The sequence below is a fragment of the Hermetia illucens genome, chromosome 1 (assembly GCF_905115235.1).
Source record: "Hermetia illucens chromosome 1, iHerIll2.2.curated.20191125, whole genome shotgun sequence".
Classification (NCBI taxonomy): domain Eukaryota; kingdom Metazoa; phylum Arthropoda; class Insecta; order Diptera; family Stratiomyidae; genus Hermetia; species Hermetia illucens.
In genome coordinates, this window is record NC_051849.1 from 9,740,372 (window position 1) to 9,866,098 (window position 125,727).

General features: G+C 45.6%; 2 protein-coding genes across 2 annotated transcripts in view; one reads left to right on the plus strand and one right to left on the minus strand.

Moving 5' to 3' along the window:
- LOC119646309 (actin-like protein 6B) overlaps positions 1-946 on the minus strand; it is a 1,602-nt gene extending 656 nt beyond the window's left edge. The window contains exons 1-2 of the mRNA XM_038046726.1: positions 641-946; positions 1-586 (exon numbers count right to left, since the gene is read on the minus strand). The exon at positions 1-586 is cut by the window's left edge and continues 254 nt beyond it. Coding sequence (XP_037902654.1) covers positions 1-586; positions 641-839 — 785 coding nt within the window. The 5' untranslated portion in view covers positions 840-946. The remainder of the gene's footprint in view (positions 587-640) is intronic.
- Positions 947-9,085: 8,139 nt separating this feature from the next.
- Positions 9,086-121,468, plus strand: LOC119661640. Its single transcript, XM_038071068.1, has 6 exons — positions 9,086-10,012; positions 63,121-63,881; positions 119,569-119,808; positions 119,867-119,967; positions 120,041-120,348; positions 120,408-121,468. The coding sequence occupies exons 2-6, from the start codon at positions 63,711-63,713 to the stop codon at positions 120,962-120,964; spliced, it is 1,377 nt and encodes a 458-aa protein (XP_037926996.1). The 5' UTR covers positions 9,086-10,012; positions 63,121-63,710; the 3' UTR covers positions 120,965-121,468.
- Positions 121,469-125,727: the final 4,259 nt, after the last annotated feature.

Genomic DNA, 125,727 nt, shown 5'->3' on the forward strand with positions numbered 1-125,727 from the left:
AAACCCTTCATCATGTACTGTTGCCAGGATTGAGTCAAATTCTCCGGTAACTTCCGGAGAGTAAACCGGGGATTGTCGCGTTCCTTTACCACGTCCTTCGAAGCAATTTTGTATGATGGCGTCAAATCAATTCCTTGAGATTCCAAATATTTCCGGCACTGCAGGGAAAGATAGTCCCCACCGAGAGGTGATTTCACAACAGCTTGGGACAGAACATAGCCTTCGTGAACGGGCACGGCGGAAGTGTGGGTCGCGCCACTATCTACAACTAGTGCGGTAGCTCTACCACTTGCGAAAGCTGCCAGCACGGCATTCTTCACAAGGAAAAATGCAGGCACATTGTACTTTTCGAACATCAACTCTGTGAGCTTCTCGCGGTTGTTCCGGACATTCCAGCTCGCCTCAGAAAACAGAACCGGATGATATTCTGACTCTGACTGGATCACTTTCGCGTATGTGTAGTCCAGGACCTTTTCAAACAAGTCCCAGTTGTCGATCATTCCATCCTTCATGTACGTCTGGATTTCCATCTGGGCCCGAGGTACGCAGACGTAGGTGGTATCAACGTAATACTTCCGACCTGAAGCTAAAATTTCAAAGAATGGATTCAATATTCTTATGGACTACACAAAGCACTTACATTGAGTTATGTTATTGTCCGTTTTTGTGTCAATATCCATGTTGGTGTCGGGCTCCTCAGGTCCTTCACCAACCACTGCTGGGATCTCGGCTTTCGGCGTATCTTCCTGCGCGTAACCCACACGAATTGAATGGTGGCCAGGGTCGAAAACCAATGCCCCAATCTCGTCGCCACCATATAACATGCCGCCTGAGCTCATATTTTCAGTTTAAAGCAGTCAAATGCGCACAAAAACAGTCAGCGAAATTGCAATGAAAGCAACGCGACGCCGGCTGTGAAACGTCAAAATAAATGAAAAGCAATCCCGAGGAATTGTCAAAGATGATGCGCTGAACTGTATTTGGATAATACGTGTGAAGTTAGGAATGCTTCAAATTGGAAAAGAGCAAATTTAAATTTAGTTTACGTTAGTGTTTTGATAAAATTTCCTTGTTTTCGATACAATCCAGTCCACAAAGATATATTTTCATTTTAATTAATGTATTATAATGGCAACAGCTAGAACTTAAGAAAAATGATTGCAATCTTTTCTGCAGTTGAAGATGGAGATGAAAAGGAAGACAAGAATGCGGTCGACATTTCGTCAGCAAAGTGTCGACAAAATGGTCAAAACTGCAAAATCGTCCGATTTTCATAAACGAGGCGACCGCCCAGATTCTGGAAATTCAAGAATTTTTGCGCTACGATGCCGGGAACGCTAGATATCGCAAAAATCCGGGGCCAGAAAGACTGGTCGAATTCCAGGAAAATTGAAAATTTCCACGACAAAATGGCGAAAAATGAAAAATCGTCGGATTTTCGTTGGCGATACTTTTGTGGCGCGGCAGAATTCGCGGCATTCAAAATTTATTTCGAATGTTGCGAATACCAGTGCACAGATGACGTCACCGGCGCTCTCCACTCAGTTTAGACCTCGCCACAGGAGTGGAGAGCAGAGTGCCATGAAGTGGACGGCAAAAATGTGATTTTTCGCAACATTCGCCACATTTGAAATAAATTTCGAATGCCGCGAATCCTGCCGCGCCACATCACTCCGCCCGAAGCGGAAGTATTTGATGCTCAAATACGCGGCGAGCAGTTCACGATCGTAGGTACTGTAGTTCCGTTGAGCGGGATTCAACTGCCTAGAGAAGAAGCTCAACGGTTGCCAGACGTGATTCACCTTTCGGTGAAGAGCGGCACCTACTGCGGTATCAGAGGCATCAACAAAAACGACTGGAGGTGCATCTTGCAGAGGAAATGCCAAGAGTGTAGCTTCAGCCAGTTGCTGTCGGGATTTATTGAACGCGCGGACAGCCTCTTCAGACCACACGATCTCTCGTGTGTCCTTAGTTTCGGGGCCAGACAAGTACGCGTTCAAAACGGACTGGTGCTGGGCAGCCTTGGGCAGGAAACGACGATAGAAGTTTAGCATGCCCAAGAGCCTCCGCAAATCCTTTTCAGTTTTCGGACGCGGGAAGCTTGTAATCGCTTGCATCTTGTCTGAGTCGGGCTGTATTCCTTCAGGGGAAATGCAGTGGCCGAGAAATTTCACCTGTGTTTGAAGGAATTTACATTTCTCAACGTTTAGGACTAACCCGGCTTCAAGGAGACGTTGAAAAATGCACTCGAGATGGGCTAAGTGCTCAGACTCTGAGAAAGAAGCGACCAAAACATCATCCAAATATACGAAACAGAAATCGAGGTTTCGCAGGACCGAGTGGATGAACCTTTGAAAGGTTTGCGCCGCATTGCACAATCCGAAAGTCATCCGGGTGAACTCGAAGAGTCCAAAGGGTGTCTTGGATTATAGCTTCGATATGAGAAGTCTTGGCTAAAATTTCGCTCAATTTTAAATAAACTGCATTAAGATCCCTTGTCTTAAACATAGGAGCCTCCTTCATTCGTCGATATCCAGCACGTGTCCGGCAACGACAACATAGTTGCTGACGCTTTGTCTCGTGTCTTCGAGGTTAACATCTCCGCCTCACTCGACTTCTCGGCTATTGCCAAGGCGCAGGAGGATGACGCAGTACTTCAAGCCTCAAATTCAACCCCAAATACAAATTTCGGGAGTTGCCCATCTTCGGCTCGAACCTCTCTCTCTGCTGCGAAGACTCGGAAAAGGGACCTCGGCCTTACATTCCGGCCACCTTTCGCAAGGAAGTATTTCACGCGGTTCGCGACGTACCGCATCCAGGCATCAAGTCAACAAATCGGTTTGTCACCGATAAATACTTCTGGCCCTCCATGAACAAGGATGTCAATTCCTGGGCCAGAGAGTGCATCGCATGCCAAAAGTGCAAAGTTACCAGGCATGTAAGGAAAGAAGTGGGCTCATTTCCCCGCACTACCAAGCACACCTCGACATAGTAGGGCCTTTGCGAGACTCGCATGGTTAAAAGTATTGCCTCACAATCATCGACAGGTTTGCGCGGTGGCTTGAGGCAATACCTCTGAAAGACATTACGGTGCAATCTTATGCCGAAGCCCTCTGTCGAGAGTGGATACCTCGCTTTGGCGTCCCTGCATTGGTCATCACTGACCAGGGAATGGAATTTGAGTCCACCCTTTTCTCGGAGTTAGGAAATCTCCTGGGGTTTAAAGGTCAGCGGACTACTGCATACCACTCGCAATCCAATTGGATGCTAGAACGTCGGCACCGGACGCTGAAAGCCGCCATTATGGCACGCGACGATCCGTTATGGACCCAACTCTTGCCTCTCGTCCTACTCGGCCTACGTACAACTCGCCGAGAGGAATTTGCTGCCAGCCCCGCGGAGCTGGTATACGGGGAGAATCCGAGACTCCCAAGTGATCCGGTCTTCGACAAGAGATCGGGTCTCGCAGGGTCGGGGTTGGTACATCTGCTGAGAGACAATCTCCGACGCATCAAGGCCACTCCTCCCACCCAACACTCGTCCGCACCTGTCTGTGCGTCCAAGGAACTGGACACGTGTACGCACGTCTTGGTCAGGACAGATGCCGTCCGGAAGCCGCTGCAGCCTCCCTATGAAGGCCCGTACCGCGTTCTCGAGTGGGGAGAACATTTCTTCCAGCTCGAGATCGGTGGATACAAAAAGGCGGTCTCCCTGTCCAGGCTGAAACCCGTGTGCACCCCTAAACAACGGCGCGTTTGCTTCAAGGACTGATGAGGAACACAGTTCCGGATTCGATCGCTGAAACCCCTCGGTTTCATCTGGGGGCGGAGTGATGTGGCGTGGCAGGATTCGCGGCATTCGAAATCTACTTTGAATATTGCGAATACCAGCGGATAGATGACGTCATCGGCGCTCTCCACTCAGTTTAGACCTCGCCACAGGAGTGGAGAGCAGAGTGCCATGAAGCGGACGACAAAAATATCATTTTTGGAAAAAAAAGAATTACAAAACTTCTGCCTACGACTTTTAAAAACTGCCCCAGGACACGACTACTAGGAGTCGTAATTATTGATTTTAAAAGTATATTAATTGAATTTAATTACATGAATAAATAATTAAGTAATAAATGTAATATTATCTGCAATTAATAAAATGTAATTTTACCTGCAATTAATAAAGAGTTATATTAGCTCCCAAACCTTGATCAAACGAGGAGGCCGCCCAGATTCTTAAAATTGAAGAATTGTCACGCTACGCTCCGGGGAACGCGAGATATCGCAAAAATTGCAAGGCCAGGAAGGCTTTTCGAATTCCAAGAAAATTGAACATTTCCACAACCCCCGGGTCGAAAAAATGGCCAAAAATGAAAAATCGTCGGATTTTCGTGGGCGATGCCTTGATTGAACAAGGAGGAAGTCCAGATTCTGGAATTCAAGAATTTTTACACTGCGATCCAGGGAACGCGAGATATCGCAAGAATTGCAGGGCCAGGAAGGCTGGTCGAATTCCAAGAAAATTGAAAATTTCCACGACAAAATGGCCGAAAATTCAAAATCGTCGAATTTTCGTGGGCGATACCTTGATCGAACGATGAGGTCGCCTAGATTCTGGAAATTCAAGAATTTATACGCTACGATGCCGGGAACGCGAGATATCATCATCATCATCATCATCATCAACGGCGCAACAACCGGTATCCGGTCTAGGCCTGCCTTAATAAGGAACTTCAGACTTCCCGGTTTTGCGCCGAGGTCCACCAATTCCATATCCCTAAAAGCTGTCTGGCGTCCTGACCTACGCCATCGCTCCATCTTAGGCAGGGTCTGCCTCGTCTTCTTTTTCCACCATAGATATTGCCCTTATAGACTTTCCGGGTGGGATCATCCTCATCCATACAGATTAAGTGACCCGCCCACCGTAACCTATTGAGCCGGATTTTATCCACAACCGGACGGTCATGGTATCGCTCATAAATTTCGTCATTGTGTAGGCTACGGACTCGTCCATCCTCATGTAGGGGGCCAAAAATTCTTCAGAGGATTCTTCTCTCGAACGCGGCCAAGAGTTCGCAATTTTTCTTGCTAAGAACCCAAGTTTCCGAGGAATAAATGAGGACTGGCAAGATCATAGTCTTGTACAGTACGAGCTTTGACCCTATGGTGAGACGTTTCGAGCGGAACAGTTTGTGTAAGCTGAAATAGGCTCTGTTGGCTGACAACAACCGTGCGCGGATTTCATAATCGTAGCTGTTATCGGTTGTGATTTTCGACCCTAGATAGGAGAAATTGTCAACGGTCTCAAAGTTGTATTCTCCTATCCTTATTCTTCTTCGTGTTTGACCAGTGCGGTTTGATGTTGTTGGCTGGTTCGTCTTCGGTGCTGACGTTGCCACCATATATTTTGTCTTGCCTTCAATGATGTGCAGCCCAAGATCTCGCGTCAATCAGCGCCTGCTCGATCTGGAGGAAGGCAGTTTGTACGTCTCGGGTGGTTCTTCCCATGATATCAATATCGTCAGCATAGGCCAGTAGTTGGGTGGACCTGAAGAGGATCGTACCTCTTGCATTTACCTCAGCATCACGGATCACTTTCTCGAAGGTCAGGTTAAAGAGGACGTATGATAGGGCATCCCTTTGTCGTAGACCGTTGTTAATGTCGAATGGTCTTGAGAGTGATCCTGCTGCTTTTATCTGGCCTCGCACATTGGTCAGGGTCAGCCTAGTCAGTCTTATTAATTTCGTCGGGATACCGAATTCTCTCATGGCCTTGTACACTTTTACCCTGGCTATGCTATCATATGCGGCTTCAAAGTCGATGAAAAGATGGTGCCACTGATGTCCATATTCCAACAGTTTTTCCATCGCTTGCCGCAGAGAGAAAATCTGATCTGTTGCTGATTTGCCTGGAGTGAAGCCTCTTTGGTATGGGCTAATGATGTTCTGGGCGTATGGGGCTACCCGGCCTAGCAAGATAGTGGAGAATATCTTATAGATGGTACTCAGCAACGTGATACCTCTATAATTGCTGCACTGTGTGATATCTCCCTTTTTATGTATGAGACAGATAATGCCTCTTTGCCAATCGTCAGGCATTGATTCGCTGTCTCATACCTTGAGCACAAGTTGATGAACCACTTGGTGTAACTGGCCGCCTCCATAATTAACCAATTCGGCTGTAATTCCATTGGCTCCTGGCGACTTATGATTTTTTAACCGATGAGTTGCACGGACTGTTTCTTCTAAACTTGGTGGTGGCAGTATTTGTCCGTCGTCTTCAGTTGGCAGGACCTCCAACTCGCTGATGTTGTGGTTGTTCAGTAGCTCATTAAAGTACTCAACCCATCGCTCCAATATGGTCATTCTGTCGGAAATCAGATTTCCCTCTTTGTCTCGGCAGGATGAGCATCGAGGTGTATAAGGCTTTATTCTGCTGACTTGTTGGTAAAACTTCCGCGCCTGGTGCGGTTGCTCCCTGTACTTTTCTAGTTCACAGACTTGTTGGTTCTCCCAGGCTTCCTTTTTCCGTCTGTGAAGTCGCTTTTCCACTCGACGGAGTTCGTGATAAGTCTCTGCGCGTGCCCGTGTTCTTTGAGAATGCAACATTACTCGGTATGCGGCATTCTTCCGTTCCGTTGCTAGCTTACATTCATCGTCAAACCAGCCGTTCCGATTCCTTTTGCGGCTGGGGCCAAGTATGTTTGTGGCCGTATCCATGAAAACGTTCTTCAGGTGGTTGTGAAGATTATTTGTTGATGCTTCATCTCCAGGACCTCTGTTGACTGCGATTATTGCGGCATCCATTTCCCTCTTATAGGTGTCGCGGAGGGTTGTGTTGTAGATGCCTTCAGTGTTCACTCTCATCTGATTGTCAGAGGGGATTCTAGGTGGTATTGTTATTCGAGCTCGGAGCACCATGCCAACGAGATAGTGATCCGAGTCTATATTGGCCCCCCTATATGTTCTTTCCGCGCAAACCAGGTACTTCCAACAACCATTTCGTGTGACCCTGCTAATTGAATAATCCGCAGTCCGTTACCATTTGTTTTTTCGTGTAAGCTATGGGAGCCAACGTATCGCCTGAATACGGGCTGCTTCCCTACTTGGCTGTTAAAATCCCCAAGTATGATTTTGATATCATATCTGGGACAGGCTTCGAGGGTTCGTTCTACTGCCTTGTAGAGGGTATCCTTCTCCGACTCTGCAGTCTCCTCTGTAGGGGCGTGAACGTTTATGAGGCTTATATTTCTAAACTTGCCTCGCAAGCGCAGAGTGCATAGCCATTCGCTTATGTTTTCAAAGCCGATAACAGCAGGTTTCATTTTTTGGCTGACTTAGAAACCTACTCCGAGCACATGGTTTACTGGATGACCGCTATAATATATGGTGTAGTGGCTCTTCTCCAGGAAACCGGTCCCTGTCCATCGCATCTCTTGCAACGCTGTTATATCAGCCCTATATTGGGACAGGGTATCGGCTAGCTGCTCGTCAGCTTCATCTCTGTACAGGGGGCGCACGTTCCATGAGAAAATGCGCAAATTGTTGTTCCTTTGTCGTTGCCGGGTCCGTCGTTTTAAAATCCGTCCTGTCCGAGGCTCCTGTTGTGGCTTCGTAACAAGTTGTTTTCCGTGTAGGGTTGTCAGCCCTACCCAACCCCCAACCTGGAGGACCAGTTGGTACAATTTGTACCGTTTTTAGGCGCGGGAGACTCGCCTTCATCCTTCTTCGTCTGCAGCTTTTCTTTAAGAAAGAGCTCTCAGCGGTCACCACGGGGAGGTAGAGATAGGGTTTGGTAGTAGAGCTGATGGTGTTGGTTCAGCAGGCATTTCCCAGGTTTTATGCTTCATCGTGGGTACCAATCCACGTTTCGCCCTCGGACCTATACTACCCTTTGACCACCACCGAGAAATTCACTTATTCTCGTTAATTATGACGTCAGCATCTTATTTTTATGGTTTACGATGCGGTAAATTCGCACGAAATTGATAAGTTTGAACTGCTATGAACTTTGACACCAATAGTATTTTTGGTAGGTGTATGAGCGATACTGTCCTCTATGCTCGTGAAAAATTTAGTACTCCTAGGATGAACTTAAGGGGGGCTTCTCAGTCAATTCCTGAAAGTTTGTAATATATTATTAGTAAGTTTACTTGAGCAGATACCGGAATGGGATATATTTTCAGGCCTAGATTTCATTAAAGCACACCTCCATTCCGGGTCAGATCCAAACTGGCTCAGATAGAGAGGTTTGTGATATGTTAACGATGGACTTGGACACAAGACCTTCAAATCACGGGTTTAGATGATTCCGCCTAATCCCGGAATCGCGAGATATTGCAAAAATTCCAGGGCCAGGAGGGTTGGCCGAATTTCAAGAAAATTGAAAATGTCCACAACCCCGGGGTCGACAAGGTGGCCAATCGTGAGTGATATCTTGATCGAAGGAGGAGGTCGCCCAGATTCTGGAAATTTAAGAAATCGATCGAGATATCGCAAAAAACGAGGGTCAGAAAGGCTGGTCAAATTCCAAGAAAATTGAAAATTTCAACGACCCCCGGGTCGCAAAAATGGCCAAAAAAGCAAAATCTGCGGATTTTCGTGGGCGATACCTTGATCGAACGAAGAGGCCGCCCTGAATCTGGAAATTGAAGAATTTTTACACTACGATCGCGGTAACGCGAGATACCGCAAAGATTTCAAGGCTGGTCGAATTCCAAGCTCCAAGGAAGGAGTCATGAAATTAGAAAAATGTTGGTCCAAGTACGTTTAATTTTGAAGGGATCGAGGCGAACCATAATTTAAGTCATAAAATAACTACTTTCATACTAAACCCGGTTAAACAGAGACACATTTTCCTAATAGCAGTAAAATCAAACTTGGAAAAAATTCAAAATACGAGGGTACTTGGTGGCCGTAATATTCAGACATTATTCCAACGAAAGCTTTCAGAATTCAGTATTATTGCTGTAACTCAGCGTTAACTCTCATCTTCTCTCAACTATCGTAAGCCTGCATGCTTTTGAAACTCCACAGAGCCCAAGCTGTTCCAGCGCTGTCGAACCAAGCATTGTTTAGTTACGAAAGTTACGTTCGCCCATACAGAAGGTTACTCGCTTGAGTCTTTCGTTTTCCGCTCCCGTGTATCGCGCGTAATAACAACGTAAATAACTAACCACCATGAATCATGTAACCGTAAAATTAACGCAATATTAGAGAATTTTTAATTACTTGGTTACAGGCTAATTAAAGTCACTAAGTAAAAAAAAAAGTGGCTTCTTTCCACTGTTTAAGTGATACTCGCAAACGAAGAACGCCGTTTTGGTTTCGCCATCTATTCTGTGTTTTTCATGTCGTTCACTTCGTCAGTATAATTGTAACTAAATGCAAACCCGCATATTCGTTGTAAAACTGAATTTATGGCCAACTAGATTTCGTTAGCTTGTCACAGTGCATTAAGTAGCGAGTTTTTCGTTTGTTTTTCTTGAAATGTGGAACGAGAATTCAAGAAGGTCACAGCGAGTTTTCGACATGTCGAGCATATTGTGAGCTGAAAGTGCATCCAAGTTCTGGTCAAAAAAAGTGATAAGTATCCATAACACCAACACGAAAGTTCTCCAATACCCAAATACTTTTATTGATTTGTTTTTTTTTTTGGCATCGCCATCGATACGAATTGCACGGTAGTGTATGCGGTCATACTTTTTGTTTGGTTTTTTGCGCGGTGTGAATTTTGCGTTCACCTTTCCAATGACTTAGTGGCCCAGAGTGGAGACCCATTTGAACGACCCACTCTTCGTGTTGGAGCCTCAGTTTCAACCTTATGCCTTGTTGGTAGTACGAAGGAACAAGTTTTTTTTTGTGGTTGTGTAAAAGACACAAAATTACGCAAACCTTAGCGGAGAGTTTTACGTGCACAATGATGGATCACTGAGTCATTTTGAAAGCATCTCAGATTTTTGCGTATGTGAAATGCACGAGTTGGAGTTTAGTAAACAAAGTGTAGATAATTGAAGACGGTAAGTTGAGAATAACTATGATTTCAGATAGTCTGTAAGATCTATTTTTGGTAAGCAGTCACAAGAGATATTCCGAAGAGTGTTACTTATACAAATTAAATTCATTAAGTATTCAGGTCACGATTTAATTTTTGGAAAAGTTTGAGCTTCATACTGCATCGGTGTTGTGTTCACAACATTCTCCGATGGTTTCCCCATATCCACATATTTCTTCCATCCTCAATGATAGAACAAATGAATGAATTTCTACCTCTTCTGTACGTGGGTTATTATAAACCTTTGTTATTAGCACCTGATTAATTTCTCTAGCATCAAACTTTTCTGCATTCCAAACATATCTCTACTAAAGGCCAATAAACTGCTCAATTAATCAAGTTTCGATATCGTATACATTGCAATTACCAACGCGAAACGCTGACTAAATATTTAGTGTTGGTATTCAGGAGAAAGAATTTTAATTGCCTGAAATTGCGGAGTTCTACATACTCAACATACCTTTCTCCAAATGAAATTTATTTATTTATTTTATTTTCTATTCTACAAATGGTCTTTGCTTGAAATGATGTAGAAATTTTTTCTTGATTTGTTGCTCAAAAGCCAGAGTCTGATGGGCAGAGGGAACCTTTAAACCACTGAAATCATCCGGAGCGTGTGTGTGTATGGTGGGGGAGAAGCTACAGCTTCTGAGCACTCAGGCCGTGTTGGCCCATTGTACTCGCCTCCCCCGTCTAACGGAATATTCCGGATTCGTGAATTATGGCCTGTCAGAATGTCCACAATACACCTGCAAGTCCTCCTGCTTTTCGACAGGATAAACTTTGCGGTACGTATGTTGGGTTCTGGCAGGAAAAGTTTGGTGTGTCGAGCAGCATTTAAGCTCTGCTACCTGTCATTATGGGAAACTTCTTCCCAGTTTTTGAAAACAGATTTAGTCAATGCTACTGATACCCCAATTGCTGGCTCCGGTCCCGGCGTAGGGGAGATTGACCCCTCTTTCGCTAAAGCGTCCGAAATTTCATTTCCCTCTATGCCACAGTGACCAGGTACCCAGAGTAATTCCACCGTATTGAATCTAGACATAGAGTTCAAACGGTTTCTGCATTCCTGAACGATTTTCGAGGTAATCAAAGGACTGCTCAATGCCCTCAGTGCAGCTTGGCTGTCACTGCAGATTGCGATGCGCCTGCCCTTCAACCGCTCGTCAATCACCCAGGTTGCCGCCCTTAGGATTGCATAAACTTCGGCTTGAAAAACCGTTGCATATTGTCCCAAAGGAAAAGCCCAGCTCTCGGTTTTATTCGAGAGGTATGTAGACTCCGGCTCCAGAACCCTCTTCTGTTTTTGAGCCATCGGTGTAGAAGACTTCCGTATATCCCGCCACGCATTCCTCTGGGTCTTCCCAGTCCTCTCTACGCTTCAGGATAACTACATATCTTCTACCAAACAGATGTATGGGGACACGAGAATCGGAAGGCATTGTAAGAACTGGATTTAGTCCTCCCAGTAACTCTTCCAATGCTCTGTACCCCCCACATCCGTTGTTTTCCCATATACCTAATCGAATTAGCCTATGAGCTGCTCTCATTGCAGTGCTTTGAATAAATATATCCAGGGGCTGCAAATTGAGTAGTGCATTCAGAGCTGCGCCGGATGTCGTGCTCATGGCACCAGTGATACCCAGACAAACAGTTCTTTGCAGTGCAGCTAGTTTACGGTGAAAACCTTTTTGTCTCACCTTAACCCACCGCACTACGGATGCATATACGAACATCGGCCTAATGATGGCAACGTATATCCACATTACCACATGAGGCCTGAGTCCCCATGTCGAGGCAAAAGTCCGTCTGCACAGCCCATAAGCTGTGAGAGCTCGTTTCATCTTTACCTCTACATGTTTGTTGCAAAGAAGTTTTTTATCTAGAGTGACCCCCAGATATTTCACTTCTTCGGAGAGTTAGGGTTAGGGGGTAGAACCCCTCATCTCAAGGAGACAAAGTCCATCCAGTTTTCTCCTTTTTGTGAATAAAACCATTGTGGTTTTATTTGGATTAACTGACAAACCATGTCTAAGGCATCAGCTGTCTATCAAATAAACGGCACGCTGTATATTCCTACACACCGTTCCAAAATCCCGATCAACAGCAAGTACAGCCACGTCATCAGCATAAGCTTGAGCGTGTATTGGCAAATTTTGCAGTTCGCATAGCAGTGAGTCGATCAGCATACTCCACAGAAGCGGCGAAAGCACACCTCCTTGAGGGCAGCCCTTCGTCGCTTCTGTAGTCAGATAGCGATCGACCCCTACCTCAGCGCACAACAATCTTTGCGTTAGCATAGCATGGATCCACTTAATTAAAGCATCATCAACACCATGCGCTCTGGCGGCATCACAAAGTTTTTGAAAAGGCGCACAGTCAAAAGCCCCTTCAATGTCCACGAACACCCCCATCGCGTACTCACCATTCAAAGTTGCATCCTCTATCTTTGTGACCAAAGAATGAAGAGCAGACTCACAGGACTTTCCACGTTGGTAAGCATGTTGGTTTTCACTAAGTGGGTGTGACCTAAGTGTCCTTCCACGAATGTGACGCTCCACCAGTCTCTCCAAACCTTTCAGCAAGAATGAAGTCAAGCTGATCTGTTTGAAGTTCTTTGGATTAGAATAGTCATCTTTCCCACGTTTCGGTATGAAAACTACCTTAACCTGTTGCCAAGAAGAAGGCACCTAGCCCAGAACAAGACATCCTCGAAAAATATTTCTTAGAGGTCGCTCTAAATGCTCCATACCCTCCTTTAGCATTGCCGGATAGATGCCATCCATGCCAGGTTCTTTGAAATGTTCAAAGGACAGTATGGCAGCTCTCACTTTTTCATGGGTAACAACCACTTTCGCAGTGTTCCAGTTCCTCTTGCAACACTTGCGTGTTGAAGGGGTTGCAAGAACCGTCAACTCTCCCCCTACCACTTCTCTCACCCGTTCCCCCGGGTGGTGTACTTCCAGGAGGGTCTGTACTGAGTCCAGTCTGGAGCTCGTGAAAGTACCGTCGGGTTTTCTAAGAGAATCCAACTTGGCCGACTCATCCTTTTTGAGGACTCCGCACAGCCTTGAAGTCTTTCTTTCGCCTTCCAGTTCCTCACATTACGCTCTAAAGGAATCTCGTTTCGAGCACCTCACGAGCCTCTTATATTCACGTTGTGAGTTCCTGAAATTTAACCAGTTTTTGTCCTTGTTACTTTTGCAAGCATAATTTAGAAGTCGCCTGCAGTTTGCAGTTCTCGGTTCCACCAAGGAACCGTTTTACCGTTTTGGCCTCGGGAAATAGGACAAGCCTCTTCATAGCACTCTAATAGTGTGCCGTTCAGAGTTTTCAATTCCTCTTCCAGGGCCAAAGGAGTCCTTAGTCGCCTAGGGAACTGTATTTTATTGCCAAGAAGTTCATTCCGTTTCCTAGGGTTTCGTCTTTGTACTGCAGACTGTTCCCCCGCAATAGTCAGATTGAATTCTAGATATCGGTGATCTGACAGTGAGACCTCGTCTAGCACTCGCCAGTGTGTAATCAACTCTAACAATTTTGGGGTAGAGATTGTTAGGTCAATTACTTCGCTTCTTCTCGGTCCCACGAACGTAGGGGCGCACCCTACGTTTGCAGTCATAAGACAAGCTGGAGTGATGAAATCAAATAGCTTCTCTCCTCTTGGATTGCATTTGCTACTCATCATCATCAACGGCGCAACAACCGGTATCCGGTCTAGGCCTGCCTTAATAAGGAACTCCAGACATCCCGGTTTTGCGCCGAGGTCCACCAATTCGATATCCCTAAAAGCTGTCTGGCGTCCTGGCCCACGCCATCGCTCCATCTTAGGCAGGGTCTGCCTCGTCTTCTTTTCCTACCATAGATATTGCCCTTATAGACTTTCCGGTTGGGATCATCTTCATCCATACGGATTAAGTGACCCGCCCACCGTAACCTATTGAGCCGGATTTTATCCACAACCGGACGGTCATGGTATCGCTCATAGATTTCGTCATTGTGTAGGCTACGGGATCGTCCATCCTCATGTAGGGGGCCAACAATTCTTCGGAGGATTCTTCTCTCGAACGCGGCCAAGAGTTCGCAATTTTTCTTGCTAAGAACCCAAGCTTCCGAGGAATACATGAGGACTGGCAAGATCATAGTCTTGTACAGTAAGAGCTTTGACCCTATGGTGAGACGTTTCGAGCGGAACAGTCTTTGTAAGCTGAAGTAGGCTCTGTTGGCTGACAACAACCGTGCGCGGATTTCATCATCGTAGTTGTTATCGGTTGTGATTTTCGACCCTAGATAGGAGAAATTGTCAACGGTCTCAAAGTTGTATTCCCCTATCCTTATTCTTGTTCGTGCTTGTGTTTGACCAGTGCGGTTTGATGTTGTTGGTTGATTCGTCTTCGGTGCTGACGTTGCCACCATGTATTTTGTCTTGCCTTCATTGATGTGCAGCCCAAGATCTCGCGCCAATCAGCGCCTGCTCGATCTGGATGAAGGCAGTTTGAACGTCTCGGGTGGTTCTTCCCATGATGTCGATATCGTCAGCATAGGCCAGTAGTTGGGTGGACTTGAAGAGGATCGTACCTCTTGCATTCACCTCAGCATCACGGATTACTTTCTCGAGGGCCAGGTTAAAGAGGACGCATGATAGCGCATCCCCTTGTCGTAGACCGTTGTTGATGTCGAATGGTCTTGAGAGTGATCCTGCTGCTTTTATCTGGCCTCGCACATTGGTCAGGGTCAGCCTAGTCAGTCTTATTAATTTCGTCGGGATACCGAATTCCCTCATGGCCGTGTACAGTTTTACCCTGGCTATGCTATCATAGGCGGCTTTAAAGTCGATGAACAGGTGGTGCAACTGTTGTCCATATTCCAACAGTTTTTCCATCGCCTGCCGCAGAGAGAAAATCTGATCTGTTGCTGATTTGCCTGGAGTGAAGCCTCTTTGGTATGGGCCAATGATGTTCTGGGCGTATGGGGCTATCCGGCCTAGCAAGATAGTGGAGAATATCTTATAGATGGTACTCAGCAACGTGATACCTCTATAATTGCCGCACTGTGTGATATCTCCCTTTTTATGTATGAGACAGATTATGCCTCGCTGCCAATCGTCGGGCATTGATTCGCTGTCCCATACCTTGAGCACAAGTTGATGAACCACTTGGTGTAACTGGTCGCCTCCATATTTAACCAATTCGGCTGTAATTCCATCGGCTCCTGGCGACCTGTGATTTTTTAGCCGATGAATTGCACGGACTGTTTCTCCTAAACTTGGTGGTAGCAGTATTTGTCCGTCGTCATTTGCTACTGCCCCAACAAATATGTTGGGCATTCGCATCGCAACCTATTAAGAGTTCGAGACCACTCTGCATACGCCACCAGATCCCAAAGTTCTTGCGTCTGTGGAGGATACAAAGAATCATAGGGTAAATAAGTGGAGGCAAATATGATGTTTTTCCTCTCGCCATTTATTTGGTATTGTATGATGACCGTAGCTAAGTCTTGGGAACAATATTGTCTCAGCATAGTTGCCTCTAACCGTCTTGACATCAGGACGCAAGCTCTCGGTCTTATGGATCTTTCGTCTTAGAAGATCCTAGCCCCCTTTACTGATCCAATGCCACAGATTCTGTTAAATCGAACCCACGGTTCTTGCACCAAAAAGATATAGGTGAAATCCTGTAGCTTTGTCACTCTCGCTGCCAACAGGTAGGAGGGAGCTTTGGCATGCTGCAGGTTGATTTGACCAATCTTTATGTTTTTCGACATAAACTTAGTCTATTGTCGCTGACAGAAGAGTCTGGTGCGTCCAGTGTGGATCTTACCGGGGTTTCCAGTTTATCCCCATCTTCCGCCGGAGATTCCGCTTCCTTGTGTGCGATTTCTCTGGGCGTTACCGCGCCTAGTGGTACAGCCACGTCCATGTCCTCATTCCCAAGGTGCTTCATCTTCCTTCGCAGTGCTCTCTTCTGCCGTCGGCTTCGGGCCTTTCCAGGTTCACGGTGTCCGGACCGCTTGGATCCATTTCCACATACTGAGGTTAAACCAGTAGCGTCCACGTCACCAGCTTCCCGTTCTTCCGCTCTTCCTGGTAAGGATGAAGCAGATGGTTCTGACAGGCAGAATTCAGCCGTAGTCGGATTTCCAGTTTCTCCCAATTTGAAAGTTTCCGTACTTTCCTTTCTGGCTAACTGCGCCGTAGGCACCAAGCGCAAACTTTCCACTGAGTCAGAAAGCATGCCTTCTATAGATTGATCTGTAGGCGAGTATGAATGTGGTGAGGCCTCCAAAATCCGCGCCTCGGCCGCAACATGATTGCTCATGGTCGCGGGTGGATTCGAAGTCTGTGACTTCTTACCACTTGGAGAGTTTAAATCCATCGTTTCCATATTCATATTTTTGGACACCCTTAGTGTAGTAGTAAACTACTACAGGCTCCCCCACCATGACAAGGTGGTGTCCGAGGGGGAGATATCATCCGGAGCACATGGCATTGTCCCAGGCTTTCTCTAAGAGTGCTAAGGGGCAGTGTAGCCTTGTGATATATATCAAGGGCATGGAAGCGGGCAGGAGCTGCCTTTACTATGAAAGGGGGTAAAAAGGATCTCTTTCACCCTAAATCAAAATATAAAACACTGTGTCTGTTTTTGGACACAGCAAACAGAGATACGAGATGCCCTGATCCACAAGGGAGTGGCAAAAACTCTTACCTTCTGGATAGGCAGAATGTTAGAGAGTAGGGAAATAGAAGTACCGACAGGTGAAAATTCAATTGTCATGAAAATTATTATTATTCTGTTAAGAGAAAGTCGCACCGCGTCCTTTAGGAACTATTGTGCCCCTTTTACTGGTTATAGTGTACCTATTAATTATAGTATGCCAAGCAAGCCTATAACCGTCAGGAACTATAGTAGATTCCCCACTTCCAGATCTTTCAACTTTGCATCTGGTATTAAGTGTTCTCCCAGATGTATCGACCTACTTTGTACAAGTGCCGGACCCAGGACCCCATAGACGTGTATAGAGGTTTCGTCCTCCTCCTCACAAAACCTGCAGGCAGTGTCCGTAGATATCCCTAGCTTCCCTAGGTGATAGTTTAGCCGACAGTGACCAGTGAGAATTCCCACTATGATTCGGAGGTTCGTTTTGGTGAGGTTTAAGCAATACTTTGTGCGCATGGGTTCGTATCCCCCAATAAGCACCCTGGACTGCTCCATCCCTGGTAGGTTCGCTCAGTATAGTTCCCTCAACCGTTCCTTTTCATTTCTTAGTGTCATAGCCATGAAACCGTTTCCGATTCCACAGAAGGGTTCTGGCCCGTGCAAAGGCGTCCCTGCTTGATTAGTTCGTCCGCTGCCTCGTTGCCTCCCAACCCAACATGGCCTGGAACCCAGAGTATATATGTTGGACGAGCCAAGTGTATTCAGTCTGTTAAAGGCATTCCCAATAGGGTTCAGAGTTCACCTGGTTGGACCTAAGTGCCTTGATTGCTGCTTGGCTATCGGTGTGAATAGCAATGTTCTGCTCCCTGTAGTTCCTTTGGAGATTAAAGGAGGCACATCTGTCTATGGCATATATTTCCGCCTGGAATATGCTACTGTACCTGCCCATTGGCTCGAAGTACATTTTCCTTGCACCAATCACACCGGCACCGCTCCCTCTGCTGTAAGGGTTGTGTGCTGAATTCAGTTCTTTCTGCCGAGATTACCGCTCCATAGGTAATCATTTTCCTTTCTATTGCAGTATATATCCAAAGTAGTATCTTCGGGCTGCAACTCCATTTTTTTCCTGCTATGGACCTACAAGTCATCAGAGCTCTCGTGGCTTTCCGACAAATGTTTCCGACATGTGTCTTCCAGAGCAATTTCTGGTCTAACGTAATTCCCAAATATTTGGCCTCTGCCATTTCACCTTCATATCATGTAATCTTATGGTTCTAAGGTTATCAGGCTTACGTCTCCTAGTGAATGGTACTATGGTGGTTTTGGCTGGATTGATCCGCAGTCCCACCTTCCTGCATCAGGCACTAGTAACCCTTATTCCAGTTCGGATTCTATCACATAGGGTATCTTCATATTTACCCCTACAGATTAAAACAATGTCGTCCGCGTAACCCTGCACTTGTATTCCAGTATTTGTTAGCACGTCCAGGAGTTCGTCCACTACCATACTCCACATAAGCGGGGATAGTACCCCGCCCTGTGGATAACCTTGATTAGTGTTCATAATAATAGAATTTATACCTGTCGGCACTGCTATTTGCCTGCTTTCTAGCATTTTGTCCATCCAGGATGCCAGGGTGTTTCCCACTCCTTTGCGGTTCAGGGCGTTTTGTATCTCTGTGTGCGATGTGTTGTTGAATGGTTCTTCGATATCCAAAAACGGATATAGTGCTATTTCTTTTGTTTCTATGGCATCCCGTATTACCTCTGTCAGCTGATACAGAGCAGTTTCAGTTGACCGTCCTGCCCGGTAAACGTGTTGACAGTGATTTAGGGTGGAAAGGATCCTTTTTATCCGCTTTCGGAATAAAGACCACTTTTACCCGTCTCCATACCCTTGGTATGTATACTCCCCCTGACCACCCTCAGAAGAGACTCTAAGATGATTCCTTGGCCTCTGTGGATTAGTGCTGGGAAAATACCATCTAATCCGGGTGATTTCAGCGATTTAAACGTTCCCACTGCCCAGCTTATCCTAGCTTCTGAGCATACCATTTTTGCTAGTTTCTAGTTCTCCTTTTTTCTCCTTTTATTCGTTGTAGGGGTGTCAGGATGTTGTCGCCTGCCACTGTGGGGTAGGACCCCGGGAAATGAGTTCTGAGAAGAAGGTGTATCCTGTCCTCTTCATTCTCGGTAAATATCCTTCTTCAAACAGACAGAGGATATTGCCCCATATTTGGCTACAGCTTTGTAAAGCCTGGTTTCTTCTGTGATCTGTTCGATCCCTTCACAGAATTCCCTGAAGCTGTTCAGTTCTGCTTCCCTGATCGCGTTGCTATACGCAGTCAGTGCATTTTTGTACCTCTACCAGTCCCCGGTTTGATTTGCCCGGTTGAAGAGTTTTCATACCTCTGTTCTCATTCTGGCCTATTCCACCATGGTACATCCCTTGATGACTTAACTTTCCTAGCCGTACAGCTGGCCTCATAAGCATCAATGACGACTGTGTTGAGGTTTTCCACCAATGTTTCCAGTTCCATTTCGCTCCTGATGTCACCGCCCCCTTATTATTCTTTTTATTTCGGAGTTACTCTCAATGTCGAATCTGATTATCCTGTGATTAGACATAGAGAGTTCATCCGACACCCTCCAATTCCATTAGAGTATATCTTAGAGTTATGTTTAGTTCCTCCCGTCTAGTGCTGGTCACAAAGGTTGGAGTGTTCCCTAAGTTATATATTAATAACTTATTGCTAAGAATAAACTCAAGAAGGTATTCACCTCTTCGATTGGTGTCGCTGCTTCCCCAGATTTCGTGGTGGGCGTTGGCATCGCAGCCGAGGAGAAGTGGTAATGTCCTCTTTTCACAATACTACACCAGTTTTGCGACTTGTTCCGGTAGAGCCCGGATTTCGTCTCCCGAGGCAACGATTGCCTCTCGAGTGCTTCTCCCGGATTCCAATGAGACTTGGATAGCCACAAGGTCATCTACTCGGATCGTGAGGAGTTTACCCTTTCCCTCCACCTTGATGTACAAAGTGTACTCCAGTATAAGAAACATCGAGAGAGTCGTTCCTCGTGCGTATAATAGGAGGATAATTATAGAATTCACTGCGGACGGCCGGATCCACCTAACATCTAGCTACCATCTCCGTTATCTAACCAAATGCTACACTCTCATCCGCTCCTGTTTTCTTAAAATGAGAGAAGATGAAAAGGATATCACGTCGGGATCCACGCCAATTTAACGTTCGTTGTTTGAAGTTGGAGAATTGACCGGAGACCAAGTATTGGGGACAGCCAGGCACAGCTTTACACTCAAATACCCGTAGATTATCAGCTTCTTCCTTGCCACAAAAGAGCAAGGATCAGTAACCGCACGTCGAAGTCGAGAAGGAATCGTCATTCATATTAAGGTAAGAAGAGGTAGTTGCCAAAAGCTCGGACGGCACAGCCTATAGCTTCCAGCTGACATGGCCCGCATTCCTGAGATTTAAAGAACCCAAAGCTTTAAACACCACACAAACGAAGGTCAGGGTCAGACACTCTCCATGGCCTGGACGCATCTCCTTCGACACCTTGGAACACACCTTCATGGAATACTATACGGATTTGTTATCGTGACTGGATGTCGGATACCCGTCGACTCAGCTGTGAATGAGTACTGAGTCAAATCAAGCGCAATGCTGACCACATTGCCTCCTACAGGGTACTGTAATCCTGTCGTGTATCGTTACGGTCTTGAATGAAGTGCTCTAACACACTTGAAGGCCGTGATCCAATATGGATTGTTGCAACAACGATTATTATTATTGTTATAAGAAACGGATGAGACACTCTACCTTGCTAGGTGAGCTGGGAGAATTGAGGCTTAGGAACACTTGTTTCTGGCGAAAAAAGGCGTTACACCTTGTCGGGAACAAAGACTATTGTTTTCAATCCAACACTCCAAAACGAAGATGTGAGCTGGAGTTGGGTATCTTCCACTAGTTAAAATAATGGAACCAAACGAATGTTGGGAGATGAACCTAGGAAGTATACGGTTCCACGTTGGGCTCCATTTGTAATAAAATATTGAGATTTATCAACGACCATTTGAGCATTTGAAAATTTAATATTAATGTAAGTCGGAATGGAAATTAGAACATTGGGTGAAGTGCATTGGAGAAGCTAAGGGGTGCTAAACGTCAGAAAAAATGAAGGTATGCTGCATATTAGCAAATGCACTCTCTCTTCAGATTGTCATTGGACACGGCCAATGAAATACTGCACATGCCACAAAACTAGGGACACTGCATCCGTCTAAGAATTGCCCTTTAAAAAGCGAAAGTGGGGCAAGTTTCATATCAAAACGGGGAAGGAGGGGAGGGCTACAACCTGCTATTTACATTGATTTCTCCAAAGCTTTTGATACCGTTGACCATAATATTCTCCTCCCTAAACTCACATTACTCGACTTCCCTCCCTAGATATCTTTTTTTTTTGTTAGTCATTCCTTTTTTTTCTTAAAATATGACATTTTTCGTCACCTACATGGCACTTTGCTCTTCACTCCTGCAGCGAGGTCTAAACTGAGTGGAGAGCGCCGGTGACGTCATCTGTCCGCTGGTGTTCGCAACATTCGAAATTTATTTCGAATGCTGCCGCGCTCTCCAAGTTGTTCAACGCAAATTCACCCGGACCCTCTTTTATAAAAAGAACCTTCCACGGGTTGCCTCAATCTCCCCCTCCCTGCAACAACACCGTATCTTCGGTGATATGTGTACTCTTTATAAACTCTGCAATTGCCTGATGGACTGCTCTGGCAATTCGGATATTATAATACTTTCCGTATCGCCTCGTCTCATAACACACGTAGTGCGGACATTTTAGAGATATCCTTCGCACAGCTCGAGACTTAATTCCACTCTCCAATCCCGAGGCTATGCCGGTCCTACGACGCCCTACAACTTGGGTCCTTTGACTCTATTTTCTTATCTAGTTTTAAGCGTAAAGTAGACCATTCATTTGCTTCTCCCTCTGAGGACAATATGTAATGAGGAGTTTGTTTTCTGTATAGTGTCCTTATTAAATAAATAAATAAATAAATAAATAAATAAGTGTCCTGCTAGGTTCAAAAAATCATTGTAATTTTTGATAGCACCTCATGTATGGTTGCTATTGACCTATGAATAAAACATAGTGCATTGACCATGCCAACAGTGTCGGTTTGGTGCAATGTGCTTCAGTTCTCTCCAGGACTTCCCGAGAAGTTTGCCCTCCGCTCTCACTATTCTGGGCCGTGTCTTTTCTGACGAAAGTAGTAGTTGACAGGTCTCCTCACTTATACCTCATGCAGAAGGGGCAAGCACTTTATTGCGGGTTATGTCAGTGGAATTTGTATCGTGATTTGACGTCGGATACCAGTCGACTCAGCTGTGAATGAGTACCTGAGTCAAATCAGGGTAATAATCTCGGGCGAGCGCAATGCTGACCACATTGCCTCCTAGTGGACCGTTATGGTCTTGAATGAAGTGCTCTAACACACTTCAAGACCCTGATCCAATATGGATTGTTGCGCCAACGATTATTATTATTTTCCGAGTTATCACAATCTCGGCAGATGCCGGATTTTACTTAATACTAGCACTAAATGCCAAGCATTTAGGCTCGGACGATCCTACCTACTTAAAAACTAAAGGGGCACTGGTGGTGGTGGCCGGTGGTAGGTCAGTGGGAGAATCCGTCCAGTACTCCCCGCAACATCGAGCACGTATGCAGAATGGTGTACTTCTGCATGGTTTGAACCAGACTGTGCGAAAGTCCCAGGACATCAAGGGAAGCCGTCAGGGATTTAGGTACAATACCTGTAGCTGACAATATTATGGGAACTACAACCACCCGCTCGAGACGCCAAATTTCTTTGATTTCCCGAGCCAATGGCTCATAGTTCACCTTCTTCTCCACGTATTTCCGTTCAATGTTGCTATTATGGGGGATAGCAACATCAATAATATACGCGGAGCGACCCGTCTTGTCAACTAACAGTACGTCAGGCTTGTTGTGTGGAGTATGACGATCAGTCAGAACTTGCCGGTCCCAATACATGCTGTAAGCAGAACTATCAAGTACTGCTTGCGGCTCATATCGATAAACCGGACATGTTCCCGTTATCAGCCCATGCTTATATGCAAGGTTTTGATGGATAACCTTACATACAGCATTATGCCTGGTGATGTATTGCACCGGTGCCATAACAGTACAGCCAGAAATGAGATGGTCCAACGTCTCTAACGCTGAACCACACATTCTGCACTGGTCGTTCTCCACCCGTTCTTTCATGATGAGCTTTTTATAAGCTCGGGTGGCGACCACGCCATCCTGAATGGCACACATGAACCCCTCCGTATCAGCAAAGAGCTCCCCAGCACACAGCCATCTGTTCGACAGATGCGAATCGACAAATGGCTGCAAAAGACAATTCACGTGTTTACCGTGCATTACCTTCGACTTCCATTCATCGATCCGCTCTTGGTCCGACTTCACCCCACTCAGAGGATTGAAGGATCGATCCTTCAAGTTAAGTGGAGTCAGCCCAGAGTCTGCCTTATAGACAGCCGCATGCAAGGGACTCGCCTGCTCTTTGCTGTAAAAATAATCGCGCAGCGAGTCGACTTGGCGATGATGTTGTGTCGCCACGTCAACCACGCCCCTACCTCCGATGTCACGAGGCAGGTTCATCCGCTCCACGGCAGACTTTGGGTGATGCATTCGGAATTTGGACATAGTTGTTCGTATCCGCCGCTGGACGTTTTCCAGGTCGGTCTTCGTCCACGGCAATATTCCGAATGCATAAGCCAGTGAAGGGATAGCGAATACATTGAACGCGCTTATTTTATTCTTCCCCGAGAGATGCGATTTCAGCACCAGCTTTACACGTCGCAGGAATTCGGACAGCAGAGCTTCCTTCAGATCACCAACTCGAGCATGGGTTCCTTGCAGAATTCCTAGGTATTTGTAGAAGTCTGTCTCGGTCATAGCTTCGATGTGGAGGTCACCAATGCTATGTCCGGCATGCGGCTCGTGATGACCTTTGCGGATGGCTTGGATTCGACACTTGTCTAATCCAAACTCCATCCGAATATCACGGCTGAACATGTCTATTATTCGCAACAGACTTCTAAGATGGTTGTCAGTATCAGCATACAGCTTGATGTCATCTAAGTACATCAAGTGTGTCAGTTCGCACTTAGCACGTAAGCCATACTTTATTGCAAAACCATGCCCTCTAGCATCATTCAGTAGCCATGAAAGGGGGTTCAGTGCCATACACAACCAGAGGGGACTCAACGAATCCGCCTGGAAGATGCCCCTCCGTATACGGATGGGCTCTGAGGTATTAGCACCCTCAGATGTACGGACTGATAAGGTGGTATGCCACCCTTCCATGACTGTCGCCAAAAACTTTATTAGTTTCGGATCAATGCGATACAGATGTAGGATATCGATCAGCCAGGTATGCGGAACGCTGTCGAAAGCCTTGGCATAATCGATTTAGCAACTAAAGAGGTTTCTTTGGCCTTTAGTTGCTTGCCTTACAACTACCGAGTCGATAATGAGTTGCTCTTTGCAACCCCTTGACCCAACTCGGCAGCCCTTCTGCTCCTCGGAAAGAATGTTGTTGGTCTCGAGGTGCGCAGTGATCCTTCCACTAATAATGGACGTGATGAATTTGTAGAGGGTTGGTAAGCAAGTGATCGGTCTTGTGTCTGCGGGGTCCTTCACCGTGTCCTTCTTAGGGATCAGGTAGGTAATCCCCGCAGTGAGGAAGGGTGGAAATTCCTCCGGCCGACTCATGACCTCATTTATACTGCGTGCCAACCGACTGTGTACGCTGGTAAATTTCTTATACCAGAAATTATGCACCCGATCCAGACCTGGGCCCCTCCAGTTCTTCGAGCTGTTTATGGCTCGTCGAACTTCCTCTTCGGTAACATCCGCGAAATTCATGCCAGATGTATTGGCATGGCGGGTGCCTTCGGCGGTGATCCACTCAGCATGCTCAGCATGCTGGGCAGGTAACCCCCAAAGTCCACCCCAATACTCTTTCGCGATCCGTCACCGAGAACTGTATTGTCTGCGCGCTCTGTTGGGATTCGTTGAGAGATCTGAAAAAGCTCCGCTGGTTCCTCGCCTATGTTACATTCTGGACACGTCTGGAATAACTTTCGCCATACCGTCGTAACCGACTGCATATGACAGAAAGTTTCTGTTTTAGTGTGTCCAGAATTTCAACAACGGATGTCTCACAGGGGATGGCATAGTTCCGGTAAACCCTTTGCACTTTGTTTCTCACCCGTCGGCTGGCATTGCCAGTGCTGATCTGAATCAGTCTAGCAATGTCCTGCCTTAGTGAGTCCCGCCCACGTTCCAGACAAATTTTCCATGGAGGATCTCTTTTGTCACTCAAACCAATAACACGAAAGCGAATCTTCTGACCGTGCAATCTGATAGCCGCAACTGCACCACAATACACAAGTGATTGTAGTTGCAGCAGCGACATATCAGCACACAGTCGAGATGCAATCTCATCATTGATTTGAGATAGAATTCCCGGAGTTGCTAGAGATGCATAGAGCCTGGGAATACCTGGTCTTTGCAAAGGATCCATATCCGAGAATTCTATACACGCTCTTTGGAATTCGTCCCGAACCTCAGCGGAAACCTCAGCTGGACGGTGGAGAAGAGTGCTTCGGCGAGTACTGAAACTGTTACTTGCAGTGCGGCGTGGTGTTGTTGATGCCGCCGCCTCAGCCCCCATCGACTCTCGGTCACCAGTTTCCCCGATGACCTCAAGTCGAACACGTTCCTTGATGGTGGCCGGGATTGTGTCGCTGTGAGTAATAAAGCGGTACTGGTCTGCGACTCGCTGCACAGTCACGTGCGCGAATTGCGGGAAACGCTCGACGAATCTCTGGTGCAACAAGGGGCGATAAGATGTTGTACCTGCCCCCGCTGTTATTTCGTAGTAGGAGCGGATGATGAAGAGGTTCATTTCTTCAGTCCATTTCATCCGCTTCCTACGCGAACCTGCTGAAGTGGTCGCCACAGATTGTGGCGAAACAGCTGCAGCAGGCGGAGCTGTGCTCCTGGTCGTCGTGGCGCCTAGACGTCGAACCGCCCCACGACTAGCGGTTTCGACGCCGTGCTGTCCATTACGAGAGCCCGACCCAGTCACCAAGTCAGACGACTCCCGCCGGTTATCCGTACCGGACCTCAAATTTCTCTTTCTTCTCATTGTTGGTGGTGCATTTTATCCCTAGCTGCCAGGTGTTGAGATAGCTTGCTTAGTGAGTAATCTGCAAGACTGCAAAGTTCCTGCACTTTCCTCACCTACCCCCTGAGACGCTGCGGTGGCGTACAGCCATTCAGATTGAAGCTATCCCTCCTCCTTTCACAACCGGGCTTGGGACCGGCTTCGGCGGAGTATTATTATTATTATTATGTCATGCTATGGAGTCCACTATCCTAGGATACCAGACGCCTTAGAATTACGTGGTGCAGAATGGTGGAGGAAGAGTGCAAGCTTTTCGTGGAATCGCCTTATATAATTTGACGAAAGTTTGAGTCAAACGGATGGATGAAAATTGAATTGTTTGCACAGATCTTCACTCTCAGTCACTACAGATGCATGGAGGAGTGAACAATGTGGGGAGTTGAGAAAAAAATTAGAAGCGGAAATATTTAGCCATATTTTTGTCAGTGATTGCGCAAAACTTAATGACACTCGCTGGCCCATCACCGTCGTATAATTCGCATAATATTAATAAAAATAATTAACTCATAAGTTCATCAGAAAAACTATTTTTTTATTTATCTAAATCTAAAGATTGGCACTCCGGATACGAGTATATTGTCTGAAATACACCTGATTCGAGCCGTAATGCATTCGTAAGAGGGTGCATGCAATATATCTGCATCAAAGAAAAGTTGAAAAAGTAAATGTTTGCAGCGAATTACGTTGAATAAACAAGTCCATCGGCTTGGATAACAATTTTTCCCAAGTTAAGGTGTGGTTACTCGGCACACACAGCAGCAGAATCTTCAAAATTCACATTTCCTTATGAAACTACAAAGTGAACTCTGCGCTCTACACAGGTAAAGATCCACTTGTGTTTACTATTCGTCTATGTTTGCAAGTAATTTTCAGATAATGTTTGCTGGGAAGGTGAATGGTCGATTTTGCAATGAGAATTTGACTTGAAATTCAATCAACATAACACAGAAATTTGAAATGCCGTACATGTACCCTATTCGTAGCTAAAAAACACACTGACCGATTTTCGGTTGCGTGGCTTAAATATTTAAGATACTTCGAAGAGGTAGAGTGAAGTAACAGTGAAGTTACATACATAGTGTGTTGAGCGTGAATAAAATCTCACTATCGATGTCGCCACCTGTGGGCACAATATGACAAAAGGGTGTTAATTTTTTCCGAAAACTTGTTTTTCCTGTAAATTTTCATCCTAAATGAGATGGATACTTTGCGTGAATGATTGCTTGGCAAGATTTGCTACTTATATAATTTTCCTGGCTGCTTTCGAGGTTTGAATATTCCAATTTGAAATTCAAATTCGAAATTTTAAATTTGGATCTGCAGACTTTGGCCACGGAAGGGAAATTTATCCTTGTGGTTTCCCTGCTCTGCTTTACCGCGCTACGTGACAGGGGAATTGGGTTTCTGGGGAACAAGAAGAAGCAGCAGGAGTCAAGGGACGTGATAAAATTTCTGTGTCCTGACAAACAGATAATATGTGAAAACCAAGAACACCGGTCCACATCTCGCTTGCCAGCATTCGGGTTAGTTTCAGGACGTTCTGTCCGGTTCCATATATCATCTCGCGTAGTCGGTATTCACGACTGGCAAACTTGTTAGAGGAGTTTGGTTGGCTGACACCCTTGGTGACGGTGTTGGCCTTGAACTCTCCTTTTGCATCAAATGTCAAAACTGACTCAGCTTCGGAAAGTATTAATCGAGACCTTCTACTTGATACACCACTTTATGACTATATTTGGTGAAAAAAACATTTAAATCCACCTTTTGCGTGTATGCGAGCTCTCAAACATCGAATGATGTTGTTCAGTACATGCGTCCACGTTCACAATTTTCACCTTTCCACCAAATTTTATGTCAACAGGAGTAACCATTTGAAAGAGTTCGTGTGACAAACAGTAAACCGATTTTAATATAAATGAAAAACAAAAATGTCTAATTACAGTCTGACTATTTGACCATCAGTTGTAAAAAGGCATCTTGTTGAGGGAGCAAAGTTACTTTTGATGATCGGTCGGTCAGCTACCCTTGAGGGCAGCAGAAGGAACCAGAGAAATATTTTTGCGAGAGTCCCCTCAGTGTTCCTCTTCAAGCGACTTTATCACCTAACTTTCAAAGAGCAATGCCACGCCCCTGTCTCTGGGGTGTTCTGCTGCTGGCTTGGTTGGGTGAAAGCTTACGAAATGAAAGAGTGAGATTTATTAAAACAATGTCTCGAACTGAGATCCCTGATCAGACTTGACGAAAGGAGGAAACGGAAGGATTCTCCTCGGGTTCGGATTTATTTTCCTCCGTCCGGATTAGAAATTTTTATGAAAAAAAGGATAACAACAGGCCCGCATAAATTTCACCCCAGAAACGCATAATTTCCACCTCGGGGGCCGATTTTCTGCTAATTTTCCTCTCTATGACCCTCGATGTTGGTCATGATATCAATCAGAATCTTCTCTTCCAGTAGCCTCTTGACCAACTCGGAAAAACGAGATCTTGTTACCTGTTTTCGGGCCTAATTCAACGTATACAAGACCTTTTACTCAACTGTCTTACTTGCTCAGTTTCACCGATTTTCCTTAAGCTTTTTTTCCGAGAGAGAAACACTCCAGGGTACAGAAGTAGCCGTCCCCGCGTCAGTAGTCATATCACTTTGCGAAACTTTTTCTTTATTTGGATATCTCGATATCTCGTCGGGTTCTTTAGCACTTACTGCCTCTTACGCACGGCGTAACGCGACGTGAAGGACTTGCCAATATACTGGTGAAATCAGCAGCCTTTTGTCATATTAATGTATACGTCCAGGCTTTGAGGGTGACAAATCCAACTTGGTTCTCGGTAGTTTAAATATATTGGGAATGCGGTTGTCAAGAATGCGTTCAACAATTTCCATGGTAAAAGATTTTTTTGAGTTTGTCTGTCTCAGACTACCAACTAAAACACCCCCTGGAGCATCCAGGAATCTGACCCGGAACCGTTTGATGCATTACGTCAGGCCAGGCCTATTAAGTATAGGAGCAAAACCCCATGGATTCAGGGAGCCTCATCTATCCTGGCATCCCTCCTATTCATCTGCCTCTGTTTCGTCTTAATAATGCCTTGAATGTAACGTGCCACTCAGCCCCGCGTGCATTTCAAGCTGCGGTAATAAGGCTCATTGTTGAATGAACTAGCGATTCAGCTGCAGTTGTTCAGTCTGCATCTGGATCATATCACTGACTTACCCCTCTTGAGAGCTTAGACAAATTTCGCACCGTCGATTTTCCCGATGTTCCACCCAGGCAGAACATGCTCCGTGGATTCCGCTTCCTTATTACAGGAGGGACACGTATCTTCTTGAGTAATTCCTATTCTGAACACATGCCCAGCTAGTGAATTACGGCCTGTCAGAATGCCCACAATACACCTGCAAGTCCTCCTGCTTTTCGACAGGATAAACTTTGCGGTACGTATGTTCGGTTCTGTCAGGAAAAGTTTGGTGTGTCGAGCAGCATTTAGGCTCTGCCACTATCCATAGTTAACAGCGTCTGTGAATTCTATAATTTTCCAACGAAGTCCTTCTAAATTCGATTGCAACTTTGGTGTTTTCCACTTCTTGTGTTGTAAACTCTGGAGCATTACCAATTGATTTTTGGAGAGGCTTACATCAAATCTTGCCCGTTTCCAATCTGATCCTAAACATCTAGCCCAATAGAACTGCTGCTCATCGTTCAGTATAGGTCCGGTGACATCCAATTGCTCGCTGCTTACTACTTCATGGCAAAATAATGCCCCTTATCCTTGCTTGTAACGTGAAAATCAACATTAGTTCGACTCTACGACCTCCATTTTCCGAAGCATTGAACAAGTATCCCCCTTACTTTTCACTGTTCCTTTATTTACCACTTCGCTTTCTTCACAGTAATTATCCTGAAACTCCTGCCTTCTCCGCGTCCATTTATCCATCCCTTACCCCCTCGAGTTTTCCCCAGGACGACTCTGTCTGTTCTAAGAGTTTCTTGCAATCACCCGATGGTCACTTTCGCGATGTTGCATGCGCAGAGAGAGAGCGTCAGGCTGGTGCACGCCGAAAAATAGCGTCAACCACCTTGAACGCGATGAGTTAGTGGTCACTTACGAAGAAGTTTTACAGAACTCGCCACCCGTCCACCCGACGGAACCAATGACGCAAAGGTTGCGTCAGGGATGCTTACTTCGCATCCTGAGCACAGAAATAGTGTGGATCTGTGTATAAAACCACGAGCCCGGTTCGCACTGTTATTTCCAAGATCTGTTTCCCTCAATAGTCTGCGTGAGACATGTCCCATTCAACTGCGTAGAAAGTTCAGTTCATCTCATATCATTTGGTGTTAGATAAACGCTAAAAAAACGCTATCCCTAAACACCGGATTCAGACAAAGCCATTCCATCAGCCATGGGTAAAAATCCAAAGTAAGGTGCCGCCTCGAACTCTTGAAAGGTCCTTGTAGTATTGCTTTCTGATTACCACTAGGTCAGCTTTAACCTTCGCAGCGAACTGCGTCAGCAACTCTTACGCGGTTGCATTCGAAATTTATTTCGAATATTCTTAATTCGATTGACAGTTGCCACCACCGGTGTTCTCCGTGGCGGAGTAGACCTTGATGGGTCGAAAAAAATAATGGAAAGTAAAAAAGTGATTTGACTTTTACGATTTCCAATGAACACGAACTTGAGATAGTCCATAGAGCACTTTTCAGTTTCATATTTTCAATTTCATTTTTGAATAGTTTATTGCGTTTCGTTTTAGATAATAAAGTTGGAAATTGATTACAACCTTGTATTTGATTCGGGGCAACTTTCTTCCTCGAAGGAGTGAACAGGAGATATACAACTTAAATGAAATTCGAGAGACAGTGCTTGGGTGAGAATTTACATCGAAAGAAGATTTTTATCTTCAATCGCATCCATGGTGAAATTATTATTATAAATGAACAGAAACATGTTATGTTTCAAATCCAAAGCAAGTGCTAGGATAGTCATATCGAGACAAAGTCTTCGCCTAGTGACCTACCTGCCACATCTACGGCATGTTGTCTTCCTGTTGGGTTTTCCGTAAATGTCTTGCCTTCTGTCGGTGGATAGAGTAGCCAACGGTCTAGCCTTTCTTCATTTCCTGTTTTTTGCGTTTTGTTTCATTTTGTCCTTCTTTGGCTTCTGTTTACGGGCCCTGGAGACTACGTGGATGAAGCCTCCTTCAGACGCGCCCTTCTGTTTCTCAGATTGCATTGCAACGGACTGCAATCCTGTTTACCTGTAGAAGGAAATGCGATCCAGGAATCCTTCCAGTACTAACAGCTCGTTTTTGTTGCCTTTGCTGAGGTTTTTCTGAAGGAATGTTGCATACCACATGCGCTTCACCATTGACGCGCATTTCTTGATAAGCTTTCACTTCGGTTCTAGCAGGACAGGACAGACTCGGCTTCTGTCCAAATCCACCTGCTCATATCGGTGCGTCGTCAGAGTTTTCAGGCCTTGCTGCCTTTCGGCGCAAAGTGAACGGCGCATTTTCGTACTGAGACCAAAACCAGTCAGCTCTTCCTCCTTCCCTACTACCCCATACATTTTGGCAATTTTATTGTTTTTGTGGCGAGGCACCGATGGGCCGGATTGGCCGTAGAGTCCGTAACGAGGGGGATCCAGATCTCAAAAAAGCCAAAGTAAGGATAGCCAATCTTTAAAGAAAAAATGGCGAACTGACTAAAATCTTAAAAACCAAATGTCAATATTGATAGAAGCAGCTAATGGCTGGGGCCCGCCGTCCCCAAAGATAGCCAGGAAAAAAGTGAAGCTTTCTTCGAATACTTCTGCAGTCATGCAGGAGCCGGGCTGCCTTGAGGGCGAACAAGTTTTTGGCAGCGAATCTGTCTGTATGGAGGACATAGAAAACCATCAAGCTGGAAATGGCCCAGACGAGGATGCTAACCAGGTTGGTTGCGGTAGTGACAAGTGCGGCAATGATCGCCCTGAAGAGGGAAAACTTGGGTGAATTTTTGCAGGGCAAATTCCTATCTATACATTGCTGACGCGCGCCTAAACTTTAATTTTAGGAATCCTCAATAGAAACTACAGAGTCTTCCTTACGATAGCGACCATCACGCTATTCTTATTGAGGTTCTGTTTGATGGATGAATTCTGCCTATGGACAGTGGCGCCCACAGGCTGAAGTGTAAACAAATAGATTGGAAGAAATTCCAAGAGAGGTTTATTCGGGGACATCGAGGTAGTAGCGAATTACTCAACTTGTACGAGTTTAATAAATCCCCTAAAAGGTCGTTAGTTGCCTTTACTGACAATCTGATACAGCACGGCAACACAAGAAGGTAACTGAGGTGTAAGTTGAACTTTAGAAGATGTTCAATGACATAAAGTTCTTCACGAACAGCTGGCGGATGAAAATCAATGGGCAAAAGTGTGAAACGATTCTGTCGAAATTCTTGAAATGCAATTGGAGAGATTTGCACATTGTCGCGAACGAGGATAGTTCTGAGCGCATTCCTCATAAGAAGTGCGTTAGATACCTGGTTGTACGACCCTACCCCAGTTCCCTGAGGCCTGACCTACGTTTAGCTGATCTTGAAGTTCACGGACGGATTAGCATTTGCTCGGGTGAAGTAGTCTACTGATACCAGTTCAATGCACACTATTCAATCAGGGTCCCAGAGGACTGACTTCTGATATACGCCACAAATACCACCTTGGTAGAGCTGAACCAGTGTATTCCGATCACCCGCTGCTCACTCTTCACGGAGAAACTTTCTTAAGTCTAGTACTTAGGACGCAGGTATACTGTAAGCTTGGGGGTCACAACTAAAGGGTGCGGCAGCATAACTTCCTTTTTTCAAAACTCAATAAAAACTATTGTATGCATCGGAAAATATTTATTTATTTTTTATAATGTAGGTACATGTCTAAAGTTTTTATTTACATTGTTTTGAAGATCAAATCTGTTAGGTGACGTCCCCCATTCTCCATACATTGCGTAAACCGGTTTCTGGCGTTTGTCATGACTCTTGTTAGCATAGCAGGTGTTATGTTGGCAATTTCTTCTTGGATGTTGGTCTTCAAATCTTGTAGGGTTCTTGGACGGTTCACATAAGCACGGGATTTCAAAAAACCCCATAGAAAAAAATCACAAGGGGACAGTTCAGGAGAGCGTGCCGGCCATTTCAAATCGCTTCTAATTGAGATAAGACGCTCTGGAAAGTTTTCCCTCAAAACAGCCATCGATGCTCTTGAAGTGTGTGCTGTTGCACCGTCTTGTTGGAACCAAGTGTCCCCCAAATCCAAATTTTCTAGCCGTGGGAAAAAAAAAATTCTGTAGCATGTTTACATACCGGTCCGAATTCACTATCACTCTAACCTCATTTTCCTCAAAAAACCAGGGACCAATAATTCCAACTGAGGAAATTGCACACCACACTGTGACTTTGGGTAAATGCAAAGGCTTCTGATGCAATTCTCGAGGGTTGGTGTCAGCCCAGTAGCGCATGTTTTGTTTGTTAACCGACCCACACAAATGAAAATGGGCTTCATCGCTAAAAAAACAATAGCACCCTCGGGAACGACATCAAGAAGAAGCTCACACGCCAATGGAGAACTGCGTTATGAAATTGCTTCACGCATTAACGATCCGGATGGATGAAGTGGCGTTCCAAAATTGGTGTTCTTTGTGATCGAAGTATCAATGAACAACAATGTTGTCCGTCCTGTCGCTCTCTATGTTTCTGAGTGTTGGCCGACTATAAAAGACAATGAACGGCGTCTTGCGGTAATGGAGACGAAGATGTTACGTTGGACTAGTGGCGTGACACGTTTTGATAACATCGGAAATGAGGATATCCGCGATCGTTATGGGGTTGCACCGATCGTGGAAAAGTTGCGAGAGAGGCGTCTTCGAATTCACTTGCCAAGATTGGTCTGAACATCGAAGTCAATTGTGAACTACCAAAGGGCAGGCCTAAACAACGGCGGCTTGATACGCTGGATGGGGATTTAAAAGCCTCGAGATTGCATCCAGATCAGACATTCGATAGAGCCAAATGGCGAAACCGATCACGACGAGCCGACTCCGCTTGTGAAAGGGACAAAGGCTGAAGAAAAAGAAGAAGAATTCACCCGATCTTTATTTTCCCGCAATGGAGAAGTTGGCTAGCTGTATTCTCAGAGATAGTGACAATGGCCAATTTTTGTCTTCTAGAGTTGACGGACGTAACTCTCACCTTAAGGTGACCAACATATAGGTAATCCCTTTTTACTGCCTCCACCTCTTCCGTATTAGTGAACCAATATAGATCCCTTTTTCAAGGGTGCACATGGGTTTTAGGGTGGAAACCATTGCTTTTGTGTCTAGAATGCTCTGGACTGTCTCGCAGAACATACCCTTCTTTCTTTCCTGTTGCGTCCTCGTCTACAAATCCACGCTGTTTTCCCCTTGCCTCCTTTTTTGTTCGCCCTCGGGTGGACTGAAAGCCCTGTCTTTTGCGTAACTAGACCCTGTACTAGCGATGTACTTTTTCCTCAGCTCATTTTCGGCTGTCATCCAGGAGTTTCGCTGGCATGCAATAAGGTCCAGCATGTCTTCTATCTCCATTATGCCATTTTCGACATGAATGGAGATGCAGCAGCCTTCATCTTCCGTAGAACCACCCCGCACATCTTGAGTAGCCTGTCTTTCGGATAAGATCCATTCTCTCAGGTGGCATGACCTGCATTTTAGCCTAATTGGAGAGTTCGTCACTCTTTTTTCCGACGAAAGTTACATCACGCGGTTCGGAGTTTGCCATCTTTTCTCGTGGTCCCTTTTCCGAACTCGAATTCGATGGCGTCTCTCCTTTTTGGACGCCAGGACTACACCGCTATCGCCGCCGTTGCCTTAAATAATTCCCATGATTGTGGATACGAGCGGGGAGGTCACATGTGAATTGACACAAATCCTTATGGGAGTTCGCGTTCAGAGCCGGGATCAGGCCCTAGTCAGGAGTCTATCTCTACTGAGCCCGCACTGCCAAGTTAATGGTATCATAGCTAAGAACGTTCTTGCAGCTCTGTCATGGTTATTATTGGGGTGAAGGCAGCTGTAACATTACCCTTGATTTCCACGAGATGTCACTCTCGTTTACTAAGGTAACAGAATGCCACATATCCGAATCGTTTGCCAAATCATATGGTAAGTTAACGCCATGCCAGGTCATCGTCGTTGTCGCTGTTCGCGTTAGTTCACCACTAGTGGTTATCCGAAGGTGTGAGTCGACCAGGTACGAAAGTAACAAGGAAGGTACTAGGACTGAGGAAAGAGGCACGTGGTCTCCGAAACGATTGTATGCGGGGAAAAAATAAAAATATTTACAGGATAAGGAAAAAACCTAGTTCTTTTTTCATCTTATATCTTTGCCCTGTGTGTTCAAACTCGTTTAGTTTGGTAACAGGTGACGATGCGTCTTGCGGAAGCCTCTAGGTTTGAATTACACTAGATTTGTGAGTTAGCTTCATGATCGTGACCTAGAGCGACCTTGCAATTGCAATGTAGTCTCATTTCGGATGAGTTGGCTTAGTACTTACGCCAGTTCATCTCCTTGCACGGTATATCGGACGAACTAGGACATTTTACCCCTGCGATGCTCAGTGAGCGCTGTATATCAACTGCCGGGGTCGCAAGGCAATTCGGAACAGATTCTCGGATCCTTCGAATTTCCTGATCGGTATACACCGAATATTTTCTGGTAGCTTTCCATTATCTTGAGAACTAGAGGAAGTCAAGAGAAAGTTTTCCCGAGAGGCCCTTGTGTGCACTTACTTGTGATGCGATGTTTTAAAAAAATTCAGAAAGGATTTTTCGACACCTCTATCTATTTTATGCTTCAGCTTCATTATTATGACAATGTAAGGCAATCAGGAATTCATAGCTAGAAACCGATTTGAACCCGGGGCATAAGTATCTTGAAACTGGCGCTCTCGGGCCATTGCACCGGAATGCTTGGAATGTATCTTTTTCGGACGAAATCATGTCTGATGTAGTGAAATATAGTATCTAGCAATGGAGTTGATCTATTTTCGAAATAATCAATTCATAGAAACAGTATTACATTTGCTTGTCTGTGAAGGATAGAAATACGCTAGATGTATGTTACACGCCAACTTTTCCGAAGCATTCTAGCTCCGTGTGATTGCATTTTCTTCGTTGGGGCATTTTTAATAAATTAATTATAAAATACTAACGGACTCTGACTGCGTCGGGCAATCTTCATTGACTTGTAGATGAACAAACCATTTAACAATTAAGATTATTTTTGCTATCGGTATCTGAAAAATGTGTCGTCACGTCCACAGTTTTCACAATTACCGCGTCTTATTTTCTTGAATAAAACATCAAATTAATCTTTCTGCAGACCAAACGAACGTTAGCTCACTAACCTAAAGACATGGGGTATCAATTTCTGTAGTACGAGTAGAATCAGTTATCGGAGTGTTCAGTTACGAGGTGTGTACGTCCATATTTCAAGTGCTGGCACCGGTTCAGATTGAAAATCCTCTTTCTATAGATTCAATCATCTTTGCTAATCTCATTTTGCATATCTTCTCAACGCAGCATCTCATATGCATAACTGGTTGATAGAAAGATTCATTTCATGATTTACATTAGGTCAACCTGTAAATGTTGTAGCCGAAAAGCTCCGGTGTTAATATTAATATAGGCAGCGAAAGTAAAGTTAGATAGTTACTATCAACGGAGATATGTTAATGAGCTCAAGATCATGCAGTTTGATGGTCTATTATTAAGGTTTTGTCTGCCTGTCTGTTTGTCTGCCTTTTTTTTCCGATGGAAGGTGCAAAGCTTCAAAAGCTACCGCAGGCACCTGCCACACGGTTATGTGGGACTCTTACCCACTAAGCTGCTGGTTCAAACGCACTTTCCCGCCAGCTAGGAGGACTGTGAGTCAGTACCTTGCTTGGAGGGTTTGCGGCAACCCCAGCTATGCGAGACTATCAAATCGGTTATTACCGAGGATAGGATCGGCTCGGCTATAAACCGCTTCTCCGCATACAAATCTCCAGGCCTAGATGGCATAATGCCAGTCATGCTACAGAAGCAGCAGGAAAGGGTTGTGCCGTGGTTTGTTGAGATTTCCCGGAGCTGCATCACTTTAGGATACGTACCGCAGTCCTGGAGGCGCGCACGAGTGGTTTTCATACCGAAAGCGGGCAGGCGCGGTCATGAGTTCGCGAAGGACTTTCGACCAATCAGCCTGACCTCTTTCGTGTTGAAGACCCTAGAACGCGTCCTGGACATTCACTTAAGGACGATTATAGAGAGAACGCCTTTTTCTAAGTCCCAGCATGCCTACCTCAAAGGAAAATCCACAGAAACCGCTCTCCACGAGGTAATTGGCACGGTTGAGCAGTCGCTGCAGTACAAGCAGTATACCCTTGCTGCCTTCTTGGACATAGAGTGAGCTTTCAACAACATCAGTACCAACGCCATCAAGGAAGCCTTGACTGGTATTGGATTGGGAGGTATCTCACGCATCGGATTATATCCATGCTTAGTACCAGGATAATCCAGTCCGATCTGGGAGGCAACCACTTGACCAAAACTGTGAACAGAGGCATGCCCCAGAGTGGCGCCATCTCACCGGTGCTCTGGTTAATAGTAATGGACAAAATTTTACGTACATTGAACAGCAGCGGGGTGAAGGTGGTGGCGTATGCCGACGACTTGGTGATATTAGTATCAGGGATGTTTCTGTCTATTATGAGCGACATCATGGAAGGAGCGTTGCGAAAGATGTGCTTGTGGGCCGCAAGTTGCGGACTCAGCATAAACCCAACCAAAACACAACCGATGCTATTCACCACCAAGACAAGGATACCTGAATTCCATCTACCACGGCTGAATGAACAAAGATTGGTTCTTTCCTCTAATGTGAAGTATCTGGGTGTAATCCTGAATCCTAAGCTAAATTGGAGGTTGAACATAGAACTGAGGGTTAAGAAGGCCTGTATAGCCTTCTATGATTGTAAGAGAACCTTTGCAAAGAAATGGGGTCTCCGGCCGAGGATGGTTCTCTGGATGTACACCGCTGTAGTGCGTCCGATCCTAACGTACGGCTCTATTGTATGGTGGCAGGCTTTGAAGAAGAAATACAATAGAACGAAGCTTAATAGGATTCAAAGAACCGCATGTGCAGGTGCTACGGGGGCTCTGCAGTCCTGCCCGGCAGATGCTCTCAATGTGCTCCTGCATCTCCTTCCCTTAGACCTCCACATCAAATATGTTGGAGCGTGCAGTGCCGTCAGACTACGTGAGTCCAGATGCTGGACAGCGAAGTTCTACGACCACAGCAACATCCTAGATGAAATATCTCGAGAAATCTGGTCACGGACTATGTCACACGCAGCTGAACTTTACGAGAAACTTTGCTGTGGACCTTCCAACGGGGGGCAAAGTGGAAGACCGGCAGCAAGACTATGACACAGTATTCTTTACGGACGGATCAAAGATGGCTTATGGAGGCGGCGCGGGGATTTTCTCGAATACACACCGTCACATGGGCAGCTCTTTCCGTAGAGGCGCCTGCTTTATTAGGCTGGTCTAACCACAACTCCATGAAGTTCTGCTCATCCAGAGCTTTAGCGGACCAGCCTGACATCTTTTTCGGTTTCGGGCATGATGGTGTTATGCCCGGTGACTCCACCCATAGCCCGAAGAAGATTGCCTGGTGATCGCTGTGGGTGTAGTGCTTTCTGGCGCACCAAGACATACCACGTGCCAATGCAGGGCTGACAAAAGTTAGGTCTACGATTGAGGTAGACCCCCCTTTCTGAAAGGTGTTTACAGATCCTTCGTTGGCCACCGTGACGGTTTCAATAGGGTTCGCTAATGATGGCAATTTTCACCTCGGATTCGTAGATGGTCTGCTCGAGTAAATCTTGAGCGACCCTACTATGATTGAGGTTTATTTGAATAAACCTTCATTGAAGTCAGCGCCTCCCTATATTCCGCTAAATTAGCTCTTCCGGCAATATGCCGGTAATCCCGTCCCTCACTTCCTTCGTGCATCAAGCATTTAGGGTCCCTATTGCACGCTTTGGCAATATAGCCTTTCTCCCCACACCTTCTGCATTGATTGGACCGATCAATGCCGCTGGTGCATGCCTTCGTGGAATGGCCAAACGCGAGGTACTTAAAGCACCTCTTTAGAGAAATCTGCTCTCTCAGACGGCAAACAACCCATCCGATTCGAACCTTCCCGGCCGCCAATAACTTCTGCGCGGCGTCCGATGGCAATCGCAATGTGACCGTTTGAGTATTGCCATAGGCATTCCGCAAACTCACAATGGACTCTTCGGCAACTTGAACTGTTCCGTCAAGGCAGTGCAAATTTCTCCTTTGAATGTCACTTCATCGAGATCCTTGCACTGTATATAGACCTCATGTTTTTGGGTCCGTACTGTGACATTCTCCCCAAGTGAGTTCTTCACCTGAGTTCGGAAGCCATCAGTTTTCCCCAAGCTGGTTTTTTTTCAGCTCAAATATGAGGTCACCCTTTTGGGTCCTTCGAATCTTGTTGACATTTCCGCCTAGATGTTTTAGGTCGGGGCCAGCTTTGACCTTTTTCAGTATCTCCGCGTAAGACAAACTTCCATCGCTGGAGATTACAATCGCTTCTGAGCGAATTCGCACTTTTGCCTTTTTCTTCGCCTTTTTCTTAACTACCTTGGTCCATCCACCTTTTTCATTCCCCTTGGATTTTGTCGAGTCGATTGTCGGAGCTCGCACTTGGGGGACCTGCTTTCTCTCTTCGGTGCCTTTAGTTCCGCTTTTCGGAACTATTTGTATGGCTTTTTTCCTCTTAGGCGCCTGCTGACTCCCCAGAGGATCCACATCTCCTTCCCGCACTCTCTTGTTTGGTGGCAGGTTGTTTGCAATACGATTAGGTGTCACTTGGGTCGCCTGTGACACCGTTGGGGCAAGAAATTTCGACTTGCCCTTGCTCTCAGCATATTTTTTATGGCTTGGTGGACATTGTGCTTGTCCTTGATGAACTCAGACAGTTCCACTATTTTGGCACCAAGCTGTGTGAAGGGTAATTCCTCTGCTTCACTGTCCGTCTGTCTGCCTGTCTGTCCGTCACACGCATTTTTCTCGGAGACTGTAACAGCGATTGACATCAAATTTGGTGGGAAGGTGGGAACTGTGGACGCTTTCGCATACAGCGAGTTACATCCTTTTACGTCGAATTTAAGAGGAGGTCCCCATACATGCAGAAGGGGGTGTACATTTTTTTTTCATCAAATATAGTTATGTGGGGTATCAAATGAAAGGTCTCGGTTAGTACTTTCCAAAGTTGGGCTAAGTTTTGACATTTGTTGGACAGGTAGGGAGTTCGGAGGGTCGAAAGTCATCACTTATTTAAAAGGGCCATTCTCAGAAACCGCCAAACCGAAAAATCTGAAAAAAATCAAGATGCTGCCACTATATGGTGGCTAGGCTCTGAAATACCTTCGATACCGATATCCATTAAAATAAAGTTAATAATAGTATATTGCTATAATTTTCAGTAATTGGCTCCAGAACCCATCTTAAGTTCATCCTAGCACCACGAAGCTGTTAATTACAAAATCACTATAGTGATCGTATTATAATTTGGATCTATCTACCGCCCTAGATGTGTCATAGTAGATGGAATTCATTGTCCAGAAACACCGGTGGCAACTGCAGCGATGTTGAATTCGACTAAAGAAGACCTTGTAGCTCGGAATCTTTGCATTGTTCGACCGCTGTTTGTATCAGAACTACCAAGTAGCGTTTACGGATCATACCGCTATACCGGAAATGTTCCCACAATCAGTCCATACTTGTATGCAAGGTTTAAATGAATCACCTTACATACAGCGTTACGCTTGTTCGTGTATTGCACCGGTGCCATTACAGTGCAGCAAGAAATGTGATGTTTTAACGTCTCCAACGCCGAACCACACATTCTGCATTGGTCGTTCTCCACCCGTTCTTTTATTATGAGCTTTTTATAAGCTCGGGTGGCGGCCACGCCGTCCTGAATGGCACACATGAACCCCTACGGCGAGTCGATAATCGAGTCAAAATCAGCGGTAAAGTACCTCGGGTTGACTCTTGACTCAAAGATGAGCTTTTCTGAGCAAATCCAAGCTGCAGCGAACAAGGCTGCGGTTGGAGTTTCGGCGTTAAGTAGGCTAATGGCAAACATTGGGGGTCCTACGTCTAGTAGGCGACATCTCCTGATGAGCTCAACGCAGTCTGCCCTGCTCTACGGTGCAGAGGTATGGGCTGGCGCTCTTAACAAGGAGGTATATCGCAAACGCCTCGCGCAAGTACAGAGACGGGGAGCTTTACGGGTGGCGTCTGCGTACCGCACAGTCTCTGAACCGGCCGTGATGGTGATCGCGGGAGTTATCCCCGTTGCCCTTCTTGCTAGGGAGCGTCAGGCCATATACAAGTGCAAGAGAGGTGGTTGTTCGCGAAGAACGGCAACACACTCTAGACGAGTGGCAGCTCTCTTGGTAAAATGAAACTAGAGGCAGATGGACTGCGCGGCTCATCGACAACTTAGGTGCGTGGCTGAAACGGAAACATGGTGAAACTGACTACTTCCTTACCCAATTTTTAAGTGGGCATGGAGGTTTTCAGTCTTACCTGCACAAGATTGGAAAGGCGCGTTCTCCGGATTGTGTGTTTTGCAATGGAGTTGTGGACGATGCCCACCACACTTTTTTTTTCTTGTGGAAGGTGGGATGGGGTTCGTCAGCAGCTCTATTTAAACTCAGGGGATCTCTCTCCAGACAACATTGTGGAAGAGATGCTGAGGACTGCTGACAGCTGGAACCGTGTTGCCGATTACGTTCGGGCCTTTCTTGTTGCTAAGAAGATAGAACTCGACCGGGGGAGGAGCCGGATGGCAGGGGGTTCCTTGAACTGACAGTTCCCTTCCTCCTCTCCCCTCCCGTTGGTGACAGGAATTTCCTGATTTCAAGGCTCCGCAAGGCGGGAGAGTTCGGGGGCTGGCCCGAAGTAATGTGACAAACGGCTCCAGGCTAGCTCTCTGACGATGGGGAGGTGTTTAGTTGGTAGTCCGACGACGTGCGTGTGTGCGTTCATTACGGCTTTTAGCAAGTCGATACAGATCTCTCTCGCCATCCCGAGTGTCCAGTTTATCGTAAAGATTTTTGAAATGTTTCGCTCGGGTGACAGCGACCGCTTTCTTTGCTTCCCGGTTGACATTCTTATAAATTTGCCAATTAGCAAGCGTTTTATCGTCGAGAAATTTATGGTAGAGGCGTTTCTTTTCAAGGACCTTCATTTCAACATCATCATTCCAAAGCCAAGTATCTCGGTTGATGTACCACTTACCCGGCTTGGTGACCCCGAGGGTTGCAGAAGCCGCTTTGTGGATCGTTCTATGATTCTTCCACATTCGTAATGGTCGGCAATCGTATGAGTGAGATCGTTTCTTCTTTCTTCTCACCAAATCGCCAGCATTTGATGCGCCGCGAGCCAGTGCGTTCTTCACGCTGTTTTATCGGTGGCTTAATTCGCAGGGCGGCAATTAACGGCCGATGTTGAGGTGCGATGGTCTCATAGGGAACGACTTTGCAATCAGTGAAAGTGGTAAAATGTCGGCATCTTATGAGAATATAGTTGATTTGCGTTTTACTGTTCCCACTATAAAATGTGGGAAGATGAGATAATCGTTTGATGAACCATGTATTCATAAGAACAAGGTCATGGGTGTCCGCAAAATCGATTATACGCTCGCGACCTTCATTGCGCGCTTCGAACCCCTTTTCCCCATGGCACCTGTTACCGTTTGACTTTTCACCCACATGACCATTAAGGTCGCCGGCAATGATTATATAATCGCCAGCAAGCACGTGACAAGTCTTTTCATCGAGAAGTTGCCAGAAGGCATCTTTCTCGGCATCAGGTCGACCTGTCTGTGGTGCATACGCGGTGAAGAAGTGAATACTGCGATCAGCTGATATAATGGTGAGCTTCATCAGCCGATCATCAAATCGTTCGCCTTCTTTAATGGCATCACGGAAACCCTCTGAGATGGCAATGCTAACATCATATTGAGTGTGTGGGTTATCAAAATAGAGAAGTTTGTAGCCATTTTTACCGCGTTCGCGTTCAATGTTGCAGCTTTTGGCACCAGACCATGGGGTTTCTTGCAGAGCACAGATATCAATGCACCTTTTCCGAAAGGCTCTTGCGAGTTCCTCGGTCTTTCCAGTTAGGGTACCAACATTTAGCGTGCAGACACGTAATTGTTTTGTTCGTTGTGTGCGGACTAACTTGCTTACGTCCTGACGCCATCCATGCGTCAAGAACCCTTGCGCATTTCTCGACAGGACCGAAGCCCGTCCTGCCGCGTCGACTGAGGTGGACGCCCTAGCATTTACAGAGTACGTTGCCTCAAACCCTCCTCCTTTACCTGGGCTTGGGACCAGCATACTTTGTTAATAGCATGGCAGAGTTCACACTCAACTGTCTTTATAAAAGAAATACACAAAACCTTTCATACCTGAAGCGTGGAGCTTCCGGTTTCCCGACTTGTTGTTTTTTTACGCACCAGAATCAAATTGATAGCAACCTTCAGAGCAGCAATAGAAGAAATGGAAGATTGAGTTCGAAAGTGGTAGAGCATGTGGCCAAGATACGAGTAATATGCATAGATGCATTCCAATCAATTTTAGAAAAATTTTATGGAAAAAAAAATTAATTTTATAGAAATCATAGAAAATAGACTTTCCTCGAACCTTCAACATGCTCAGATGTTCACAGACTTAATAAGGCTTGATGTGATGATGACAAAGTTAAGCCGCATAATTTGAAAGAGGAAAGCAAAGGTAGATTATCTTTGGCGGTTCTTATGCGAGGAGAGGACCCAAAAAACCATTGGCCAGTTCCAGACTTTGAGGTGTTCGTGTCTGCCAGCGGAATTCAATTAGCGCAATCACATCATCAACCAAATCGGCGTGATATGGGCATCATCAGCACTAATTGACCATATAACAACGACCATCAACCTGAACAACAGAAATTCCGTTTTTACAATCAATTAAGTGAAAAAAACTAGTTTCTCCTGTCATATTTGTATGAACTCGCGTGGATGCCGTTTGAGTCATGTTCATTGTGCTCCATTATAGCCACATTCCATCATTTTGGTCTCGGACTTATGCAGGCATTTGTATCATTTGTGTAGACAAACTCGTACAAAACGTGAATCCTAGTTAGATATCATCCGCGAATCAACGCACGCTAACCCGTTAGAACGTCTTATCTCCGCCTGCAAACTTCTACTCTGTTTTTAGGCCATCAATGCTCATATCAATATCATTACATTACCTACCTCCAACTACTATGTTTGTATCTAGAAAGGCACAATGCAGAAGGCAAGATAGTAATGATTTAGTGGTCCAGTGACCGAGATGACTGAGCTGGCTGGGAAGAGTTGTTCGGCAACATCTCGTAATTTTTAATGGAAGGCGTTTTGGTAGACTTTCGATTTCAAATTACGAGAGCTCGCTCGTAAATGTTAAATTTGTTCTACTTGCACTGGGGGAAAAGTGGAAGATAATTAACTATCTGAGAAATTAACAAGAAGCAATTTCCTTAGACGAGCATCATGTTATGAGCTGCTACGCTGTCTGCTTTGCTCAGTTTACGGCGAATAAGGAAGTTAAATGGGCATGAAGTGATTATGATAGATAAAGATTAGATTTTAGATTTTATTTTAATGTGGAACACGCGAGACGTTTCAAATCTTGATGTTTCTCACCTAAATCATATTGAAGTGTGAATAGACGTAAATCCGTCTAGCGCCAAACGACCGTTCTAGTTTTGTTAGTAAGGGATCTCCCTCAATTTTTAGTTCTAGTTGCTTTAGAGAAAATTAAGCTTTATTAAAATCGGTTCACTGGCTGTCTATTTGCGTTTGTTAAGTAGGTAGAAATCTCCAAAAGGCCGTAGCTTGGACTCCCCGAGTATATGGACATTTTACTCACTAAAACCACCCCTGACTCCTCTTAATTCGTGGCCTCCTCTACTTTTGGCAGTTAACGGTAGATACATAGATATGATCACCCATTTCAATCCCAGTCGTCTCCGCTCCAGATTTTACAGTACTAGCTCCTTCCCTAAAGTCTCCTTCATTTATAAATCTCGGACAGTGAAAAAATACATGCTGTCGATCTTTCGGGACTCCATCACAGTTTGGGCAATCGAGTAAAGTGCACATATCCAATTTGTTGTAGGTTTTAGTTTGTGGCGCGGAAGGATTCGCGGCATTCGAAATTTACGCGAATACCAGCGGACAGATCACGTCACCGGCGCTCCACTCAGTTCAGACCTCGCTGCAAGAGTGAAGAACAGAGTAGATGACGAGAAACGTCAAATAAAAAAGATAAGAATTGAAGTTAAGAAAAAAAAGGTTTGACATGTCTATCCAAACTAAACTAATTATTGAAGTTGTGAAATTATTCGACGGAGCCAATTATTCCTTTATATCAATAAAATCATTTAAGCTGCGTTTTCTATGTTTATTTTAAAATGTATTACTAAACTTTCAACATACTCGTTCTGTAAAATATGTATGTTTAATTAAGTCGTACAAAGACTAAATTGGTGACCCCGGAGCGAACATCACCGCAGGAGTCAAAGCACCAGCTCAGCCACCGTACCACAGAATAATCAGGAAAATTGAGGAGATCTTGAGAAGTTTTTCGCGGTGCCAGCAAGATTCCGTGATGCAAATCCTGAGTGTGTGATGTGCATTTTATCGCTGCCGTTTTAAAATAGACTCGTCGCCGTCGTCACGGCAGCCCCGCTGTCGCCGTCGCCGGCACGTCTGTTGTTACGGACGCAGCAGCTGCCACCGCTGTCATCACAGACACCATCACCGAAGCACCAGACACCATCATTGCCGCAGTCCCCGCCGTCAAGACCAGCGTCATCGCCGCAGGGTTCGAAGCTGTCGCCGTCACTGCAGCCCCCGCCGTCAAGACCAGCGTCATCGCCGCAGGATTCGAAGCCGCCGCCGTCACTGCAGCCCCCGCCGTCAAGACCAGCGCCATCGCCGCAGGGTTCGAAGCCGCCGCCGTCACTGCAGCCCCCGCCGTCAAGACCAGCGTCAACGCCGTAGCCGCCGCCACAACCATCAACAAAACAGACACCGCCGTGTTATTATTATTTATAATTTTATTAAAATTTTGTTGTTTTAAAAAAGTGGTAAGAATAAAAACAAAATCGCCGGAAGAGACGGCGTCGAGGCGTTTGCATCGGCATCTTTTCGCTTGCTTTCCGCTCTTTTAGCGAGTTTTTTGCTTTAGGGTGCGTCGTTGGTGTCGCTTTATTTTTTCGCTCGTGCGTGCATTTGTGGGTTCGACCTGCCGTGTCGTCTAGATCAGTTTCACCGCGTCTTCGCTTTAATACTCGCGTCAAAAAGAAGTTTTCTTTTTAGTCAAGATGTCGATCGACAACAAAGACGCGGCAGGCCCATCGGACCCGCAAGTGACCGTCCACGCCGTATGCGTCCCTCCGTTTTGGCGGCGGAATCCCGAACTGTGGTTCGTGCATTTGGAAGCACAGTTCCAGATGTCCGGGATCACAGCGGACGCGACCCGTTTTAATCACGCGGTGGTCGGCCTGGACGAGGAGTCCATCGTGCTCGTGTCTGACGTAGTGAAATCGACTTCATATTCACTGCTCAAGACTGAATTAATCAGGCGCCTGTCAGTAAGTGAGTCAGCAAAACTGGATCACTTGCTGGCAGGCCTAACGTTGGGAGATCGGACTCCCAGCCAATTGCTGCGTGAAATGAAGCAATTGGGTGGGAGTAAGATCGACGACGAGTTGATGAAGCCCCTTTGGCTGCGTCGGCTCCCGGAAGGCACCCAGGCGGCCCTCGCGTGTGTCTCAGGTTCTTTGGAGGCACTGGCAGCTGCGGCCGACAAAGTGCACAAGGTGCTCGTACACCCGACCATAGCGGCCGTTCAACAACCATCGGACGAGGTGGGCGACTTAAGGCGCGAAAGAGCCGCCTTAATTAAGTCGTACAAAGACTAAAAGTTGTACCATGACGCCCCGGCAGGCTAGCAGAGAAGCTAAGTTCTCTGGTCCGGCCCACGATGATTGTACCTGGGCATGGCAGTTGTCACTCGGATTTTAGGCACTGGACCCTGTGTTGCCAGACTCTTTGTAGGTTAGATAACCCACGTATGTTTCAATACGTTTTGTTCCAACAATTGCAAGTACAATTGTATGGGAGCCTGTCCGAACAGGCAGGACACATGTTACAAGTTTAGACACAGCTAACGTTTTTAAGGTTTTGTGTAAAACAAAACCTTATTAAAATCGATTCAATGTCTGTCTGTCTGTCACACGTACTTTTCTCCAAAACGGCTAAATCGATGCGAACGAAATTTGGTGGACAGATGGAAACTATAAAATTTCACGCACACAGCGAGTGGCATAAATTTAGGTAGAGTTTAAAGGGAGGCTCCCCATACATGCAAAGGGGGGATTAAAAAAAAATTTTCACCGGATATAGTCGTGTTGGGTATCAAATGAAAGGTCACGATATGCGCTTTCCGAAACTGGCATTAGTTTTGGCGTGAATTGCAAAGTACGTGAGTAAGGAGCCAAAATGCACGTACTTGAAGTGAGACAGGACTCATTTTCGGAAACTACCCAACCTAAAAATCCGAAAAAAATCAGGGTGATGCACTTAGATGAAATCTATTCCTCAAAATATGGCCCATTTCGATATCTGCTCAAATAAACACACTAATAGTATATTATTATTCTGTTAAGGGAAGGTCGCACCGCGTCCTTGAAGAACTATTGTGCCCCTTTTACTTACCTATTGATCATAGTATCTCAAGCAGGCCTATAACTGTTAGGAACTTTAGTATGTTCCCTACTTCCAGATCTTTCAGCTTTGCATCTGGTATTAAGTGTTCTCCCAGATGTATCGACCTACTTTGCACAAGTGCCGGACACTGTCCCAGAACGTGTATAGAGGTTTCGTCCTCCTCCTCACAAAACCTGCAGGTACTGTCCCCTAGGTCATAGTTCAGCCGACAATGACCAGTGAGAATTCCCACTATGATTCGGAGGTTCTTTTTGGTGAGGTTTAAGCAATCCTTTCTGCGCATGGGTTCGTATCCCCCAATAAGCACCCTGTACTGCTTTATCCCTGGTTAGGCCGCCCAGTATAGTTCCCTCAACCGTTCCTCTTCATTTCTTAGATTCATAGCCATGAAACCGTTTCTGATTCCACAGAAGGGTTCTGGCCCGTGTAAAGGCGTCCCTGCTCCCTTTTTGGCTAGTTCGTCCGCTGCCTCGTTGCCTTCCAACCAGCATGGCCTGGAACCCAAAGTATCCAGACCTTGTTGGACGAGCCGAGTGTATTCAGTCTCCCAAGGCATTCCCATACCAGTTTACAGTTCACCTGGTTGGACCTAAGTGCCTTGATCGCTGCTTGGCTATCGGTGAGAATAGCTATGTTCTGCCCCCCGTAGTTCCTTTGCAGATTAAAGGAGGCACATTTGTCTATGGCGTAAATTTCCGCCTGGAATATGCCAGTGTACCTGCCCATTGGCTCAAAGTACATTTTCCTTGGACCAATGACACCGGCACCCGCCACCCTGAATATTGATCTCCTTGCCTGCATCTGTATGTGCAGATGGAGAGGGGTCAATCCCAGAAGGACCTCCAGGGATGCCGTTGGGCATGTCCTCATTGCCCCACTGATACACACGCAAGCCAGCCTTTGGAGTTTATGTAATTCCCTGGCTTGTGTGCTGAGTTGGGTTGTTTCTGCCCAGATTACCGCTCCATAGGTAATCATTGGCCTAACTATTGCAGTATATACCCAAAGTAGTATCTTCGGGCTGCAACCCCATTTTTTTCCCGCTATGGATCTGCAAGTCATCAGAGCCCTCGTGGCTTTTCGACAAGTTGTTCCGACATGTGTCTTCCAGAGTAATTTTTAGTCTAGCGTGATTCCTCAATATTTGACCTCTGTTTCTCGTTTCACCTCCATATCATGTAATGTTATGGCTTTCAGGTGATCCAGCTTACGTCTCCTAGTGAATGGTACTATGGTGGTTTTGGTTGGGTTGATCCGCAGTCCCACCTTCCTGCACCAGGCACTAGTAACCCTTAATCCAGTTTGGATTCTATCACATAGGGTATTACTACCATGCTAATTGCCTCCACCGTAGCGGGGGTACGTCGGAAACCAAGCTGGCGTTCCGAGAAACCATTGCTGGCTTCGATGATGGGTAGGAGTCTTTTGTAGATGACTCTCTCCATCATCTTCCCCATTGTATCTAGCAGGCAGATAGGATGATACAATGCTGGGTTTCTGGGTGGCTTGCTAGGTTCCAAAAGCAATGCCAACTTTTGCTTTTTCCACTGGGCAGACAATACTTCTTCTTTTAGGCAAACCCTGAAGGTTTTGGCGAAAAGTTGGGGCCTAGCCTTCACTGCCAGTTTCAAAACTCGGTCGGGGATGTCATTCAAACGTGAGGCCTTGTTGTCACCGATCCCTCCACATATTTCCGGTAGCTTCTCCACAGTTACTGGAGGTATTATTTAGACATTTAGGTGGGCCACCGTTTCCCTTCCCCTATTTCCGTGGTGAGGGGACTGAGTGGTAACAATCTTTTTCAGGAGGCGCGGACAGGTTACCTGGGGTGATCTCCACAGCTATTATCACTCTGGGGGTTTATGTCGGCATGGTCACACAGCTGTTTGAAGTAGTTCTTTTTATTCCTCCGAATGGCTTCTTTTAGACGACCGTCGCCACCGGGCTTTCCACTGAGCCTCTGGCAAAGCCTCCTTGCCCGGAAACATGCGGCTCGCAAACTTACGATTTGAATTGTCTATTGGGGGACAATCGCCTTCTGGGCATAGTAGCGTCACAAACTTCTGTCACCCATGGGGTGATTTGGGTGGCTTTTTCTCTAGCCGTATCATTAAGGGATATGTCGGGTTTGAGCGCCGCAGAAAACGAATCCTTCTAAAAAGCTTTGGCCGTCCAGTCGACGATACTACCCGGCATTCTCCAAGAATTCTTTTTCAGCTCGATCCGCCCTTGATTTCCATGCAGGTGATTGCTGTAAATATAGTCCTTACTGACATGCTAAGCGACTCTATTAGCTAAAGTGGTACTCACGTATGTCAGGTCCACTATAGACCCCAGGCCCCTTCCCCGGAAAGTGTACGGGGCCCCAACATTTCCCAGTACCACGTCTAACTCCGCGAATGCTTCGAGGAGAACATGTCCCCTCACATTAGTTGTCCGGCCGCTCCACTCAAGATCCCATGCATTAAAATTGCCTGCAATTATGATCAGTCAACGTCCTCTTCTAAAAACGTCCAAAGTCAGAGCGGCAAGCATCTGCGCATACTCAGAGCGTGTAGCGCTGGGTGGAGTATAGCAGCTGTAGATGTGGACGCCTTTCACCTTTGCTCCGATGAAGTCCTCCTCCGGTTGTTCCATTATTTCCTCGAAGGCTGGTTCTTCACAAGCCCATGATTTGCAAGAGTAGATCCTGGGCCGCCCCGCAGTGATTAAGGTTGATTTGTATCAGTCTCATCTGCGACTTATGTTAAGGGCTCTTCTGTATTCCGGGCATCTTCTGCTGCCTGCAATGTGCCGATGGTCCACCCCCTCCTTCCCTTTACACAGTAGACAATTTGGAACTGCTCCACAGTCCTTGCTAATGTGGCCCTCCGCTTCGCATCTCCGGTATAGCGTCTTTACCGCTGACTCTTGTCCAATGAGGTCGGACTCATTTTCCAAAGCCTCATGAACCTTCTCCTTCGTGGTGACCTCATTTATATCCTTGCAGACTGCTTGCGCTGATTTCGGTTGCTTGTCCCAAGGGCTTTCCAATTTGGCTCAAGAATTTATCCGCCGTTATATCCTTGAACTTCTTGAGCTTCAGCATAAGGTCTCCTTTTTGAGACCGTCTAATACGGTTAGCATTATCTCTCAAAGTGGTAAGTTCGGGGTCTGTCTTCACTCTCTTGAGAATGTCACCCTTCGCCACGCTTGGAGATGATTATAACCTGCGGTCGTATCCTCCTCCTATCTCTCTTTTTCCGAGGAGTCACCATTCTCCATGCTTCCACATCTTCTTTAGGGGGTTTGCACCCTCCCCCAGTATACTTTCTGAAACCTCGGAATTTTTACGCTTTCTTTATAGTCGAAATGACCATTGTAAATGAATTCTTAGCGATATATCAAAATGGAAAACAAGATACGAATATTAATCCCAACTTTGATTCGACCGTAAATTTAGTAGAAGAAATGAAAACTTTGCTCGTCTAAATTTGGAATTCTGATGAGGAGCAGAGTCATCCACCGAGTGATAGTTGCTCCAATAAGTTGTGGAAGTGAATTATAAGTGAAAGTATTTTATTACAAATCTATTCAATGACCTGACCCAAAAGATACATCCTTCAGACCCAGAATTCTTACAAATTAATTACTCCTGATCAGTGAACCTCGCATTCTCCCATTTGGGGAGAATACTATATTCTCGTCACCTAATTTTGAATGCACAAGTTGTTGGCGTTGTGCCGTTAATTTGGGTCAGAACAACTTGCCATTCAAACAAAAAAGATACTGTCGTTAAACAAAATACTTGAGTATCTTTTCACATATTCGCCGGTTATTTGATTATGTTGGCGTCATTGGTCACATAGCAAGAGCAGTTTTATCCAAATACGGTGGTCACCATAGCTTTCAATTTAAATATTATTCGAATGTTCTCTGGGGCTAATAAACTCACAACGCCCAGTCTATCTTTTCTTATTGATTCATTAGGTTAATACGAGTAAATTCAACATCTACATGCATAGATACTTCTGCAATTAGAACGTGTATGGATGATTTGCACTCGTAATCATCATGATATTGTGAACTACGTGGACTACTTATCTATTGTGTTATTTTGTTACGTTACAATGGTATTTGGTGATAGGCCGCGTGATATTCAATTAATTTCAGAGTTACATAATTCGCATTTCTGCGATTCAAGTTTGAAGGGTTTTCGCGGCTTAGTAAATAAATTTTGCAGCCGTTTTTCTGGGTTTTTTTTTATGAATTTTAAATTTTAGGCCAACACATATGTATAAATTTGCATTTATAAATGCATTTGCTCATCGGATTGGCTCAATCTAGAGAAACTACAATGCAGAGGTGATAAACATAACAATAATGCTTTGTATTGCGTTGTTGGGTGATGCGTTAATAACTTTTATTGAAATGATAATTTTTTGATTGGAATTTGATCTATCAAAACAATACTTGCATCGAAATATTACGATTTTGATATTAGCTCATTTTGGGACTTATGTAAGGTTACAAGTTCTTGGAATTCAAGCCTGCACCAAGAAAACTACACACAGGAGATTCGACTCCCGGCGTGTTGCTTGAATTTGTATTCTGGAAGAAAATCATTGCACATGTCCGACTTCTTCGATCACTTGCGTGTGACAAATTACGTGCATTTACTCTGGGGTTAGTGCCGTGCAAATAATGCAGTGGATTGGGGTACGGCCACGTGGTTGCGAGCGCGGAGATGCGTGTTTATTATGAAACGTGTGCGGTCGGCACCGTTCTTCTAGAAGAACTTCAATAAAGAAGTGAAAAAAGGTCTGATAGAACTAGAAGAATTCTCGAACTGGATTTCCTTCTATAGGCGAAAAGCTGCGCAAGACCAGCGAAAAGAAGAAGCAGCTGCGCTTCCCGCTAAGAACGTTGTAGGTCCCAAACAGATCGCGGATAGTTCACTGCAAAACAAACGGGAAAAAGGAGGTCCGTCCGAAGGAGACTTCTTCCAACTAGTCTCCAGGGCCCAAAAAAGAAGGCAGAGAACAACAAAAGGAAACAACACGCCACACCATTAAAGAAGGAAATTAAGGAGCTGGGCTGGGCGTGGGGTTTTCTCATTGATCTAATGAAGGCAAGCCATAGGCGGAAGTTCTCAGGGAGATCTCCTATAGGATAAAGCACGAAGACAATGGAGTAGAAGTGTCGTCCATATGGAAAACCAAGGACGGCGGAGTCTTTATTGAATTAGGGCCGAAGACAATTGATAAGAGTACGTTCTGCGAGGTGGTCAAGAGGCTACTGGGAGAAAAATCTCTAGCCGAAGTGAAAGAGGCCATCAAGTGTAAGCAATAGACTCCCCTTATTTTCACTAATGACGGAAATAACTTCTATAGTGCAATTTAAACTTAACTCTCAAAGACTGTTTTTGAATCACCAACCAAATTCAAACGTACTGCAAAGCCCCCGCCATTTTGTGTGAGCTAAGAAACCTCAGTAGACCGGCAACTGGTAGTTACTCATAAAAATATAAACCTGTCAAAATTAATTTCCCGCATGAAATACCAAGGGGGACGGTGAAATATTGTTTCGTGCTTTGCTGAACAAATAACTCCACAAAAACCTCGCAGAAAGCTTTTTTAACTGTTCCGAAAGGAGATATTCGGAAGAAGTGCATCACCATCGTCCGATGGACTGCCAAAACGTAAGGTAAAATGAAGGATTCGCCATTCACGCAACAATTTCCCACTTTACTTTTAAAAACTGATTAGTTACATGAAAAGTAACAAATAACAAACACTAAACCTAATGATTTCACGTAGATTAAATTCATGAAGTGTCTGCCAGTCACGGCGTGGTTTTTTCTTGGTAAATTGACCAAACTTCCTCCAATCGATCCTTCTTGGGTCTCGAAAAGAGTTGGAGACCTTTGCGGCGAGATCTCCAATTCTCCACCTTAGTAGGGTGACATCAACGTGTAAGGTGATATTTATAATCTCCACCCAACCGCCACAGTTTTCCGAGCTGGGAAAATGGAAAGTCTGTGTATTGCCCCAATTACACATCAATAGATTTATTTTGCTAATAAAATCAACGAATCACTCACCTCTTCCGTTGCTTTTCAAGCCCACCTATCAACAGGTTGGCATTCTTTGCTACTATGGTGGACGTCAAATGTTGCAGTTCTTCGAGAAAATATACAGGTTTCCCGCTCCCGCCTGCTCCAATTTGACCACAACAGGCCGCAGAAACGCAGAAAAGTGTTTATACGGGGCAGGAAAGCTTCACTGTTCGCCTGGGTTTCTTCCTCCTTAATAACTACCCAGTCATCCATGGCAATCCTGGGGTTTTGAAGGCGCTGGGATTAGACGAGCAAGAACTTATACATGCGGATCTTTGGCAACCATATGCCAACGACCGGTCTCATAGGTATCTCATCGTAGGTGATGACTTTGAGAACTGAGAAAGACCCTGGAGAATTGGTCTTCGCATGCTATAACTCGAAACCCATGGACCACCTGAGAGGAATCGACGCAGGGAATGAATCTTGTGTATTCGCCTTTGTCGTCTAGGAGATGCTAGTTAACCACCTCTGACAACCTGACTTCAACGCTGGTTCCGCCATCCGCCAGCACCACACGTCAGTGAATCCTGGCCACGTCGCTGAAGGGTTTCGGAGTTCGTGGCTCGTCGGCTAGCTGCTGTTGCTTACCTGTTTGCAGAGGTTGTTTAGCATTCGAGTCCTTACACAGTCTGCTCTGGTGGTGTTTTTATTCTTGAGATCATTTGCGTTTGAAAGCGGTGGGTTTCGCTTTCTGCCCGTCTGCCAGGCATTTGCTGTTATATCCTTCAACAACCACCTGATATTTAACGAGGTCCTTTTCGTCCAGCTCGTCGACAGTACCCGCCTCCTTATTGTTCTGCTCAGAATATCTAAGGCCTTTAGGACTCCAGTCGCCCTTTGCTTCTTAGCCGGTTTCCGGTGACTGACATTCTTATCGGTCCTTGCTTTCGAGAGGCCCCGACGTCAACGATTTCGGCTGAAGAGTCCTATGGCCGTTGGTTTCAGCACTGCGGTGGTACAGATGGCACCGACTGTACTGCCCTCGACGGCTACTGTCTCTTGGCTGGATGCCAACAACTCGTCCTCTGATGCTGCGCCTGGCATCACCGTTTCTGCTTCTATTGTTTTTTGTTTCTTTTTATTTGAGTTCATTTCTTAGTCCCACGAGTATTCTGGGAAGAATATTCACCCTGACTAGTCCGGCCACCATACTAAGGGTCTTATTTGAAACTGAAGTTTCCCAAGGTATTCAAAGTTCGTAAACTAAAGACCAAGCTCCCAATTTGCGACGCAGCCCTCGGCGTTCGACGACGATTTCCAGCGGCTACCGCGAGGAGGTCGTGTGAGGACTTTCCCAATTATGCAACCTTAACCTCAAGCATAACCAGACCAGGCTGACCAGACATGGTTATTAGCTAAAGTTGTATTGCTAAGAAATATATACATAGTGTTTCGAGATAAAACTGTCTCCCTTTTACCCATTTTCTAAGTTCTATGTCATCTTCCCTTCCTTCCATTTCCATAGTGAATTCAATGTTTCTAAGTGGTTGCCAATACATCGTTCACACATCTGACTCAGAATCCAGAATTTCGGGAGTGTGTCAGCATCCGCGAGTTTATTCTCCAGGTTCCCCATAAATATTTTACATAACGGCACGGAGAGGGGGATTGCTCATCATTGCCTCCGAAGTTGTTTCGGAATGTGAAATAAGACTCACTCATACATATATGTGAAAGCCAGTTTTTTGCCCAGCTGGGCTTCCTTTCTCCATTCTGCATTCTCCTCGAATAAGTCTTCTTTCTTAGGCATGTGTGGTCCCACCCCATGTCCTCGACCTCATCAAGCAGAAAGCCACCCTAAGACGCCAACTCCACCGCCAATGGTACGTTCCCCAGTTTAACTTCCTTAAATCACGTATCTACTCCCTGTCACACCTCATCCAATCCCACATTCAGACGTTATACGCTGACCACTACACTGTGAAGCACGCGAATATCTTGCTCAATAGGCAAACGTGCAGCAAGCTACGTGGTACTTGCCCTCGCCTCGCGAAACCGCGCGCAGCCAGCGTCCTCCCCCATAACACCTCCCCCAAAGCCCACGCCGACCTGATTGCCAACAACTTTTTGGCAGCCCATAGCACCACTCTACATCTGTCCGACCCACCCACGGAAACGGCGGTGCGCCAATACATCCAACACCTAACTACCACACCATCCATATACACCCATTTCCCAATCCCCCCACCCAAACAGACAGCACCTAACTGCCTATCAATACATGCCGTCACACCCCAGACAGTAGAATCCATCATCCTTTCCCGAAACAACAAAAAGCCATCTGGACCTGACCATATCCCTATCATCATCCTAAAAAAATGTACAAAATCGCTATGCCCATTCCTCGCCCAACTCTTCAACCAATGCTTGCTATTTGCATACTTTCCCTCTCCATGGAAAGAATCCCATATCGTTCCAATCCTAAAAAAGGATCAGCCCTCAGCCTCCCCAAGCAGCTACCGCCCCATCTCCCTCCTCAACGTGACATCGAAAATTTTCGAGCACGTCATCCACGACATCATGCTCCAACACATCACCGACCACGACATTATCCCCCCCCCCCCTTCCAGTTTGCCAACAGGCGTGGCCACGGCACCTCACACGCCCTCCTAGTTCTCAAAACCGACAGCCTAACCCAGATAAACAACAACATCCCCACCACCACTTGCCTCCTTGATATCCAAAAAGCCTTCGACACAGTCTGGCACGAAGGCCTCACTTACAAACTCTCCCACACTTTCAAATTCCATCCGCAATTATGCAAACTCATTATCAACTACCTGTCCGACCGTCAAGCCCGAGTACGCATCCACGATACCCTATCCAACTCATACAATCCACCAGCAGGCATCCCCCAAGGCTCAGTACTGTCAGCAACTCTATTTTCCCTTTATACCGCCGATATACCACTCCAACACCCCACCAACTCTCCCCTAACGATCAAAACCGTCCAATATGCTGACGACTTGATTCTTTACACCTCGTCCCGAAACATACAATCCGCCCAAAACCGCATCAGCACCACAATCCTAACGCTCAACAAATTCCTCCAATCCTGGAAACTCCTCCTCAACTCCAGCAAATGTGAAGCCATCGTCTTCCGCGGTAGAGCCACCTTTACCCGCAAGATGCGAGCCGACACCCGCAACCTCAAGATCAAAATCGGAACATCCACCATTCCCTCCGTCCAATCCACTAAATACCTGGGAATAACCCTCAATACCCGCATATCACCCGTGCCCCAGGTAAATTCCATCATCGCAAAAACCCTAACAGGACTAAAAACCTGATGGCCCATCCTTAAGAAAGACTCCGCTATCTCCCCCAAAGTCAAACTCTACTGCTACAAGCAGCTGATCCGTCCCCTAATCACATACGGATTCGTCGCATGGTGCGACGTCTCTTCATCCCAAATGGAACGTCTACGAGTACGTGAAAGGAGGTTCTTCCGCCTATCCCTCTCCCAATCATATCTCCACCCCAACCAAGCCGTCTATGACGAGATAAAATGTTCCCGCATAGACCAGATCCTCCTCACCTCACTAACCAAATTCCTCACCAAATGCCAAACACACGAAAATAGCCTCATCCAGTTCTACTCCCACATCCGCAACCATAACACGAACCCCACATACCGTGACCATTCCCTCCCTGCAGACCTCCTAACCCTGTCCTCTCAGAACAGCAGCTATCACAGCGGCAAACTGATATTATTTAACCGCCCATACGATCGACATCGGCCTGGCCTCGTCTACTCCACCGCCTAATAACAACACCATCCCCTATATGTATCCTTCCTCCACCCATTCACGCAAAACAATAATCTCGCCGCATAAACTACAAAATAAGAGGGGTTCTTTCTCACTGGGAGTTTTCCTATCTTTGAATTCGCTACATTAGCCGTCCGAACGGCGGAACTACAGCGGGCGCGTGTGGGATTCACACCCACTAAAAACCACCCCCGGTCTCTCCAGCCCCAGCCCCGCGGGACCACCATTGAGGTATTACTTCGCGGGGTAGGTTTGCTCTTAGGCACTCATCCTTCTCCTATTTGCAGCTTTCCTCCTTCTTTGTTCTTTCAGCAACTCCTCCTGCATTTGGGTGATTGCGGAGCCAACCGCAAACCATTTCTTCTCGGACTCCAGCATCTCAGTAACCAAGCTCTCCGGGGTCCCGCTCCTGCCCAGCACCTGGTTTAAGCTCCTTCTCTCCATCGCAAATCGTGGGCAGCGAAACATCACATGCTCTGGATCCTCCGGTATACCATCGCATCTGGGACAATTCGGAGAAGCATCCAACCCAAAGCGGTTCAGATACTGCCTGTAGCAACCACCGTGCCCCGTGAGGAACTGGGTAATGTAGTAGTTGGTCTCCCCATGTTTTCGCTCAAGCCACACCCTAATGTTGGGGATGAGCCTGTGCGTCCACCGACCTTTCGTAGACTCGTCCCATCTGCGTTGCCAGAGATCAAGCGACTCTGACCTTGCCGCATTTCTACGCTGTGGATGCCCCCTCCCTCCCTCCCTCCCCTCTCTCTGGCCAGAATGTCAACCGGGATCATACCTGCCACCACCAATACTGCCTCATCTGATGTGGTTCTAAAAGCACTGCAAACCCTCAGAGCCATTCGCCGGTAAACCGAGTTCACCTGCTTCCGCCTCTGAGAGTTTGCAAGCGCCTCTGAGAGTTTGCAAGCGCCTCTGCCCACACAGGCGACGAGTAGAGCAGGATGGAGCGCACCACTCCGGCTAGCACCAACCTCCGGCAATGTTTCGGCCCACCAATATTTGGCAACATTTTTGCAAGTGGCGTGGTGGCACTGGCTGCCTTTTGGCATGCATACTCCAGGTGTTCCCTAAAACTCAATTTGGTGTCAATTATTACCCCCAGGTATTTAATAGCCGGCTTTGATACGACCGTATGTCCACCGACCTCCACTTTTACAGTGTTATTTTTCCTACGTTTCGTTATTAAGACCGCTTCCGTTTTCGCGTCAGCCAAGGTCAGCCTGGCCTTTTCTAGCCAGGACTTTACCGCTCTCACTGTTTCCGTCGCGTGAACCTCCACATCTTCTGGGTGTTTTGCTGCAACAACCACAGTTAGGTCATCAGGAAAGCCGACAATCGTAGTCCCCTCTGGGACGGGAAGAGCAAGCACCCCATTATACATGATATTCCACAACAGGGGACCAAGTCCCGATCCCTGTGACACCCCGGCTGTACTCTTTGGGGCCCTCATCCGTCCCGTACCAGAGAGTCCTCTCTGAGAGGTAGTTTTCCACCAAATTCGCTAAGTACCCGGGGACACCTATGTCAGCCAACGCCCGTTTAATTCTATTCCAGTTGGCCGAGTTGAATGCGTTTTTGACATCCAACGCCACCACGGCACAGCAGCCGCCAGAAATCAGTGCACCTTTTGCTAGGTTTACCACCATGCCAATTGCGTCCACCGTAGAGTGGGCGCGTCGGAAACCAAACTGGCGTTCCGACAAACCATTGCTGACTTCGACGATGGGCAGGAGTCTGTTGTAGATGACTCTCTCCATCATCTTCCCCATTGTATCCAACAGGCAGATAGGACGATAAGACGCTGGGTTTCCAGGTGGCTTGCCAGGCCACGGAAGCAACACCAACTTTTGCTTTTTCCACTGGGCAGGGAATATTCCTTCTTTTAGGCACGCCTCGAAGGTGTTGGCAAAAAGTTCGGGCCTAGTCTTCACTGCCAGTTTCAAAGCTCGGTTGGGGATGCCATCCAAACCTGGGGCCTTGTTGTCACCGAACCTACCACATATTTCCCGCAGCTCCTCCACAGTTAGAGGCGGTATTATGGCTGGTCATTTGGCTGGACAAAAATTTGCCTTCCCCTATTTTCGTGGTGAGGGAACAGAGTGGTAACAATCTGTTTCAGGAGGCGCGGACAGGTCACCTGGGGTGATTTCCGCAGCCTTTTCATCACCACTCTGTAAGCCTCGCCCCAAGGGTTTATGTCGGCATGGTCACACAGCTGTTTGAAGCAGTTCTTTTTACTCCTCCGAATGGCTTCCTTTAGGCGGCCACGCAATTGCTTGTGTGCCTCCTCTCGACCGTCGCCACCGGGTTTTCCCCTGAGCCTCTGGCAAAGCCTCCTTTGCCCGAAAACATGCGGCTCGCAAACTTGCGATTTCGTTGTTCCACCAGTAGTTGGGTTGCCTACTGGGGAGCAATCGCCTTCTGGGCATAGTAGCATCGCATGCTTCCGTCACCCATCGAGTGATCTGGGTGGCTTTCTCTCCAGCCGTACCATTCAGGGATATGTCGGATTTGAGCACCGCGGAAAACGTGTCCCCCTCGAACGCTTTCACTGTCCAGCCAAGCATACCACCCGGCATTCTGCGAAAACTCTTTTTCGAGCTCGGTCCGCCCTTGATCTCTATGCAGATTGCCTGGTGGTCGCTGTGAGTATAGTCCTCACTGACATGCCAAGCGATTCTACTGGCTAAAGTGGCACTCACGTATGTCAAGTCCACTATAGACCCCAGGCCCCTTCCCCGGAAAGTGTACGAAGACCCAACATTCGCCAGTACCACGTCCAGCTCCGCGAATGCTTCGAGGAGAACATGTCCCCTGACAGTTATCCGGCTGTCCCATTCAAGAGCCCACGCATTGAAATCGCCTCCTATTATGATCGGCCAACGTCCTCTTGCATCCAAAACAAGAGCAGCAAGCATCCGCTCATACTCGACGAGTGTAGCGCTGGGTGGAGCATAGCAGCTGTAGATGTGGATGCCCTTCACCTTCGCTCTGATGAAGCCCTCCTCCGGGTGCTCCATTATTTCCTGGAAGGCTTGTTCTCCACAAGTCCACAGCGCTGCTTGGCCCGTTTGGTCTTTGACCCAAATGCTACCACCGCGGTTTCGGTATGGTTCACTTAGTATGGCCACATCGATGTTTTTCTCGCGGATGGTTTGCGCGAGTAGATCCTGCGCCGCCTCGCAGTGGTTGAGGTTGATTTGTATCAACCTCATCTGCGATTTGTGCTAAGGGCTCTCCTGTATTCCGGGCACCTGCTGCTGCCTGCAATGTGCCGATGGTCCCCACCCTCCTTTCCTTTGCACAGTAGACAATTGGGGTCAGCTCCGCAGTCCTTGCTGATGTGGCCTTCCACTCCGCATCTCCTGCATTGCTTTGACCTGTCATTTGGGTTAGTGCATGACTTCGCAATGTGACCAAAGCCAAGGCATCTAAAGCACCGTTTTAACGCCACCTGTTCCCTAAGGCGACACATAACCCAGCCTATTCTCACTCTCCCTGCTGCTAACAGTTTGAGTGCGTTCTCCACTGGTAGGCTGATGATGGCGGTTTGTGTTCCCCCATAGGCTTTCCTTAGCGTTTTCACCGCTGACACTTGTAGTCCGGCAAGATCGAACTGTTTCTCCAACGCTTCGCGAACCTCCTCCTTCGTCGTGATTTCATCTATATCTTTGCAGATTATAGTGATCTCCGGCCTGCTAGCTCTTATGTTGGCTTCCTGCCCTAAAGTCTTCCCGATTTGGCTTAAGAATTTGTCCGCGGTTACATCCTTGGATTTCTTAAGTTCCAACATAAGATCTCCCTTCTGCGACCGTCTAATACGGCTGACGTTGTCTCCCAAATTGGTAAGTTCGGGGTCTGCCTTCACTTTCCTGAGAATGTCGGCGTATGACCCTTCGCCTCGTTTGGAAATGAAAATCACCTCCGGTCTAATCTTCCTCCGATAATTTCTTTTCCGCGGTTCTACCTTCCTCCAAGCTTCCGCATCCGCCTTTGAAGGTTCGATCTCTTTTCTCGAAGTAGCCACTGCAGTATTTTCACTAGTAGCTTCAGACGTACTTTTCATGAACTCCGCCTTTTTGGGAGTTGAGTCCTTTTTTCTTTTCGGGGTTTGCTGGCCTGTTGAGTCATTCAGCTTCTCGCGCAGCCTCTTCCCCGGTTTCTCCCCTTTTGTGTTTTGAACCGGCGTTACTTGAGTTGCCTGGTTCACTTTTCCAATCGGCGACTTCCCTACTCGTTCATCCTGGGCCTTGCCGTACGTCAAACGGATGCCTCTTATCATGGCCCTTATATTTTGGTGAATGTTCCTGCGCTCCTTTATAAACTCCAGTCTAGCGTAAAGTTAGTTGGTACTTTGTGATATGGATATCCTTTCCATCATCTTTTTCTGGATTTTAGCGTTAGGAAGAACTGGTGCAATTTTGATCGTGTAGGTTTTAGGTAGTACGTTTAGTTTTACAAATCTTTTAAGGAATCTGGTGTCCTCCATTATGTTTGCTATTGCCTTTTTGAATTTCAGAAGGTTATTGTACGTTGTTTCCTAAGGTGACTGACTGAGATTGAATAAAATTAAACAGCTTGTGGACAGTATTATCTTTATTGGGCTATGATCTATATGCTTGCGCTTGATGATTTATGAAATGCGAGTAGTTTCCCTTCAGTAAATCCACCGTAGCGTTGCTGGCTAGACTTTTCATCTCATGGAACAGTTGTGGACGCCGTTTGTCTCCTAGATGGACTTTGTTAAGCATCATGTAGAATTTTTTTTCGTCTAATTCCGAGAAACGTTCAATCGTTATCAGTTTTAATGCTGTGTGCGGGTTATCTGATGGATTTCCAGCAATATCTTGGGTTTACGCATGTACATTTCTCAATTGGTAGAATCACCGAAATGGTGTAGCATTCCTCCAAGTCTTTATTGAAAACAGTAACTACAACACAATTGCATAGAAACCAAAGCTAATTTCGAGCGATTGCCTTTCGGCTGACATCCTTGACAAGAGGAAGAGGTTGTCTTGTTCTTCTTCCATGTGGCGAAGATGCTCTCGACTCAAGCACCTGTTTTCCACAATGTTTTTCGAGTGTTGTAAGTGCGCTGAATGGCGGTGCCACAGACAAGCCTCACACTCATAAAAAGTCATCTTTGAGATTTTAATATTGTAGATAAAACTTATTTTGTTGAAACCCCTTTGGTGATTTAATTTAACCAGATTTTGCAGTTTACAATTCTCATAATAGATTCAGATATTCAACAATTTATTTAATAATTCTCCTTGTAATAATCTTAATTCATTTACAGATAAAATCAAGCGAATCTCACAATCACCGACGAACGATTTAGATGTAATGACTAAAAGCGAGTACTTTCTGTAAATCAACGTACAGTAACAACAATTCAACCACCAAATGAAATAATTATTTCAATGGGAACCGCCGTTACCGCTCCAAACAATAACAATTGAACTACAATAAAATGAAACTTAAGAAAACAATCAAACTATGATTACACGTGGGAATCGAGATCCACTCCGAAAAATGAACAGCGAATTTAACACGAAAGACTGCAGTGATGTAACGAATTATCCGCCATTATTGAAATTCAATTTTTCGGCCGTTACTTTTCTCGCGCTCCTCAAGGAAAATCCCATCAATTCTTTTGGTTAGTTTATATGAAAAGAATTGAGTTAAATTATTCGAGAGGGAGTCTTCCTTCATTCTTCTAAAACTACATAAATACAGGAAAATTTTTGGTGAAATAATAAAATAAATTAATTCACGGTACCATTATTGGGTGAGAAGGTGAATTGTGCAAGATCCATGGTCATTTGAGGAAGTAAGAATTAGGCGAAAACACGATTCATCTGAAATTACGAGGAAACTAGAGCAAGCATGGATCTGAATAACGAAGAGAAAATGGAGTCGGCGACAAACTCTACAAAGCTAAATGAAAAACGCAATTTTTCCGAGCGATTGTATCAGTTCTGGACGGGGCGTGTTATGGAATATTTCTCAAAAGCTAATTTATTTACAATATGTTGCGTAACGGCTGGATTGTTGCTGGTGAGTAGTACTTTGTATTCAATTTATTGTATCTTTTGTGTATTTTTTAGTCTCGCCATTGTCTTTATTTAGAATATATTAAATTTTGCCTTTCCAACGCCATTGGTTTTCAGCTTGATTTCTTTAGAGATTAAATCACTAATTTTTGTGGTGGCGAAATGGAATTCCCTTTCATATACTGGATAAATATCTTTATTTATAGATAATATCACCATATCCAATAAAAATAGAGAATTTGTACAATGGAAAGTGAAGTTCTGGTTGCTGGCATATACTATAAACTGTAATATCTGATTTATGCAAATCTTATTTGAACATTCACCGTGACATTGTTCTATCACATCAATCTGAGTATCTCCTGTTAATGTGGGTTATTTCTTCAAATGAATCATATTTTATTCATTGGTTCTACCGGTGAAATTCATTTGAAATAGTATCATAGCATGACTACCATGAGTTAAAATAAGAAATAAGGGTAAAGGTTGAATTTTCAACCTCATGCCTCCTTTTTAAACCCTTTGGAAATCCGAAATAAGGTTGTGGATGATCAAAAACCATCCTGAGTGGCCGGAGACAACCAAGAGAGTAGAGCTAACCGGAAAACCTAAAAAGAAAAGAAAGTTGTCGTAATTGACTGTGAAGGTCTCTCCGCAAATACTGATCGTTCACCAAAGTATTCTTGTTAGCCGGACTCGAGGGCACTTCACACTAACTCCTCCAGCAATCTTGAATCAACTCCTTTTTTATCCAGGTCTTGGAAGCGACTCTCTAAGCGCTCCAATCAACTTCTCACCATGTAAAAACCAGAACCATCCCCACCAAACAACATCCTTCAACCGCCAAAATCCATCCTGAATCCACTCCTCAACCTGCCTAAGACAAGAGCGTTTAGCCTGTCGAACATAGCTGATGATTTGATCAACCCCATCAGCCAGTCCGGGTCCCGCTCATTCTTGCTTTTGCTGACCCCGACCTTGAACTTCAAATGCAAAGTCGACGCAGCAAAAACAAAAATTACATAAAATTTCTGGTAGAGCAAAACGTTGCGCTTACTTCCAATAATATATAACCTGGGCAAGTTTATGTGCAAGGACAAAAGTCAACGTTCATTTTGCCCGGTGAGTCTGCAATATTAGGGAATTGCTATTATGTACAAATTGAATTTTTTTTTAGGTGGAAATGGACTTTAAGTTTGATTATTATTATTATTTTTCTGTTAAGGGAAAGTCGCATCGCGTCCTCACAGAACTATTGTGCCCCTTTGACTGGTTATAGTGTACCTATTGACCATAGTATCTCAAGCAGGCTTGTAACCGTTAGGAACTTTAGTATGTTCCCCACTTTCAGATGTTTCACCTTTGCATCTAGTATCAAGTGTTCTCCCAGATGTCTCGACCTACTTTGCACAAGTGCCGGACACTGTCCCAGGACGTGTATAGAGGTTTCGTCACACCCCGCACAAAACCTGCATGCAGTGTCCGTAGATATCCCTAGTTTCCCTAGGTGATAGTTTAGCCGGCAGTGACTAGTGAGAATTCCCACTATGATTCGGAGGTTCTTTTTGGTGAGGTTTAATCAATCCTTTGTGCTCATGGGTTTGTATCCCCCAATAAGCACCCTGGGCTGCTCCATCCGAGGTAGGCCCGCCCAGTATAGTTCCCTCAACCGTTCCTCTTCATTTCTTAGTGTCGTAGCCATGACACCGTTTCCGATTCCACAAAAGGGCTCTGGCCCGTGTAAAGGCGTCCCTGCTCCCTTCTTGACTAGTTCGTCCGCTGCCTCATTGCCTTCCAACCCAGCATGGCCTGGAACCTAGAGTATCCAGACCCTGTTGGAGGAGCCTAGTGTTTTCAGTTCCTCAAGGCATTCCCATATCAGTTTAGAATTCACCTGGTTGGACCTAAGTGCCTTGATCGCTGCTTGGCTATCGGAATATGCTAGTGTACCTGCCTATTAGCTCGAAGTACATTTTCCTTGGACCAATGACATTGGCACCCGCTCCCTCTGCTGTGAGGGATCCGTCAGTGCCATATGTCGCAGCCAGGCTGTCCCAGTTTCCCTTATTATTCCAACGTGTTTCAAACTTCTTATCAAAGTGAAACCGCGTCGTCATGTTATCCCTTGGTATCAGTAATTCGAAAGAAAGTCAATCAATCAAGAATATCAATCTTCCTTCGGTTTAGGCAGCTCCCCGCCTCATTAATACTCCTGGCCAACCTGAATATTGTCCTTCTTGCCTGCATCTGTATGTGCAGTTGGAGAGGGGTTAATCCCAGAAGTGCCTCCAGTGATGCCGTTGGGCATGTCCTCATTGCCCCACTGATACACACGCAAGCCAGTCTTTGGAGTTTGTGTAATATCCTGGCTTGTGAGCATAGGTAGTCATTGGCCTTACTATTGCAGTATATATCCAAAGTAGTATCTTCGGACTTCAACCCCATTTTTTTCTGCTATGGACCTACAAGCCATCAGAGCCCTCGTGGCTTTCCGACAAGTGTTTCGGACATGTGTCTTCCAGAGTAATTTTTGGTCTAGCGTAATTCCCAAATATTTGACCTCTGTTTCTCGTTTCACCTCCATATCATGTAATCTTATGGCTCTCAGATGATCAAGCTTACGCCTCCTAGTGAATGGTAGTATGGTGGTTTTGGTTAGATTGATCTGCAGTCCCACCTTTCTGCACCAGGCGCTAGTAACCCTTAATCCAGTTTGGATTTAATCACATGGGGTATCTTCATATTTGCCCCTACAAATTAAAGCAATGTCGACCGCGTAATCCTGGATTTGTATTCCAGTATTAGTTAGCACGTCCAGGAGTTCGTCCGCTACCATACTGCACATAAGCGGCGATAGTACCCCGCCCTGTGGATAACCTTGAGTAGTATTCATGACAATAGAATTTGTACCTGTCGGTACTTCTATTTTCTAGCATTTTGTCCATCCAGAACGCCAGGGTGTTTCCCACTCCCTTGCGACTCAGGGCATCTTGTATCTCAGTGCAATTTCTTTTGTATCTATGGCATCCCGTAATACATCCGTCAGCTAATACAGTGCAGTTTCAGTTGACCGATCTCCCCGGTAAGCGTGTTGACAGTGATGTAGGGGATTACACTTTAGAACGTTAGTTCCGATATAGTTGTCTATGACCTTCTCTAACGTTTTGAGTACGAACAATATTAGGCAAATTGATCTGAAAGATTTAGGGTGAAAAGGAAGACCACTTTTGTTTCCCTGATCGCGTTGCTATACGCAGTCAGTGCATTTTTGTACCTCTGCCAGTCCCCGGTTTGTTTTGCCCGGTTGAAGAGTTTTCGTGCCTCTGTTCTCATTTTGGTTAGGTTCCTGTTCCACCATGGTACATCCCTCGATGACTTAACTGTCTTAGCCGGACAGCTGGCCTCATAAGCGTCAATGACGACTGTGTTGAGGTTTTCCACCACCGTTTCCAGTTCCAGTTCGCTCCTGATGTCACCGCCCCCTTGAAGATGGGCAATGTTGTTGCTCAAGTGCGTTGCATAGGATTCCCAATCCGTTCCCCTGGGATTCCTTATTATTCTTTTTATTTCGGAGTCACTCTCAATGTCGAATCTGATTATCTTGTGATCAGACATAGAGGGTTCATCCAACACCCTCCAATTCCTGACCATCTCGTTCATTAGTGATTTTCCTAGAGTTATGTCTAGTACCTGCTGTCTAGTGCTGGTCACAAATGTTGCGAGTATTCCCTATGTTATATATTTCTAACTTATTGCTAAGAATAAATCCTTCCCCAGACTTCGTGATGGCGTTGACATCGCAGCCGAGGAGAAGTGGTATCGGCCTCTTCTCACAATACTTCACCAGTTTTGCGACTTGTTCCGGTGGGACCCGGATTTTGTCTCCTGGGAAGTATCCCGATGCCACAACTGCCGGTGGAGTGCTCCCTCCGACTTCTAATGAGACTTGGATAGCCACAATGTCCCCGGTCAGGAACTCTGAAAAGCATATGTACTTTAAATTACGCTTAAAAATTATGCAAGCTCTTGATTTTTCACAAGAGGAATCTGCCCCATGTACACCCAGGACTGCTGAGCCAACACTATTCCAATGTTCTCCTTGGAATTTGCCTTTGCAATTATCGCAGATGCAGCTTTCGCATGGTGGAGATTGTTTGGAGCTCTTCTCCACTGTCGTAGTATCGCCCTCCTCCTCCGACATGACGCTTTCCTGCGTGTCGCTGTCCACCCTGAGCCCTAGAAGTCCTAGGTCTAGGTCATCCAGCTTCTACTCTTCACTGGGCAGCAGGCCTACTTCCCTGGTTGATCCAGTCCTTTCCTCCTCTATGGCTTTCGAGACTTCTTCGGGGACCTCGGTATGCTTTTCACCCGGTGTCTCCTCCGAGGTGTCTTTTATCGGCTTTTCCCTGTGCACATGCACGGGTATGTTGCCAAATCGGTAGTTGATATGGCAATTGCGACGTTCGATTGCCTCCAAGGATCCGTCATCTACCCCGATCGTGAAGGGAAAGATACCAATTATTTGAAATAGTAAAAACTTGCTTTTTCCATTCGCTAGTGTTATTTATTGACCCTGCATAACCCCATATTTCGGGAACCACTTGGTCCCTTCATCAGTGCTAACAAGTAATGTAGGGAACAAGCGGTTCCCGAAATATCGGCATTTACAAGACCAATAAATAACACTAGCGAATAGATAAAGCAAGTTTTTATTATTTCAACTAATTCAATCGCTAGAAATACCGCGTAATTTCACTCAGATACCGATTATTGTTTTTTTTTTATTTAAAATAAATGAATGTCGGGAGGGGATTTAGGAAACGGGAAGAAAAGAGGAAATCTTGCATATCATTAAATGCACTATCTTGCCAGAAGTGGCGTGGTGTGGGTTGAGAATGAAGGGAAGCAATATTACTTCAATTTATGGAGTTCAATTTTTAAAATAATTTAGCTGCTTTGTGCACTCAGGGACCACGAGCGTGTAACGTTTTGGTCCCCATGCTATCTTATCGAAACCATAAAAATATAATATATAGGGGAAAGGTTTGTAAGTTGCCGCAGCGTGGTTTCACCTTGTTCGACGAAAAAAAAAACCCAAGATTCACATATATATATACAAATCAACAACATAAATACTGTGTTCACCCTAAATAACGAAACATTGTCTATTACCGCATGACGATGCATGCATATATATCTATGTGCCCATCTACATTGATATAATGCATCTTCACGCATTTCCACAAAAGCATACATATTTATATGTTAGGTTCATAACTTAAAAACCGCTGGTAACCAGAACACACATGTCTATTATATTGGTTACTAAATGTCTACCCGGAGTAATTGTCACTGAAAAATGTTCCCACGAGCCCGTCGTTCATATAAGTTCACTTTATATTATGATGACGTCATACATGTCTTGTGTGCCATAAATTTACCTGAAATGCAAAACTTCGATCTCCTATAACTTTGTTAGTAATGGTCAGACTGCCTTCAAACTTTTCAAGATTATGTCCTATATTATCTTCTATGCTGATGTACTCCTGGGATGAACTTAAGGGGGCTTTCCGAAGCTTACTATTATAACCTTTACGAGTATTTGTGCAGATATCGGAATGGGATATAGTTTGAGGCCTAGATTTTATATAGTTGCATCACTGTGATTTTTTTCAGATTTTTCGGTTGGATAGGTTTTGAGAACGAGATCTGTTTCACTTTTGGCGGTACATATTTTGTGCCTTATCTCCCCTATGTTTCACCCAATATCCGAAAAAAGATCAGTTTCGAAAAGTACTAATTGAGTCCTTTCATTTGATACCTCACATGACCATGTTCTGTGAAAAAAAATTACAGCCTCTTTTCGCATGTAAAAAAATTCAACACAAAATGACGCCACCCTCTGCATGTAAGGGGACACACAGATCACATCCTCACACCAAATTTCGTAATAATCGGTTCAGCCGTTTCTGAGTAAATTGGGTGTGACAGACAGACAGAAGGGCAGTCAGATAGACATTGAACCGATTTTAATAAAATTTTGTATTTACACAAAACCTTCAAAAAGGAAGACCAAGAAGAGATGGTGAACTAATTTTTTGATGCCCCCTCAAAAAGGTTTTCAGCCAGTTTCTTCACTCACTTCTACATTGCCCCATTCATTTTTTTCGTTCGTTGGGAACCTTTTTCCACCCATTTTTACCTTCAGGCACAAAGTGAGGAAAATGCAAGGGGTAGCTCAAAGAGTCCCAGTCCCATCCACTATGAATCCAGGAGTTTCACCTTATCTCAGGGTGACTCAATTCTCAGTGTCGTTGGCTCTGTGAGGTCTGGAATTGTCACAGCTGGCAAACTCCCTTTGTTAGTCTCCCCTAACAACGCTCTTTCCAACTGATGGTCTCTCCTTGAGTCAGGTATTCAATCAAAATTTTCCTTTATGGTCACGTCACTGCTGAGACTGTCTTTTGGTTTTAGACGTTTTAAGCCTGTAGTGGACAATCTCCAAAGGACTTTTTTAACCTCATTAAAAATCTCGATTGGAGTTTTTCCCTTCACACGACGATAACGGTTTGAATTTGGCACTTGGCAGGAAATTGTGATAAGATGTTCACCGATGCGAAACTGAACAGTTTGTTAAAAAGACCATCTCAGTTTTATATTCGGTAATTTTCAGCCCGAAGTCTTCAAGCCAAGACTCTATCGTCCAGATAGTCTCGCTCGAATAGATTTTGACTTCGTCAGGGTGACCGAACATTATGACTACAATGGAATGGCTTGCTCAAGTACTGGAAGCCGTAAGGTGACATCATACATTATGTTTTATACCCGATGACCCGGGATAGACTCCTGTGAGCAAGAAGACTATATACAGGTGATTCAACTCGCAGCACATTATTAGAAACTGTTTGGAAACGGGAAAGTCTTGCACACGTTCGACCGCGGCGGAGTTGCGTGACCCAAATTCCGCGCATAAGGGCTGGTTTAGTGCCGTGCATGCCGTGGATGTGGTTCAGTGCATTGGTATGCGACCACATGGCTGCGAGTTGCAGCATCTCTCATAAAAACAGACATTGCACAACTTTTTATGGCTCCGCATATCGCAGCTGGAACCAAAGGCAGAGCTTCCTTAAAGATTCATCTCGGATTAATGATCATAAAATGACACTTCAAAATTCCTCTACAGGAAGTTTGGTGGAAGCAAATACGGGCAACATTCTCAACAATAGATCTATGTTGCTCTCTTAGAAAGTGAGGAGGAAATAAGTAGAAGCATCCAAGATCAATCTTTCGGATGTAACCGTTTTCTGCTGAGATAAGATGAAGAAGCACACACAAAAAAACCATCTAGGCGACAATACCACTTACCTATCTCGTCCCTATCCGAAAATGTTCAATGAGATTCCGTACTCCTTTACTGGAGTTGCTCCTCCTGTATATAGTCTTCTTGCCGGCGGAACATCTGCCGTTAAATTTTATGTTTTCGACCCTTTGCCCCAATCGTTGTCGAAAATAATCGAAGATTATTTTTAAAATATACACTCGCATAGGTTGGCGCTTTTATGGCGATGACCGCTTGATGATACGGTTTCACCTTGCAGAACTGAACGCCTTCTTCATATCTAGAGTCACCAGTGCGCAGTATTTCCCTTCATCAAAAACTTTCCCGACTAGCTCATAAACCGATTTAGTCGCATCCACGGGTTGATCTAGCATTTCGGAAGACAAACTGTATTTTTGGTAAATAGACATCGTTATCAACTATTGTCTCCCCTATTTTGTTCAGAAGACAGATAGGTTTGCAGGATGTCCTATCTAACGACTTCAGAATCAACACAAGTTTCGCAAGAAGGAACTACCTTGCCTGCCCTGTCAATACTTAGTGCTCTTCTAGTTGCAGCGCCTTTCGCTTCGGTTTCTCCGTTGTGTCCAGAACTTTGCCTTCGGTTACTGGAGGAATGTTTTCGGCACATACGAGTATTGACACCGTTGGCAATATAGATTCTAGATGGGGGAACAAACAAACAGTTCATCGCAGCAATCTTGCGCAGGACGAGAGGACCATTTTCTTTTTGCTTCCATTACTTTTGTAGTAACCTCCTTACAGGTCGAAATCTGCTTTATCCGAAAATCACTTGAAACAATCCTTTTTATTTCTTCCAATTTACGACTTTTTACTTGTGTTTTTATTTAAGGAATTGCTGTTCATAGCCTGGGACATTTCTTCCTCGTTGACTTCGATTTCTATCTAAAAATTCAATCTAAACTAATCTAAACAGGTAGCCAAAATTCACTGTTCAGGTTGGCAAACAACCAATGAAGCCCCACTAAAGTGCTCTGTCGGCCCGAGGTCCGGATTTATTGGTTCATGTTTTATGATGAGGCTCCATTCAAAAATATGAGATAAGCTACAAAGAGAAGAGAAGAGAAAAGAGTCGTCAGATTGAAGAAATTTATTTTCTGCATTTAGGGGTCGGTAAAATGCTTGACCATGCTCACCACCTGACCTGTGTGTAAGACTCCTTCTACAAGGCTACTAACTAAAAACGCTTCCTCCTCAAGCTGGACTCTCCACCTCGGAACCACTCTCGTATTATTTCGGGGTGGCTTAATTTTTTTTGGACTACCAAAATTTTCCCTTCTAATCTAATCCATGTCTGGCCCTGGTTTTACAGTCAAGCTCTCTAGTCTCTATGATGCTTCGGTCATCGTTGTGTCGGCCTGCCTTTTGGTCACTTACCATCGACTTCGATGTTTAGACCAATCGTGAATTATGTGACTATACCGCCGAAGACGCCTCTCTTGCAATTTTTTCCGATCGGTGCAACTCTTTATCGATCGCGGATATCCTCATTGTGGATGTGATCAAAGCTACTAGTCCAACGCAACATCTTCGTCTCCATTCGGCGAGACGCCGTTCAAGTTGAATGCCATAAATTTGGTCATTGTATTGTGTTGAATCGAATAATTATATAGCTTGACAGGATCACTCAGCGAACTGACAGACATGCGGGATAGATGGGTTAGCGATTGGTTGAAGGGTCGGAAGGCTTGGATTGCCACTCCATAGTGCATCAGCCAAAGATGTAGATTGTCGGATGGAAGAGGGCGTTGAAATCACTTGCGGTTTGAATCGGATTGGCCCGAGAGTGTTTAAGTGTTTCTCCTCGCCATAACTTTGATGAAGCTAGGGCACTTGTGGTCGCCTACCCCGTAGTTTACGTATGGTAATAAGCATTTTCGTCCTTGGGGGTTTTCGCCGAATAACCGACCTATTGACAGTTTTTGCACTGCAAAATTATCTGCTGAAAGCGAACTGAAGAGTGGTTTATCGCTTTAACTGCGTTGAGTCCGTCGATTGAGACAAAAACGGTGACTAGCCATAAGCTCATTTTATTATCTACTTGCTTCGCTTTCGTTGCGACCAAGGGTTTCATGGAAACACAAACCATCAAATGTGCTCCCTAACTTCTTTTCTAGGACAACCTTGGTAATCAGTGATAGAACTTTCCGTGGTCCTAGAATTTTCAGATGGGTATGTTGGATTGTCCTCTTGGGCTGCATTCAACAAACGTCGATTTGATAGTTGCCTCTAAAGATACTTGTCCCTTGCAGACTGTTGCTGAGGTCTTCCAGGGACTGAGTTTTCTCGAGAGCCTCCACTAAATTATCTAAAATAAAGTTTTCTTCTCTGCATAAATAATTATATGGAAAATAAACCAGGAGGGCATCACAGCTATCCCAAAATCTAATAAGGTATTATAGTGAAAATTGATTGTTCAATTCTCCCAGTACCTAGTGAAGTTCCACCAAAGTGATTTGTCACTCGGCTTAAAAATGTATACTAATATCTTTAGCCTTGCATCTAGGTGGCTCTGAGAATCTGTGATGCCATTATTTTAGCCTTCCTAGACCATATTTCGTGGAGACGCCCCTTTTAAAAAATATGAGATTCTGTTGGACTGCTTTGCATTTTCCATATTGGTTGTGCTTTCTTGCTAGTCAGATGGTATCCTACTATTCCCATTAACGCAATTGACGAATTCGTTGGGCTTGTTGAATACTAGGTCTTCCATTTCAATGCCTTAGTTGAGATCTTTTCAAGTCCTGTCTGAACTGCACATCTTAGCGACACATAGACACTATATAGCTATTACACTACTCCTTGTCCTTCAAAGCGATCAAATCAATGCGAGTGCGCACGATATCAAATTCTCTAATCTTGAGCATGAGCGAGATATAACGAAAATAGAATCAGCTGTGATTGACAAGCGACGTAAACCTGTAAACGTATCGCTGAGATTGGCAATCTACTCAGGTAGCAAGAATAGCTTTGTCGCTTTTATTACTTCTGATAAATTTGGCAATTGGCCATCGTCTTATTGGCAAGAAACTTATGATGTAATCAAGGGCCGATGATGAGATACTTTATCGTCAGTGACGGTGAGAAAATTATGGCGTCTTATGAGAATATAGTCGATTTGGGTCTAGGAAAACCAGATAACTGTTGGAGAAGAATGAGACACATAACTTTGCCCAATCTACACAGGACCACGGCTTCTAGCCTATTGAAACAAACATAATTTTAAATGACTTTTATCCAGCTCAAATAATATAATGAAAATTCAAACTCAAATTCAGATCAGTGTATTGGGCCCAATGTTTTCAAAATACCAACATGATTTGCCCATCAAAAAGCAATAGCAAGCAAAGATGGACCGGCCTATATTGTAGGAGACAGAGACTAAATAATTCAACATGTCGTAAGCCACTTTGAATAAAATCACCGTTCATCAATACAATGTTTATGAAACTACAATAAATTACACGTTGAATACTAAAGTTTCGATTTCTTGAACATGACAATATCGGGAATGCTAAGAAGTTAATGTATTGCCGCCATAACAAAAGAATCGCCACCTCAGTAAAAACTTACCAGTTAAGCTTTGGGACTTCTTTCTTTTCTTCTTTTTAACTTTGAAAGTCGACATTCCCAAGGTTAGCTCTACTTGTATTTTCACGCTTCAGGTGTTTGTTTTTGTCACTAATGCGCTTCTTTTTCCACCGGTGAACACAAGAAGCGTTGCAGTTGATAGGAGAGTTATTTAGATATTTCACGAGGTCAAAGCAAAGTGTACAGCGATGGGGGTATTTTTTCTTTCATCCAAATTGAATATGAAATCGAAAGACTGGATAATCAAATTTGTGATACCACGATGGAATTGTAAATAGATATTTAGGTTTTCTATAATATATCCGTTTTCAAGTTGGAGTTTAATAATATATTTTTGGCCAACTTTTCGGGTAAGGCCCGTTGAGAGGGATAAGGGAGGTGGTAATTTTCTAGGCTCGAAGTTATCTCCATTGACTTCTTCCTAGACGACATCATTGATGCCTTTGACACCGAAATTATCATACATTTTCCACCAAAATGCATAAAAATGTTAAATAGTTTTCATTTAGGGTTAAGGGAATCCTGACTACGCATACTCCTGATGATGGCTTTGACCAATTTAGGGAGAAACTCTTTCGCATTTCTGTGATCCACGGACCCCTCGGTTTGGGCTTTTCACCTAGCTTTTAGACAAGGACAACTGATGTTTTTATCTAGAGCAGAGACAATTCATCAGATGCTGCTCCACCTCTACCCTGTTCGCTGCAATCTACTTCAATTCTCCCACGATTTTCTGACAAGCTTGCACTCTTTCTCCGCTGTTCTACGCAATATGGTTTTATGACGACCCATTCGCCGATTAATTTGGGGTGGATCCCATTGCATGACATAACCCGTATTTTTCAATGTGTCATCTATCCACCTATCCACTGCCACTTGTGTTATCTGATCAACATGTCTACGCGTATGTGGCCCATATGTATCGTTCTACATTTGTTATTTTCTAAGGGCAGAATATCCCGGGGACATGAGGCAGATTGATGCAAACCGAAAAATTTTCTTATAACAGTGGCTGTGTTTTTTCGTGTAAATACTATTCTCAGATGACAGCAAGGAGAGATATACAAATTGTTCGATGATCTCTGCCCAAAAATGCAAATAGGAAGGGTGCGATCACCAGTCAGACTGGAAACATTGGTTTTGTTGGCGTTTATCTTTAGCCTGAGATTAGGTGCACTTTTGTGAGTTTGGCTCCGGCTCTCAGAATCCTGTGAGATTTTATCTCGATGCAGCACCTGATATTCCCATCATCATCAACGGCACAATAACCGGTATTCGGTTTCGGCAAACTTCCCGATGTTCACCTCCGCGACATTCCACACGGACGGGGAGCGCCAAGTTCTCCATGCCGGCAAGTAACAGCAATCACTTTGAACGCGATGCACTGCACTATCACTTGCAGAGAAGTTTTCCAGGACTCACCACTCGTCCACCGATGGTGCCACAGATTCCGAAGCAAAAGTGATATCAGGTGTGCTTCCTTCTAATCCTGGGCATCGAAACATTTGCGTGGATCAGGTGCTTAAAACTCCGAGCCCGGTTCTCGCCGCCATTTCCAGGATTCCTTTCCCTTTGGAGTCTGACTGAGCCATGGTCCATTCAAGGGCTTTATCATTAAAATCGCTGCCTACCAGGACTTGCCCATCCGTTCACGGAACGGTGCCTCCAGATCATCAAGTCCGGTCTCGTCTCATTGGGCCTCAGGTAAACGCTAGAAAACGTTATCCTTAAACACCGAATCTAGACAAACCCATTCCCTCGGTCTTGAGCAAGAACACAGAACAGCAGTCGCATGTTGTCCCGAAGCCAGATGACAGCGATATCCGATAATTTGAGATGACATGAGGCTGGGTTCCTGTTCCGATATTACTCGCTGATTGGCACTAGATCAGCCTTTACCTCCACAGCGAATTGCGAAGCAGCTGGTGAGTGATTCGCGACCTAGCCCTTTCTAGTTCCGCCTTAAAGATTAGTCCATTAGACCGGCCCGAACCCACAGTGTATGCAATGCTCTCGCCAGACGGCGGCGGCACCTTGTCCGGATAGCTGGGTGGTTAGAGCACAAGTCTGTCGTACGGAAGGTCACGGTTTAAATCTCACTGGCTGCACTGCAATCGTGATCGTGATTTGACGTCGGATACCAGTCGAATCAGCTGTAACCTCGGGCCGCAGTGTAGCAAGGTCACTCATCCCTATTACACGACCGAATAAGGCGTTGTCCTAGCTCACCTTAGCATTCAGAGACATCATCTCGTTCACACTTTAACCTATGGGAAACCTCCCCCGAACTAAGTGGAGGCTCATAGAAAGCATCCTTGTCCACTATATCCGAGATCTCAATTGGTGCATAGCATTGCAGAATTATGGTATTCCTTAACCTGGACCGGAATCTCCCAATCAAAATCTTCTCAGTACCCCCGCCTTGCAGGAACCATCAGTAACACTCCTACACCAAGCATCGTCCATTAAGGGGACTTTCCTATGTGAAGTGCGATATTTAAACCTTTTTTTGGATTTTTTTTGTGACATGGAAAAAATACAATGCAGTCTTCCTGTATGTTATTATTGAGGTCTTAATTACTGAATTTGATGATTTTTCGTATTTTTTTTTGTTGACAAAATGGTTTCCTCCAAAAAAAGAAAATCTAGAAAATTTCAGCCTAATCGGTTCAGCAAAACTTGAGCTGTGCTTCTCACCAGCTGAAAAAATATGGTTTCGAGAAAAACGCATTTAAAATTTTCGTTTTATGGCAATTTCTCTTCCATTTGCCGTGGAATTTCGATCAAAAATTCCTACATATTCTGCTTTCAGAATATATACAAAACAAAAACTGGTTTTCTGGAAACCGTCACATGGGAAAACCCCCACAAACTTTCCAGAATATAAAAACCAGTTATGGCAAGAGAAAGAAAAGTTCTCTGCGGAGTCCCATTATCCCACTTCGTTTAGGTCCAGATTTTCCAGCTTAGAGGTATAAGCTCCAGCTCCAGAGGGAATTCTGGCTTAAATTATGGAAAATTAGCATTGTGGGTGCTCTTTTGGCTAATAATACCCATTTAGTTAATACAACTTTATTTTACACATTATAGCTAACACCGTTATTATAAAAACGTATTGGGATCGATTTTTGTTAATTCGAGCTAATTTTTGTAAATAATTAAAAATACAACTTCTATACATAAGATACATAAATCTTTTTTCGTAATCTCCTTTTCTCTATGACGGCTGACGGAAGACTCGCCATTTTCTCTTATCATTCCGCCGCCTACTAATGACACTCTTCCACCGCCTGCTCTCCACTCCTGTGGCGAGTTCCAAACTGAGTGGAGAGCACCGGTGGCGTCATCCGACCGCTCGCATTCGCAACATTCGAAATAAATTTCGAATGCCGCGAATCCTACCGCGCCACATCACTCCGCCTCCAGATGAAACCGAGGGGTTTCAGCGACCGAATCTGGAACTGTGTTCCCCATCAGTCCTTGAAGCGAACGCGCCCTTGTTTTGGGGCGCACACGGACTTTAACCTGGACAGGGAGACCGCCTTTTTGTGTCCACCGATCTCGAGTTGGAAGAAATGTTCTCTCCGCTCGAGAACGCGGTACAGGCCTTCATAAGGAGGCTACAGCGGCTTCTGGACGGCATTCGTCCTGACCAGGACGTGCGTACACGTGTCCAGTTCCTTGGGCGCACAGACCGGTGCGGACTAGTGTTGGGTGGGAGGAGTGACCTTGATGCGTCGGAGATTGTCTCTCAGCAGACGCACTAACCCCGACTCTGTGAGACCCGATCTCTTGTCGAAGACCGGTCTGTGCGCCCAAGGAACTGGACACGTGACGGTACTGCAAAACCTTCGTTTGACTTCAACGACTCATTGTACTTGGTAGATCTCGGGTACCTGAAAAACCTGATGATTTCTGTCGACGAGTGCTTAGCACGAATATTTTCGGTTATTCTCCGCACTTGGTTCTAACTTTACGACTCATTCGAGGTTAGGATGACTTACGAGGATTGTCTCAAAAATAAGGTTCCCACATTTATTTCAGGCACAAAGAATTGTTTATTTGAAAAAACGAGTACACCATTGGAAGCCGTGATCTTATTTTCCTATATAGTCGCCATTTTTTGTATGGACTTTTTTTTTGACTAGTAATCCACTTTTGCATTCCTGTCTCAAAGTAGTCCGCCGCTAACCCGTTGAGAAATCTGGAAACTTTCATCTTGCATCTCGTCGTCCGTCTCGGATCCTTGACTGCCTAGGCGCTCCTTCAACTTCGGAAACAGATGGAAATCGCTGGTTGCAATGTCAAGGATGTAAGGGGGATGGGTTTGTTGCGAGACATGCTGACGTGCATTGTCGTGATGCAGTCTTACGCCTTTGGTGAGTTTTCTCCTACGACGATTTTGGATTGCCCGTCTGAGCTTTTTCAAGGTCTCGCAATAACTTGCGAAGCTGTGGTACCTCTAAGCATAAACTAGATAAGCAGTACGCCACGCCGGCCCCAAAATATCATTTCCATGACTTTTCCTGTTGACAGCTTCTGCTTAAACTTCTATGGTTTGGTCAACTCGGTGTGTTTCCATTGGCGAGATAGTTATTTTGTTTCCGGAGTCACGTAATGGCACCACGTTTCATCCCCCGTAACAATGGAGCCTAGTAAGTCTTCGGTATTCTTGTCACATTCACTCAAAAACTCGTAAGCACAGCTCGCCAAGCACCTGATGGTGACGGTGCTGACGGACCCCATCACGGAATGGGTGCCAGGTCGGTACTAACCGTCTCAGACCGGCGATTGTTGTTGGGATCGGTGGTGGGGGTACTAGCGAATAAAGCGATGTTGCCAGATTTCGCCTAGGATCACGTGCGGCAAAGTTAGGGCGTTGAGAACCTTATTTTTGGAACAAGCCTCGTATTATAGTCTAGGCCTGCGTTAATAAGGAACTCCAGACATCCCGGTTTTGCGCCGAGGTTCACCAATTCGATATCCCTAGAAGCTGTCTGGCGTCCTGACCCTTCGCCATCGCTCCATCTTAGGTAGGGTCTGCCTCGTCTTCTTTTTTTACCATAGATATTGCCCTTATAGACTTTCCGGGTGGGATCATCTTCACCCATACGGATTAAGTGACCCGCCCACCGTAACCTATTGAGCCGGATTTTATCCACAGCCGGACGGTCATGGTATCACTCGTAGATTTCGTCATTGTGTAGGCTACGGAAACGTCCATCCTCATTGTCGGGGGCCAAAAATTCTTCAGAGGATTCTTCTCTCAAACGCGGCCAAGAGTTCGCAATTTTTCTTGCTAAGAACCCAAGTTTCCCAGGAATACATGAGGACTGGCAAGATCATAGTCTTGTACAGTAAGAGCTTTGACCCTATGGTGAGACGTATTATACGCCTCGAGCTATTTGAATACCAATGGCGACATCTTCCAATGGCATAACATGGCGGGAATTTCAAATTGAATTTTGCCCGGATTTTGGCATCGTATGATGTTAGGACTCTGTAGAATACACCTCTCCCCCTTGCGGCAGAGTACAAATGTACGTACTCTGGAAAGCCAAGTCGAAGCAGACGCGAATCCGGTGTCAGGTTGCTTCTGACTACTATTGTAATGCACCCTCTCTTGACCTGGGAGCGGATTTGTGATAGATCTCTCTCTCATAAGATTTCTTTTCAGGTTAAGGAGCATCACAATTGTACAATGTTACGCAGCAATGGATATTTCCGATGTAGTGGAGAAGAACGTTTTCTACGAGCAACTAAATGCGGTTCAGGGGAAGCTTTCTAAAGGTGATGTTATAGGACCCATACAATATCAAACAAATTGCGCAACGCAGGCTGTTGCGCAATAATTTGCTAATGTATGGGCGCGTTGCGCAAATCTTTGACGCGTTGCGCAAATGTTTGACGGATTTCCAGCATGTTTGAAATCTTTTGCGCAACGGAGACGTTTGCGCAACGCGTTGTGTTGTGTATAGGCATATTGTGCTTCGTTCAGCAATATTTTCCAGCCGACCGCTGAAATATAATTTTCATAAAGGTAGAATTTCAACCTCATCGCCGGAGGGGGTGGAAAAGAGAAAAAGGAACTCGATGCGCCCATCGCCCTTACAAAGTTATGGTCATTCAAAGTGGGGTTCCTTTTACATCAGCATGACCAAGTTGAATTTTCAAAGTTAAACCGGCGAGGAGAACGGAATGGGGAGAAAGGTTTTCTTTTTCTAACCTCGTTAAAGGACAGCGGCAGCCATCATCCCTTTAAACGATAAGGTTCAATTTTGAACCCTATTGCTGTGATAAAGGATGTCCTCTCTCTCAAATTAGGTCCGTCTAATGGGGGGTATTTTGATATTATCATGGGAAAGCTGAGTTTGCCAACCATATCCCCGGACAGTAAGAGTGTAAAGAGGATATATAGAAAGAAAAAAATATTCCTCCTTTCCATTTCTCTTAAAGTTACAGGACCTCGAAAAAGGGCTAGTTTCGAATCATAAATAAGCTGTTAGAGTAAATATCGCCCCAATGTGGAAAGGAGGCTAGAGAGGACTCCACCCCCTTACCCTCCTACCCCTCCCGATAACAATACAGATAGATGCAATACCCTTTTAATGGCATGTTACTCATACCGTTTCCAACTTGTAACTAATGTTTGAACAAAATTTCACTAAGTGTATGGGAAATGCAATTGCACAACGCAACGTTGCCCATCGCCCCGTTGCGCAATTTGTTTGACAGTGTATGGGCCCTTTTAGAATCGTGATGAGTGAACTGAATGCCAAGGTGGGATCTGATAAAACCTTGCTCAGACATTGAGGGGAAGCAATAATTGCATTTTGGGCTATGCCATACAGTGGAATCCACTCTCCCAAGATGACCGTCGAGTGGGTGGTCCTAAAAGCACTTGGCTTTGATCAGTAGAGTACGAGTGCGAAAGTCTCGGGAAGTCGTGGGGGGAGCTGAAGTGCATTTCAGGTAACCGCGACCGATGGCGCGTAGGTATGTTTGACGCGCTATACCCCACCAAGGAGTGAAGGGCGACTATATATGAAAGTTAAAACGTAGAACTCCGGACTCGAGTGCCGCGATCGGAAGGGGCATCCTTCAATAGAATGGTCTGAGAATACCAAGGCACGGTGGAAACCTGACTGAGGCAGGAGGAACATAGATCGAGGATGTGATCCGCCGTTCTTTTTTTTTTTCGGGGTAGGGTAGGTGAATGTTGAATTTACGCACACAGTGTTGGACTCCCGATTCGGTACGTCGTCGGACTACCAACTAAACACCTCCCCATCGTCAGAGAGCTAGCCTGGAACCGTTTGTCACATTACTTCGGGCCAGCCTCCGAACTCCCCCGCCTTGTGGAGCCTTCAAATCAGGGAATTCCTTTCACCAACGGGAGGGGAGAGGAGGAAGGGAACTGTCAGTTCAAGGAGCCCCTGCCATCCGGCTCCTCCACCGGTCGAGTTCTATCTTCTTAGCAACGAGAAGGGCCCGAACATAATGGGCAACACGGTTCCACCTGTCAGCAGTCCTCGGCATCTCTTCCACAATGTTGTCTGGAGAGAGATCCGCTGTGTTTAAATAGAGCTGCTGACGAACCCCATCCCACCTTCCACAAGAAAAAAAAGTGTGGTGGGCATCGTCCACAACTCCATTGCAAAACACACAATCCGGAGAACGCGCCTTTCCAATCTTGTGCAGGTAAGACTGAAAACTTCCATGCCCACTTAAAAATTGGGTAAGGAAATAGTCAGTCTCACCATGCTTCCGATTCAGCCACGCACCTAAGTTGCCGTTGAGCCGCGCAGTCCATCTGCCTCTAGTTTAATTTTGCCAAGAGAGCTGTCACTCGTTTAGAGTGTGTTGCCGTAATTCGCGAGCAACCACCTCCCTTGGCTCATCTCCCTTGAGCTTGTATATGGCCTGACGCTCCCTAGCAAGAAGGGCAACGGGGATAACTCCCGCGATCACCATCACGGCCGGTTCAGAGACAGTGCGGTACGCAGACGCCACCCGTAAAGCTCCTCGTCTCTGTACTTACGCGAGGCGTTTACGATATACCTCCTTTCTAAGAGCGCCAGCCCATACCTCTGCGCCGTAGAGCAGGACAGACTGTGTTGAGTTCATCAGGAGACGTCGCCTACTAGACGTAGGACCCCCAATGTTTGCCATTAGCCTACTGAACGCCGAAACTCCAACCGCAGCCTTGTTCGCTGCTGCTTGGATTTGCTCAGAAAAGCTCTTCTTTGAGTCAAGAGTCCACCCGAAGTACTTTACCGCTGATTTTGACTCGATTATCGACTCGCCGAACGATATGGGACGCAGGGTCTGAATTCTCTTTTTAGTCAGGATAACTACTTCGATTTTTTCCAGTACAAGGTTGAAACCATGAGTAGTCATTCATCCGCTTACCCGTCGCATCAATATGCCGAGTCTGCTTTGCGCCTGTTTGACAGTGCGTCCAGCAACAAGCGCTGCGACATCATCTGCGTAGCCGACCAGGCGAGACTCTTCTGGCATGCCGAGTTTAAGCAGACTGTCATAGGTAGCGTTCCAGAGGTCCGGCCCTAGGATGGATCCCTGTGCTACCCCGACGTGACCTTCATCCACCTTTGACCCTCTAGTGTTTCATAGAGCAGGGAGCGGTTCCTCAGATAGTCCCTCAAAATCCGTAAGAGATAGTTCGGCACGTTGAAGGTATTGTCTAGTGTGCCTAGAATATCTTTCTACCGTATGATGGTAGGACTCTGTAGAGTACACCTCTCCCCCTTGCGGCAATGTACTTTTGTACTCTAGAAAGCCAAGTCGTAACAAACGTGAATCCGGTGTCGGGTTGCTTTTGACTGGCGCCCTCTCTTGACCTTGGAGCGGATTTCTGACAGGCCTTTCTCTCTCAAGATTTCGTTCCAGGTTAAGGAGCATCACAATTGTACAATGTTACGCACCAACGAATATTTCCGATGTAGTGGAGAAGAACACTTTCTAAAGGTGATGTTATAATCGTGATGAGTGATCTGAATGCCAAGGTGGGATCTGATAAAACCTTGCTCGTTTATTGAGGGGAAGCGACAATTGCATTGTGGGCTATGCCATACAATGGAATCCACTCTCCCAAGATGACCGATGAATGGGTGGCCGTAAAAGCACTTGGCTTTGACCAGTAGAGGACGAGTGCGACAGCCTCAGGAAGTCGTGTGGGGAGCTGAAGTGCATTTCAGGTAACCGCGACCGATGGCGCCTAGGTATGGTTGATGCGCGATACCCCACCAAGGGGTGAAGGGCGACTATATCTGAGAGTTAAAACGTAGAACTCCGGACTCGAGCGCCGCGATGGAAAGGAGCATCATTCAATAAAATGGTCTGAGAATACAATGCATGGTTGAAACCTGACTGAGGCAGCAGGAACATTGGTCGAGGATGTGATCCATCGTGAGGGATCGAATTGCTCAAAGGACCCCCCATCTCCCACATTCTCGACCCTGGCTAGTACAAAGACGTGCAAGCACGTGTCAACGGAGCACTTCGATTGATCTTCAATATTTCTGGCGGACTATCACGGGGAACTTCGCCATCTTTTCGGGTTTTTGGAATAGCTCTCCCTTCTAGATTGCCTTCGGCCACTTAGGAGGGTCTTCTGGCCATCGTCCCATCCCCATTTAGTCATTTAAGCTTTTATAAGTTGAGGCCGAGGGGAACGATTTTCATGAAATATTTTCAGTCACGACTGGTCGATAATTATCTGATGATTCAATTCGTGGGCTTTACATCCTATTTAATCATGAAACAAACATTCATTGCAAATTACAATGCAATTGAATTTTGTTATTTAATTTTTAACGTGATCGCACTAGCAACCTACACGAACAATTCAATGTATGTAAATTGCATCCCATCTGCTGATGATTCCATATCACGTAGGAATTCACCTAGGCTTCAATGATGCTCCATTACATCCAACAGTAGTTTAAAACCTGCTGATTACCCAACATACACATTACCATATACGAACATACACATTTCTGTCTCTTATAATTACAAAAAAAGCCTCAGCTTTCAAAGCAAATCATCTCTACCAACGCTTCGATATTAAGGTTATTTGCCTACAGATAAAACCATTAATAATAAGATTTTTTTGCGTCTGGGTAAATAAAAATAACAACTGATTCGCCTTCGCAATCCAATCATTTTGAATTAAATACTGTTGATGCCTCCTGACACCTCTTCAATTTTTGAAGCTTCATAAAAAAATGTTAAAGTTTTATTGAGTGTTCAATAGATTCAATTTTATTGAGGTAATGATGAATGGATTAAATCTGAAGCCGTCAAAGGTATGGTAATGGTATGGCAAGTTATGGGAAGCTTTTGCAACCCATTTCCCAAAAGAAGCAACAACCAGATTTGCTATATTCCCCTGGAGGCTTGCCTCGCCAGGAGAGATTCTCAGTTGCAGATGGACGATTTATTGTTTTAGGTTGTTTTGAAATGGTGCTAACAAGGAAGGTGTTATGTACGTAGCTGTTTTGTTTTTCAAATGATACATGATGATCCGGTTTTTCTCAAGTGACTTCTGCTTCCGGAATACCTGTGCCGAATTCATCATCAATAATGGCACAACAACCGGTACCCCGTCTAGGCCTGGGTTAAAAAAGGACTCCAAACAACCGAACTTGGCGCGAAGGTCCACCATTTCGATATCCCTAGTAACTATCAGGTGTCCTGGTTACGCAATTCTTCCTTGTGAGACAAGGTATGCCACGTCTCCTTTTTTCTTTCCCTGCGGTCCTATAAACTCTCTGTATTTGATTATTCTCACCCATACCGCTCCCTTGGGTCTACTGAGCCGGTTGGACTGCAAGAGAGCATAGTCCAGCGGAGACGAAACAGAGGCAACTAATTTAAGGTCGTCTGTCTAAAGTAAACACGCCCTGGTGAGGATGGAGACGAGGTTATTGATATAAAACGGGAAGAGTAGGGGCCAAGTATAGAGCCTTGGGGAACGTCAGAGGAAGGAGAGAAAAAACCAGATGAGTAACCCTGAAAAGAAACTTTACCGGAACGGTATGAGATATAAGAGGAAAGCCTGGAGTTGATTGAGGAAGGGAAGTTGAATAATGAGAGTTTAAAGAGGAGAATAGTATAGTCAACGGTATCAAAGGCTTTGGACAAATCAATATAAATAGCATGTACCTCCTGTCGTGAATTAAAACATTTAGCAATGAAGTAGATTTATGTTTCACGAAACCCTGCTGTTCTTGGACAAAAAGATGATTGAAGTGCACGGTCAACCAATCATTGAGGTATCTTTCCAGGATTTCAGAGCAAGAGGAGAGACGAGTGATAGGGCGGTAGTTCACAGCAAGAGAAGGGTCTCCGCATTTGAAGATAGGGATAATGAAGGCCTCTTTCCAGAGACGGGGAAAGTAGTATTCTTCTAGATTTTTGTTGAAGCTTATACACAGGGCCTCCCCCTGTGGATAAAGTACAAGGAATTGTGTTTTCTACAGTTAAGAAAGAAGAGGTTAGGAAGCCCTTCGGGGCCAGGTCCGACATTGGGGCCAATATTACCAATAAGGAACTCAACCAAGGAAGATGCAAGGAGGGAATGGCCAGAGATTCGGAGCAGTTTGCAAATAGAAGGGGTGTAGAGGGTGGATTGGTCAAGGGAGAAAACACGGAAGAGAAGTAGGTTCAAAGAAAGTAGCAGGATTTTTGTTGGGAGTTGGCAGTGGAGTCAACAAAACTGTTAGCAGAAGGGAGAGATTGAGTGGGATTACGAGAATTGCGAGTGTGAGACCAAAAGGATTTCAAGTTACCGTGGGCAACGGCGGTTTCGACGCTCAATGAGTACCTTTTATGCGCTTTTTTAATCATTGACTTCACTGTGGAGCGCATGGCTTTAAAGTGAGCAAAGTCGAAGTCATTCTTAGAAGCCCGAAACTTCTTCCGAAGTCCATATTTTAGGCGAATGTTATTAAGAATCTCCTTTGTGAACCAAGTTGGGTACGAACGTAGGCAGGGAGAAGAAGAGGGGACATAATAGGAGAGGAGATCGGACAGAATATTGTAAAAAGTGCTTAAAGCTTGATCACACGCTGAGTCGCTTAATATATGTACCCAACGCTAAAGCTGAATTCAACCTGACGTTCTCCTCATTTTAGGACGAACAGTTTCCAGCCACTTGTCTTGCTGTTCAGGTCAAACAGTATTGTCTGGTGATCACTATGGGTGTACTGTTCACTGACGTTCCAGGATATATTGCGAGCTAGTGAAGGACTAACAAAAGTCAGATCCACATCCGGACCGGACTCCCCTTTCCGATAAGCATTAACCTGACCATCGTTAGCCCATATGACATCTAACTGCGCAAAAGCCTATACGAGACAACGTCCTCTTGTATTCGTCAGTGAACTTCCCCATTCTGTGGTCCATGCATTGAAATCACCGGCGATGACTTTTGGTTTCCGTCCTTTTGCATCCAGAATCAATCTGTCTAGCATGTCCTCGAATTCGGCCAAAATCAAGCTTGAAGGAACATAGCAGCCCTAGACGTATATGCCGTCTATTTTTGCCCATACAAATCCACTTATTTCTATAGGGTTCGCTTATTATAGCCACTTGCACCTATGATTCATTTCTGGTCTGCGAGAGCAGATCTTGCGCGACCCTACAGTGATTGAGGTTGATTTGGACCAACCTCATTTTCTCGCTGCACTTAACGCAATTTTGAACTCGGGACACTTGGCGCTTCTGGCAATATGCCCGCTGTTGGAGCCCCCCTTTCCATCATACAACATGCATTTGGTACCCTGTCTGTCTGTCCGTCCGTCACACAATTTTTTCTCAGAGGAAGTTATAGCGATTGGCACCAAATTTGGTGGAAAGATGGGAACTACGAACGCTCATGTATACAGTGAGTTCCATCCTTTTACGTCGGATTTAAGAGGTGTCCCCATACATGCAAAAGGGGGGGGGGGGTGTAAATTTTTTTCACCAAATATAGTCACTTTCCGATGCCCATCTTAGTTTTGACATTTATTGGAAAGGTGGGGAGTACGAGGATCGAAAGTGATAATCTCTTTATGGGACCCATTATCAGAAACTACCCAACCAAAAAATCTGCAAAAAATCAAGAGGCTGCCGCTATATGGTGTCTAGGCTCCGAAATACCCTCCATACTAATATCTATTCAAATAAAGTTAATAATAGTATGCAAGACTCCCCTTAGGTTAATTCAATCACCACGAAATTGCTTCAATCTAGGCTATAAATTGGGGCATGATCTTACAAAGTTTAGTAGAAATCGCACTATTACTAACAAAGTTATAATAGTTCAAAATTGTCGCTTCTTTGCAAATGCAAGACTATGAATGTCAATGTTACCCAAAAGTGGATACTTTTAGATAATATATGCATATATTACGTGCTTCGGATTAATGGGGCAAATGCACATTCAAATGTCTTCATATAAGAAATACACAAAACCTTTCATACCTGAAGCGCCCAGATTCGGACTTGTTTAGATATGGGCTGGACATGAGCAATTTTCCAAAGCGATGGAACGATATCCTGAACGTAAGACAGATGAAAAACTTTGCGTAGAGGTCTAGCCAGAGAAGAGGCGCACCCTTTTAAGACTATGGGCGAGATACCATCAAGACAGCGGTCTGGTTTGATTATGCTTTAGGTTAAAGTTGCATAATTCGGTAAGTCCTCACACTACTTCCTCGTGGTGGCAACTGGTCTTGGTTGGACATTATCAGAACATCGAAAGCACCAGTGAATCCGCGAGGCTCAGTAAGATTCTGTTCAAGGAACATAAGAGTCCATCCTTTCTTCAAAAGTCGGAAGGCTCCTGGACGGAATCTTCTAGTGAAATCAGGAAGCTGCTGGTTCAAATGCACTTTCCTTCCAGCGAGGAGTTCTGTGAGTCAGAACCTTGCTTGGAGGGTGTGTAATTACCGAGGATAAGATCGGCTAGGCTATGAACAGCTTCTCCGCATATAAATCTCCAGATGGCATAATGCCAGGCATGCTACAGAGGCAGCAGGAAAAGGTTATGTCATGACTTGTTGAGATTTACCGGAGCTGCATCTCTTTAGGATACGTTCCCACAGTCCTGTAGACGCGCACGACTGGTTTCCATACCGAAAACGAGCAGGTTCGGCCATAAGTCTGCGAAGGACTTCTGACCAATTAGCGTTACCTCTTTGGTGTTGAAGACCTTAGAGCGCGTCCTGAACATCCACTTAAAGGCGATTATGGAGAGAACGCCTTTCTCTAAGTCCTAGAATGCCTACCTCAAAGGCACGGTTGAACGGTCGCTACAGTACAAGCTGCCTTCTTTCAAGAACGTTAGTACCAACGCCATCAAACAAGCCTTAACCAGTATTGAAGTGCAAGGGTATTTTACGCATTAAATTATACCCATGCTAATTACCATGATAATCCAGCCGGATCTGGGAGGCAACCACTTGACTAGAGCTGTGAACAGAGGCACGCCCCAGGGTGGTGCTATCTCTCCGGTGCTCTGGTTAATAGTAATGGACGAAATTTTACGAACATTGGACAGGAGCGAGGTGAAGGTGGTGGCGTATGCCGACGACTTGGTCATATTAGTGTCAGGGATGTTTGCGTTCCTTATGAGCAACATCGTGGAAGCAACGTTGCAAAAGGTGTACCTGCGGGCCGCAAGATGCGGACTCAGCATAAACCCAACCGAAAAGGAAATTATGTTATTCACCACCAAAACAAGGATACCTGAATTCTATCTACCACGGCTGAATGAATAAAGATGGGTTCTTTCCTCTAATGTAAAGTATCTAGGTGTAATCCTGGAGATGGGAGATTGAACATAGAACTGAAGGTTAAGAAGGCCTGTATAGCCTTCTATTCCTGCAAGGGAACCTTTGCAAAGAAATTGGATTTCCGGCCGAGGATAGTTCTCTGGATGTACACCGCTGTGTTGCGCCCAATTCTGACATACGGCTCTATTACAATATTGCTTTGAGCAAAAAATACAACAGAAAGAGGGATTCAAAGAAGCGCGTGTGCGGGGGCTATTGGGGCTATGCAGTTCTGCCTGGCAGATGCTCTCAATGTACTTCTGCCTCTCCTCTCCCAAGACCTCCATATTAAATACGTTGTAGTGTTCAGTGCCGTCAGATTACATGAGTGCAGATGCTTGGTAGCGAAGTCCTAGTGCCATAGTAACATCCTAGACGAAGTACCTCGAGAAATCTGGGCATTTCCCAAGGACTATGCCACGCAAGCTGAGCTTCACGAGAAACTTTGCTGTGGACTTTCCAATCAGGGCAAAGTGGAAGACCGGCAGCGTGTTGTAAGGTTATGGTTCTGTTTTCTTTACCGATATGGAGTCGATGCCGGGGTTTTTTCGAATACACACAGTTTACCCGAGTCGTATGGTCTGCTAGGTTTCGCCAGTGTATTCCAAGCAGAAGTACTGGCGATATTGGAAGTCTGTCGATAGGTGGAACGAGATTCGAACACCAAGCGTAACATAGGCATTCTGACTGGCAGCCAAGCAGCCATCAAGGCTTTGTACTCAGCGATTGGTGGGGTAGTGGAGAGACGCGTTGAACCGTCTGGGTGGCCTGCTAAAAATCCCCTTCTCTGGGTTCCCGGGCATAGGAACATAGAGGGGAATGAGCGGGCTGACGAATTGGCCAGGCTCTGCTCTACTCTTGGCAGCCTTTGGGTGAATATAGTCGGTGTTTCGCTGGCGGTTGTTAGGGACCGAGTCTACTTGCACTAATTAGCAGCCGCGGCCTTAGATGGCGAAGGCTTACGAACTGTGCCAAGACAATGAAAATTTGGTCCGCTTATAACATAGCCCGATCACGAGACACGTGCCAGACATGTGTAAATGCATTCTAGATTACGGCGGTCTGCACGGGGCCCTGGCTCATAGGGACCATGCCGCCAAGCTTCGCAAACCCTACAATTCGCATTGCCGAAGCTGCGGTGAAGGAAGGGAAAATCTCGTGCATTTTCTCTCTGATTGCCCAGTTCTAGCCAGAGTCAGACTACGGACACTGGGTAAATCATTCTTTGGATACCTCAGAGAGATTTCTATCTGCAGGGTGAGGGAGTTGCTTTCCTTCGTGAATGCTACGGGCTGGTTCTGAAGATCCGAGCCGGCTACACTCTGCCTGCTCTCCTAACAGTAGTCACAGGTCTTAGGAGTTTTGGCATCAATACGGCGCACCACAGCGCTAATTGGGCTCCTCGGAGCGGCCACTGATATCTACCTACTTACCCTACCATCAGGACCGGCAAATTTGCATACATCGAGCTTGGCTAGTAATTTAAAAACTTCCCTTCTGCGATAGTGCAAGGGTCCTTGATGAGAACCACAACTTTATATGTTGGGATAGCTCTTTGACTGTGAACTAGAAAAGTACAGAGAGCAACCGCACCAAGCGCGCAAGTTTTACCAACAGGTCAGCAGGATGAAGCCTTATACACCTCGATGCTTATCCTGCCGAGACAAAGAGGGAAATCTACTTTTGATGATCTACTGAACAACCAGAACATCGGCGAGTTGGAGGTCCCGCCAACTGAAGACGACGGACAAATACTGTCACCACCAAGCTTAGGAGAAACAGTCCGTGCAAGTCATCGGCTAAAAAATCATAAGTCGCCAGGAGCCAATGGAATTACAGCCGAATTGGTTAAATATGGAGGCGACCAGTTACACCAAGTGGTTCATGAACTTGTGCTCAAGGTATGGGACAGCGAATCAGTGCCTGACAATTGGCAACGAGGCATTATCTGTCTCATACATAAAAAGGGAGATATCACACAGTGCAGCAATTATAGAGATATCACGTTGCTGAGTACCATCTATAAGATATTCTCCGCTATTTTGCTAGGCTGGATACGCCCAGACCATCATTGACCCATACCAAAGAGGTTTCACTCCAGGCAAATCAGTAACAGATCAGATTTTCTCTGTGCGGCAAGCGATGGAAAAACTATTGGAATATGGACAACAGTTGCACCATCTATTCATCGACTTTAAAGCCGCCTATGAGCCAGAGTAAAACTGTACACGGCCATGAGGGAGTTCGGTATCCCGACGAAATTGATAGGACTGACTAAACCGACCCTGACCAATGTACGAGACCAGATAAAAGAAGCAGGATCACTCTCAAGACCATACGACATCAACAACGGTCTACGACAAGGAGATGCCCTATCATGCGTCCTCTTTAACCTGGCCCAGGAGAAAGTGATCCGTGATGCTGAGGTAAATGCAAGAGGTACGATCCTCTTTAAGCCCATCCAACTACTGGCCTATGCTGACTATATCAACATCATGGGAAGAACCACCCGAGATGTACAAACTGCCTTCATCCATATCGAGCAGGCGGTGATTGGCACGAGATCTTGGGCTGCACATCAATGAAGGCAAGACAAAATGTATGGTGGCAACGTCAGTACCGAAAAACAACCAACCAAGAGCATCAAACCGTACTTGTCAGACGGGAAGAATAAAGATAGGAGACTACAACTTTGAGACCGTTGATAATTTCCCCTATCTAGGGTCGAAAATTACAATCGATAATAGCTATGACAACGAAATCCACGCACGGTTGTTGTCAGCCAACAGAGCCTATTTCAGCTTACAAAAACTGTTTGGCTCGAAACGTCTCACCGTAGGGTCAAAGCTCTCTCTGTACAAGACTATGATCTTGCCAGTCTCTATGTAGGGAGGGAGACCTGGGTTCTTAGCAAAAAAAATTGCGAATTCTTGGCGGTGTTCAAGAGAAGAATACTCTGAAGAACTCTACATGAGAATAGACGAGCAGCCTACATAAGGATGAAATCTATAAGCGATACCACGACCATGTGAATAAAATCCGGCTCAACAGGTTGCGATGGGCGGGTCACAAAATCCGTATGAATGAGGATGATCCAGCCCAAAAAGTCTTTTAGGGCAATATCTATAGTAGAAAAAGAAGACGAGGCAGACCCTGCTTAAGATGGAGCGATGGTGTAGGTCAGGACGTCAGACAGCTTTTGGGGATACCGGATTGGCGGATCTCGACGCAAAACCGGGGTATCTGAAGTTCCTTACAAGGACAAGCCTAGGCCGGATACCGGTTGTTGCGCCGTTGATGGTGTTGAGATATGATGGCGAACAATTTTACGTGCTGCACCGAGGCAAAATCTGAGGTCCAAATCGGAATCTGTCAGGGTTGCATGCAGTCACCGATATTATTTCCTCCTGTTATCGGTGATGTTTTTCATGCTGCCTTGCCCGGAGGACGTGGAGGAGTTCAATGGACTATTACATCTTTTTTTGTTTGCACTCTTACCTCCATCATCAGGTTATGGGCCTTGGCCAAATGACTCTGGATTTGGAACAACAGGCAAGTAGAGCTGGATTGAAGATAAACACCTACAAAACCAAGGTCCTCAGCATATTTTTTTAAGGGTTGCGGGACCCTAAGTCCGTATCCACTTGATGTCGGACCGGACCAAATGGGGAGCAACTTACTCTCTTTTTTTTGATCCACGGACCACTTGTTTAGGGCTTAGCACCCAAACTTCAAAAATATTAGGTAAAGACATCTTTACGGTTATCGGTTATCGTGTTCTGCGAATTATCATATATAAAGGGGCACTTAATATCTGCGAGCTGCTACGGTCACGCTGCTCCCAAGGTTCTCAGTCTGATGGGTCATCGTATTCTCCCTATCTTAATTAATGGGCAGAGGATCGAAGGCGTCAATCAATTTGTACATCTAGCAAGTATCGCTTCTGCAGAAGGTGACATGGAACTGGATGTTGCCCGACACATTAACATCGCTATAATACCTGTCTGCGTCATGTGATTGGAGTTCAATGGATCATGTACGATGGCGCATAATTGTGCTCCACCTAGAGGTGAATAGCAGCCATATGTGTATAAGTATATCTTTAAGGCAAGAAGACTATATACAGAAGGAGCAAATCGAGTTTCTAGTCGGCACGGAATGCCATTGCATTATCGCGGGTTAGGTACGAGCTGTGACTATGACACCTCGATAGTTTTCCTATGATCTATCTCCATCCCATTCATCACATACGTCACAATGATTGAAGAACATCGAACATTCGCAATGATTTTCTTTCACCATACAAATTCAAGCAGTGCGCCGAGAGACAAATCAACCAAGAAGACTTCTTGGTTTAAGGTCAATTTGAAAATGATTACTTTATAAGGCATTCATCTCATCGAGGATTGGAGTTATAATGGATAAAAAATCGTAATTTCAGGGAAGATGAAAATCAGTTTTATATCTTTTAATTTAAATTTGAACAGTAAATTGCCCGAATATCTTAGCATTTAGACTAGTCATCCAAAGATGCTTCAAGCGTAGATCGTATACTAAATCGAGAAATTTAATTTAATCGAAATTCCAGCGCAAGCGAATCTCACTCGCATAAAAGTGTAATGTTTGTAGCCCAGTCCCTAATTAATATGATTTTCAGATTTCGGAAAACTTTCTTCATGACCTGAAAATCTAAAGAAACACCAAAAGTATCGCATTCAAGTATGAATATCCACATAAATGAAATGGTTTGTATCTTTTGTGAAGTTCTTTTTGCAACAAGCCGCTTGCACTTTATTGTAACATTAAAAGCAATTAAGTTCACGAGATACTAGTATCTTTCAAGTTTCTGAAGATAACAATGAGCATGCAACACGTAAATGGACCTCCTATGGACAAATAAAACAACAGCAAGCAAATCTTCCATCGGAAATTTCTAAAACGACCTCGAACAATGACCATAACACTTTGCGTATCTTGAAGACGGAAAAAAAGGTTAAGGTAGTGGTTTTCGGCAACTAATGTAATAAAAATATGTAGCTCAATTGTTGATGGATGCTCGCTAATATACCATTTTGCCGCAGATGCTTTTGGACTAAATATCGAAGAGGAAAATCGAGAATTGGGAATTTCGAACCATCTCTGAGTTCGCTGATGAACCTTAGGAAACAGTTTTCTGAAGATACAATATGCAATTCAGAAGGTTAATCAGCTTATCTGGATTTTTGTGGCAATTTTCTGCGGAAGCTGGTAATAGATACTCGGCATTTGTTAGGAAGAATGGAGTTAAGCTCAGATAAACGGTATTTTGGCGGTGTTTGATTGTAAGAAATGAATTATCCATACTTGCACTGTGGATAGGCATGGTAATATCTAGATACAAAATCTGGAGTATGTATAGCGTTAAAAAGACAAAGGCCTTTAGGCTCATGGGGGCTCAAGGTTTGAGCTATATTCAAAGCAACTTGTAGATTGTTGCGGTAAAATTTGTTACAGTTTGGATAAGTAGACGAACTAATCCCATTCCCCAAAAAAAAAATCTGAATAACTCTATTCTGTGATCTTGCATGGACACCTTGTGTGTGTGTGTGTATGGTGGCGGAGAAGCTACAGCTTCTGAGCACTCAGGCCGTGTTGGTCCATTGTATTCGCCACCCCCGTCTAACGGAATATTCTGGATTCGTTAACGTATCGCAGGATTTCCGTTAGTGGATGTGATGGTACCCGTTGCAATTGGAGAACATCGGAACCAAAGATCTGATGCCTGATGCGTCCATAGGAAATGCTCCGTGGATTCCGCTTCCTCATTACAGGAGGGACACGTATCATCTTGAGTAATTCCTATTCTGAACATATGCCCAGCTAGTGAATTATGGCCTGTCAGAATGCCCACAGATACACCTGCAAGCCCTCCTGCTTTTCGACAGGATAAACTTTGCGGTACGTTTGGTGTGTCGAGCAGCATTTAGACTCTGCCACCTGTCATTATGGGAAGCTTGTTCCCAGTTTTTCAAAACAGACTTAGCCAATGCTACTGATACCCCAATTGCTGGCTCCGGTCCCGGCATAGGGGAGATTGACCCTCTCTTTCGCTAAAGCGTCCGAGACTTCATTTCCCTCTATGCCACAGTGACCAGGTACCCAGAGTAGTTCCACCGTATTGAATCTAGACATAGAGTTCAAACGGTTTCTGCATTCCTGAACGATTTTCGAGGTGATCAAAGGACTGTTCAATGCCCTCAGTGCAGCTTGACTGTCACTGCAGATTCCGATGCGCCTGCCCTTCAACCGCTCGTCAATCACCTTTAGGATCGCATAAACTTCGGCTTGAAATACCGTTGCATATTATCCCAAAGGAAAAGCCCACTTCTCGTTTTTATTCGAGAGGTAGACTCCGGCTCCAGAACCCTCTTCTGTTTTTGAGCCATCGATGTAGAAGACTTCCGTATATCCCGCCACGCATTCCTCTGGTTCTTCCCAGTCCTATCTATGCTTCAGGGTAACTACATATCTTTTACCAAACAGATGTATGGGGACACGAGAATCGGAAGGTCTTGTAAGAACTGGATTCAGTCCTCCCAGTAACTCTTCCAATGCTCTGTGCCCCCCACTTCCGTTGTTTCCCCATAGATCTAATCTAATTAGTCTATGAGCTGCTCTCATTGCAGTGCTTTGAATAAATATATCCAGGAACTGCAAATAGAGTAGTGCATTCAGAGCTGCGCCGGCACCAGTGATACCCAGACAAACAGTTCTTTGCAGTGCGGCCAGTTTACGGTGAAAACTTTTTGTCTCCCCTTAACCCACCATACTACGGATACATACACAAAGATCGGCCTAATGATGGCAACGTATATCCACATTACCACATGAGGCCTGAGTCCCCATGTCGAGGCAAAGGTCCGTCTGCACAGTCCATAAGCTGTGAGAGCTCGTTTCATCTTTACCTCTACATGTTTGTTCCAAAGAAGTTTTTTATCTAGAGTGACCCCCAGATATTTCACTTCTTCGGAGAGTTGAAGGGTAGTACCCCTCATCTCAGGGAGACAAAGTCCATCCAGTTTTCTCCTTTTTGTGAATAAAACCATTGTGGTTTTATTTGGATTAACTGACAAACCATGTCTAAGGCACCAGCTGTCTATCAAATCAACGGCACGCTGTATATTCCTACACACCGTTCCAAGATCCCGATCAACAGCAAGCACAGCCACGTCATCAGCATAAGCTTGAGCGTGTATTGGCAAATTTTGCAGTTTGCATAGTAGTGAGTCGATCAGCATACTCCACAGAAGTGGCGAAAGTACACCTCCTTGGCGACAGCCCTTCGTTGCTTCTGCAGTCAGGTAGCAATCGACACCCACTTCAGCGCACAGCAATCTCTGCGTTAGCATTGCATGGATCCACTTAATTAAAGCATCATCAACACCATGCGCTCTGGCGGCATCACAAAGTTTTTGAAAAGGCGCACAGTCAAAAGCCCCTTCAATGTCCACGAACACCCCCGTCGCGTACTCACCATTCAAAGTTGCATCGTCTATCTTTGTGACTAAAGAATGAAGAACAGTCTCACAGAACTTTCCACGTTGGTAAGCATGTTGGTTTTCACGAAGTGGGTGTGACCTAAGTGCGTTTCCACGAATGTGACGCTCCACCAGTCTCTCCAAACCTTTCAGCAAGAATGAAGTCAAGCTGATTTGTCTGAAGTTCTTTGGATTAGAATAGTCATCTTTCCCAGGTTTCGGTATGAAGACCACCTTAACGATAGTTATTTAACTGAAAGGAGGCTCTGGTATGACAGCGATGACGGACCCCAGGAGTACGTTGTTTCCGCGGGTGTCCCGCAGGGCTTCGTATTGGGCCCACTACTGTGGAACATCATGTACAACGATGTACTTAATCTTCCCTTTCCGGGGGAAGCCACATTGGTGGGTTACGCTGACGACATAGCGCTGGTTGCATCTCCAAGATGCTGAGTTATACTCAAGCGAGGCAGTCGGTGCTGTTAAAAGTTGGCTAAAGAGCTCTGGTCTGACACTTGCGGAGGAAAAAACGGAAGCGGTCCTCATCACTAAGCGCCGGAAGAGAAATTACGCCTGTATTAGAATCGGGAATCATATCATCACTTCCAAGCCGACCATCAAATACTTGGGGGTGGTGATAGACAGGAAGCTTAGCTATAAGCAACATGTGCGGTATGTTTGTGACAAATCATCAACTGCAAGTATGGCCCTGGCAAGGATGATGCCGAATGTGGGAGGGCAACGGCATACCTCTAGGTTGCTTATAGCCAGGCTGGTTACCTCAATCATGCTGTATGCAACCTCAGTTTGGAGGGAGGCGTTGCGAATGTCAGGAAACGCTATCAAACTGAGTTCAGTCTACAGGAGGACAGCCCTGAGGGTATACTTTGCCTTCAGGATTGTCTCAGATGATGCAGCGTTCGTCATCTCTGGAATGATGCCGATTGACATCTTGGCAGATGAGATGGCGAACATATACAATACGAAGCCAACCTCTTCCTCATCGCGGACGAAGAAGGTTGAAAGGGAGGGATCCATAAATAGATGGCAAGGGCGGTGGGAATGCTCAGGAAAGGGTCGGTGGACTCACAGGCTCATTCCTGCCATCAAGGGGTGGTTGGAGAGACGACACGGTGAGTTTAATTATAATCTCACCAAGTTTCTCACGGGGCATGGAGGATCTCCAATACCTTCACAGGTTTGGAGACCTCACCCGACTGTCCAAATTGCGATGGAGTCCCAGAGGACCCAGAGCATGTGTTCTTCCACTGTCTGAGATTTTTGTAAGAAAGGAGGAATCTAGAGGAGACTCTAGGAGAGGTGCTGGTACCAGAAAATCTGGTGCCGAAAATGCTAGCACATCAAGAGAATTGGGATGCGGTCAACTGCGTGATCGCATCTATCCAAAATAAACTGCGAAAAGCAGAGGAGAGGAGAAAAACGCGGTCACGTGCGCCGTGTATAGAAGAAAGGTGACAAAGCTAGAGTGAGCTGACTCCGCCCCGTGATGTAATACCTTATGGTGGTTCCGCGGGGCAGGGAGGGAGTCGGGGGTGGTTTTAGTGGGCAAATATCCCACACGCTGATGTGTCCAGACCAGTGTCTTTTGAAAATTTCCACCTCCTTAAAAAAAGGGGGGGAGGGGGAAAGGGGGGTTGCAAGAACCGTCAACTCTCCCCCTACCACTTCTCTCACTCGTTCTCCCTGGTGGTGTACTTTCAGGAGGGTCTGTACTGAATCCAGTCTGGAGCTCGTGAAAGTACCGTCGGGTTTTCTAAGAGAATCCAACTTGGCCGACTCATTCCTTTTGAGGACCCTGCACAGGCTTGATGTCTCTCTTACGCCTTCCAGTTCCTCACAGTACGCTCTAAAGGAGTCTCGTTTCGAACACCTAACGAGCCTCTTATATTCACGACGTGAGTTCCTAAAATTTAACCAGTCTTCGTTCTTATTACTTTTGCAAGCACGGTTTAGAAGTCGCCTGGTTGATTTCCTGAGTTTTTGCAGTTCTCGGTTCCACTAAGGAACCGTTTTACCGCTTTGGCCTCGGGAAATAGGACAAGCTTCTTCATAGTACTCTAAAAGTGTGCAGCTCAGAGTTTTCAATTCATCTTCCAGCACCAAAGGAGTTCTTCTAGGAGTCGCCTAGGAAGCTGTACTTTATTGCCAAGAAGTTCATTGAACTTTGCCCAATCCGTTTTCCTAGGGTTCCGTCTTTGTACTGCAGACTGTTCCCCCACAATAGTCAGATTGAATTCTAGATATCGGTGATCTGACAGTGAGACCTCGTCTAGCACTCGCCAGTGTGTAATCAACTCTATCAATTTTGAGGTACAGATTGTTAGGTCAATTACTTCGCTTCTTCTCGGTTCCATGAACGTAGGGGCGCACCCTACGTTTGCAGTCATTCGCATCGCAACCTATTAAGAGTTCGAGACCACTTAATACTGCATACGCCACCAGATCCCTAAGCTCTTGGTGGAGGATACAAAGAATCATAGCGTAAATAAGCGGAGGCAACTATGATGTTTTTTCTCTCGCCATTTATCTGGTATTGTCTGATGACCGTAGCTAAGTCCTGGAAACAATATTGTCTCAGCATAGTTGCCTCTAACCGTCTTGACATCAGGACGCAAGCCCTCGGTCTTATGGATCTTTCGTCGTAGAAAATCCTAGCCCCCTTTACTGATCCAATGCCACAGATTCTGTTAAACTGAACCCACGGTTCTTGCACCAGAAAGATATAGGGGAAATCCTGTAGCTTTATCATTCTCGCTGCCAACAGGTAGGAGGGAGCTTTGGCATGCTGCGGGTTGATTTGACCAATCTTTATGTTTTTCGACATAAACTTAGTCTATTGTCTTATGGAAAACAGTTAAAAGTGTATGTGGCAGTCCGCGTATGACGGGGTTTCCCCACACCGTACCGCCAGAGACTCGATCCCCTCGTGATTGATTTCTCTGAGAAAAGCCGTACTTGGAAGTACCGCAATTCCCATGTTCTCATCCACGAAAGATCTCATCTCATCCCGCAGAGCATTCGTCTGTTTTCCACTTAGCACCTTAATTGGTTTGCGGGGTCCGGGTTGCATAGATTCGATTACTCGAACTGGCATCAAGTCAGTTCCGTTCACGTCTCTGGGTTCGCTTCCTTCCGCTTGTTCCTTGGAAGGTGTAGGAGAAGTTACTAGCAGGTAGGATTCACTCTGCAGTCCTTTCCCCAGTGCGAGCCCCCATACGGGGGTTCCACCCCTGTATGCACTATCCTCCGCGCGCGGCTCCATTGTGGGAGAGCGCACCGAAGATGCTACAATTTGCTCTACGTTGTGTGAGTCGAAGACCTTCATTGTTCTTCGCTCTCAAAATGGAGATGATGCCCTACAGTTTCCTGATATGACTGAATTTCAGTCTATATAGGAAAAAGTTGGGTACCATATGGTGACTTCCCCTGAGCACATTCAGACTCTGTTGGTCCAGTTCGAATACCAAGTTGAAGCCCTCCACGTTTGTAGATTGGTCTTTCCTGGCTTTCATGAACTTTACCCTCCAGTGCCCAAAGTCCATGCTCGGGTTCTGTTCACCCAACATGCGGATGTCCTCTGCCTTCCTTCGAGGGCCCGGTAGCCAACATCCGACATGTTCTGTCCTGCGTAGCTCAGTGTTCACAATAGTGAACTTGGGCCGACCGCCGGAACTCAAAGTTGGGATTACTTGCTGGAGCCACTTTAAGGCAGCCTCGTCAGTGCACTCCAAATAGAGAAGCCCATCACGAAAACCTTGATTGTTAAATCGTGGCTTCGTTCCAGGCTCCAGCATTTTTTTCCACAGGCATTCCTGGAGGATGGTAAATTGTCCCTCTGACATTTTGCCATCCTTGGAGGAAACTCCCACGGCAGCAGTCAGAACAGAGGCTGCAGCTTGCGCATACGTCCTCTTCTTTCCCGCCTTCGTGTTCGTATTCCTGTGGGAGGGACCAGCTTCATTGAGATTTCTCTCGCTGATTTGATCACCTCCCGGCACACCGGTCCTAATCCCCACGAGACGCGTCGATATAAACCCTGGTGCGGAGCACAATAAAGCGTTGGCCACAGCAGATGTGTTGGTCTTACGCTTCTTGCGCGCATTACCGCTGACAGAAGAGTCTGGTGCGTCCAGTGTGGATCTTACCGGGGTTTCCAGTTTATCCCCACCTTCCGCCGGAGATTCCGTTTCCTTGCGTTCGATTTCTCTGAGCGTTACCGCGCCTAGTGGTACAGCCACGTCCATGTCCTCATTCCCAAGGTGCTTCATCTTCCTTCGCAGTGCTCTCTTCTGCCGTCGGCTTAGGGCCTTTCCAGGTTCACGGTGTCCGGACCACTTGGATCCATTTCCACATACTGGCGTTAAACCAGTAGCGTCCACGTCACCAGCTTCCCGTTCTTCCGCTCTTCCCGGTAAGGATGAAGGAGAAGGTTCTGACGGGCAGGATTCAGCCTGTAGTTCCCACTCCTTAGTGGCCGAAGTTCCCTTCTGTCGGGCCTTCCTCTTCCGTTTGCGGGTAGATTTGGGCTGTAGTACCGCGGACGGGCCGGCCGTAGTCGGATTTCCAGTTTCTCCCAATTTGAGAGTTTCCGTACTCTCCTTTCTGGCTAACTTCGTCGTAGGCACCAAGTGCAAACTTTCCACTGAGTCGGAAAGCATGCCTTCTACAGATTGATCTGTAGGCGAGTATGAATGTGGTGAGGCCTCCAAAATCCGCGCCTCGGCCGCGAGATGATTGCTCATGGTCGCGGGTGGATTCGAAGTCTCTGACTTCTTACCACTTGGAGAGTTTATATCCTTCGTTTCCAGATTCATATTTTGGACACCCTTAGTGTAGTAATAAAATACTACTGGCTCCCCCACCACGACAAGGTGGTGTCCGAGAGGGAGATGATTCTGCATACGCCACCGGATCCCTTAGCTCTTACGTTGTTGGAGGATACAAAGAATCATAAGGTAAATAAGCGGAGGCAACACCTTACACCTTACGATTAGACGCAAATTCATTGAAAATTTCTGGTTCTGGAGTCCTCCATTTGCTCCCATTGTTTGTAGGTTAGCCATTAACATCGTTTCCATAGTATGGTCACGGGTTGAATCTGCCACGGAGCCAGACCAGGCATAATTCAATGTTACGATGGAGTTAGCATGTGGAAGGTGGGTTCAGCGTTTTGCACGTACTTTCGAAATTGCAATCGCAGTGCTTGCCCCGCTCAGCATTACTAGTCATCAATTTGTGAAAAAGTGAAGGAAACGGCAATTCAAAAACAAATTTATTATTTATTGTTGATTCGGAATTCATGACGGGAAACGCTTGGCGTTTCTCACCACACGAATATTAAGCACTCCTAACAACGGCTAGCTTTCCTTTGCTGTACTTCTGCATCCACCATGTCCCCCCGATAGTCATAGAGTACAACCTCCGTTGCTTCAGGCTCCAAATCACTACTCGGGGAAAATGCCTCTGCTATGACTAACCAGCTCCAATCTCTGGCAGGGTCCCAATCAGATATTCCGTGTGCATCGTCGCGCTATTAAAACACAAAAGGGTATGACGCGAATGGGTGTCTAGTAAGTTTTTGAACAATCACTTGGGCTCTTACGTGCACTATAGCGGTTTGTTTTGTTATGGAACTGCCTACGATAGTGGCATGCCTGCAAACAGTTCATACCAGGTACGGGCCAGGTACTTGGTTTCTCCTTTCCTCATTATCACAGCGCCACAGCCATTTCACCGGTTACCTGGATCTTCACTCCTCAGCCAACTACACTCAGTTCGACAGAATCATTGTAATGGCTGAGCCCGGCTTAGCTTCAATTCTAGTTTTCTTTTTTAATTGACCCCGAGGTAGTTTTCGATTACATTCACAGTCCAACCGCAACAATACAACTCTTTTAAGCATATGCATATCCATTGGAAGAACATATATGGGTTCATTACTTCCGCCTTATCGCTTCACATGCACTCTAATGGAGAAGCTACCAACATGTGGTACTTAGAGGAATAGATACCAGCTATATGGTTACAAGAGTGCAATTAGATATGTATATCGTGTTTAGATGACCAGAGAAGCAGTTGTGAGCAGTTAGCCATCCCAATCCACTCATTCTGTGCATGCTTGAATCCGATCTAATGCGGTCTGAAAACTATTGGAAGTAGACCTTTCGGATGAGGCAGATTAAATGAGCCTTTTGAATTGATAGTAACAGCAGCGAACGAGATAACGTGCAACATCTAACAAATCTACCGATTTTGAATGGTCTTCGCCTTGCATTCCGGTGCAACATTCACATGTGATTATGTGGTCCGAGTTTCTCTTCTCTAGGCCATCTTGGTGTAATGTAGGTCACAAATTTGATGAAAGGGAGAGTTGCAGGTGATTCTTCTATTCAATTTTTTTTTTCGTGAAAAATTTAACTTGAAAACTGGTTGGTGCAAACTGGTTACAAGTAATCAATTTAAGGGGCCCCTGAGTATTAAGATACTTTGGAAAACATTTTGTTTTTAATTGCAAATAAATGATCTTTTGTTGGTGAAATAACTCCACGACCACGAATTCCCAGGAGTAGGGGGCAGTTTTAAGGGGCAAGAGAAGGAAAATCCGATGGGTCCTAGTTCTTAGATCCAGTCCCGGTGCTCACAAAAAATTTCAGTTCTCTTACCCTACAGTTAGAAGACACGAACGAGTGGCTCAGGCAGTACGGCTCCTCCATTAACGATGTGTGGGAGGGTGCGCGACTAACCTTGAAAAGGGTCTCTGAGCTTCCATCGATCAAAAAGTGTTTTCTCTGGCTTCCAGAAGAAAAGCAAAATGGCGTTGGGGTTCTGGAGCAACTTGGTGTACAGAGCAACCTTAACACTTCCACCTGGTTGCTTCTAGGCAGCAAGGCAGGAGAGAGAACCGATAGGCCGGGAACTTTTCTCACTATCGGCGTTACCGAACCTGATGTTAAGAAGGTTCGGGAAAAATCGGATTGCCGGCTCTACTATGGGCTGGGGACCGTCACGTTACAAGTGTCGGCTCCTAAAATCATTGAAGGGGACATGCAGCCCCCGGCATCTACATCTGAAACGTAGATGAGGTGCCTTATTTACCAAGTAAATTTGCAGCATTGTAAAGCGGCGACTGCACTTATCAGTCGTCGGATCAATAGCTGCAAGACATTTATATACCTCATACAAGAACCGTGGATTGTTGCTGAGGCAGTTAGGGGCCTAAACTTCCAACAGGCTGACCTATTGTATGCCAATAGAAGCGATCGACCTCGCACCTGCATGGTAGTCTCCAAAGACTTCCAGGCTAACCTGGTTAACGACCTATGTGATGGCGACACCACATCGGCTAAGCTAACCATAAAAAGTCAACAGGGAGATAAAGAGATACATACTATGGTGCTCATACTCTTCCCCTACGACGCAGAAGACGTTCCCAGTGGAACATTCATCAGAGCTATCCAATATGCCAAAAGTAGAGGCATGGGAGTAATAGCAGGATGTGATGTCAACGCTCACCACATATGCTGGGGAAGTTCGAACATCAATGCAAGAGGATCGAGACTATTGGAGTATCTAGTAGGAACCGATTTGCAGATCTTAAATGTGGGTAATGAACCCACTTTCTTCAACGTGGTCAGGCGAGAGGTCATCGACATCACGGTGGCATCTCCTGACATCGCGGCTCTGATCGGAGAGTGGAGAGTATCAAACGATATCACACTCTCGGATCACAGACGCATTGATTTCGTTATGAGCATGGATCCACCTCCACCCAGTCCATTTCGGAATCCGGGGAAGACAGATTGGGTAATGTATCAAACAGAATTGAACGCCCGAGTCACGATCCCTGGGAAGCGCATCAAATCCATTGCTGGAATTGAGAAGACAACCCAAATGACCACAACTAGCATGAGACAAGCTTTCGAAGAAAGCTGTCCACTCAAGATGCCAAAGAAGGGTAAAACACCATGGTGGAACTGGGATTTGGCAAAACAGAGGAGAACGACAAGGATGCTCCTTAATCGTGCTCTGAAGGGCGAATCAAGCACTAGCTGGAATCGCTATAAAGAGGCACAGAAGGCTCTAAAGAAGAGCATAAGATCGGCCAAACGGTCATCTTGGAGACGCTTTTGCGAAGAGACTAACTCTCTTGAGGCAACCTCAAAGCTGAAGCGGATTCTGGTCAAAGAACGCAGCCAGAAAATGGGTTATTTATGTTTACAGAATGGGAAGTACACAAAAAGCGATGAAGAAACGGCAAATCATTTGCTTGAAGTACACTTCCCAGGCAGCATCCAAAATCTAATCTCGGGGCCAACAGGTGCATACAACCCTCAACCGAGAGACTGGAATCTGACATGTAAAGAAGTATCACTGGAGCGAGTGAAATGGGCATTTAACTCTTTCCATAGATACAAGTCTGCAGGTCCGGATGGCATCATCCCTGCGCTAGTAATAGAGGGAATGGATGCCATGGGTCTACATATTCGGAATATATATCGCGCAGGCCTAGCACATGCTTATATTATATTATAATTGAAAAGGCGATGTCCGAAAAAGAATACGCCTTAGGCGCATTCATGGACATCGAAGGTGCCTTCAATTATGTCTCATTCGCGGCAATTTGTGATGCGGCAAGACAGCATGGAATCGAACCGCTGCTAATCAGTTGGATCCTTCACATGCTAGAGTGGAGAAAAATCCACATATCGGTCGGCCAGAAGTCTATTGAAGCAGGATGTCTCAGGGGTTGCCCACAGGGAGGGGTTCTCTCTCCACTGTTATGGCTCTTGGTGATGGATACCCGGTTGTGGCTCTTAGAGGACAAAAAAGTCTTCGCGCAAGCATTTGCGGACGACCTAGCCGTAATAATTACCGGCAAGTTTACGGACACAGTATGTGACTGCTTGAATGCAACTCTGCATGAAATCCACAGCTGGTGCCTCCGCAATGGACTCACAGTGAACGCTAGGAAGACTGGTCTAGTTATGTTCACTAGGAACGTCAGGTGGGGCAGCAATACGCTACCCACCTTAGCAGGAACGGAAATCCAGCTGCCACAAACAATCAAGTACAAGTTAACGTGGAAGCATCATATCCAGGAACAATATCAGAAATCCTGCAGATTGCTCTGGTGCTGTAGAAATGCGATAGGTAAGACCTGGGGACTTTCACCTAAACGGATATACTGGATGTATACATCCATAATAAAACCCATTTTGATGTATGCATGCATCGCCTGGTGGCCAAGACTGAACTTTGCTAGCAGCAGGAAGCTGCTAACGCAGATTCAGAGACTTGGTTGCCTAAGTATTACTGGAGCAATGAGTACTACGCCGACTGCGGCACTTGAAGTTATCCTAAATTTACCCGCCATTCACTTGAAGGTGAAACGGGAAGCAGCCAATGACGCATATATGCTCGATACCATTGGGGCGTGGAAAGGCGGTCAATCAAACGGTCATGCGTCTATCTGGAAATTCTTTGAAAAATATCCGGTAGCCCTGATGCCGACCGATCATATGGTTTCCAGATTCCAGATTACACTGTCGTAATCACCGAAAGAGAAGAATGGTCGACAAGTGGCCATGAGTCTTTTCAGATTACAGACCTAATAAACTTCACCGACGGGTCAGTCATGGAGGATGGATCGGGCGCAGGCGTGTTCTCGGAGAATCCGATTATAGAACTGGCCCGACCCCTCGGAAAAATGACGACCATATTCCAAGCGGAGATATATGCTATTTTATTGGCAGCAGAAGAATGTCTGCAACAAAAATGGGGGGGTCACACCATTCGAATCTGTTCCAACAGTCGAGCGGCATTATCAGCACTAAATGGCAACAACATATCAACCCAGTTGATGTGGAGTTGTCACCAGGTGCTGCTGAAACTTAGCCGACTGAACGAAACATTCCTGATGTTGGTGCCCGGGCACTCTAACATCGCCGGTAATGAGGAGGCTGACAGACTGGTTTTGCCGAGGGTCTGGATCACAATGGTGGGGCCAGAACCAACTCTTGGAATCCGACCATCTACTGTCAAGTCTACTCTGAAGGGTGAAATTGCAAGGACTCACGCAACCGAGTGGAGAAATTTGGACTCTTGCCGGCAAGCGAAAATCCTTGTCAAAGAGCCTAGGGCGACTAGAGCGGCATTTTTGTTGTCCCTTAAGAAGTGGGACATGAAAACCCTAGTAGGGCTTTTGACGGGACACTGCTCCTTAAACTACCATATGGAAAAGATTGGGGTGAATGTGGGGAGGAGGAGGAGACGGCCCTACACTTGTTATGCAGCTGCCCAGCATCCTCAGATCTCAGACGAAGGCACCTTGGCAAGGTTTTCTTCAATGAAGAATCTGCACACTCTCTGCCTCTGGAGAATTTTCTCAAATTCGCTAAAGCCTGCGAACACCGTAGGCGGGAAGCCATTGAATAGGCAACTTACGGGGATAGTACAATGGGCCTAATAATGGCCTGAGTGCTCGGAGCTGCGGCTCCCCCCAGTTAACTAAACTAACTAACTAAACCCTACAGTTAATAAACTCCTTGAGCTCGCCAAAGACTATTATGGGACGGACTCCTATCTCAAACAGGCTGCCGGCTAAAATGCCCCCCTGTTGGTTCTAGGACTAGGACTTCTAACTCGAAACCGTTCGACACAATACGTCAGGCCAGGCCTATTCAGAACAGAAGTACAACCCCGTGGTTCAGAGAGCCTCATCTAACCTGGTGTCTCTCCTATACATCTCCCTCTTTTTCAACTTAAGAACGCCTTGAGTGTAACATGTCACTCTTTTCCAGGTGTGTTTCCTCTCAATTATGGTGTTCGACACATCCCTGTCGTAAATTGCAATGACAAATCAGATGATGATGTGATTGTCAAACGACTATCCTGGGTGGCCGGACATGACCAAGAGAGGAGGGCTATCCCACAAATCTAAAAAGTTGGCGAAGTTAACCATGAAGGTCTCTTCGCAAATATTGAAATTCCATCGAAGCGCTCCGTCGATAAGTGCTTGCAAGCCTCTGTGCTAGCCAAGCTAGAGAATGTGGGATGGTCCTTTGAGCGCTTCGATCCCTCACGTGTTGTTTTCTAAAAAAAATCAGGTGTCCTTTCCGATGCGTGGAATCGCAACGGATCCAGAAATATATAGAAACATGGGGATTCGCGTGTACCTATTGAAATGACCAATACGTGAGCTAAATCTGGAAATGAAATACAAAATAAATCGAGAAACAGGAAGCTGGACGCCTCAGTTATGAAAGGTTTTATGTGTTTATTTTACAAGGATCATGCTCTCCATTATAGCCTACATAGCTGCAATTTCGTGGTGCTGGAATGAACCTAAGATGGTTTTGCAGACAATTACTAAAAACTAGTAGTAATATACTATTACTAACTTTATTTGAATAGATATCGGTATGTAAGTTATTTCGGAGCCTTGGCACCATATAGTGGCAGCCTCCGGTTTTTCCTCAGATATTTCGGATGGGTAGTTTCTAAGAATGGGTCCGTTAAAGAGATGATCACTTGCAACCCGCACTTCCTACCTTTCCAACGAATGTCAAAACGGCTTCGGAAAGTACTAATCGAGACCATTAATTTGGTATCGCACATGACTATATTTAGTTAAAAAAAAAATTAACACTCCCGTTTTGCGCACCCCCCTTAACTCGATGTAGAATGATGTAACTCACTATATGCGTGACCGTTCACAGTTTCCACCTTTCCACCAAATTTGGTGTAAATCGCTACAACCGTCTCCGAGAAAAATGCATGTGACGGACAGACAGACAGACAAATAAGCGGCATATTCCTATACAGCTGCTACGCCTCACCGAGCGTCACAATGCCTGAGTTTGAAGACCTGTTAGCCGATCTTGTTCACAACGCAAGGGGACGAACTCCAAAGGTGATAGCCGGTAACTTTAATGCGTGGGTCATCGAGTGGGGCAGCAAAGAGACTAACGCAAGAGGGCGGCGCTTATTAGAAGCATTCGCCCAGTTGGATGTAGTTCTGGCCAACGAAGGTGATGTAGAAACTTATCGGAAAGTGGGAACTGGTTCAATGTAGATCTACTTTTGTCAGCCCTGCGCTGGCACGTGACATGTATTGGCAAGTTGACGAGGACTTCACATACAGCGACCACCAGGCAATCACCTTTGAACTAAGAACGGCGCCACAGGGGAGGAGACCCCAACCCTGCAAGCTGAAATACAAAAGAGCACCAGGATAGTCTGCAAAAGCGCTGGGTGAGCAAACATTCATGGGGGTGTGCTTAGACCTGCCTAGCAAAATAGGTACCTCAGTGGATAGCGCTCTCCATGTCAAAAAAGCATCTCTAAAGCATGTGACGCGTCGATGCCTAGGAGATGTTCACTCCCCACTAGAAGATCCAATTGTTGGTTGAATAGTGAGCTTGCCAGCCTTTGATCGATTTGCCAACGAGCCACACAAACGGCTCAGAGGGCAATCGGTAGGATCTGTCAAGGGAAGCCCGCAAGAGCTTCAAGCTCGCCATCCAGCGGAGTAAGAGGGAATGTTTTAAGGAGCTCTGTTTGGAAGCGGACATAAATTCGTGGGGTAGCGCCTATAAAATCGCGATAGGATCAGATCATGTGCCCTATGCTCTTGTTGAAAATAACCCAGGGGTTATTTCCCCGGCAAGGGGGGCGGGGTACTGACACTTTCCAGCGCCCCTTGAATGTGAAGCCCATTTCACCAGTCCCCAAGGACCAGCTGCTGAAGAACTGCAGTCGAATAGGCGACAGCAAAACCCCAGGTCTGCACGACGAAGGTCCTCAAACTTGCCGTCAAATGTAGACCGGAAATGTTCGCGGAGCTGATCGAAATGTACATGTTCGAGGGTATCTTTCCTGCGCCATGGAAGCGGCAGAAGCAGGTGCTGTTTCCTAAGGCTGGCCAACTTCCTGGCGAACCGTCCTTCTATAGACCCATATGTCTTCTAGACACTATGGGGAAAATGTTGGAGCGGGCAATTTAAAATAGATTACTCCTGGTCGCCGGGAGTCAAGGAGGCGTTCCAGATAGGCAGTACGGGTTCCATAAGGCCAGATCAACCATTGATGCCATCAAAATCGTTGCTGGCTGGGCCGAAAATGCAATTCACGGAAGGGGGTTGTACCAGCAAATATTGTGTGGTGATGACCCTGGATGTGAGCAATGCATTCAACTCGGCCAATTGGAATCTTATACAAAAGTTTCTGGCGACGATTGATGTTCCCACCTACCTTGCCCCTATTGTCGATAACTACTTGCAAGAGTGGACAGTCTGGTATAATACCGATGATGGCCCAAGGAGTACATTGTCTCCTCAGGTGTCCCACAGGGCTCTGTACTGGAGCCACTATTGTGGAAAATCATCTATGATGACGTACTTAACCTTCCGGTTCTGGAGGCCATGGTAGTGCGTTACGCCGACGATATAGCACTGGTTGTGAGTGCTGGACTGGCACTTGCGGAGAAAAAAACGCAAGCGGTCGTCATCACTAAGCGCCGCAAGAGAAATGATGCTTGCATTAGAATTGGGAATCGTATTATCACTTCCAAGCCGGCCACCAAATACTTGGGGTTGATGATTGACGGCAAACTCAATTTTAGGCAGCACATAGAGCATACTTGTGAAAAAGTATCCACCACGAGTATGGCTCTGAGAAGGATAATGCCGAACGTAGGAGGAGCGTGTTATATGTAGTCCCAGTTTGGGGAAAAGCGCAGCATGTTTTAAGCAATGCACATCAACTGAGTACGGGCTACAGAAGATCAGCCTTGCGTTCTGTCTTCAGAACCGTCTCAAATGATGCAGTTTTTGCCTTGCATTCCGGTGCAACATTCACATGTGATTATGTGGTCCGAGTTTCTCTTCTCTAGGCCATCTTGGTGTAATGTAGGTCACAAATTTGATGAAAGGGAGAGTTGCAGGTGATTCTTCTGCTCAATTTTTTTTTTTTTTAATTTAACTTGAAAACTTGTTGGTACAAACTGGTTATAAGTAATCAATTTAAGGAGCCCCTGAGTATTGAGATAGTTTCGAAAACATTTTGTTTTTAATTAGAAGTAAATGATCTTTTGTAGAAATTATTGAAATTATTTTGATATTTGGACCCCTTACCAATGATAAATTAAAATCACCTAAAAATTCTTGATAAAATTACTATAACTTCCTATTTCCCTAAAATTAAACCACGCGTCATGCTTGATGGCTGGTAACCTCCTTGGAAAGCAGATCACAATTAGCACTATGAAGTAGGGGGCAAGAGAAGTAAAATTCGATGGGTCCTAGTTCTTAGATTCAGCCCCAGGGCTCACAACAAAAAAAAAAGCAGTCTTACCCTAAAGTTAATAAACTCCTTGAGGGCCTCGAAGACTGTTTTCGGACGGACTCCTATCTCAAACGGACTATCAGCTAAAATGCCTCCTGTTGCTTCTAAGACACTAATTCGGAACCATCGGACACAATACCTAAGGTCTGGCCTATTCAATGTAGGAGCACAACCCTGTGGTTCAGAGATCCCAACTACCCTGATGTTTCTCCTATCCATCTTCCTCTTTTTCGACTTAAGGGGGCCATCCCGTGTGAAAGCCGTTTTTTTTGGCTTTTTTTAGCATTTTTCTGTAAAGAACTGGATAAAGATACAAATACGAATTTTTCACCATAGATTTAGTAATATCTTAAGCGTGCATAGTATTTTTTCCTGTCCGATCGCATAGTTCATTATGGAGATGCAGAGCAATTTATACACCCATCTCCAAAAAAGGTGTTTTCAGCTACCACGCTAGAGCGCGCTGAGATCATCTTAAAGAAAAAAAAAGTAAACGACATTTTAAAGTACAGACTTAACTACAGTCCGCAAATTAGGATTACTAAAAAAATATTAAAAACTAAATTTTTAGTACGGTGTTAAACTTTTTTTTTGTGAATTTTGGTGTTTTTTCATGGCTTCTTCAATGAATAAAAAAAAACTACTGAATGAATCGCAATTATCCTAGTTTGCGGACCGTAGAAATATGTTCTGAATAAGTCGTGAAAATTTCAAAGAATTTCGTTGGATAGATTTGGAGCTATGGTGGCAGCCGATTTTCCACATGCAGTTTCGAGAAAAACGCATTTAAAAAATAGAATGCCATTTTTAGGCATACAATCTTAACTGACCATTAATCTGCTATCCCTGGTCCATAAACCTTAGGTTTCTTGAAGAAACACATGTACGGCCTTGGCTTCAATTCTTGTTCTTTTAGTGAAGTCATTCGAGCGTCATTCGGACCGATAAATACTCGCTTTATTACGGCGATCGACATAAACCTGGCATGCGACTTATTACGTATTTAACACTATAATTTCCGAACGACTCTGAATATCAAAAAATCACTTTGCCCATATATTCTAGACTATATCTAGATACAATTCATGCAAAAAAAATTCGATTCCGCGAATCCGACACATGAGATGACCCGCTTAAGAATGCCTTGAATGTCACGTGTCCTTGCTCTCAATTATGAGGTCCGGAGGCACTTGATACCCTTCCGTCGATAGGCAATGGCGCTGCCGTCTTCTATCGAAAAAAAAGAAAAAGATGTGGCAAGCATCATCCAACACATCCTTGCAGTAAATGCAGTCGTTGCTTCGATTGAACCATGGTCGCACGTCTTTGATGAGATGCGTAGCCCATTTACCGCTCAATTCTCTTTCCGACGATTGCTGCCCTGCGCTGAGAGTGCGGGTTTTCTCTTCACAAGTTACGACTTCCTGATTTTCCTCGTTTCGTCTGTTGTGAGGTATATAAACTTCCACTCATCCACATGGAGAGCAATTGGAATAACTTCTGTTGTCACCATTACTGCTGGCTCCAAGACGGTACAATAATCAGATGTCAAGGCTGTCAACCAACCAAACTTCCCTAACAAGTTTGGCAGTCGTGAAAACGATTGCGCGATATAATATGTGGAACCGGATGGCATGTGCTTCTTAAATATTATCTCCCTGTCCGCACACAGAGATTTTATCCCGTGCTTTGACTCAAGAGTCAACAAAACTAAACCCACCCGAGGTAGACTTCTCTAATAGAGACGTGAAATCTCAAGGCGGGTTGATACCAGTGACAATTTCAATCCGAAAGGTGCTAAACTGCCAAACAGCCTAATAAGGGAGGGGGCAAAATCGCAAAGAAAACTAACGCACGGGATAGATAGGGAAGGACTACCCTTGAGTCATCTTCTTCATGGGGGGCCATGCGACGGCCCACCCCAACGTTTACCGCTTCAAACATGATGGGGGGAATCCTAAGTAATCGGGAGAACTGACGCTTTCGTAAGGAGGGCTAGAGCAAAAACAACTTAGTTTCAATTCATAATTAATTTTACAAACTCATACCTATTCTCACAGATGAAAATTAATTCAACATTCAATTGAACATACTATTATGGTTCTATTCTCCTCGGCAAACACTTGTCAGCATTAGCTATTTTTTTTTCGTTCGATTTATCTGCAGTTTGAAAAATATGAAGCCAATTGTCACGTGTCGGGAAGGTAGAGTCGGTTGGTTCGAAACCGCGTCCCTGAGCAGAAGCAGCATTCCAGAGTCGCCTAACCCTGCTCTGGGTCCGCGGGGAGGCGCAGATTCTCTCTGTTCACCATCTCCGTGGGGCTGGCCGTGAACTCCTCTCGTTGGGCTGTACCGAGACCGAGGAGGACGAAAGGGAAGGACCGCGACCACGACGGATCGGCGTGAATCATTAAGGCCAACGTTCCAGCATACCATTAGACTGTTGATGGTATGCAGTAGTCCTATGCCGTTTGAAGTCCAGTAGCTTTCCTAACTACGCGAAAAGAGTAGATTCGAATTGCATTTCCTGGTCCGTGATGATAACGGCTGGAACAACAAAGCGCGGAATCCGCTCTCGACAAAGGGCCTCGGCACACGACTGCGCCGTAATGTCAGGCAGATGTATTGCTTCAGGCCACCGCGTAAACCTATCGATGATTGTGAGGCAATAGTCGAATCTGTGCAAATCTTGTAAAGGGCCGATGATGCCGAGATGGTGGAAGCGCTTTGTTGACCTAGGGAATACACCTGCTTCCTTTCGAACGTGCTTGTTGACCTTGTACTTCTGTCACGCGATGCATTGTCTGGCCCAAGAGTTACTGTCGTTGTTCACGCACGGCCAGAAGTATTTATCAGTGATGCCTGGACACGACAAGACGACAAGATCATATACTGTTTTAAATACGAAAATCGACCAGAATGAACGACCTGGGTCCCTAATCTGAGATCTCGCAAAGCACATAAGAGTTTGAACCAAAAATAGAAGACTCCTTGAATTTATATTTGGAGTTTGCCTTCAGGCTCTTTTTGTGCCTCGGCGATTGCCGTATAATCGACTGCGGCGGGGACTGTGACCTCGAGATTCGAAACAAAGCGTCTGCCACATCATTGTCTTTTCAGACAGGTGTTGGATATCAGAAATAAACTGGCTTATGTAACTCAAGTGCCAAAGTTGACGAGGGGCTCTGCATCAAACGCATAGACGGCTTCAGCAAACCACGCAACCTCGCGAGAGTCTTTAGTTTTGGACTCAAACAGGTAGGCGTTCCGGATCGCTAAGTGATGAGCGGCTTTGGGTTAAAAATGACAATAAAATTTTAACATGTCCAAGAACCTTCGCAGATCCTTTACTGTGGTTGGTAGGGGAAAGCTCTTTATCGCCTCAACCTTGTCTGGGTCAGGTTGCATACCGTCATGGCTTATCAAATGGGCCAGAAATTTTACCTGCCTCTGGAGGAATCAGCATTTCTCAACGTTTAGGATAATTTGAAATAAAAAAAACTTGTTTCTTTTTCAAGTCCTTGTTAGCACTGATGAAGGGAAAAGTGGTTCCCGAAATATCGGAATACCTTGTACATGCAAGAATGAATATCTAAACCAACGAGAAAGAAACAACAAGTTTTTTTTTTATTCTTTCAAATAATTAATCGTTGGAAACACCGCATAATTACACTCAGATAAAATTTAGGATAAGTTTCGGCCTCAAGGAGACGTTGAAAAATGCACTCAAGATGTTCAAAATGCTCAGATTCTGAAGGAGGAAAAGACCAAAACATCATCCATGTAGACGAAACAAAAGTTCAACTTTCGTAAGACAGAGTACATGAACTTCTGAAAAGTCTGCGCAGCGTTGTATAAGCCGAAAGTCATCCTAGTAAACTTGAAGAGTCCAAAAGGTGTGCAGATAGCCGGAATCTTGTAATCAGACGTCTCTCAGAGACTGACTACCAGATGAAGAGAGCCTTGCGGTAGCACTCAGAAACAACCTGATGTCGGAATCGCGTCTGTTGTCACCCGGAGGGGAGTACTCTCCAAATTCCCATCATCTTGTTAACAGACAGAGACTGTGTTGCACTTGGCAAATCAAACGCTGGAGGTGCTCTGATAGTGATCAGTCACCTTTCCGCACCGAAATCATATTTCATCACTGTATGAGTTATTGTGCCAAATGCATAGCCCTTCATCATATCTTGTATTTTTTTTCTCCCTAAGCCTCCCTTTCCTGTATCACGATTTGTTCGACGGATTATCAGAACTCCTAAACGTTTTGTTCACCTCTTTTCTTTCCATCTTGTGCGGCGACTTTAACCTTCCTATGCTCTCTTGTCCTGTTACCCCTGGATTTTCTTCCCTCCCCAATAACTCCTCCTACCCTTTCTTTTCTTTATCCACTTTACGGCCCAGCAATTTAACCTTTCCAGAAATCACTTAAATCGTACTATTAATCTTGTCCTCTCCAACCTTTCCTTTTCCCAATCCCTTCATGCCCTCTCTTACGTCGCTCCTGACGCCCATTTTATGCTCAGATCACCCGACTCCACTCTCCTATCCTATCCTAGCCTGCCAAATTTAACTGTCGTAAGGCAAATTTCGAAGATTTGAACTCAACACTGACGACAATCTGCTGGGCCCCCTCCTTTCTCCATTATCGTGCGATCAAGTGCTCAACATCTGCTATACTATTTTATCAGCTCTTCTTTTTTGCTACGTGCTCTTTTCTCCTAAGTCCCTTGATTTTTACACTCTCTTGTTACAGAATTACCGCCCCTTTCACTCCTCTCCTCCTGTCCCGATGTCTTGAAAAGGTATGTCAGCGGCTGGTTGTACGTTGATCACCTCATAATGAAAGAGCAGCACGGCTTTGTTAAACGTAGAACCACTGCCTCCAACCTGCTCGACTTCACCAACTTTGCAGTCAAATATCACAGCAGGAAGTGGATACCATCTACACCCGCTTTGTTAAGGCCTCCGACACCGTAAATCATAAGATACTTTGTGCAAACTCACTTCTCTCGGTGTTCCAATATTACTTGTAACATGGCTTGCCGCGTACCTTTCTAACCGATCCTGTCACGACACTTTTGATGGCTGCACATCCTTCGCTCTCTGACCTCCCACACCCCTCTAGGAGCATTTTCACGCGAAGTCTCTTGGTTACTGGTAGCTCATGGAGACCTTCAAACACCATCAAATTTATTATGCGCTGGATATTTCATAATGTTTGTTACCTCAGGGTTCGTCAGCGACCTTCAACGAATCGCTTACGATACGGGATGTAACGTCCTCTAGGTGCCCGAGAAAGTAGTCCTGACCCTCTACCTAGCAGTATACCTGCATCCTAGGTAGCAGATAGTCCACTGCAAAGCGAACTGGAGAAAAGCGGAAAGAGGACGAAATGCCTCAAGGAGGCTTTATCAAAGTAGTTTCCAGGCCCCAAAAAAAGAAGGCGTAGAAGGACAAAAGGAAACAACTGACTGCGCCGGCAGAGGCCCATCTGTCCAAAGACAAGGAAGCTGCAAAGCGAAAGCCAGTAGTAGAAAAGACGAGGAAACGAAGATGAATAGACCGTCGGCTCTGCTCATTAAGCCGACGGAAGGCAAGACATTTGCGGAAGTCCTTAGTGAAATTCGCTACAGGATGAAACCCAAAGGCAACGGAATAGAGTGTGTTCCATACGGAAAACGAAGGGTGGCGGAGTCCTCGTCGAACTGGGCTCGAAGACGACTAGCAAGAGCACGCGGTCAAGGGGTTATTGGGGAGAAGGCTCTCATTTCTAGTCTAGAGCATATGTGCTCTCTCTCACAGGAAAGGTCGAAGTGGAGGGGGCCATTAAGCGGGAATGTCCCGTGATAATCAATGCCCGGACAGGTATCACCTCTGTAAATGCTCGAGGCCAAAAACTCGCCGTGCTGGAAGTCCCCGAGCAATATGGGAGGAAACTTCTTATCACCTTGAAAATCAAAATTGCATGGCTAGTATGCAGGAGACTATGGACACACATCAGTAAGCGCTTGCAAGCACCAAGCGAAGACCTGCAAGTTGCGTTCTCTGCAGGGATCGGGGCGCGTCTGGTGAGAGCGTCGCATACACTGCGGGCTCGGGACAGTGTTCAATCTTTAGCGCGGAACTGAAAAGGACTAAGGCGTGAATAGTATGATGCGCATTTTGAAAATTAACATGCACCGGAGTGCCCTTGAATGGGGCATGCCTCAGCCGGACTCCAGAGAGAAACGGATTTTGGAAATGACGGCAAGAACCGGACTGGTAGTTTTAAACATGGGATCCACGCCAACGTTTCAGCGCCCAGGCTGCGAAGGAAGCATCCCTGACATCACTTTTGCATCGGAGTCTGTGGCACCATCGGTGGACGGGTGGAAGGTTCTGGAAGACTTCTCGGCAAGTGATCAACAGTACGTCGCGTACGAAATGGTTGATGCTACTTGCCGGCGTGCACCAGCTCGACGCTCCCCCTGCCTGTGTACGGGACTTGGCTATAAGTTTGTCACCAAATCGGCGTTCTACAGAAGCCCTGCATACTAAGTACCGACAAAATGGATCACATTGCACGGGCATTATTCCCCAGACATCCTGTACGGGTTGATGTCAATAGCGCGGAAAGCGTCGAGGATTGCCCTCTTTTCACAATGAAAGAACTCGAAGAAGCGGTGGTATAAACTGGTGTTCCGCCAGCGGCCGGACTCGCTGCTTGCGGCGTTCAGCGCTTGCTGGAAGAAGGGCTCTTTTTCTTGTCGCTGGAAGGTGGGTAGACTTGCGCTGATCAGCAAGGGAAAAGGAGACCCGGAGCTGCCGTCTGCATACTGACCGCTGTGTATGCTTGACACGGCCGGTAAAGTGCTTGTAAAGCTCATCAAGAGTAGACTCGCTGATGCGGCGCTGCCGGGGACTTATTCCAAGACAGTTTGGGTTCAAGGTAGGGAAAACCACAGTTGATGCTGCTATGGTCGTGAATGCGGTTTATAGGACGACGGATAGTGCTCCTCATAAGGCTTGATGTCAGAAATGCCTTCCGTAGTTGCGTAAGATGGGCAGATATGCTAGACCACATTAGAAAACTCGTTCCACGTGCCAAGCTATCCCTTGCGGATATTAAGGGATTATATGAAATACCGCTCCCCACTCTATGAGACGCTAGAGGACCAGAGGAGGATGGAAATCACATCGGGAGTAGCACAGGGATCCATTCTAGAGCCGGACCTTTAGAACGCTTCCTACGGTAATCTGCTGAGACTCGATATGCCCGAAGAATCGCACCTGGTTGGTTATGCAGACGGCGTTGCGGTACTCATTGCCGGATGCACTGTTGAACAGACGCAAAGCAGAGGTGGGATATTGATGCGACGGGTAAGCGGATGGATAACTGCTTATGGTTTCAGCTTTGCGCTGGAAAAAAATCGAAATAGTCATCTTGACCAGAAAGGGAATTCCGACCGTGCGTCCCATATCGATTAGCGAGTTGACTATAGAGTTAAAACTAGCGATTAAATAGCTTGGTTTAATGCTCGACTCGAAGATGGGCTTCATCGAGCAAATCAAAGTCACAGCCAACAGGGCTGCAGCTGGAGTCTCGGCCTTGATTCGGCTAATGGTGAATGTTGGGGGCCTTATATCTACTAGGAGACGTCTCCTTATGGGAGCAACGCAATCGATTCTGGTCTATGGCGCGGAGGTATGAGATGATGCCCTTGACAAGGAGGTGCGTCATAAGCGCCTTACTCAAGTGCAAGGACGAGGAGCTTTACGAGTGGCTCCTACGTACCGCATTGTCTTTGAACCGGCCATGATGGTGATCGCGGAAGTGATTCCTGTTGCGCTCCTTGCCAAAAACCGTAAAGCTATCTACCGCCGTAAGGGCGAAAACTTAAGAGAAGTGGTTGCCCGAGGTGCTACTTATATTTTTGTGTATGCAACTTATTCGCCTTTCATCATGATATCAATTTCTGTACAGTTCTATGTTTCGATATATCTAACATTCATTCTCCTATTTAATTTTTTCAGATAGTATATCTAGGAGCATTCTCATGCGAAGTCTCTTGGTTATTGGAAGCTCATGGAGACCTTCCAACTCCATCGTATTTATTATGCGCTGGATATTTCATAATGTTTGTTGCCTCAACGATCCTAATACATGGCCTAGTCACAGGACTACCATGGGGATTATTTAGTTGGTCTGTGATAGTCGGAATTCTTTCAATTCCGGAACTAGCATTCGTTATGATTATGACTACACAATTTTGGGTATGTATCATGGTTTCATTTTATTAGTTCTCAATTTGTGACTTATTTCAAATTTTAGGGTCTACAATCTACACATGGATTGACAGAGCTTGTAGGATATTTAATTCGATTGATAATCAATTGCCTAACATTGTTATGTGTAATACCGACGGCGTTAAAGTAAGTCCTAGATTTGATTGTGATGAAGTCATGTGGGACAATTTTGAATTCACTGAATCCCTTTTTTTCGCAGATGGCGTCGTGAAGCGAAAGTCCTGACTCAGCTACAGACTTTAGCAGCCCGTCTGCAGCTTCAGACACCACCACCAACTACGCCGGCATTAAAGTCGAACTCGACACGAAATAGTAAAAAGCGACGTAGGAGTCGAAGACCTAGTGCTTACGATAATCCTGGCTTTGTTGTGAACGAGGGAGGAATGAATCCCATGTTTCCCCCCTTCCAGGATAGCTACTCTCAAAACAACGAATTCAATGCAAGTATATTTGGCTTGCATCCCGGACAATACATTGGACCTTATCCCCCACCACAAGCAGCTTTCTGTGAGTAACCCATATTAAGGATTAATTTACTTAATGACACTATCGTAATCTAATTTCAGCTAAACGAACACAATCGCTATTGGACTTACGATACGTCCTTCCAACTTTCAACCAAAAATCATCTATCGACGAGTGTGATGGTAAAATTTTGAACAACAATATCGAAAATCTGAAAAACGTAAACGAAAAGACAAAACCACCCCTCCAGGACGTGACTAGCATGAAAGTAGCGCCAGATGACCCCATTTATTGCACAATCGACTCAAACAAAAGTACCAAATTAGCAAGAAATTGTGTCTCACTTGAAAATCTCGAGGACATTACTAAACTCAAAAACGATCTAAGTTACGGCAATAATCTGTTGCAAAACTACCACTTCTGGCCGATGATGGGAGGGTTTGGACCGGCGCAACTGCAGCAACCTCCGCATTACCAATTTCTCCGGTTTCCATTTGCATACTATCATCACCAGCATAATCCTCTAGTAGGTTGTGGTGGCGTCGGTTACGGGGGATTCACACATCCTTATGCAAATCGAAGCAACACGAATAGCAAGCAATCGGTTGGGACATCCGAATCGGATGACTACCGGAAATATCGGGACGTGGCATTATAGTAGGCGAAGTCGGTGCTGAATGCATTCTTCAGAAAATTAGACCAAAGTTATGATATTAGAACGAATATAGCAATATTGATTGAAATTAATTGTTCATCGTCATCGTTGGCATTTGTGCTTAGTATCCAGTCAAGTATATGACGTCAGATACGCCTTGCAACTGTTTCATTAGCAGAGAATATTCCTAACATTCGGAAGTTGCACCACTTACATGTCCTAGTCTTCAACGTTTACCTGAGTTAACGAACACAAAACGCATTAAGCTGTTAAGAGAAATATTATAGAATCGACCAAAAGGGTGTTACTAACAATTCGGAACTATGGTGGGATATATATTTTATAGAATTATATTTGTACGAACCAGTAGATGTAATATTTATTGTTTTTAGTGTATTTGACTATGTTAAAGTTGTCTAACCAATATGTAAATATTTACTATATGTATGTCCTTTACTTTAATATCGAGAGACCTAAAGAATGTTGATATATTTTTATAGATAATAAAACAGTTTTATCATACATAAATGGACGTCTTTGTATTGAGAGCTTCCAAATTAGAGCAACAACGCAGCTCCGAGCACTCAGCCCATTATTAGGCTCATTGTACTATCCCCGTAAGTTGCCTATTCAATGGCTTCCCGCCTACGGTGTTCGCAGGCTTTAGCGAATCTGAGAACATTCTCCAGAGGCAGAGAGTGTGCAGATTCTTCATTGAAGAAAACCTTGCCAAGGTGTCTTCGTCTGAGATCTGAGTATGCCGGGCAGCTGCATAAAAAGTGCAGGGCTGTCTCCTCCTCCTCCTCACATTGGGTGCACACAGCCGAAACCACTACCCCAATCTTTTCCATATGGTAGTTTAAGGGGCAGTGTCCGGTCAAAAGCCCTACTAGGGTTTTCATGTCCCTCTTCTTAAGGGACAACAAAAATGCCGCTCTAGTGGCCCTAGGCTCCTTCACAAGGATTTTCGTTTGTCGGCAAGAGTCCAAATTTCTCCACTCGGTTGCGTGAATCTTTGCAATTTCACCCTTCAGAGTAGACTTGACAGTAGATGGTCGGATTCCAAGAGCTGGTTCTGGCCTCACCATTGTGGATCCAGATCCTTGGCGAGCCAGTCTATCAGCCCCCTCATTAACGGCGATGTTAGAGTGCCCCGGCACCCACATCAGAAATGTTTCGTTCAGTCGGCCAAGTTTCAGCAGCACCTGATGACAACTCCACACCAACTGGCTTGATATGTTGTTGCCATTTAGTGCTGATAATGCCGCCCGACTGTCGGAACAGATTCGAATGGTGCGACCCCTCCATTTTTGTCGCAGACATTCTCCTGCCGCCAATGAAATGGCATATATCTCCGCCTGGAATATGGTCGTCATTTTTCCGAGGGGTCGGGCCAGTTCTATAATCGGATTCTCCGAGAACACACCTGCGCACGATCCATCCTCCGTGACTGGCCCGTCGGTGAAGATTATTAGGTCTGTAATCTGAAAAGACTCATGGCCACTTGTCGACCATTCTTCTCTTTCGGTGATTACGACAGTGTATGTCTTTTCAAAGACGAATCTGGAAACCATATGATCGGTCGGCATCAGGGCTACTGGATGTTTTTCAAGGAATTTCCAGATAGACGCATGCCCGTTGGATTGGCCGCCTTTCCACGTCTCAATGGTATCGAGCCTATATGCGTCGTTGGTTGCTTTCCGTTTCACCTCCAAGTGAATGGGGGGTAAATTTATAATAGCTTCAAGTGCCGCAGTCGGCGTAGTACTCATTGCTCCAGTAATACTTAGGCAACCAAGTCTCTGAATCTGCGTTAGCAGCTTCCTGCTGTTAGCAAAGTTCAGTCTTGGGCACCAAATGGGTTTTATTATGGATGGACATCCAATATATCCGTTTAGGTAAAAGTCCCTAGGTTTTACCTATCGCATTCCTACAGCACCAAAGCAATCTGCAGGATTTCTGGTATTGTTCCTGGATATGATGCTTCCACGTTAACTTGGGGTCGAAATGTACTCCTAAGTACTTGACTGTTTGTGTCAGCTGGATTTCCGCCCCTGCTAAGGTGGGTAGCGTATAGCTGCCCCACCTGACGTTCCTAGTGAACATAACTAGTCCAGTCTTCCTAACGTTCACCGTGAGTCCATTGCGGAGGCACCAGCTGTGGATTACATGCAGAGTTGCATTCAAGCGGTCACATACTGTGTCCGCAAACTTGCCGGTAATTATTACGGCTAGATCGTCCGCAAATGCTTGCGCGAAGACTTTTTTGTCCTCCACGAGCCACAGTAGGGTATCCATCATCAAGAGCCATAACAGTGGAGAGAGAACCCCTCCCTATGGGCAGCCCCTGAGACATCCTGCTTCAATAGACTTCTGGCCGACCGATATGTGGATTTTACTCCACTCCAGCATGTGAAGGATCCAACTGATTAGCAGCGGTTCGATTCCATGCTGTCCCGCCGCATCACAAATTGTCGCAAATGAGGCATAATTGAAGACACCTTCGATGTCCATGAATGCGCCTAAGGCGTATTCTTTATCGGACATCGCCTTTTCAATTTTTGCCGTAAGTTCATGGAGTGCTGTCTCCGTGGATTTGCCTTTCTGGTAGGCGTGTTGCCTATGGTGAAGTGGCCATTTAGGAATGTGTGTATCCCTTATGAACCGATCTACTAGTCTTTCCAGTCCTTTTAGCAGAATGGACGTTAGGCTGATCGGTCGAAAGCTTTTTGCGTCGGTGTAGGAGAGTTTTCCTGGTTTTGGAATGAACGACACCTTCACATCCCGGCATTTAATTTTAATATAAGCGTGTGCTAGGCATGCACGATATATATTCCGAATGTGTAGACCCAAGGCATCCATTCCTTCTATTACTAGCGCAGGGATGATGCCATCCGGACCTGCAGACTTGTATCTATGGAACGAGTTAAATGCCCATTTAACACGCTCCAGTGATACTACTTTGCATGCCAGATTCCAGTCTCTCGGTTGAGGACTGTATGCACCTGTTGGCTCCGAGATTAGATTTTGGATGCTGCCTGGGAAGTGTACTTCAAGCAAATGATTTGCCATTTCTTCATCGCTTTCTGTGTAGTTCCCATTCTGTAAACGTAAATAACTCAGTTTCTGGCTACGTTCTTTGACCAGAATCCGCTTCAGCTTTGAGGTTGCCTCAAGAGAGTTAGTCTCTTCGCAAAAGCGTCTCCAAGATGATCGTTTAGCCGATCTTATGCTCTTTTTTAGAGCCTTCTGTGCCTCTTTATAGCGATTCCAGCTAGTGCTTGATTCACCCTTCAGAGCACGATTGAGGAGCATCCTTGTCGTTCTCCTCTGTTTTGCCAAATCCGAGTTCCACCATGGTGTTTTACCCTTCTTTGGCATCTTGAGTGGACAGCTTTCTTCGAAAGCTTCTCTCATGCTAGTTGTGATCATCTGGGTTGTCTTCTCAATTCCAGCAATGGATTTGATGCGCTTCCCAGGGATCGTGATTCGGGCGCTCAATTCTGTTTGATACATTACCCAATCTGTCTTCCTCGGATTCCGAAATGTAGTGGGTGGCGGTGGATCCATGGCCATAACGAAATCAATGCGTCTGTGATCCGAGAGTGTGATATCGTTTGATACTCTCCACTCTCCGATCAGAGCCGCGATGTCAGGAGATGCCACCGTGATGTCGATGACCTCTCGCCTGACCACGTTGAAGAAAGTGGGTTCATTACCCACATTTAGGATCTGCAAATCGGTTCCTACTAGATACTCCAGTAGTCTCGATCCTCTTGCATTGATGTTCGAACTTCCCCAGCATATGTGGTGAGCGTTGACATCACATCCTGCTATTACCCCCATGCCTCTACTTTTGGCATATTGGATAGCCCTGATGAATGTTCCACTGGTAACGTCTTCTGCGTCGTAGGGGAAATATGCAGAGCACCATAGTATCTCTTGATCTCTCCCTATTGACTTTTTATAGTTAGCTAACCCGATGTGGTGTCGCCATCACATAGGTCGTTAACCAGGTTAGCCTGGAAGTCTTTGGAGACTACCATGCAGGTGCGGGGTCGCTCGCTTCCATTGGCATACAATAGGTCAGCATGTTGGAAGTTTAGGCCCCTGACTGCCCCACCAACAACCCACGGTTCTTGTATGAGGTATATATCAGGTGCGGGAATGCCGATAGTAAGGAAAGTTCCCGGCCTATCGGTTCTCTCTCCTGTTTTGCTGCCTAGCAGCAACCAGGTGGAAGTGTTAAGGTTGTTCTGTACACCAAGTTGTTCCAGAACCCCGACACCATTTCGCTCTTCTTCTGGAAGCCAGAGAAAGCACTTTTTGATCGATGGAAGCTCAGAGACCCTTTTCAAGGTTAGTCGTGCACCCTCCCACACATCGTTAAGGGAGGAGCAGTACTGCCTGAGCCACTCGTTCGTGTCTTCGTCGGCAAAGTTCAGCCGTAACAACTTACGGTATACATCTAGCGACTCAAAGCAAAGCTTAGTGCCTTGCGCGGACACAGCCCTTACAGCTAGGAGGAGTTTCCTCCTAAGCTGTTCGCACTGCTCAGTATCGTAGCCGGATGGATTAGAGTCGTCATACAGGACCCATCCCTCGGCTTCGATAGCCTTGACTGCAAATGAAGGCCTAGCCGTTGCCGGCCGAGCCCTCTTTGCCGCCTTTTGTTTCGAAGAGTTAGGATCGTCCGAGGACCGCTGCCGCTTCGGTTTCCCCTTAGCCGCAGGTGCCCCGAACGCTCCTTTGCCCTCAACCTTGGC

Bases quoted from the DNA above. Each gene is read 5' to 3' on its own strand.
- LOC119661640 (XM_038071068.1), top strand. From the start codon at position 63,711: ATGGATCTGAATAACGAAGAGAAAATGGAGTCGGCGACAAACTCTACA. The intron at 63,882-119,568 runs GTGAGTAGTACT...TAATTTTTTCAG, and splicing joins TAACGGCTGGATTGTTGCTG to ATAGTATATCTAGGAGCATT. The intron at 119,809-119,866 runs GTATGTATCATG...TTCAAATTTTAG, and splicing joins TTATGACTACACAATTTTGG to GGTCTACAATCTACACATGG.